Raw genomic sequence first — 139685 nt, 5'->3', positions numbered from 1 at the left:
CTGGTGCTGTTTGTATTTTGATGCTAATTCTCCTTCCTCAAGAATAGCTGCCCCAATCTGGAGAGATAGCTCAGCAGTTAAGAACACGAACTGCTCTTCCAGAGGTCCTGAGTTCAAATCCCAGCAACCACATGGTGGCTCACAACCATTTGTAATGTGGTCAGATGACCTCTTCTGATGTATCTGAAAACAGCTACAGTGTACTTATAGTTAAAAAAAAAAGTAGCTGCCCCAGTGAGGAATGGATCACTTATTCAGGTGATTTGATGTGAACCTTCTCCTCATTTAAACTGGACAAATGAAGCTAGAGCCTGTAATTGGGTAGTGGAAGGGAAAGGTGGAGCTGGAGGTTTGAGAGAGGGGGAAGGGAGGAAGAAGTACAGAGGATGAGGAGCTGGTGAAGACAGAGGAAGACGGAGGAAGAGGAGGTGGAGGGAAGATGGAGCAGAACCACGTGGCTGGAGATGCTGCAGGTAGCTGGGAAGTAGAGTAGTGTGGTGGTAAATCTGTCCAATCTAAGCATGCAGCTTATAAATACTGTAACTGAACTCTGTGTTCTTTTCATGGGCTTATTGGGGTTGGAGATTTACCGCAACACACCTCCTCATGTCAGAAGTGTGTGCTCACTACTCTTCAGGACAACTAAACAAACTGTTAGGCAGGCATGCTTGCACACCCATAATCCCCATGCACGGGGAAGATTGTAGGCAGAGTCAGGAGGTTACACAGCAGAACCTCGTCTCTGGACAGAAAAGGGGTTAACTATTGACTCAGGTTTCACTCTCCTAATGATTCTGAAGCTCTACTTTTCTTTCTATTCTCTCTTTTTCGTTCATTCTTTCTCTCTTTGAGATGGGTTCCTATGTAGCTCAGGCTGGCCTTAGACTCACCAAATAATAGATACTGGCCTTGAACTCTTGAGCCACCTGCTTCTACTTCCAAATCACTATGATTAAAAGTACATACTGTCATGTCTCTACTCAGCTCTTCTTAAATGTATAGTAATTTATAGGTTTTTTAATACATCAAAAGTTCTGTAGCACCGGTTCTCAATCTTCTTTATGCCATGACCCTTTCATATAGTTCCTCATGTTGTAGTGACCCCTCACAGTAAAATTATTTTATTACTACTTCACAACTGCAATTTTGCTGCTGTTATAAATTATAACATAAATATATGATCTGCAACCCCCCTCAAAAGGGTCAGGACCCATAAGGTTGAGAACCTATTGGTATTTTGGTTCAAAATTTTTACTTGACCAAAATGCTGGCAAGAATCGGGATACATGCAGCTTTCCACAGGAGGCAAGATCTTTGCATAGAGCATGCGCCTGTGAGCGGTGTCGATGTCTTGGCTTCTGAGCAAAATGTAGAAAAGGACCCTGATTTGGTACCTTGGAATTACAGATGATCACAGCCTTCCACGCGGGAACAAAGCAGCTTCCCATAGCTCAGCATGACCAGCAGCCTACCCCTGCGTTGGCCATCAGTCAAGATAGACCTTGAGGATCAGTTTGGATCTGCTTGGTGATTTATTAGTCCTTATCTCTACCAGTTCCTATCAAACAGCCTCACACAGCAGATTTAAGACAGCCAAGAAGAGATCAAAGACACGTCTAGCAATGTCTAATAACCAAGACACAAAAGCAAAGCAAGCCGCAGGAGAATGAGAAGCCGGGTGGTAAAACCTTAGTCAGGGGACATGCTTGTAGCCCGTGTGGGGACACACACCTTTAGTCTTCACACTTAAAAAGGCTGAGGCAGAGGAGCCTCATGTTCAAGGTCAACATGGTAAGGTAATGGATTTGCTGCCTGTGTTCTGTGAGACAACAGCCTGACCTAGGAGGCAGTTTACAGAAGGAAGAGTGTATTTAGGCTCAGAGTTCCAGAGGGATGAGAGTCCGTGAGGTCACAAACAGTCGGCCCCAGGGGTGGGGGGTGGGCAGGAACAGAGCTGAGGGCAAGCATCTTCAAACACAAGCACGAAGCACAGAGAGCTAATGGGAAAGAGGTGAGGTTTTATACTCTCATAGCCCACCTCCAGGGACAGACTTCCTCCATGGAGGCCGAGCCTTCTAAAACTCCTTAAACAGCTCCTCTGACTGAGGACCTCTAACCAAGACCTGAGACTGTGGGGGGGGCATTTCTCATTTAGTCTGCCACAAGATCACTTTGAGTTACTGTCTCAAATAAGCAGTGTGCTTCTGAAGCAGAAGGTCAAATGGACTACGAATTCCAAGACTTGTGTTGAATTCGCTAATGATAACATGCCTCCTACCCAAAGTGCCAAATGCTTTTATATAGAGATCTCTATCTGGTTGCTCAGTGGGGAAACCTTTTAAACAAGATACCTAAGGACCTTACATGACAGTCTAGGTGAAATGATCAGAGAGTGCACTCCCAAGCTGACTAGTCAAGCTCAGGCTACTCAATGAGGTTTAAGAGCTCAGATGTAGATGTGAAGACAAGGAACCCAGAACATATACCAGATGGTCCAAGGATCCTCTGAAACACTTTCAGATGGGCAGGCCCTCCAGAATTATTAAAGAATATTGTAACTCTAATATTTTTCAAATCTTATTTTTAGTGATGGCTCTTAAATGCTCTCACCTTCTTTGTAACCCACCATCCACCAGGGGTAGTAGAAAAGAAAGCATGGGGGAGTGGAGGTGTTGGAGCAACTCCCATCTGTGTTGTCTGGAGTTTACCTTTTCGGGCACAAGTGGCTCTGTTGGGGCATTGGTGATTTGTTCTGCTGCTACAACAAAATATTTGACAGAAGCAAGAGAAGGAAGAACTTACTCTGGGCCCACAGTTGGAGAGTGCAATTATTCATAGTAGGGAAGTCACTGGGGCAGGAGCAGTGGTAGGGAATCCAGTCTCCTCACAAACAAGTTCAGGGCTGCGTCTTCTGCTTCTGTGGTTACAAAACTGATTGGTTGGACTCTCATTCTATGCTGACTCTTCTTCATTCAGTTTCAGTTGGCTCCAGTCTCGTGAATCATCATCATCATCATCATCATCACCCTCATCATTATTTATTGTAATTATTGACTTTTCTATGTCAACCCTTTGTCACCAACAGAACCACCAAGAATTAATTCTTCTGTCACCTCTCCTGGACTGGTACTAACACTGACAGATAGAATAAAACCCAGAATAGTTTTTTGTCTCCTGTGGAGTGAGGGAGTTGTTCTGCTTGACTGTGACCAAATGTCTCATGAGACCACAGCAAAACTTGATTCTAATGTGATGAGACAAGCCCTTTTTTATCTCTCTCTGTAAGCATCCCCGTGGGACAAATGTGTTTCCCCTTCCCTGTACACTCCAGGAACTAACCCAGATAGCTATGAAAAAGCCATAACTTTCATGGCCTGATGCTTTGTGTGAAAACTGAAGATGTGCTCTTTGTCCTCAGGAAGATGGGACTATGATCTGTTCACAAAGCACCAGAGGGGAAAGTTTGTTACCATGGGCCAGCCTGAGACTTAGTTTCATTGCTATGAGATTCTGAGAGGTAGAAAGATTCCCACAGCTCAGGTTAACCCGCAGGGCTAACAGGAGAGTCTGCAAGAGAGGTTACATTGTAACCTAGAATGGCTAAGTTATCTGTATGTTTGGGCACTTGGGTTTTTATACATAGGCAAATTCTGAATATAGACACAACCATCACACCCAAAAAAACCAGAACACACAGTTTGATACATAGTTTACTAATGGAAGGGAAAACTTGAGGGTTATCTTCCTGGGAGATGTAGAGAATATGGGTGTGAGGAGAGTAATGTAAACAAAGTCACAAAGCATAGAAAAGTATCAGGGTCCATTTGGGCAGCTGGCAAAGGCAGACAAGAGGGAGACAGAAGCAGGTCACAGAGTCACTAGAATCTCATGCAGGAAACAGCAAGGTGGGAGGTACTGAAGGAGGACCAGTCCCAAAGGTGATGCTGGTCAAGGTGTTGAATGGGCAGAAGAGCAAGCAGCCTGTGGAAGAGTAAGACTGACTAACCAGCTGAGTGGGCTGAGGGGCAATTAAGGCTGAACTCTGCCTTAACATAGGGTCAAGTGTCTGGATTTGGAAACAGGAAGAACACTGGCGTCACTGACATGCTTTTCCTTTGAAGCCCAAACATGTTTTTTTTATTCACATTCCCTTCGCTCTTTCCCTGGAGGATGGATTTTGGGGAGAGCTGACAGTTGGCTGAAGCCAGAAGATCTTCAGAGTTTGGGTTTGCAGAGCTAAGTGGGAGCGGAGGAAAGTAGGCTGGGAGGTTGGAAAAGTCAACATGCTCACACCTGGTTAGAATAGGTGACATTAAAGACCCTTGGGGAGTGGCATCAGGCTATCTTCTTGTTCCTGCCAGGGCAGGGAAGGGTTATCATGGGGAGCTCCATAGTGTTATTAAATTAGCTGTTGACACGTGATCAGCTCTGACTCTTGGGAGAGGACTCAGGTCTGGGTAATTCTTTTCTCTGTCTAAACTTCACACTGTGGTCAGTTGTGCCCTTAGGAAAGAGAGCTTCTGCTCCCACCAGACAGATGAGTTTCTTCTTGACCCCATCCTTTCTCCCTTTCCCTCTTCCCTTCCTCCCCACTCTTCCTTCTGTCTCTCATTCTCTCTGATCTTCCAACTTCCTCCTCTCTCCCCCATTCTCCCTCCCCTCTCTCTGTCTCCTCCTCCCTCTAATAGTTAAGCAGAGAGATCAGCCACAGGAATCTCCAGCACAAAGGGGTAAAAGATATATTACTTTTTCTTTGGCCTAAAAATCCATTGATTTCTCTCTGTCTCTCTCTGATTCTCTCTCTCTCTCTCCCTACCTCTCCCCCACCCCAGTCTCTTATTCTAAGTCTGAAATTGATTTGTCTTGTGATCCAAAATGCTAACACCTGTAGCATGTTGCAAGTTTCACTCTTGTATGAGTAGACCTGTGCCAGGCCACATTCAAGTCCCAGCTGTGAAGCAGGGATAGCCACAGTTCTGGGTGAGAGAGTCACCACACCACCCAGGAATTAAATAATGACATAGAGTATAAAATGTTTTTATTTCAAAATGCAAAACGATGGTCATTGTAATAATAATAATAATAACAACAATAAAAATAACAGTATAAAAAGCATGTCTCCTTCCCTAATGCAAAGTGATAGCTCCTTGCTCGCCCCCACAGCCTTGGACAAATCACAGTGCGTGCTGCACAGCAGCAAGTCAGTCCCAGACCCCTTGGGTGATCTGTGCAGGGTCAGTTTTGGATTCAGTGGCACCTTGAAACAGCATGCGACTCTGCTCGCGCCCACCTGGGTCATGATCTCTCTGTGTCTCGCTCCCTTCTCTGCCAGTCACGGGCCTTAAGAGGCATGCTGCCTGAGGGACAGGGCTCGGCTGCGCAGGGCCGCCTCCTGAGCCTTGCCTCCTGCCAGCAGGGCCTGCTTGTGGAGGGACTGCTGTTCACAAGCGTCCCGCAGCTCTGCCACTGCAGCCTCCTGGTCGCGCAGACGGCTGGCGGCTGTGAAAGGGCTGCACACGGTCTCCACGAGGCCGAGCACCACGCCGAAGAGCGCCAGCACACTGCCCAGCACGTACAACTTCACCAGCTTCCCTCGGGGCTTCTGCGCCATCATCTCCTTGGCCAGAGGGATCAGCTCCTGCACACTTTCCATCTGGGCTCTGGGCTGTGCGTTGGCTGGGCCTGCAGAGGTAGCAGAGAGAAAGGGGTTGAGCCTTTGGTTGGGGGACAGCAGCTGAGCAGGGGAACCCTAAGCCCAGAGAGGGCGTCGGCTGCAGAGTAAGGGAGAAAGCAGCTGGGGAGGGGATTTGCGGTCTCTCGCCCACCCTCGGTTCCGGGCCTTGGAGGCTCACCTAGGGAACGGAGGCAGCACTTGCTGGCGGAGGTCAGGCGTCCGTGCGTCAGACTGGCCTTGGCGTGTTCTTCCTTCAGCTGCCGCTCTTTAGGAGGGACACTCGGCAGTTGCAGCACTCAGTGAACAGAGAGCCCTTATATCTTTTGCCCGGGATCCGCCTCCTGGCTCACTGGCCTGAGCTCAGACTGCACCCGACAAAAGGGGAGGGGGAGGGGGGCAGCGGGGCGGGGAGGAGGAAGAACGGGAGGGGCGCTGCTGGGGACTGGGGAGGTGACCACGAGTAGTGCACGCCCCTGCTGTGTGCTCCCTGAGACCCTAGACCGCTGGTGCTGCAAAAGCTGAGAGCCCAAGGCACCACTTCAGTGTACAGCCAAGGAGGCAGTGGTGTGACATGCTTCTCTGATAGGACACACTTTCTAGTCTTGTCTGTTCCCCTGTTCCCCTGGCCTAAGTTCCCCTATAGTTCAGGAGGAACAGGAGAAAGACCCTAAGGAGGGAATCTGGGGTTCATTTTCATTCAAAAAAGTTATCTTCTTACCTGTCAGGGAGGGTGTGGGTGGGAGGGAAGGCAATGGAGGGACCCCTGCAGTGAGCAGGCAAACTGAACTGAAAAACCACATCTCCAGGGAGTAGAATGTTCTTCCAGAGCGCTGCTTTCTTGACTGGTAGGTTTTACTAAGACTGGGGAACAAGGGGAACATTGCTAGTCACCTGATAGCTTTTCATGAAGGGTTTCCTTCTAATGCATAGAGGTGTGTGTGTGGGGGGTGGTGAATCTGAGCATAACCTGAACAATTTACTGAGACTCTGTGTCAGAAATTAAAATTAAGAGGGTTATAGATGGGGCTCTGTGGTGGGGCACTTGCCTAGTGTGTGCTAGGTTATATCTCTTTGTTTACGACACACATGCACAAAAGCACAAGTACTCAGACAGTCCTCTCTTCTACGTTCACTTGAGAAGTGAGGTTGGGGTGAGCCTGAAAGAAGGCCCATGGTAAAAAATATTTGTCTACAGTGAAAGTACTCCACCCTCTTACAACGATTCCATGCCACCCTGCCCATGTTTGGAGTGTGTGCCTAGAGTGGGGATCCAGGGCAGAGGGCACTCTTGGGAAGCTGGGCTAGATTAGGATTTAATATGATCCCCTGGTTTAGGGGTGGCTATTGGAGTACCTGAGTTAGCAAAGTAGGGGAAAAGAGGAGGCAGGTAGGCCAAAGGGCCTGAAGCAGGGGGTGGGGTAGGGAGGAAGGGGAACCAACTGGCCAGAAAATTGCAAAGGTCACTGATGCAATCGTGCAACAGCCCTGCCCAGCCTTCCTGTCAAAGCCCAGAGCCAGAGGGGAACGGATGCCAATCTTAGGGGTCCAAAGCCACTGCCAGGTGCAGAAAGCACTGACCACCCCTTGGTTTGCGAACGGTCCTTCAGGTAAGAACTTGTCAAAGGTGGGAATCAGCCAAAGCCGTGGATGTTTCAGATTTAAAACTCACACTTTAGTCTACACACATGATCAAGGTAACCACAGGCCAGATGGGATTATTCTTGGAGGATCCCTGACTTGGCTTCATTCTTTTAACCTTGTCGATCCGGAAAGTTCTGCAGGGAGGACCCAAGCCAAGGCTAGCTTCAGTCTTGGCATTGTTCTGAAAGCTTCCTGATAGTTTTGGAGCTCTCCTTGTAGCTGGCAGCCATAACCACGGAGCTTTCCTAATAACCATGAGTGTTCCAGACATGGTGGCTCCTGGGAAAGAGGATGGTGTGTGTCTTGATAGGAAGGCACCCACTTGGTTTCTCCTCAGAAGGTGAGTCAGCCCAGTTTCTGACCCAAAATGCCAACACTGACTGGGGCCTCCGTCATAACTCACCCGGGGTTCCTCTTCCCTAGGGCTGCACGAGATGAACATCTTTTTCCCCTCTCAAAGAACCTGACCTTGACCCCTGACCTCACTAGCTCGATGTCAGTGGCTAGGCAGCAAATGACAAGGGTTGAGGTCACCAGTGAATCTGGTGGTGCCTGTTGAGGAAGTACCAGGGGAGCTGAAGCAGGGTCAGCACAACTCTGTCTGCTGGAGAAAGACTCTTAGCTTTTGGATGGGAGGCGAGGAGGCTGGAATGGGTTGGGATGAGTTGGGATGGGTTGGGATGGGTTGGGATGGGTTGGGATGGGTTGGGATGGGTTGGGATGGGTTGGGGTGGGTTGGGATGGGTTGGGATGAGTTGGGATGGGTTGGGATGGGTTGGGATGGGTTGGGATGAGTTGGGATAAGTTGGGATGGGTTGGGATGGGTTGGGATGGGTTGGGATAAGTTGGGATGGGTTGGGATGGGTTGGGATGGGTTGGGATGGGTTGAGATGGGTTGGGATGGGTTGGGATGGGTTGGGATGGGTTGGGGTGGGTTGGGATGGGTTGGGATGAGTTGGGATGGGTTGGGGTGGGTTGGGATGGGTTGGGATGGGTTGGGATGAGTTGGGATAGGTTGGGATGGGTTGGGGTGGGTTGGGATGGGTTGGGGTGGGTTGGGATGGGTTGGGGTGGGTTGGGATGGGTTGGGATGGGTTGGGATGAGTTGGGATAGGTTAGAATGGGTTGGGATGGGTTGGAATGGGTTGGGATGGGTTGGGATGGGTTGGGATGGGTTGGGATGGGTTGGGATGGGTTGGGGTGGGTTGGGATGGATTGGGATGGGTTGGGATGAGTTGGGATAAGTTGGGATGGGTTGGGGTGGGTTGGGGTGGGTTGGGATGGGTTGGGATGGGAGGGCTTGGGAAGGAAACATATACCTTGACTAGCCCGAGACTACTTTTAGAAGCACAGGTCTGTGGTGTATTTGGACCTGACACAGGTTACAGTTATGAAGATCAAACCAAGCCGTGAGGTGACCAACCCTTTATCTGACTGAGGGCCGACGAGAACTTCCTGTGTGACAGCTGACACAGAGCTAAGCACAACAGACATCTGCCCCTTTTCTGAGTTTAACAATATTTAGTACTCAGGGTGGGTAAATTATAAAGTTAAGGGGTTTATCTGGCTCATGGTTCCAGAAGGTCAGGGGCCTCATCTGGACTTTCTTTGTGGTAGATTATGGACAAAATAAAAGGTGTCGGATAGGGGCTGCAGAGACAGTCTCAGTGGTTAAGAGCACTGACTGCTCTTCCAGAGGTCCTGATTTCAATTCCCGTAATCCACATGGTGGCTGACAACCATCTGTAATGGGATCTGATCACCTTTTCTGGTGTGTCTGAAGACAACTACAATGTACTTACATACATAAAATAAAGAAACAATTCTTTTTTTTTTTTAAGTCACACAAAAAGGTGTCCCATAACAGGACTTGGGAGTGTGAGTGCTTATGTGTGTTTCTATGTTAATCCTCAATCTATAGACCGTACCTAACCCTAACCACTTCTTTAGACACTATATTCTTAATTTCTCAATGGGGATTACATTTCAGCACCTAGAGTCCTGGGTGTCACTCAACCCTCATAGTCTATTCAGTTCTCGTCATCCTTTCTAAGGATGCTGGGAGGGGCAGTTTACATATTATCTGGTTTGTTTTTCAAACCCATCTCTCAACACTTTGAAACATCAGTAGCATATAGTGAAGGAAAACCCACAAAGGGCAGCTTGTCATTCAAGGGTGAGCCAGGGAGCAAGGGCTGTGCCTGGCAGGTGCAGCGGGGACCAGGGACGGCAGTCTCCCAGGCCCTGGGGTGGGCAGCCTGCTGTGTTACGATTGTTATTGTTTCTCTGTCACTATTTTCTACCTGCTTGCTACCAGCACAAAATCCCACTGCCCCCAGGAATTCAGAAGCCTGGAGGAAGGGGATTGTCAGCAGACATAAGACTGAACTACTTTTGTCCTCACCTGATTAAAAGCAAAACAAAACAAAACAAAACAAAAAACATAAAACAACTCTGTAGTCCTCAGTGTCAGCTGCCCCATCCCTGTATATGCACGCATGTGTTGGGGGTATGGCTACATGTGTGTGGAGGTCAGAGGTCAACCTTGGGTGTTATTCCTCAGGATGCTGGTCTCTTATTTAGCCTAGAACTCACCAATTGTACCAGACATGATAACCAGTGAGCTCCAGACAGAGTCACCTGTCTCTATCTCCCCAGTGCGGTGATCATGAATGTGTACAACCATGTCTAGCAGCTACTGCTTCCTCCTCTTCCTCTTCTTCCTCATCCTCTTCTTCCTCTCCCTCCTCTCCCTCCTCTCCCTCCTTTCCCTCCTCTCCCTCCTCTCCCTCCTCTCCCTCCTCTCCCTACTCTCCCTCCTCTTCCTCTCTCTCCTCTCCCTCCTCTTCTTCCTCTTCCTCTCCCTCCTTTCCCTCCTCTTCCTCTCTCTCCTCTCCCTCCTCTTCTTTCTCCTCTCCCTCCTCTTCTTTCTCCTCTCCCTCCTCTCCCTCCTTTCCCTCCTCTCCCTCCTTTCCCTCCTCTCCCTCCTTTCCCTCCTCTCCCTCCTCTCCCTCCTCTCCCTCCTCTTCCTCTCTCTCCTCTCCCTCCTCTTATTCCTCCTCTCCCTCCTCTTCTTCCTCCTCTCCCTCCTTTCCCTCCTCTTGTCCCTCCTCCTCTCTCCTCTCCTTCCTCTGCTTCTTCCTCCTCCTCCTCTTTCTCTCTCTCCTCTCCCTCCTCCTCTTTTTTGTCCTCCTCCTTTTCTTCCTCCTCTTTCTCTCCCTTCTCTCCCTCCTCCTGTCCCTCCTCCTCTCCCTCCTCCTCTCTCCTCTCCTTCCTCCTCTTTTTATTCCTCCTCCTCCTCTTCCTTCTTGACTAGGGTCAATTTCGAGTCCCCATGCTTACACACCTAGGACTTTACCAACTATACTGTCTCTTCAGTTCTCCTTGAGTCACCATGATCTCATATTGGCTAGTTTTAGAGAAAGGGCTTCCTGGCACTCAAGCCTTGTGGATAATTTAGGACTTGTTCTGCTTTCCTGGGATCAAGCCCAGGTTTCTACGTGGGCTGACTATGTGCCTTGCTACTGATCCACAGCCCCGGATGGGCAATTTTTAAGTGTATACCTCTGACCTTCATCTCCTCTGCTCTTGCAGGCTAGGGTTGTGGAGGACAGATATTTCTGTGTGAACTCCCTGCAGTCATTACTTAGTACTCCTGCTCTGATCGGCACGTGTTACCTTCACACACTCTTCCAAACCCAGCCCCTTCTCAGAATTCATATTCCTGGGAGATCTACCTCCTTCAGGTGTGTCTTTGGCTTTGTATACTGTGTCAGTTCCTTGGTGAGGCCTTCCTCAGGCACATCATCTCATAAGACACACTCGGTGCCTTTGCCAGTTGGGGTTGATAGAACTGTCATCTCAATCTTTCACTCCCACCGGAGGTCATCCTTGGTACACAGTAGGTCCTTTGTAGGTAAGTGTAGGTTAGTCTCTTAATGAATAGTCTCTTCAGTGGTCTATGAAGCTCAGCATGGAAGACCTTATATTTATTAAGGTCACACACAGTCAGATGTTTGGTTAATACTCACAAAAGCATTTGGGTTTGAGTAATGATGACATTTGCCATCTAACCCATCTCAAACATGACCAACCACCAAATAAATAATCTTCCCCAAACACTTGTTTTTTCAAAAAATTGTTAGTTGCCTGATAAAAGTGTGGTGTGATAGTGAACTCCCAGACTCTGCTTGCTGACTGTGCATGCACCTGATATTCTTGGTGCTTAGGGCTTCTTTGGTGTGGTCTTTCTGCAGGTCTAACCTTGCCTCCTGTTCTTCTCCCACGAGACCTCCATGTTCTTCAGAGGTTTTGCTCAGGTCAAGATACAGCCCACTCTCTGTGCCACGGTAGTTGGTGCCTGCTACCTCTTCCTGTCGGTTTGCTCAGACTGCTTTCTTCTTGAAAAGCTGGGGTCCTTCTACTCTGCCTTCCCCTTCGTGCTCCCAGAAACCAGCACGTCCTTGCCAGCACACTGTGCTCTGTCTTTTCTGTGAATCTCAGTTGCCTGCTCAACTGCATAGCTTGGCACTAGAACACACACTGGCTCATACAGGACCTTCATTGTTTTTTTTTTTTTTTTTTTTTTTTTTGTAGGTTTGCCTCTTCTCTGTATGTATTCTGAGTATAAGACCAAAGCTTTGTTATTTATTTTTTTTTTTTATGGTGCTAACCTATAACAGGAGCACAATCAATATTAATTACATTGACCTAAAAGCCAGTGCTGGGATAGATTGCAAATGACCTGTTAGACCCTCCTGGGAGTTTATTTTAGGCTCATTGGCTCGTCCTGGGCTCAGAGCCTCTGGATTGGAATTGCTCAAGAGCTGGCAATTTTCCTCAACTCCCTCAACTCTGGCCTCCTTACCTTTCACTTCTACCCCTAGCCAACTGTCTGGCATTCAATTCATGGCTTGTTCTGGGGCACCCCTCCAGCCTGCCCCTGGGACTATTCGCTGAGGATATTAAGGCACCGAGCTTCAGTTCCTCGTGGTTTGAATCAGAGACAGCAGCTGGTAGAGCAGGCAGGTTGGACTAGGACCCCAATACAGGTCGAGATCACCTGACCTCTGCTGCCAGGATACATGTTTGAATGGCAATAGGAGGCTTTACAAGTCCAAACAACTTCCCTAAGCTTCAGTAGGAGTTAGATGTGAGAGTATGGGGGTCCGGGTTTGAGCAGCCCTGCCGCTCACTGGAGTCTGACCTTGGACTAAGCTTCACTGGCTTCTATTTTCTTGTCTGTAAACTGGGACTGAAGAGAATGCCTGTTAAGGGGGATGTGGTGAAGGCTGAAAGAGATGGAGGGCTTGCTACAAGGGTTCTGAAACAATCTACACACTAGTGCTATTTAGGAGTCTTTGCCTCCTGATGCAGGCTTTCAGGTCCCACAATCCCATAACCCAAACTCAACACACCTTCACTCCTTGGGTGACATTTAGGTAACTTCCAGAAACATTCGCTAAAGCCACTGACATATCCAACACTGCCTTATGCATAGTTACAGAAAGCAGGAAGCAGACTGCTCTTACCCTCCAGAAGCTCACAGTCCAGTGGAGGACAAATACAAACACACAAGCACACATGCACTGTGCACACAAGCACACATACACTACGCACATAAGCACACATGCACGGCACAGCACAATGCAGCAATCTGTGTCAGGGAGACACAGATGGGGAGGAGATTGCTTCAGTAGTAGGCAGAGAAGACTGAAGAATGAATGATCCAGGCTGGAGGGAGATGGCTCAGCAGTTAAGAGCACTGACTGCTCTTCCAGAGGTCCTGAGTTCAATTCCCAGCAACCACATGGTGACTCACAACCATCTGTAATGGGATCTGATGCCCTCTTCTGGTGTGTCTGAAGACAGCGACAGTGTACTCACATACATAAAATAAATAAATAAATAAATCTTAAATAATAATAATAATAATAATAAAGAATGAATGAATGATCCCTGAGCAAGTTAGGTCATCCAAGGTAGGTCAGGGACTTATCAGGTGACTCTAGAGGGAGGGGTTACTACTTGAGCCTGGGTGATACCTTGAAAGAACTACAGAGAGGAGAATGATGAGGAAGTCTTGGGTAGCCAATGACCCGTCAAAAGCAGTTGGGCAAGAGTGGCTACAGTGCAGAAACAGGGTTTTGGAAATTCCCGTAAATGAGGTGGAAATCGTGGGCAAGTCATGTGCAGAGTCACCTATGTGTGTCATGTGTTGCTCACAGGAAACTCGGGGTGCTCTTTTATTCTAGAAACACAATCTCCTTGGCTTCCCGTCTGTGCAGTCTTTTATCTTTTTCCCAGGTCTGTAGGTTATAGCTCCTTTCTGTCAGTCTTTCTCGGGACTTGGCCTGGAGCCTCTCTTAATAATTTATTACTTTTATTTCATGTGTGTGACTATTTTGTCTGCCTTTGTGCCTGTGTTTCATGTGCTTACAGGGACCAGAAGAAGGTGTCAGCCCCCCACCCCAGAACTGGAATTACAGGTGGTTGTGAGCCATCAAGTGTGTGTTGGGAACCCAACCTGGATTCTCTTCAAGAGCAGTAAATGCTCTTAACTACTGAGCTGTCACTTAATGTCTGACTGTTATTTGGCACAATTGATTTCAGGGAAAAAAATGGGGACCAAATTTTTTATGTGGGTCCTTCATTGGGATCAGGCCTTCCTGAAGAAGAGATTCAAAGGCTGAAAATAATTCCGAGTGATAGGTTTCTTCTCTCTAGCTCTGCATGGAGGGACAGAGTGGCCCTAGCTTCAGCTAGCAAGGAAATGGATGTCTCTCTTTAGCCACATGAGCATGACAGAAGACCCACCGTTTCAGAAGAGACTCATCACTGCACCTGGGTGTCTCTGTGAGACCTGGGCTGCTGTGGTCAGACTTCCATCCCACAGGAGTGAGAGCTACTGTGTCAGAGTCTGAAACTGCTAAGTCTGTGGTCATTTGCTGTGGGACAATAGAGTAGAACCCAAACAGCAAAGTGGAGGAAAATGTCCATTTCAGACCCACTGAGGACTGATCAGGAAAATGGCTCAAGGCAGGCTCAGACTGGTCTGCCTCACCCTGGTGTACTTCCTCCTAGCACCTGACTCTCATCCACTTGCATTTGCTTCCCATATACCCTTGGGAGATGTAGACACCTGGGATTTAGCACCTGCTGAGTGAACTTGCGTCTGAGTGGTTCACAGTTCACCCACCCACAACCAGGCTGCTTGCTTGTCAAACTTCAGACCACAAACCCATTTTGTTTGGTTTCTTAAGACAGTGTGTCCTGTATCCTGGACTAGCTGTGAACGCTCTTACGTATCTGAGGGTAAACTTGAACTTCTGATCCTTTGGCTTTCACCTCCCAGATACTGGGATTATTCATATATTTTGGAACCCAGAAAAGCTATACACCCTAACCAGTTATTTAATCACAATTTATTATGTCCTGAAGCTACTTGTAGCTGTAGTTGATTATTTATTAATCCACTCTACCTCCCTGGCAGAGGCTTCGAGTGTTCCTTGCTTGCTAGTCTCCCCAATGATCTGAATTTTCAAATGAAAGACAGACAGACAGACAGACACACACACACACACACACACACAGATAGATAGATAGATAGATAGATAGATAGACAGAGAGAGAGAGAGAGAGAGAGAGAGAGAGAGAGATATCCTTATATTTAATATGCCTTTATCAGCTCAATGGCTGGGTCACTCCCAGGCTTCCACATTTTAACACACTCTCCTCTCTGATATTTCTGAATTATTACTTACTAAAATCTATATTCCATCTTTGCTATCCTAGACCCAATGGAGGGGAGGGGCCTAGGGCCACTCTTCCCCAATTCTTACATGATCATGTGCCTTCCCCTTTACAGCTCTCTCTCAAGCTTAGTCTATCTACATCCCCAATGCGGTGGTTCCCTTCCTCCTCAACCCCCTTGCCCACAAATCCTGAAGTCCTACCTCTGTCTCTCTGTCCAACCATTGGCCACCAGCAATTTTATTTGCCAATTTAAACCAGCTTGGGGCAGGGACCCTTAACGTCTCACGTAGGACATTCTCATACAATTTTGAAAACCCATAATAGAAACATTAAACCATTTTTTTTACAGACTTGTACAAACACTCCCCCCCCCCTTCTTTCCAAACTGGCCACATCTTTTTCTTTTCCATTATATAATGACTTTGTAAAATTCTAAGAATCTGACTGGAGCTACTTCATCTCCAGGCCATGAAATCAGTTGCACCAGGACCCGTGTGTCTGGCCTTTACTTTATCTGACCCGTTGGAATGAGTCTCTGGGCTACATAGCTCTCTGTCTCCGATCCCCAGCTTTGCCAGGGTCGGGAGCCCTTGAACGAGTTAGGCTGCTTTAGGAAAACAATCAAAGCTGGCTTCAACAGTAAGGAAAGTATGCTAACTATGGATTCTAGAATTGGCTACTTTACTACCTTGACCACATTGAGATGTCAGGCTCACCCCTGTGTCGGTACCCTCTGCTTGTCATGCACAGGACACAGCACAGTGCCATAACGTCAGCTGTCACATTCAAGTCGAAAGCATCCAATAATAATAATAATAAAAAAAGATAAGATTGCTCTGCCTCAACAAGGAAGCCCTTCCTGTGAGAGCTAAAGTTTGAGGAAACTTTAGTTTCCCACACTGGCCTCGGTAGACTGGGCTAAGAAACAAAATTTCCTCACTTTCGGGCACACATTTTCTCTCTATGCCAGCATTGCACCAACATTAGTAAGACGTCGTCTGCATGGCTGGGGTGTGGCTCAGTGGCATGTGTTTGTATGTTTACCATGGGTGAAGCTCTGGAAAATAAAGACAAACAAATGAAACGCTGGCAAAATCCAAACCTCACCACTTCTTCATAACTGGAAGTGTACAGTTACTGGACCCAGGCCACTCAACTTCCATCCCCTCTACCAACACAGGGCAAGACTTGATTACTCCTTACCAGTTTGTTTATTTGTCTTAGAGCCAGTCCCATTTTCTGTCTTCCCTCATCCATTTTCTACCAAATCGTGTTTCTTTTTCCTAAGCAGCCATTAGTCATCTACCTCGTAAGCAAGTCAGAGTGACTTGGGGGAGCTTTGTAAGCGCCAGTTTAAAGAATTGAAAATTACACTCATGTGTCTGTGTGTGGGTTGTGCATTTGATTGAGGTGCCGAAGGAACCAGAAGAAAATGTCAGATCCCCTGGAGCTAGAGTTGGAAGTGCTTATGAACTGCTGCTGCCTGAGGTGGGTCATAGGCACTGAACCCAGACCCTCTGCAAGAGCTGTGAGAGTTCTTAACTGATGAATTATCTTCAGCTTCTAACATTCTTAAAACTGAAGTTTAATAATTTTTGAGTGTGCAAAACAGCAAGCTTTATTGTGACTTTTTAAAATACATACATATCATTGGTTTTTCCTTTTATTTACCCTTGTCTCTGCCTTCTCCCTCCTTCTCTGCTACCTCTGGTTGGCCCTTTCTTTGCCCAGATAGCTCCTGTGGTGGTTTGAATATGCTTGGCCCAGGGAGTGTCAGTATTAGGAGATGTGGCCTTGTTGGAAGAAGTTTGTCATTGTGGGTGTGGGTTTTAAGACCCTCATCTTAGCTGCCTGGAAGCCAGTCTTTTCTTGTTTGCCTTTGGAACAAGATGTAGAACACTTAGCTCCTCCTACACCATGCCTGCCTGGTCACTGCCATGATGATAATGGACTGAATCTCTGAACCTGTAAGCCAGTCCCACTTAAATGTTGTCCTTATAAGAGTTGCCTTGGTCACGGTGTCTGTTCAGAGCAGTAAAACCCTGTTATGACACTCCCCTCCTCTTTGTTTCCCTATGTGTTTATATGCATGTTTGTACAGTTAAATATAGGTTCTTCAGATAGAGGAAAATTTTTATATTTTGTCTTTTTCCTCCTCTGATATCTTCTCTGGACCCCTTCCTCTCACTTTATCCTCACTGAGGTGCTTCCGAAACTCCTAAGAGCAGGCTGCACCTCAGACACATTAAAAGAAATCTCTCTGGGGAGATCCCGACATCAGCAATGTTTAAAGCTTTACAGGTGTTTTTTAGCATGTGGAAAATGTTAAAGAGATTGGAAGTCGGTGCCCTTCATGTTGGAGGGACCCAGGGTGGTGCTCTTCTCCCCACTGCCTTGCTCCAAGTTCGTGGGTTTTTAATCTTCTCTTCATCATCAGTGATCATCTCAGCTTTCCCCAGAAAAACTGGCTGAATATCTGGTTGACATTAGTGTGTTCCCAGACCTGCACGAAGAGCAGATGTTGGCTGTTTTTTACTGCTCACTCAGTGTTCCATACAGCAGTGTCTTCAGCCACAGCTGTTCCACATCTGTGCTGCCTAGTAATGCTGTCACTGGCTATCTATGGCTATCAAACACTTGGTATGTGTCTTAGACAGGGTTTCTAATCCTGCACAAAACATCACAACCAAGAAGCAGGTTGGGGAGGAAAGCAGCTTACACTTCCACATTGCTGTTCATCACCAAAGGAAGTCAGGACTGGAACTCAAGCAGGTCAGGAAGCAGGAGCTGATGCAGAGGCCATGGAGGGATGTTAATTACTGGCTTGCTTCCCCTGGCTTGCTCAGCCTGCTTTCTTATAGAACCCAGGTCTACCAGCCCAGGGATGGCACCACCCACAATGGGTTGGGCCCTCCCCATTTGATCACTAGTTGAGAAAATGCTTTACAGCTGAATCTCATGGAGGCATTTCCTCAAGGGAAGCTCCTTTCTCTGTAATAACTCCAGCTTGTGTCAAGTTGACACAAAACCAGCCAGTACCATATGTGACCAAATTAAGTAATTTTACTTTTTCTAATCTGCATTAGATAATCCCAGTTCCATGTGCAGTAACTGCAGCATTGGCAAACATTGTTTTGTAAGCTAACAACTTGGGCAGGTGTCTCTCTCATTCTAGGTATATAACAGGCATTGCTGTGGTTGGGATGTGGAATGCCCCATACTGGCTTAATGGAGGAAGAGGGCCTCTGGGGGTGAAGGTTTTATGGTCTTGCCTACTTGTCTACTATCTATTTACTGACTGCAGAGGCAACATGACCAGGAGGTTCCGGTCACCACTGACCTGCTTGCCTCACTATGGCAGACAACAGTTCTTCAAATTATGAGCCAAATTAACCTTTCAAGTTGTTTTGTGAGGTTATTTATGTGTATATATATGTTTATATATGTATATATATGTATATATGTGTATGTATATATGTGTGTGTGTGTGTGTGTGTGTATATATATATATATATATATATATATATATATATATATATATGTATGTATATATATATGATTGCAACCAGAAAAGCAACACAAGTATTTTTAGCTGAACACACACAAAATGGAAGTTTTAAAAATATAATTTATTTCTAATTAAAATATAATTACATTATTCACTCCCACCCATTATCCCTCCAGCACCTCCCATGCCTTCCTTGCTCCCTCTCGAACCTGTAGCCACCTTTTTAAAAACAATTATCATTGTTACATATACAAATGAATAAATGTAAAATTGAACCTGCGATCCGGGCAGTAGTGGTGTACACCTTTAATCCCAGCATTTAGGAGGCAGAGACAGGTGGATCTCTGGGGGTTCTAGGCCAGTCTGGTCCTCAGAGTAAGTTCTAGGACAGCCGGGGCTACACAGGGCTACACAGAGAAACCCTGTCTTAAAACAAACAAGAAACAAATACCAACAAAAAAGCAAAGACCAAAAAATAAACAAAAAATCAAAAATAAAACCTGTTGAGTTGGTTTAGTGTTGCTTGTATATACATGCGTTTAGGGTTTACCACTGGTGTTGGATAGCCAGTTGGATGCTCATTCCTGGGAAAGGCATAGTTCTTTACCAGTCATTACGTGCCTGTAGCCATCTTCCATCCACATTGATACATCAGCCATATTTTCAGCGTTCAGTTCTCATTTAGACAGCTCTGTTGTTGAGATTTCGTGAGTGTAGCTTTCTTGTCCTATCTAGAAGACACAGTCTATAGCAGACTCTTGGTCTTCTGGTCCTTACAGTCTTTCCACTACCTGTTCTGCAATGTCCTTGAACCTGAGGTGTAGGGACTGTGTTGTAGATGTATCAACTGGGACTTGCCATCCCATGCTTCTCTACACGTTGACCAGCTGTAGCTTTCAGTCACCGTCTCTGATTCAAAAAGAAGCTTCTTTGATAAAAGGTGAGAGCTGCACTTACCAGTGAGTACAAGAATTAAATATTTAGAACGAAGTCAGGAATGGTACTGGTTTAAGAAAGTGACAAAAACGGCTTTTCTAAGGTCCATAAACTCACCACCAATGAGTAGTTAGCTAGGTTTTCAATACCAGGGGTTTTCCTACTGTTAATAGACCTTAAGTCCAACTAGATAGCTGGTGGGTACTGCCAAGATGTAAGTGTGTAAGTGTCAATATCGCACCAGTAAGTCTTATAGTAATTGTCATCAATGGGTTCATAGGCGTCACAGCTGGTTTTGATTGTTTTCTTCCCTTGGGACAGCATCTTCTGATACTATGAAAGCGAGTTTTCAGAAAGGAAACTGTAGTCCCAGGTCCAGTTTGATTCATCCAAGTCCTGTTACTGAAGTGCACAGCACCTTTAGCAATAAAAACCTACTTTCAACTTCTGGGAGACCAAGGGCAATGAGAATAACCACATTATTTTGGGAGTCTCTTAGACTCCTCTGACCAACAGCTTAGAGATTTCTCAAGCCTGACACTAGGACCTTGGTCAGTCTACGGTTCTTGGGTGGGAATCATCACTCTAAATGTTTTCCGCTCATGCCCTTGTTGGGGGACAACACAATTTTATAATCAACTGCTAGAGGCCAGTCATAGAAATCACCCTTTAGTCCCTTCATCCCCACATTGCCCTTGCAAGGTTTTCCAGCAGACCCTGTCAGTCTATCTCACTTCAAAAGAAAAGTTTGACTCTATCCTCTCTGCTCCACCTCCTCTGCCTGCAGCCTAGGCTAGTCAGCCACTATGGCCGCACAGGTGGTAAGAGCTGTACACCATTGATCCTTAGTATGTGCTTTCTGAGACCTGGGTATATATTAACTCACAAACACCAACCCTACCAAAAATATCCCCTGAAATGAGGAAAGAAGAGCAAAAGGCTTACTGGAGGTATCTGGACCACAAATCTAGTGAACAGCCAAGTTGGACTTTAAGCAAACTGATCCCAGGTCCACTCCTTAACAATTCAGTGCCCTGTGTATCTGTCTGCTCATGAGGCTTCACGTCAGAGGTTCTTAACCAGATGAGTCAAATCTTGTGGAGTAAGGTGGAAACATCAGAAAAATCTGAAAGCATTCCAGACAGCTCACGTCTACACAAGAACTGCCCTTGTGACCTTTTCCCTGCCTGCATCTTCTACCTTTGCTCATGTTGATCTTGTCTCTTGATCTTTACCATGAAGAGTCCAAGCTCTTTCCTGCTATAGAACTTCTGGGCTGGTTCTTCTCCTGCCCGGGGACAACTCTTTCTGAAATTGTCTGATCCCTGAGTATGACTTTGGACATCTTAATTCCTAAAAGTATTAAGAGTCCTTCATGTCCAGATAAATAAAGATTAAAAACAATAGTAAACTTGGGCTAGAGTCATGGTTCAGAGGTTAAGAGTACTGGATGCCCTTCCAGAGACTGAGTTCCATTCCCAGCATCTGCACAGAGGCTCCCAACCATCTATAACCTCAGTTCAAGGGGATCCAGTATCCTCTGCTGGCCTCTGCAGGCAGGGAATGCATAAGTAATGCACAGAAAAATATTCAGGCGAAACATCCATGCACACAAAAAATTCTCTCTCTCTCTCTCTCTCTCTCTCTCTCTCTCTCTCTCTCTCTCTCTCTAATCTTAAAACATGCATAAGGGAAGACATACAGCATCCTAATTTTTTTTAAGTTATCAACTTAGTGTCTGTTTTAAAATAATAGAAAAACTTCAAAAGGGATGTTGGTGTTTTTCTTTTTTTCTTTTTCTTTTTCTTTCTTTCTTTCTTTCTTTCTTTCTTTCTTTCTTTCTTTCTTTCTTTCTTCTTTCTTTCTTTCTTTCTTTTTTTGCAGCTAACTAAAATATGTTTAGCTGTCCCAGGGAACACAACCCCAAGGCCTGCTCCTTTCTGTCTCCATCCTTTCTGGGGTGGCACCCCTACCGATCTGTTTTATAAAACTGCTTTTGTTTCCTTCCCTGTTTCATGGTACCGAAACCTGCAATGGCCAGATTTGGTTTCTAGTTTACTGTCCGTTATTTGTGTTCTTGGGACAGGGGTCCATGTAGTGGCTATTATATTTCTTAAAAGTCACAGAAATATTATGAGAACATGTTTTAGTTTTAATCCCAGGTATGAAAATATGGGGCTGCTTCACAGCAGGTGATTCTGATTTGCCTGTTGCCTTAGCAGGGGCTTAGTTTCTCAGAAACTGTGGACAGTTTCTGTTCGTGTGTTTGGAAATCCAGGGTCTTTTCAAAGGATATGTAAATGCCACAGCAGGATATAAGGAGCTGGTTGACCAGTAGGTGGTCGGATGCTTTTGTTTGTGTTTGTTAAGTAGCTGTTTGTTAAGAAGAGATGAAAAGAGGAAATTAGATATCCTGACAGAGAAAACCAACCTTGCCCCAAGGAACTCCGCCCTCCTCATCAGGAAGTAGACTAATAAAAACATCACCCCCTTTCCCCTCTATTCTTTCTCTTTTCCTACCTAGGGTTAGGGGGTTGATAGGGAGGAAGAAGAGTGGCGGGGAAGGGTGAAAGAAAGAACCCACGAAGTGGCCACAAGTCTGGCTTACAGGCCCTCGTTAATTTTGTTGGATACCAGGCTCTCTCCATCTAGGTAATGCCTGCAACAATGTAAGGATTCAAGACGTGTTTGCCAGAAGAAGAAGCAATGAATGGTGGCTCTTGCCAAAATACTGCAAAGGAGATTTATCTCAGGCAGATTGGCCAGTTTGGATCATACGGCTGTCTTTCACTGTCAACTTGACTGGCTTTAGAATCACCTAGGAGGGGCACCTCTAGGTGTGTCTGTAAGGATATGGCCAGGGAAGATCAACTAAAGGGGAAGCCCCAGCATGGATTAAGGCAGCATCATCCCATAGACTGGGGTCCTAGACTGAATAAAAATGAGAAACTAAGCTGAGTACCAGCATGCATCTCTCCCTTTCCATCCTCCCAGACCTGCTTTCCTTCCCGAAATTGCTTTGTCAGGGGACTGTCAGGGGACAAGTAGCTACTAAAGATTACTTTATAGGAGGCTGTCCCCATGGATTGGGAAGGAAGAAGAAGGTCCCCAGATGCTAAGAAAGGAGGCTGCAGAAAGCTGCTAATGCTGGGTGTATTCTGGGAGCCAGCAAAGCTAATGGTTAGTCTCTGGCTGTCATCCCACATTTCCAGTAAAGTTTTGGGGTTTTTCTTTTGGCTCAAGAGCTGTGCGTCTTGCTCTCCAGGGAATGGAGGAAGGACGAGCACTCCCGCTTTGCTTGGGGTCTGAAGAGGCTTTTGGTCAGTATGGAGAAATGGTTGGACAGCTAGGATGAGATTGTGTGTAAGTGTCTAGCTTTAGGATTCTCAGAATCGTTATCTCTGGGATCATAGAAGATTGGGGCTCTTGGATGGCTGAAGAAGTTAGTCACATCAGTTGCAAAACTGACAAACTATTTGGTAACCACGTGTGCAATGTCTGTGTCCTATGGGAGAGCAGTCTTTTCCTGAACACTCAGTGAGAGTGCCCAGCACTGGGTGGATGCTCAATAAATATCTGTTGAGTGGATGAATGTTTTTGTGTTTCTGAGTTAAAAGTCAGAAGTGTCTGTTGACAGGTGATGAACTAGAAGAAAAGTTCAGACCAAGGAGATGACAGGACCTGGTAGTAGAGGAGCTGTATGTGCTTGGATGGATTGGGGGTGGTGTAGACCCAGCTTCAGGCATCCAGAACATCACGGGGATAACACCCTGTCAAGGATACACATGCATAGTCCTGAAACACAGTGGACTGCTCATGCAGAGAGGCTTCACGTAGGACTGAGATAGTTTCTCAAGACTCCTGTTCATTCCTGGGTTACTATGCCCTAACAATAGACTTAAACATCCCAGACCACATTTGCTTGTGTGTAGTACTTGGCACTCACTGGCCAGGAGCTGAGATAACCTCACACTTCTAGAGGACATGTGAAAACTGGCACTCTGGAGTCAGGCAGCAGCTGACAGACCTGCTTACCACAGTCTGTCAATACTGTCCCCAATACCTGAATACAAGTGCATGCCTCCCAAGAACCTATGGCCATTGGTCATTCATTGTACCTGCCTCCTTTTGCAGATCCACCTGTGCCATCCTCTCCTGCAGACCCACCTGTGCCCTCCTCCCCTGCACACCACCTGTTCCCTCCTCTCCTACAGACCCACCTGTGCCTTACTCTCCTGCAGACCCACCTGTGCCTTACTCTCCTGCAGACCCACCTGTGCCCTTCTTTCCTGCAGACCCACCTGTTCCCTCCTCTCCTGCAGACCCACCTGTTCCATCCTCTCCTGCAGACCACCTGTGCCATCCTCTCCTGCAGACCCACCTGTGCCCTTCTCTCCTGCAGACCAACCTGTTCCCTCCTCTCTTGCAGACCCACCTGTGCCCTCCTGTCTTGCATACCACCTGTTCCCTCCTCTCCTGAAGACCCACCTGTGCCCTCTCACCTGCAGACCCACATCTTTCATCACTGCCAAGGTCCTAAATGTTGGACACCTGGACTCCCATCCTGGCCCCTCAAATATTTCAGTTCCTCATGTCACAGTAGCATCACTCTGGGTACCAGTCTTCCCTTTCCTATGCCCTAGTGACGTCAGCTGAGTAGGAAGTTGGCATTTGACTCAAGGTTGCAAGGCCCAGAACTCCACTGATGAAGGGTAAACCCATCGTGAACTTTCTCATATTCCAACTCTTTATTTAAAAAAATATATATTTAAAAATTTGAAATTATAATACAATTACACTGTTTCTACCTCTTCTTTCCCCCTCACAAACTATCAAATATACCCCACCCCTTCTGTTCTCTCCCAAATTCATAACTTCTTTCTTTACTATATATGTATACATATACATGTAACTGGGCTGTATTTATATTTAGTAACACACATATAGACATACACATATATAAGCACACCTGCTCTGTTTACATAATGTTACTTGTATGTTTCAGGGCTGACCATTTGGTGTTGGATAGCAGTTGGCTTGCTCTTCCCTGGAGAAGGCTGTTTCTCTTCCGCTTATCCTTAGCTGCCTATGGTTCCCTGTCTAGGGCTGAGGCTTCATGAGTTTTCTCCTGTCCACATTTGCAGGTTTATTTGTGTTATCCTCGTTCAGGTCATAATGAGGCAGCCATGTTGGTGAGACTTCACCTTTTGACATTTCTAGGAGACACAGTCTTAGGGCAAACTCCTGACTCCTGTGGCACCTGCCATCTTTCTGCCCTTCTTCCACAAAGATCCCTGAGCCTTAGGCTGAGGGATAGTTTTCTTTTTTTCTCTTTAGCAGGAGCAGGAGTTCTGGGTGGGACATAGTGGGGTGTGTAAATTCATGCTGTTATGTTTCCTACAAGTAGTATTTTATTATTATTTTTATCCATAAGAATCTGTAGTAATTTTGTTTGAACACCTGCTAACTGAGACATTAAGCCGGACACTACTTGGGGACACATGGCTTTAAGGGCGCTCCTTTCACCCTTGAGGCCCCTACTTATTATACCAATTAGAGGGTGAACAGTGGTGAATACATGAATTCAATATGTTTATAGAAGGACTCACAGAACAGAACTGGCTTCCAGCTGAACTGCACAGGAAACTTCTGTCTGCAACGGGAAGAATGGACAGAAATGATCCGAAAACCACCATAGATCCAGAAATCTGAGCTGAGCTTGGATTAGGATCTAGTTGAGCTCACAGAAGGGAGATATGGCTATGTAGGAGGTAGAGCAGGATGGATCCAGTCTAAATGTGGCAGAATCAGAGGGTGAAGGGGACCGTGTGACTTAGGCACTGAAAGGCAGCATTTTAGGTGGACACTGAGAACCTGTCTGGGGACTTTGTGAACTTGAACCTGGGGATGATAGAGTATGTTCAGGACAAAGTCTACAGCAAATCCAACTCACTAACAGGGCACCAGCCAAAACCAACAACACGCAACAGGGAAGAGGCAAAGGTCTGTGTGCACATCTGTATTAACGTGCTTTAAGAACAGTACATATTCAAGATGGTGCTACCCACCTTGGTGACATTCGACTTGAGACAGGCATAGTTGATAACGTGCCTACAAGTATATGATTAGGGCTGTAATTCTAGTGGGGAAAGCCTCCTGTTACTGACTGCGACACTTGGGGGTGGGGGAGGTCTCCAGGACAAGGCCAGGCTAGTATACTCTCTTCTGTCACCAATCCACAAGAGGACTAGACTGCTTCACTCAGAAGAGCACCCTTCTTCACCCAGGAACCCACCTGAGCCCATTCCTGTGGGGAAGTTTTATTCTGTGGGCTATTTGTGGACTATGCATTCTCTCTCTCTCTCTCTCTCTCTCTCTCTCTCTCTCTCTCTCTCTCTCTCTCTCCTTTCTCTTCTTTTATTCTTTCTTTCTTTTCTTTATATATGCAATGGTCTTACTCTATAACTCATTAGCCTCAAAATAGCTCTGTAGCCCAGGCTGGCCCAAACTCATTGACATCCCCCTGCTCGGCCTCCTAAATGCTAGAGTTACAGGTATGAACAACACCTCTACTTCTCATGAGCTGTTTCCATCTAGGCTGTTCTTAGACTCAGGCTTGGCTTCTCCCTGTAGTCAGTGCTTATCTCCATGGAGAGTTTACTGAAGCGACCATCTAAGATGAAATTACTGTTGTCTGTAATTTTGATATATAATGGAGTCAATCGCGGCTCCCAAACTGAGGTGTTTACTGGGATATGGACCATTTGAAGTGGCAAGACCATGGGTGATTCACTCTGAATGGAATTTATTGGGGGCTCATTGTCTATGTTGCTGGGGTTTCCTGACTGACAGACATGATCCAGGTCCAGCATACTGAGCCCACACCCCATAGCCACTTCTCTTTGCAGTTTCTCTGAGGCATTACGATCTACAAATTACCCTTTGTGACATTTTCTTTCAGGTTGTGCCATCTCGGTGGCATGTGGTCTTGGGTTGTATGTGAAAGCCAGCTGAGAAATCCATGAGGAGAAATCCAGTCAGAAGCACTTTCTTCTTTTCCTAGGTCTCTGCTTCAGTTCTTACTCCCAGGTCCCTCCCTAAACTCCTGCCCTGACTTCCCTCCCAAGATGGACCGTACCCTGAAAGTGGAAGAAAAAACAAGTTTTCCTGTCCCCCAGTTGCTTTTGGTAATGATGTTTATCACAGCAACAGATGTAGAAAAATTTTAATATCAATCCAGGGTTTCTACCCTGCCTTTGACCACTTAGTTTCTCGATAAGAGATACACGTGAACTTTAAATTTATAATAAGCTTTTATCAGCACACCAATGCTGGGCAGATATCTACCCTCTATGCTATTAAAATCTATTTCCTATCAATAACCCTGATTTATTACTCATTATGTTTCATCTGGGCTTCTCTTAACTCCAACTGGCCAGCCCTCAGGACCATGTTTTCTTGACTCCTAATGCATGACATCTTCTTCCTCTCTCCACCTTCTTCCCTGCCTCATGGTCTCCTCCAACCTTCAAGCCAAGAACATCAAAGCCCATCTCAACTCTGCCCAGCTATAGGCATCTTTATTCATCCATCAAAACTAACTTGGGGGCCAGGTTGCATAGCTTCACTAGGGTCTATGTGTAGACTTTCTCATCTCTGGGGGCAATCAGGTCTTGGGGGCTGGCACCTAGCATTCTGATCCACAGCTACAGACCAAACCTCAACAAGCAGAAACTGTCCTGGACAAAGCAGCTACAAGATGATAAAAGTCTCCTGGTGCCCATATGAGGCAAAGGGACCCCTCCCTTTACCATTTTTGCCTGTTACTTTATGAGAAATAAAGTCAAAAATATTAAGATGTTGAGATCCTATGTAACTAACTGCCTTAGCATGTTGTTGTCAACCATCTTGACTTTGGGCAATCTGTAGGACGATAACAGTACCTCCTTCAGGATTCAGCCTAGAGGAATGTGGCAATGACCTCATGAGGGCCTACAACAGCCTGATACTCAGCTTGAACCCAGGACCTTCATCACTACCAAGTTAGATCCTCAGCCTTGTTCTCTTCTATGATCCCAGGGAAATATGGAGTTATTTCTTCCCGAAGTTCTTATTTGGAGGAATAGGCTGACTTTCTAATTCCAGGAAGCATACATATGCATGTCCAGGAGGGACAAACTTCCCTCTACTGATGGCTCAGCTCTTGTTCTTGCACCTAACATGACCCATGATGGAAGAATGCCACCATGACGTTGAGGCATTGGACCCTCCAGCATGTCTAAGCATCCTACCTTAGCAGACAGGACATATTTTACAAGAAGGTGTCTGGGTCAGGAACAACCTGGAAGTTGGAACTGGGTGAAGTTCCCCAGCACACATGAGGTCGATGGGTTCTGCAAAAAAGGCAGAAAACTCAGCACAATTAGAATTTCCGACAAGCAACAAACACTCTACTACACATGTGTCACATGTGATGTTTGGGGCTTACTTCTATGGCCAGCACATTCTTTACCCAAGATCCAGGCATCTGGGTTTCCCATGTTTGCTGGTAATATGAGTTATAGAGAACCTGTGTTCTCTCCACAGAGACTTCACCCTTGAAAAGACAGATGTGACAGCAAGGTCTTGAACATAAACACACACAAACACCAGTTGATGGGGATATGATTTTCTTAGCAAATGACAGGAAAGTCACAATCAGGTGGAAGAAGAGTTTGCAGGAGTGAGAGGCAGCTCTGGATGAGGGCAGTCATGGTAATCCACCGAGTCTAGCTGCAGAAGGGCTGGCTTCCTTTTGGTCTCCACACAGCAGCAGGTTCTTAGGAGTCTTGCTTCCGGAGTCCCTCCCTCCCTGTTTCTTTTCTGTATACTCTTATTGGTTCATATGTTTACCCAGGGAGTATGTCAAGGGCTCTGCAGACACAGTGAGTCTCACTCAGCCCAGAAACAAAACTTAAGAAGGAAAGCCAAGATCTTACAAAATTCACAACCCTCTGGAAAACCCACAGCACCAACTGTGAGCCTAGTGGGGCTTAGAGGAAGGGAGTCCCTGAAAAGCAGCAAGTGGGGAGTGGGGGAGGGGTTCAGCAGAGGTAACTGTGTTTCTCCTCCCCAGATCTGTTGTCTGCAGAAGTTATGTGAGAACACATAGAGACATACAGATAACGCTGATTTCTCCATTTTCTGAGTACATCCACTTTTGCTGAGTTGAGTTGGTTTTATGTGTATTTGTCCCTGCCTCAGCGCTTAACAGGACCTCACAAGAAGTCCATAAAGTTATTCAAAGAAACAAACAAACCTAGGGAATGAAACCAGGCAGAGCCTCAGCAGACCTAGAAATATGGAGGTCCCAGGAAGGGAGAGATGTTCTCTGCTGCCTCAGACATGCTGGGTGGGAGGGAGTTCATCCTCAGACCTTACCACAGCAACTTTGATTTAGTCTTTCTCTTTTGATTCTGTCTATAAGCTCTCTTGCAAAGTATAAAACCAAAGCAAACATTTGTCAAGTTTACACTTGTTCCTTTGCCTTCTATGTTTGTAAACATTCCCACCCCTGCCTCTACCCTTTGCCTAGTTCTGTCCTGGAAGGTTAAAAGCAAAGACCCTCCCACCCCTCAGTCCTATTCTCAGCGAGCCCTTCCCAGTGGCCTTTCTGCCCTCTGGTTCAGTCCAGTCTGGAAAGAATGCTGGAGCACGTAGGTAACAGTTTTGGGGTGAGCGAGAGCAGCTCCAGCCTGGCCCTGTTGGCAGGTGACTCGCATGGTAATGTTTGTTTTGCTACTTTTGATGACTGCAGGTCAGAGACAGCATCCAAAGGGCATAAACCAGGGCTGCTTCTCTATACATGCTCTGTGGGGTGAATTACTCATGGTTGCCACCATAGAAGAGGGTCTGATATCCCCCAGCTGGTGAGCGCCCACCTCCTGTAGGATGTGAGCCCTACCTTCTTACCTCTTCCTCTCTTCTTTCTCCTCTCCCTTTACCCTTAGTTTTTTTTCTTATTTTTTTGTTTGTTTGCATTTCAATATAGCACCTCTTCCAGGTTTCCCCTCCGAACCCCCATCCCATTTCCCCTCCCCCTGCTTCGCCAACTAACCACCCACCACCTCCTCACTGCCCTAGCATCCCCCTACACTGGGGCACCGAGCCTCCACAGGACCAAGGGCCTCCCTTCCCATTGATGCTCAACAAGGCCATCCTCTGCCACATATGCAGCTGGAGCCATGGGTCATTCCATGTGCACTCTTATTGGTGGTATAGTCTACTCAGCTCAGCTATTAAAATCAATGACTTCATAAAATTTGCAGGCAAATGGATGGAACTAGAAAGTATCATCCTGAGTGAGGTAACTCAGAACCAAAAGAACCCATACATGGTAAACACTCAACTGCTAAGTGGGTATTAACCCAGAAGCTTGGAATACCAGGATACAACTCACGGACTATATGACGTTCAAGAGAAAGAAAGACCAAAGTGTGGGCGCTTCAGTCCTACTTAGAAGAGGGAACAAAATAATCATGGGAGGTGGAGGGAGGGAAGGACCTGGGAGAAAGAGAAAGGACTGGGGTGGGGTAAAAAGGGGGAGGCAGGATCAGGTGTGGGAGGAGATGGAGGAGATGTACAGAGGGTAAGGAAATTGAATGGAGGTGTGTAGCAGTGGGGGATGGGGAGCTGGGAGTAGCCACTAGAAAATCCCAGAGGCCAGGGAAGCAAGGGGTTCCCAGGACCCAGTGGGGAGGACATTGTCCAAAATACCCAACAAAGAGGACTTAGTACTCTCAGGTTTTAAGCCATTGTTGTAAGCCACCAGTCCCCGAGAGCAGGGCTTCCTAGAATTGAGGGGGTTTCAGTGTTCCTATGTTGGGCTATACCTGGGACCTGTTAAAACTGAGTTTCCAGAGGCTGGTAGGATGGGTCAGGGGTTAGGTACTCATACTGCTTTAGCAGAGCACTCAGTTCCAGACCCAGAACCCACACTGGGCAGCTAACAGCTGCCTGTAATTCCAGCTCCCAGTGACCTCGACACCGTTTTCCAGCCCCTTCAGATACCTGCACTCATACGTGCACATGAACACAAAATTGAAAATAAAAGTAAATTTAAAAAAGCTAAACAACAACAATTGCCCATCCTCAAACTGTGGACTCATGGATCGAGGCTTGGGTTGGCCCTTGTGTGATATTTTCAGTTCTTCAAGTAACTCCACGTGGGTAGCCTCAGTGAGAACTAACTCCTTTCGTCACATGTAATTAAACTGGCCCTTAGAGGCTCGGCCGAGGCCTCTCTCTGTGTGCTGGTGACTGAACCCCTGGCCTTGTGCATGCTAATTACATGCTGCTCTACGCTCTAGCTCTGTGTGTATAGACCTGTGTGCAGCCATGGGCACCACAGGAGGTGTTGGTTAGGTGCTACATAATGTTGCTTCCAGACAGGCCATGCACACCCTTCCCCGTTCTCCTTAGACACCGCCTTTAAGGCTAAATTAAATGCTAGACACTTAAGTTTGTCTCTTGCGCACCTTCACAGATCATATTAAGACTTAAAATCCGGTGGTCAGTCTTCTGTGGTGTAGGGAGCAGATCTCCATATGCTAGTGTCCTATTCATGCAGTAAGATGCTGTCCCTTCCCCAGTTACACAGAGCTGCCCATGAGGCTGTCCGCTGTCCTTTCAGAAGATTGTCCAGTTCTCACCTTGATGGGCTTGGGCCATGGCCAGACACAGTCAGGTCTGTGCAGTGGGTCTATAGTTTACAGGGATAGACTTAGTTCTCAAGAACCTAATTCTCAGAGGCCAACAGCTGAATGGACAGTAGGGTGAAGCAGGGGCGTGGTGATGGGCCAGCCATTAGCTGAGAACATTGGGTATACTGAGGAAGATGAACATGGCAGGAACAAACCATCTATTCTAGTTCCTCTGGAGGCCAGATATCTGGGGGGCAGCTTGTGTCAGCTCACTCCCCCCAACACCTACCCCAGGCTTCAGGTTTCCTTGGAGCAAACCTTTTACATTGGTGAGCCATTTGGGGAATGAATGCACACACATACTGTACTGCCTGGTTTTGTGTCAACTTGACACAAGCTGGTGTTATCACAGAGAAGGGAGCCTCAGTTGAGGAAATGCCTCCATGAGGTCCAGCTGTAAGGCATTTTCTCAACTAGTGATCAAATGGGGAGGGCCCAACCCATTGTGGGTGGTGCCATCCCTGGGCTGGTAGACCTGAGTTCTATAAGAAAGCAGGCTGAGCAAGCCAGGGGAAGCAAGTCAGTAAGCAACATCCCTCCATGGCCTCTGCATCAGCTCCTGCTTCCTGACCTGCCTGAGTTCCAGTCCTGACTTCCTTTGGTGATGAACAGCAGTGTGGAAGTGTAAGCTGAATAAACCTCTTCCTCCCCAACTTGCTTCTTGGTCATGATGTTTTGTGCAGGAATAGAAACCCTGACTAGGACACACACACACACACACACACACACACACACACACACACACACGAGACGGGGCAGGGGAGAAAGGGAGAAAGGGAGGGAGACCAAGAGAGTGATATCAAAGCAGTCATCCTCATTCTATGTTCTTTGGGGTGGGTGTGGGTGTCCCCTTCTCATACCCAGATGGGACTTGTCAGCTTGATGCCTAGCTAGTCACCTGCTCTGACTTCCCTTTCTCCCTTGCATGCTTCTGACCTCATGAGTTCCCAGGTGGTGCAGGGAACCACAAGGCAGGTATGTGCTGGAACTCTAGGAATAGCTTCCTAGGCAGCAGGAACTTGGTACTTGTGTGAAGAGTTGACAGTTGGGAAACCTGCCAGTGTCTAATTGTGATGTGTCCACCCAGGACCTGCAACCAACATGAGTGCTCCAAGGTTGGAACAAAGAAGAGGTGGAAGAGGTGGAAGAGGTGTGTGTATCTGTGTGTACAAGTGTGTGTGTGTGTGTGTGTGTGTGTGTGTGTGCATGTTTGTGTTTGTGTGCTTGTGTGTGCCTGTGCATGTTTGTATGTGTGCATGCATGTATGTGTATCTGTGTGTATATGCATGTGTGTTTGTGAGTATATATGTTTGTGTGTGTGTGTGCATGGTATGTCTGTGTGTGCCTATGTGTGTTTGTGTTTGTATGTGTGGGTTTGTGTGTGTATGTGTGTATCTGTGTGTATATATGTGTGCATGTGTATGTGAGTGTGCATGTTTCTGTGTGTGATTTATTGTGTGTACATGTGTATATGTGTGTGTTTGTGTGTGCCTATGCATGTTCATGTGTGTGTATGTGTATATGTATATCTGGGTGTACACGTGTGTGTGTTTGTGAGTGTGCATGTTTGTGGGTGTTTGTGCTTGTGTGTTCATGGTATATATGTGTGTGACTATAGGTGTTTGTGTTTGTATCTTCTTATGTGTGCACATGTTTTACAGAGGACAACCTTGGAAGCTGTTCTTTAGGTACCATTTACCTTGTTTTTTGAGTTGGAGTCCTTCACTGAACCTGGACTCTATGATCCAGCTGGACTGGCCAGTAAGCCCCAGGGTTTCACCTCTTCTGTCTTTTCAGTGCTGGGGTGACCAATGTGTCCTGTTCTGCCTGACTTTATAAAGTGTGGGTTCTTGGGATCTAACAAAGGCCCTCATGTTTGTATGACAAGCACTTTCTGACTGAGCCATCTCCCCAACTCCTAAAGACAATTTTAAACTACTGAATTTTTTTACCAGGTCTAGGAGATCTGAAGTCCAGAGGATCAGCAAGAACTGAGGGAGGGTTCTCCAGCTGCATGGCGTGTCTGTGACCCTTGGTAGTAGTTAAAAATGTGGGTGCCTAAACAAACAGTAAAGGCTCCAACCGCTGCCCACCAGCTGGGACCAAATTATTACCAATAGACCTTGTTTTTTTTTTATCTGAGAAATAGGGCTAGCCAAGTATCTGTGTGGTGATTTGTGTTGAATTAGTTAATGCAAGGCAAGGACTTACCACAGTGTTCCAAGCCCTCTGACAGCATGCAGGAAGTCTTAATTGTGGTTATTTTAGTCCGACCTCCTGCCTTCTCCAATACTTCAGGACCTAGGTAGTACGTGGGGCTGCCCTCCAGGCAAGCAGCTAGGGTAGACGAGGGTGCAGAAGAAAGACGGCCTCCAAGTCTTGTCCTGTAACTGTTGGCCCTTAGCAGAGACTGCCTCTCATCGGTGCTCAGCAACTTACCAGGACCTTTTCCCCGCCAACCCCCCTGTGTCATAGTGTGAACTCTCAGAGCCTTCGCTGGAGCCCACCCTGCCTGGTAGACAGGGACTCAGCCATGACTCACTGTGCTTCCGTGCTGCTCTGCTTAGTCACCAGGTGCCCTGCGCTCTGACAGCTGGACTCACACTCTTGCTCTCTTGTAGTCCTTCCCTCCCTTCCTCCTTTCTTCTCTCTCTTGTGATTGCTCATGGATCATATTCTAGCCGGTCTCCCTGGCAACCTACGTGGTTTGAACCCAACAGATGGATAAATGGGGACATCGACTTCTAACGCCACTCCTCAGAATCATGGCCAAAGGAGGTCTGATGAGCAGGCAACTGAGATGGCGCCCTCATCTATCTAGTTTCATTTTGGCCACCTGGAGTAGGTGTTTCAAAAAGAGAGCCTCCACTGTCACCCGCCATACAGAATGTTCATGGGGAAGGACCCATTCTGGAGACCACAGGCCCGGGCACCACGGCCTTGGAGGATGCAGTGATGTGAAACAGGCCTGGGAGATTCAGAAAACAGAGCCAGTTTCACGTCAGCTCGAATCTATTCTGCCAACACCAGACTCCTTCCTATGAGGTCCCAGGTGCTTGGAGAAAAATAATGAACAAATAGACAGGAACCTGTCTCTTTTCCGATGCGACGCCCTCGTGGTAGGTGCAAAATGAATATCACCAATAAAGATGTCTGAGGGGCTGAGGCTGTAGCTCAGAGTGCTCGCCTAGCATTTGTGAAAACCTGAACTTGACCCCAGCACTATATAAACCAGGAATTTTTGGGGCACGCCTGTCATCCTGGCACACAGGAAGTGCAACAGGAAGAACAGATATTCAAGGTCATCCTCAGCTACAAATCAAGTTCAAGGCCGGCTTAGGTTACAGGAGACCTTGAATAAATTAGGTAGTTGGTCAGAAGGTGGTGCTGACACACACAACATTAAAAACAAAACAAAACAACTTAAAAACCTACCAATAGCATTGGGCATGTGAGGCTGGGAGCAGACACCAGACGGGGAAGATGATTATAATTTTAAACTAAACATGGTGGTCAGAGTAAGCCTCATTCAGGACACAGAATTGGTTGGCAGAAAGTCTTGAAAATGATGAGAGACAGTTTGCAGGTGTCCAAGGGACGAGCCTTTCACGCAGCTGGAGCAGCTGGGACAAAGGTCATCTGTCAGAAGCAGACCTGGAAGTTTGGAGGCCTAGCAAGGAGCCTATACTACTGAGAAAAGAGCAGGGAGGAGAAGGAATAGGAAGAGAGGCAGTCTGGGGCGAGTTCTGACCACAGAGGAACTCACAGACTGTGTGAGCTTTGGCTTTGAGAGGTAGGGAGCTGGGCAGTAGTCAGCACGCATCTCAGAGACCCCCTGCTTTTGGCTTTGACTGGGGATCCGGCTGGAGACCAGTGCTCAGCATCTGCAGAGGAGCTCGGCCAGGAGGGCAGCTGCTGTTAGGGGTGGAGGTCTGGTTACTTTTGGACACAGAACCATCGGAATTTGTTCTTAGGTATGGATGCAAAAAACAAAACAAACAAACAAACCAGTCATTCCGGGAGAACTTCACTTTCCTGAGCAAAAGTGCCAACAGCCTGGTAGTCCAGGGCAGACAACTGTTCTGAGCCAGGACTTCACCGGCAGGGTCAGAGTAAGGCAGGCACATGGTGGACTGAGGTGTTCAGGCCACACCCCAGCTGCCCTGTAGCCCCAGCCAGATCTTCACCTACACTTTTAATCCTTGGACACATTGGGCTCTGATGGTCTAAAGCCTGTGGCGGGTGACATGAATTCTGGGGTCGCTTTGGAATGGTTGGTGTCCTTGAAGAATGGGCTGTGCTTAGAGAGCTGCAGAAACAGCTTCTAGAACATTTCTGTGTAGGAGGCCTTTGCGGAGCAGCTGATGTTTGTCTCCTATGAAGCCAAACCTGGGACCTGCCCCAGCTTGCAAAGGCTGAGATGCCGAATGCTTATTTACCCGGGCTTCTGGGCTCAGAAAGGTGTGTGGAGGGGAGAAGGGAGGGAGGGAAGTTTATAGGGCCCAGCCATTCACAATGTGGTTCCTCCCTCTTTCCTTCCCCTCCTCTGGGATTGGGGATTCCACACCTAAGCTTTCCTGCAGACTGAGCTAATTATTATTGACCTCTTTGTCACATCCTCTGGTTAAGGGGGAATTTCCGGGAGTCTAGACTTGGGGAGTGGAAATAGACTAAGTGGTGGAGGTGGGTTCTTAAAACCCAAGTCATCAAAGTGACCCTTTCCTGCCAGGACTGATGGGGGTCTCTTTGTGCCCCTTAAGGACTGATGACGAAAGCCAGGTGTACTCACCTTGCAGAATTAAATCTGACTGCATCAGAATGCTGCCCCCAACCCCTTGCTGGAGCATTGGCTATGCCTCTAAACAGCCCTTTGTCCATTTGCTAACTGTAGGATTCCTCCATTTGAGCTTCAGCTACATTTGAAGCTTGGGCTAAGACATGCAGTTCAGTCCACAGACCTCCTTTCCCTTAAGGGATCTCAGGCATATCCATCTAATTTAGAGGGAAGCTTGGCACACTGGGATAGGGACATTGAAGAGTCCTGCTTTTGGCTGGGGATGTATCTCAGTGGTAGATTGCTGGTCTAGCATGCATGAAGCCCTGGGTTCCATGCCCAGCATAATATAAACTGTGCATGCTGGTGCATTCTGTAATCCTTGCACTTTGGAGACAGGATAATCAGAAAATCAAGGTCACCATTCACTTTTTAGTGGCTTTGAGGTCAGCCTAGGGTATGTGGAACATATATATATATATATATATATATATATATATATATATATATATATATATATATAGTGTTTATATATAGATAATTGATATATATCAATGTCTTCAATATATATCATTGATATATCTATCTATATCTACATCTACACTTATACCTATACCTATATCTATATATTAATACCAGGACAGGAGCCACCATGATCTTCCAGGTCTGCTGAGATACCCTCTGATCCAACCTGGAAGGGGGTGTATCCTTGACCAGCTTTTCCTCCTGGTCCTGTTTCTGTACTTAGTGGCTGGAGCCCATGAGACCCCCACAAAGAGACTGTGTTCCAGGGCCTGGCTTGTGCCTGAGTAAGTCTGCCTTGGCTTTAGCATCCCATCTGTGCCTCAGCCTTCTCCCACCCCTGGTCAGGTCTATTTCCTGGCCCTGCAGGCTGGCATTCCTGCCCAGCAGGGTGGGGTTCAGGAGCAGCTGGAACAGTGACTCACAGGTAGTTACCTGTCCTGCGGCTCCTTGCCAGCAGTGCCAAAGGCTCAGGATGCAGGCAGCTCTCTGTTCAGCTTCCCTGGGAGAACTGAGCTTTGTCTACCTCCTGAGCTTTTAAGGACACCCCATTACCCCCCAAAAAACTTCCCAGGAATTTGGGATTTTCCTCATTTTTTTCCCCTCTGGGAGCCTGGTGCTTTCCAGGGTTCTGAATATTTGAATCTTACACTGTCCAGCCCAGTGACATGCCCAAACCCTAACACTATATGTGGTGTGTCTCCTGCCTGGTTGGTCTTCTGTCCAGGGTAGTCTGGGACTTAGGAAGAAGCTGACACCTACTAGACTTGGGAAGGTGCCAAATTCAGTGCCTGGGCCCTTCCCTGCCCAAGGGACAACCCCCTCCCCCATCTCTAAACACCCTGCTGCTGCCTGTTTCTAGCACCTTCCAGTCCTCCAGACACCTAAGGGCAGGCAGCCTCCAAGACCAACCCACTTGCCTAGTCCTGTCCTGAGGGTGGGGGTTCAGTGACGTCAGATGGGCGTGTCAGGTGCCAGATTCCTGAGGCGGCCAGCAGTGGGGCTACACCCAGCCAGGGAGTCTCCAGAGGTGAGGCTGTTGTTTAAAACCGTGGAGCCAAGAGAGGGGACCCCCACATTCCCAGGGAGCTCTGGGTGAGGTAGGTTATCTGCCTTACCTGTCCTGTGGGGGAGGACAGAGCAAGTCTGTGTCTCTGGGGACCCAGGCTGACTACAGGGCCCATGCAGCACTCCTTACCTGAGTACACCTGGGTAAATGTCTGTGGCTGTTTGAATTGCTTTTCATGGCTGATAAGCTCCTGGCTACTTAGAAGAAGGCAGCTAAAATCTGGGCTTAGCACAAAGGCAAGTTGGGAGGAATGGCCGGGCTCTGCTCAGTCTCGTTCTTGGTGGGTTTCAGCTGGGGAAGGAGTGCAGAGGATACTGGGGAAAATCAGAGATGCTTTCTGTCTTTGGCCCTCTGTGGCCCTGAGACCTAAGGTCACATTCCCAGCTTGGGCTCCCGGACTGCTCTGTAGGAAGGACTCTGAAGTATTGGGATGTAATGGCAGGAAGGCTGCTGGTTCCCTTCTTCCCAGCCACCACCATCTCTGTTCCTCAGCTGCTTTGGGCGTCACTGGGCAGAGCAGTGTCCGATCCCAGGTGGAGGAAGGGTGGTGCATGCCTCTGAGGTAGGCCTGCTTTCTGCACTGTTTCCAGCTGCCTTCCCTCTCCTTGTTCAGAACTGGAGACATTTTGAGCTGCTCTTGGTGCAGATGAAGTCATCTCTTAATTTTCTTTTCTTTTTTCCTTTTTTTTTTAAAGATTTGTTTATTTTATGTATGTCACTGTCCCTGTCCTCAGACACACCAGAAGAGGGCATCAGATCCCATTACAGATGGTTGGGATCCACCATGTGGTTGCTGGGAATTGAACTCAGGACCTCTGGAAGAGCAGTCAGTGCTCTTAGCCGTTGAGCCATCTCTTTAGCCCTCTCTTACTTTTCTTAAGACGGGTGGGCCCACCTCTCCCCAGAGCACCCCATGCTTTCCCACAGAACTTCCTCACCTCTTCCCAAGGCACCCCTCTTCTTCCCACAACACTCCTGCAGCCCGGTTTTCCAAGAGTTGTGACTACCATAGCTTCACCCTCACTGTGGCCCTGTAATACTGGAGACCCTGTCAATTCAGGAAAAGACCTGCCTCCAGGCTTTTAGCACCTTTGGCCTGGGTGCCTTTGACTTGTAGGTAAACCACGGTTGAAGTCCTGAGAAGCTTGTCTGTCTGTCTGTCTGCCTGCCTGCCTGTCTGCCGCTGTCTGTCACTGTTTCTGTCTGTGTCTGTCTGTCTGTCTGTCTGTCTGTCTGTCTGTTTCTCTCTCTCTCTCTCTCTCTCTCTCTCTCTCTCTCTCTCTCTCTCTCTCTCTCTCTCTCTCTCTATCTGCAGAAACAAAGCCTTGGACCTCCCTTTAGCTATCTGCTGCAATGGGATGTCCTCTCCTCCCTTCTTCTAAACAGTGCCCATGTTCCCACCCATTTCAGAAGCTGACCCTGGTTCCTTAGAGCTCCCTCTAGATCTCCACTGCCTGGGACAAATGTCCCAGATATTTGCTATTGCCTACAAATGTGCCCATTGCTCAGAAGTGTCTTTGTGAAGATCCAGGATAAAGACTTGGTGAGGCCAGTGGTCTAACACAATGAAGAAAGGGTGGGGAGGGAGGTTGACCATCCAGGATGCTTTGTTTTGTTCTAGGTGACCTCTTTGGGGACCTGTACTGACCCATGATGACAGCACTTTTCCTCCTGTGGTTTGGTAAGCATCCTTTTGCTCCTCCTCTGTGGTTCAGGAAGAAGAAGCTTCTCTCCCTCTCTCAGTAGGCTTTCTGGGTCTTGTCCTCACCCAAGGTTGATGTGTGGTTTCCTGGGTCCCCATCTCTCATTCTCAAGCTTTCCCCAGAGCCTCTGTTCTCCTGGAACTCATGGCTGCTGGCTTTCAGCCCATCAGCTGTACAGAATAAGTAGAAATAACATGTACATTCTCAAATTTCCATCAATGTCTCAGCCAACAGCTTCATCTGACCTGTGGCCTGAGGGCCCTACTCCGACCCCAAAACCTCTGTTGTCACAGAGTTTACATGGCCCAGCGTGTATCTCCAGATTGAGTCTAAAGCCACGTGTAGATGGTATTGGTCGTGTGTTAGGATTACTGGTGGTTACTGTTACTGAAATTTCTCCCCCTTTTCTTTTTACTAAAAATGTAGCTTAAACATTTCATGCACCTATATGGTTTCATCTAACCCAGGCTGGCCTTGCATTCCTTGTGTAGCTGGGGATAACCTTGAACTCTTGATCCTATTGCCTCTGGCTTCTGAATTGTGGGATTATAGGTATATGTCACCATACTTGGTTATGCATTACTGACGACTGAACCTAGGACTTCATGTACTCCATTAGCTGTGTTACCATCCTCGGCTCTTCCCTTCTTTTAAAGGTCATAGGATATGAAACCAGCCCCTTTACCTCCCTGAGTCAGGGATGTAGTCATTACATTGACACCAGTGAAGAGAGGGTCCAGTTTGGCTGATGTCATCTCCTAAGGAGAGAATATTGGGGTTGATCAGCTGGGATTTCATCTTCTCGGCACACTTCAACCTTCCCCTGTAATTGTAGCCTTGCCTGGCTTCCTGTGTGCCCAGCAAGCCTGCTCCAGAGGGGCCTGTTATCCACCTGTTGGGGACTTGCTCATTGGAAGGACTCAACTTCTTCGAGCCTCATCTACCTGTGGATTGACCAAGCCTGAGACCTATTGCACCCCGTATGGACAGGTAGGTCCTTTTTTCAAGGCTTCCAGGACAGGAGGAAGGTGAGACAGAATGGGGATACTGGATAAAGTATAGAAGGCATAGGTCAAGGGCTATTCTCTGGGGGGAAGGCAGAAGAGTTTAAATTCGGATCCCCACTTCTAAGGAATTTAGAGGTATACAGAATTAACAGGACTTCTTAGCTCTGAGGGTAAAGTTAGCATTTTTGCAATCTCTGAGCGTCTGTGAATGCTGGCCTCTCCAGTCTTAGCTATGAGAAAAGGATACATAACTTCTCAGCTGTATAAAGTCTAACGTGACCTCTCTGGTAAAGCATAGGAGTTGTGGAGAGTGATTCAAACTACCTCACAATCCCCCTGTTGCTGCTGTCTCTGGGCCTGTGTGAACAGGGTAACAGGAGAATATACAACCACAGGCTAGAGGAGCTTTGCGTCCTTCCCTGTGGAAAGGGGTGGTGTATCTGTCAGCCCTAGTGGTCCATGTTCACCAGTGTGGCAAATGAAAAGCATTATGGATCATTTAATAAGTGACAAAAGGATAGAGACTCAGCCGATAATGGGAAAGAAGCTGAGTAAACCCCCACATCATACTGCTTTGAGTGTGCCTGACAATGTCGCCTGCCACTTTATTTAGTAATATACACACTCGTCATTAGTGTAGATTAACTTTATAAGCCAAGAGGTTCTTTTTGACATTCTATATAACCTTTGATGGTTAGTTTCAAAAGTCAACTTGCAAAAACCTAGAATCATTGGAGAGAGAGCCTAGTGGAAGAATTAGGTTGATCGCATTGGCCCGTGGGCATGTCTGTAGGGGACTGTCTCAACTGTTAGCTGGTGTAGGAAGACATATCTCATTGTGGGTTGTGTCGCTCATTCCCAGGGCAGAAGGTGGCTGGGTGCTAAGCCAGCCGGAGGCAGCATGGGAGCTTTCATTAGTCTCTGCTCTTGACTGCGGGGTCATGTGATTAGTTGCACATGTTTCTGCCTTGACTTCCCTGACAGGATGGATGGTAGCCTGCAATTAAAAGCCAAGGCCTTTCCTCTCCCGCATTGCTGTCTGCTAGGCATGTTATCACCGCAGCCCAGATAAAAGCAGAACACGGGGATGTTATGATGTGCTTTTATCTCGTTCGATTTCTCTAGCGCTCTTTTGTATCTTTATCTTTTTAACATTCCAGACAGGGGTGTACTGCACCTCCAGTGTATATCCTGCTGTCCCTTTCTTCCACACTCCCTTTTCCTAGACATCCACCCTCACATTTGTCCCTCTTCTCCCCCTGGATAATTTTACTTCCGACTTAATTTCATATATGCATATGGTTGTATATAAAGTTTAGGAACCACAAATGAGAGAAAACATCTGATACTGACCTTTTTAAGACTGTCTTAGTTCGCTTGATATATCTTCAGTTGCATCCAGTTTCCCTCATATGGTGTGATTTCATTCTTTTTTATAGCTAAAAAGGGGGGGGGGGCTACATTTTCCATATACATCCCTCTGTTGCTGAACACCCAGGTTGACTCCACAACTTAGCTGCAGTGAACACTGATGGACAGGTGTCTTAGAGTTTTACTGCTGCGAACAGACACCATGACCAAGGCAACTCTTATAAGTACACATTTAATTGAGGCTTGATTACAGGTTCAGAGGTTCAGTCCATTATTGCTAAGCATTAATGCTGCAGGATCCTGGCAGCATCCAGGCAGGCATGGTGTGGGCAGAGCTAAGAGGTCTATCTACATCTTAATCTTCATCTGCTAGTGGAAGACTGACTTCTAGGCAGCTAGGGTGAGGGTCTTAAGCCCACACCCACAGTGACACACTTACTCCAACAGGGCTATACTTCCAAATAGTGCCACTCCCTGGGCCAAGCATATACAAACCATCACACCAGGTATCTCTGAGAGTTTAGTATCCTTTAGGCAAATACCCAGGAGTGGTATGGATGGGTGATATGGAGGATGTACTGGTAGGTCTTTGAGAAGCCTCCATGCTGATCTCTGTGGTGCTGCAGACTAGTTTGCATTCCCACCAGTGGTGTGCTAAAGGCTCCATTTTGTCCACATCCCCACTGGTGTTTGTTGTTTGAATTCATCTTTTATTTAAAATTCACACAATATATGTCGGTCATATTCTTTCCCCTACAGACCTCACCTATCTCCTCTGATTCATTTTCTTTCTCTCCTTAGAAAAATCTAAAGCTTAAACAGAACAAAACAAAACAAAACAACAACAACAAAAATCACACAAAAACATAGAATTGGGTTGGGTTGGCCAATTACTTCTGAGCTAAAGGTCTGCCCTGCAGATTGGTTTTTCTTCTCCTAGCATTTATCAATTGCAAAAGCGTCTTGGTTAGGGTGTGACTTTGTGTGCTTCTCTCTTTGCCACACTGAGGTTTTCTCCAGATGTGCAGGTTGCGTGCATGTGGTCATAGTCCCTGTGGCTTCATATGTGCAGCTTGTGTGCATGCTGACATAGTCCCTGTGAGTTTGTTCATATGTGCATCAAGCTTGTAGTCTCTAGAAAATGCCATTTCCTTGACATTCTTCACCTCTCTAGCTCTCACAACTTTTCTTCCTCCTCTTCTGCATAGATTCCTGAGCCTTCAGAAGAATGATGTGACAGAAGGCATCTTCTTCAGGCCTAAGCACTCCAAAGTCCCTTATTCCCTGCACATTGTCCAGTTGTGGGTATCCATATTAATTGCCATCTACTTCAGGAAGAAGCTTCTCTGGTGAGGGTGGAGCTCTGCAATGACCTATGAGTCATCAGGAGTCATTTGTTGCTATTTACTTTAGCAGAATAATAGTTTTTTTTCCCTAAGACTCATGACCTAGCTAGTCTCAGGGTCTTGGTCTCTTTAGTGGTGTCTTATATGGGCTCTATCTCATGGGATAGGCCTAAAATAAAATGAACAACTTAGTTACTCTCATCAACAATGTGTTCCTACTGAGCAAGTGGAAAAGTCTTGCAGGTGGGTAACTATTGTAGCTTGCAAGGCTGGTAGCCAAGTGAGATGATTACTTTTCTACTCTGGTAATGTGTATAGTACATCCACAGCTATGAATGTCAGTATGCATGAAGCTTCCAATTGAGCACCAGCTCAATTTCTCTATGTTTGATGACATCAATTTGTGGTATCTTCAGCAATAGGGTCTCATTGTCATGTAGTAAAGGGTAATCAATAACATTAGATTGATTATCGAGGGGTAGTCTACAGGACCCCTTAAGCCAACAATATAAAAAGATGGAACCCATTCCTGCACTGGGCATTTTATTTAGAAGCATATGATGTCTAGGAAGAACCCTACGTCTTACTACAGAGACACTCATTCATGTTCATTGCTGCTCTAGTGATGAGAGCCAGAATCAGAAACAACTTCGCTTACATCAAACGATAAATAGACAATGACAATGTGATACATTTCATTACACAATGAAATATTGTTCGTCCGTTGAGAAAAAAATGTGAATGTAAATGAATGGGACTAGAAACAATCATCCTGAGTGAGGAAACCCAGAACCCAGAAAGACAAACATTGCGTGTACTCTTTTATAGTGGCTGCTAGCTTTTGAGCCTTAGACATGTGTGTTTCATTTAGAATATCCACAGAGGTGTAAGGGATGAAGGGAGAGGAGAGGATCCTCCCAAGGGAGGGTGAATAGAATTAGAATGAGGTTATCTATAATGGAGAAGACAGCACCCCAACTACACATAATATGTTGTTCATACTCTTAGCAACCATGGTTGTCCTGTGATGTGACTGGAAGGTATCTTTGATTTGCATTCCTCTGACAGTGAGATGAATCGCCTTTTTGTGTTTACATGCTATTTATATCCGAACTCTAGAGAGTTGCCTCTTAGTAGCCCATTTATTGATATTACTGTTTGAGGTTTTGTTGTTTAGTTGAGTCCTTGGTACATTATAGCTATTAACCCTCTGCTGGAGGTATACCTAGCAAAGATTTTTTTCTTCCTCTGTAAGCAAGCTCTTCCTTAACCATTTCCTTTGCTGTACAGAAGTGGTTTAATTTCTTAAGGTCTTATTTATTGATCATCGGTCACAGCTCTTTAGAAACTGGCTTCCATTTAGGAAGTCCTTGATTGTGCCCACAGCTTCAAGTGTTTCAGATCTTGTATCAATTGATCCCCATGTAGCTGATTTTTGTTACGTGTGAGACATGGGGATCTAGGTTCATTCTCATACATGTAGACAGCAGCTCCATCTGTGAAAAGCTGCATTCTTTTCTACAATATGTATTGTGGGGAGATATGTCAAAAGTCAGGTGACCTTGGTTGTGTGGGTTTATATCCGAATCTTGTGCTCCGTTGATTGGTTTTTGCACCAATACCGTGCTGTTTCTGTTTTTTTGGCTCTGTAATATAACTTGTGATGAGGAATGTACTACCTACAGCACTGTTTGTATTGTATAGGAGTCTTTTGGCTCTCTAAGGGTTTTTTGTTTGTTTGTTTTGTTTGTTTTTTGTTTTTGTTTTTTTGCACTCCACATGAATTTTAATATTGACTTTTTTTTTCTATTACTGTGACAAGTGACATCAGAATTTTGATGGCACATTGAATCTGTAGATTGTTTTTGGTAAGACAGCCATTCTTACCGTATTGACTGCTCTGATCCATGACTGTGAGGTCAGTTTAAAGTTTGCCTTGGGCAGGCTTTTTGCTTCCTTGGTTAGATTTATTGCAAGGTATTTGAAAGTAGCTTGGCCTTTTTGAGGGTTGTGGTGTTCTCCCACAATGCCTCTGAACCCTTTCTTTGGGAGCTTTGCATTTCTTTTCTTACTCCTCAACAAGTTGGGAGCCCCTTTTCCCCCCTCATTTATGTTTTCATGTTTTGAAATCTTTCTGATTCTGTGTGTCACTCTCAGTTGCCTGACTGGCCTATCTTGTTTTGCTGTGCCAAGGATTTAACCGTGTGCGAACTGGCAAGCACTCTGCTACTGGACTACATCCGTACCTTTACTTTACTTACATTTGATTTTGGAGACAGGATCTGGTCTCACTATATAGCTATATTTGTCCTGAAACTCACAATGTAGACCAGGCTGGCCTCAAACTCACAGAAATCACCCGATTCTGCCTTCCAACTGTTGGGATTAAAGGTATGAGTCATCAAGCCTACCTTTATTTTAACTCTTTTATATCAAGGCTGGGCCTCTCTAAGTTGCCCAAACTGGCCTTGAACATGTAACTCTCTGTTCTCAGCCTCCTGAGTAACCGGGGTCCTTAGTCACTTTTACTGCCTTCAAAATAGTCTTGTATAGGAGTGGCAGGGAAAGCTTTTCTGGAGTGTCTGCAGCCTCGACTGGGAAAAGGAAGAGAATTGGATGATTGCCTTTGACCCTGATGAAGGAGCAAGGGTTTCTGTGGATACATTTTCCCAGACTGCCCTGTCCTCAGGACCTGAAAGAGGGCATTTGAAGTGCTCTTGTCTATCCAGGTGCTGGCATTCTTGTGGCTATTTTTAATCATAGAAGGAACGGAGTAAGGACTTTGGAGATGCCTGGCAAAGATGGACGTGCTGTTTCCGTCGTCACTTGCTTGGATATAGGAAGCCTGTTTGACCAGGTTGGGTAACAGACTACTTCCTGTGGGTCAGGCAATAGGGGACCCTGCAGTGCTAAGCTAGAATTCTAAGCAGTAGAGAGAATCAGATGCCTACCTATAGAACTCCCCCAAATCATGTGCCATTAAGCCCAAACCTGGTTTTCAGAGGGCGACTTCTACCTTCTTCTTGAGACTGACTTACCTCAGAAGATGGAGCAGAGAAAGATAAAGACCCCATGGTGGAAGATATCATCCTGCACAGCCTCTGAGGAGAGCCTTTTCCCCACTTGGCCTGAACATCTGGTTTCTCCCTGGTCTGCCCTCTGCCTCTTTCAGCTGGCACCCTCAGGAACTGGCCTCTTGTCCTGCTTATAAGCAGCCTCCTGAGAGCAAAGAGGGGTGCTTGCAAAAGAGCAGTCTAGACTGTTGCAACTCTGGGGATGGGTAAATATTAGCTATTTTCTGCTGTGAAAGCTAAGAAGCTTTGGCTCATTTTTCTTTTTCTATGGGAGAAATAAATCCAGGGAGCTGTTTGCAGAGTAGAGAACGGGACACCTTGTAGGTGATGTAGAGTTCCAGGTCTCCTGCCAAACGTAGTGTGACCTTGGGCAAGAAACCAGGCTCTCTCACTCTAGCCAGTGTGGGACAGAGCACTCTGCAGGGTCCCTCTTTGCTTCTGCATTCTTGGGGATGAGCTGGGTGCAGACAGTACCATCTCTCCTGTCTTCTACAGCCTGGTAAAATCATGACTCAACCACCAATACCTTATCAACAGATTTATATGTCAAATTCTCAATCCACAATACACCCAAACAATAAATTCACTGCCAATTAATAAAGATAGAAACCACCCACCTAGACAAGATAAAGTCGACCTAGTTTACCTTGATCTGAACCATCTTGAATTTCCCGCTTTTCTTTCTCTTCAGCCTTACCAACTTTGTCACCGCCTCACTCTCTACTGTCCAATCATGTATCACCTTGACACCATCCTACGACTTCTTATTCCTGTGAGCTGTGAGAAGGTTTGGATTCTAGATAGGATCAAGGGGATGTTAGGTTTTCTGAGTGGTTATGCAGGGGGTAGTAGTAGGCTGTTAACATCTCACCCACTTCTCTGCTTTCCCTGCACACCCCCTGGAGTTTAGGCTTCTCTTCTGTCTATGTAGGGGTCACTGTAGTGGTCTCTTGCGGTGAAATGAGGGCCAGTTTAGAGGGACTTATGACCTCAGACATCTCTGTCTCACTTTACCTAACCCCTCCTCAGCTGGACTGTGTGGATGGCAGACAGTTGCAGACTTGCTGGGATTCTGTCCAGTTCCCAAAGTGTTCCTTCCAGCTCTGGCCTCAAGAAGTGACTCGTCTGCAATCCAGTCTTAGCCTGTCTGCACGTTCTTTCCCCAGCCTAGTTCTGCCTCCATGGTTGGCTGGGCACTGTGGGTCTCCAGTACTGGCTTCTTCAGATTTCAGCTTCATGGTGCAGCCCTTGCAATGGACATTGGACATAGTTATTTTGGTCCAGTCGTACCTCTCCCCACTTTGCCTTTCTGGGCCGGCCTGCCTTCCTGACCCATTAATGGTCAGTCGGGCTACACTCTGCCAGAACTGCACTGTAGAGCTTTCCTAGTTCTAGACAGTCTGCCCCATGCTTTCCTCCTTTTGGCTCCTGTGTCTTCTGGGTAGACTCTTTGTAGAGATATTCCCTCAATCCCAAGGCCTGGATAAAATACTATGTGACACTCCTCTACCCAGATGCACCTCTGCACTACCCCTGAGCCACAGATGAGAAGGAAGCAATGGTAGCATCCAGTTCAGGGGACAATTGTGAGGACTGTGTGGTAGAACGTCCAGGATGAATACAGCATCTGCAGAGGCCTGTGCTCTTTCAGGTGGCTCCTCCATCCTCCCATCCCCCTTCTCTACCCTTTCCCTCTGCCTCCCTCTTCTTTCCACCACCTTTCCCTCTTTCCATCCATTCTTGTATCCCGGGGATTGTCTCTGCTCACAGAAGCAGCTCTACCCACAGATCTTCTGAGCTCATCTTCCTTATCAGGACACTCACACACCTCACGGTAGCCAAACCACTCAGATCCTACCTTCCCTGATTCCTAAGGACAGTGCTCCCAGCCTGATCTTCTCCCAGCCCCTCTCGATTGCTTGCTCTGTGACTACTGGAGAAGCCACAGTCAACCCTGATTGGAGCCTGAGGTCCTGGTTCTGACCCAAAATAGAGTTGTGGCTTTGGGAAAGTAAGGACTCCAATCTAGATCACCATTTCTCCATGTAAGAAGCTTGCTGTTCGCTCAGCCCTGGAGGAACTGCATGGTGTGTTGGGACCATGATGCAATGGCTGCCTATGAGCAAGGCTTTGTGAGGCAGAGAACCAGAGCCCATAGCTTTGTCAGGATGCTTCCAGCCTTGGCTTCTGCTTCCAACCATGACAGCATGTCTTTGCTCTGTTTCTCAAATGTTCTACCTACCCCACCCCGCCTTTTTTCTGAGGGAAACTTAATCATCTGTTGTCTTAATGACAGCTTTGCACAGCACATTCCCCAGGTTAATTATCTGTGTAAGCCAAACAGCTGCCATTTTAGACTCTTGCAAAGAAGAGAGCCACCACCAGTTGGAGATGCCTTCCTCTTCAGCACTTATAGGCACATGAGTACCCACATGTCCACTTCTGCCCACACTAGCCCCTGCTTTTCCTTGATTGGAAATGATCTGCTTTTGTGACCTTCAGAAAGGCTAATGTGTAGGCAGAAATTGTGTGTGTGTGCGTGTGTGTGTGTGTGTGTGTGTGTGTGTGTGTGTGTATGTGTGTGTGTACACTCACCGTGTTTGCTGTTTCTCTGTAACTGTGATAATAACCAACAGCACTCTTTCCCTCTGCCTGCCTCTTTCTTCAACTCTCTTTCCCCCTGCCCCTCCCTCCCTTCTGTCTGTCTTAAGGAAGAAAGGGCTTATTTTGGCTTCTGTCCACAGGGAAAGAGTCCATAATGACAAGGAAGGTACGGTTGTAGGAGCAGGAAGCAGAGAGATCATGTTTTATTCATACACAGGAATCCAAAACCAAGAATAGGAAATTTGGAAAGGCTATATACTCCCAAAGCCTGTTCCCGGAGGACATATTTCCTCTAACAAGTGGCCGGAAGCAGCACCACAAACCGGGTGATGTGTGGTTTAAATTTGTGGACCCGTGTATGACATTTCTCATTCAGACCACAACAGACATACATATTGCACCACTTATGGTGTCTTTTTATGTGACAAGGTATCTGGCAAAAGCAATTTAAGGAAGAGTTTGTTTTATTAACTCATTGCTTTAAAGAAGGCTTTATTTGAGCCAAACGCATCATGGTGGAGGAGATCACGGCATCAGGAGTGTGAGGCTGCTGGTCACGTTGCATCCAGAGTTAGGAAGTGGAGAGATGAGGCTGCTGCCCAGCTTGCTTTCTCCTTTTTATTCTGTCTTGAAATCCAACCCATGGAATGGTGTCACCAAGGTTCAGGGCAGGTCTTCCCTCTTCAGAAAAACTGCTGTAAAACAACTTTACAGTTATACTCGGAGGTTTGTTTTTTAGATGATTCCAAATTCAGTGAAGTTGGCAAAAAAATTACCATCATGCACAAGCACACACGCACACACACATGCACATGTGCACATACATGCACACATGCACCACAGGTACTGTTATCTTTCCTACGTTCCCCAGCTCTGAAAAGGCCCAGGGTCTCAGGCTTCCATGGGGTTGCAGTTTTACCGTTCTGGGTAAGCACCGCAGATTTCCTCATTTTAATGTAATCTCCCTCAGGGAAGGTCAGACATTCGGACCTCAGCACAGGTTGGTATATCAGAGACATAGGTGAGGTTTCCCCAAGGGTCCCAAGAGAGTGTTACCCCTTGAAGGGATGGGAAAAATGACAAGGAATGTTGGAGCAGGATAGTTACTGTCAGAGAGAAGCAAGACCTGGTCACATAAAGTATGAGGTTGTGAGATCAGGGTCGCTATGGGCAAAGGAATGGGCTTGTGGAGCTAAAAGGGCAGAGGAGAGGAGAAAGACCTAAGGCTTGGAGATGCACACTCAGCCCTGACTTCTCACACCACCACTCCTGAGGTTCAGGCCCTATTAACACCAAACATGGCCTTCTAAAGAGATGGGAGGGATTCTTTTTTCTGGGTCACGCATGATTTGGTGTGGTGTAGAAACTCAGGCTCAGATCATTCCAAGTGACAGTTACACTGTGGAAGTGTCACATGAGCTGCCAGATGACACTCAGCGTCTGGGCTGGTGGAAGCTTGCTGCTTGCTAAGCTTTTATACCTTCAGAAGGTTTTACTCAATAGTCAGAGGGTGTTGGGAACAATGCAAAAGACAGAAGACTGAAGATAGCCCAGACCTTTCTATCTCTGAATCTATAATACTCTGACTCTCCACGGTCATGAAGTTCTAATCACCTTTAGAATCTTTAACACAGGTCTGGCATTTCTAGGAAATTCTCCCCATGCCTCAAGCAATGTCCTGCAGGCTGCCTTTGCCAGCTAGGTCCTCTGTGGACTTAGGGAGCCATCGTCAGGTAGAATTGACTTCCCGCTCTCAGCATGAGGGACATCTTTGCTTTAGAGGGATCTGTCCTTTTTGAGTGAAGAGGAGAGCGTTATTTAGAAAATCCACATAGTCTCTACCACGTGTACCATATGACCTCTGTATACCTTTACTTAGGATGGCACAGGGCAGTATGGAGTCAGATGCCTGGTACATGAATCTCTCCTTCATCCAGCTTTCTCAGCCAGTAGACTGGGGATACCCACCGTGTAAAATGCAGTATATCCCCATCTGAGGTCTTGGAAGGGTGAGCCGTAGGTGTGCCGGCAGTGCTCGGGAGAGCAGGTGTAGTGTAATGTAATTTGGCCGTGTGTGGTGAACCTGGGCTCTATAATCAGCTTTGGAAAAATTGCCTTTCTCAATTTAGTTTAGACAGCGATAGAGCTGTCTAAACAGTTTGCTCTAAACGAGAAAGGAGATGAAGTCGAAAATGGCTAAATGCCCTGGTGCCTCTTCCCACCCAGTACCTGCTGCCAGCCCTGACTTTAGCCTTTTCTGGTTCTTGGGAGACTCTGGGAGGCTGATGAACCCGACATTGAGGAAGGGCTGTGGGCCAGGTTTCTCAGCAGGCCTCTGGTCAGTGTCTTTTCCTCTTGTTTCTTTTGTCCTTCTGGACACCCATGGTTCTGTGGCTTTCTGAACTGAGGAGCTCGGTCCAGGGAGCTTTAAACCATGTTATAATGGGGACAACTTATTACCGGCTTCATCCTGCACTTCACCAAGGAGGAAGCTGACATGGGAGACATGTATTTTCTTTCTTTTTTAAATTTTTGTAGAATTTTTTTTCTCTCTCTCTAAGACAGCAGGCCTTTTGGGTTGTTTTATTTTGTCCCTGGTCTCTTTCTTTGGGCCCTGACTAGAGCCCATGACCCTGGATGTAGCTTTGATGAACACAAAGCTACCCCCTGGATCATCCCAAAGGGAACTGCATCTTGGCTAACCAGAGCTTGCTTTCCTATTCCCCGCACTGTTCTTCAGAGCTTTCCAATGCAGGCTCCTTCCTTCTCCACTGTGACTCAGGCCCTGCTGGCTCTTGTTCATTCCTCTGCCCTAGTTTAGCTCTCTGGAAGGGGTTGTCTTTTAGCCAGATCACAGAGATTCTAGAAGGTTCCAGGAGAAAGTCCAGCCTCTCCAGCTGGAGAGAAAGCAGGAGCCAAACTGGCCGGAGGCCTAGCAGGCCGGACTGATAAGAACGCAGCCTCTCTTGGAAAGCACACAGAGAGTATGCTGGCTACGTGACCCAAGGAGGGAGGCAGCAGCTGCTGGGAGCAGCCATTGCTGTAGAGAAAGGGGCACGTAGGACCTGTGAGAAGAGCTTCACACGCACTGATACATACACACGGTATACGGAGAAGGAAACTGAGGCCAGTGGGAAGGCACACAGCTTGTCTTTAATTGAGCTTCTATTGCGACTGTTCTATTTTGGGCCCATCCAGCTGGTGAGATAACCGCTGAGCTACTTAAAATACCTGTCTGAAGCTGGGGCTTAGCTTCTCTTTAAGAGCAAAGCCAATCCCCTCTTCAGCTGTGTTAGCAGACACGAAACTCCCGGTGTCCGAGCCCAGGAAGCCATCTGATCCCTCCTCATCAGTACCTGCACACGTGGAAGGGTGGTGGAGCTGGTTTGAGGGCCCCATGCCATCTTTGTGACTGAGGGCAGCACAGAGCATTGAGCCCGCACTGACACTGAATATCTTTAACATTTTATTTATAACCCTGTCTATATTCCTACATATAAAAGTCAAAACCAAATATATAAAAGTTTAAACATATCAAAAACTAACCAAAAAGGGGGGAGAGGAGAAAGTCACCTAAAATCCTGTTAGATATTAAGTTGAACTATATGCCGATAGGTCGAAATAGGGGAATTTTGGCAATTTTTGTATTTCCCCCCCTACTATATCGGGCATATTTCCTTCCAAACGCAGTCTGCTCTTTAAAAAATATATCTGAGATCATATTGTATGTAGGAGTTTAAGCTTACCTTTAACCCACAAGACATTAGAATGTAATTCCTTCCCCATGCAATTGCAGTTTCTATAAACTCTTTAATGGTTACATAACTGTCATTTGGGAGCACCAAGGCCATTCCTACCTTCTCTGGCTCCTTGTACAATGTTCTAGGCTGAGAAAGAAAGAGCCTTGTGTTGAGTGCTGCCATGGGCAGCGAGGATGGGCTCAGCTCCCAGGCTGGGGTGGGGGAGCTTGGGTGACAGCATTTGCCAGAAGGCAGCTGGCCCTTGTCTCTCCTCCGGACATGTGCTGGGTGCAGACAGGATGGAGTGGAAAATATGCCTCTGAGGTGGGGCAGAGAGCAGGGAAGTGCACACTCCTTAGCCAAGGACCAAATAGGGTCTAGAGGGGCCTCCTGCTCTCCTCTTCTCTTACCCAGAAAAGATGACGCTAAGTGCCCAGGCATTTCGGCCAGGGGTACATTCCTCATCTCCAGAGCAGCTAAGCTGAGTGAGCAGGAGAAGCTGGGAACTTCCCAGAATGCTCTCTGTGCTATGGGCTCCCCCAAGGTCATCTTGAGGGTCATCATGAGCCTTGCTAGGCGCTCTGTGGATAAGACAGTGACATTCGTCACTCAGCAGCTTTCTTGGGAGAAAGTAGAGAAATATTGTCTTCCTCAAGGGGCTGCTATGAAACTTAATTGCTTCTTTACATTTTTTTTGTTCTGTTTTTTTTTTTTTTTTTTTTTTTGAATTAAGGTCTCATTTAGCCCAGGCTGGTATTGAACTCACTGTATACCTAAGGATGACTTTGAACTTCTGATCCTCATGACTCTTACTTGCTCAGGGCTAGGATCACAAGCATGTACCCCATGCCTAGTTTTTGCCATACTAGGAATCAGACCCAGAGCATCGTGTATTCTAGGGGACTCCTCTATCACCCAGGCCCCTTAAAGAGGCTCTGATATTGAAATTATCTAATACAGTTCCTGGTACCGGGCCAGGACTCCCTCAGTTAGAGACAGGTCTTGTTACATTGCCTCGTCTGACAGCAAACTTGAGGCTAAGTTATCCTCTTGCTTCTGTATCCTGAGGAGCTAGTGGCATAGGCACACCACTTAACCTTCAGACTGATTCCTTACTTCCTCTCCACTCCTTTCAAACAGGCTGAGTTCGGGAAAGAAATAGCTCATCGATTGTGTGGGTGAAAATAGTTGGCACATGTTGAGCATTGCCAATCATGGCTCGCTCGATCATTCATTCATTCTTCGTTCATTCATTCATTCATTCAGCAAGTGTTTAGCCAGAGCCAGCAGTGTGACAGGAACCTTCTCTCTGCTGGGATTCAGTGGGGGAAGGAATACAAGCCGGCGTTCTTGTGGAGAGTACACTGTAGCAGGGGACAATAGACAGTCGACAGAAATCACCGGGAAGTGTATACTGTAGCAAGTGGAGATGTGTGGTAAGAGTAATCCAGGTGGATATGGCCAGGATGGAAAATGGCTGGTAAGTGGTGGGCACAGTCTAGTTTACTAAGGGCATCTTTGGTTGAGATAAGGGAGGGTGAGAGTACTGTTCCTTAGCTGACTAGGACTAAGAGACAGGAAGTGTGGAGGAGAGCGGAAGCCCCCGGAGTAGGACACTCAGCTCCTCTTCTTTTCTGAGCCAGTGCTGTGAGCACACAGAGGCAACATGGTGCTGGCGAAAGACTGCATAGCTCATGAGCAGGTCTAGCATGGTCACAGGATGCCCCTGAGCAGAGGTGCCCATGCGTGTGACACTGGCTTAGACAGCATGTGGCCTTCCCTGCACGCAGCTGAGTCTGACCAGCTGGAAGGCAACGGATGAGGTGAGATTAGAGGAAAACAGAGGCCTGGGGTGTGTGGAGAGTCAGCAAAGCCCAGTGGTCTTGCCCAAGCTTTGCTTCTACTCGGGAGTAAACTCTGAGCCCTGTGGGTTGTTCTCTTGGATTTGGGGACAGGGTTTGAGGTTATGGCTACTCAGAGAGGGTAGGTATTTGTATGTGGAGCCCAAGGAAGCTGGGGCAGTGCCACACTGTGTCTGTGGGGAGTGGTACGCTCACATGCCCATAGGCTCGGACTCAGAGACGAACCATCTCTCTGATCACCTTCACTTCTTTATCTCTGCCTTGACCTGGAGTCCATCCTTGCAGCTCTGCAGTTCAGTCCCATGTCCCACTCAGAGGGAGTTGCAGGACATGGGAGGTGTGGGTGTTGTTTGCTAGGCCTGTCTGTCTCAGGAAGACAGTTGTTTACTGAGTGTTGTCAGCTTGCTGGACATTAGAAGGAGTCCAGCATTTGGGGCATGCCTGTGCAGGATTACCTTGATTATGCTAACTGTGGGTTTGGCTGAGCTTCTGGGCTACATAAAATGGAGAAAGTGCTGAGAGCAGCCCGTGCGTTCATCCCATGCTGTGCTTCGATCATGGATGTGATGTGAACAGCCAGAAAGAAGCTCCTGCAGCTTCGAGTTCACCAGTACAACGAGCTGGTTCCTTCTATTGGCAGAAGGGCTCACTGAGGCTGGGAGGAGGGTGTATGAGGAAAGGCCACCTTTGCTGCACTCTGCTTAGTCTCAGTGTGGGTGTCTGGAGGGACCTGAACATTGGGAACTGGCCATTGTGACAGGTTGAAATCCTCTGAGGTATCAGAGGCTACAGTGATGGTTGTTGGAGAAGATCTGACAGGGACATAGAATATCTTAAATAAACTCTTTATTAAGCTGATTTGGTCAGAGATCTTATTACAGCAACAAGAACAGGAACTAAGACAGCTAGTTTCTCTCCTGTGGACAGGGCATCTTGAAGCTGGGAAACAGTAACCAATTGTGGGCTTCCTTAGAGAGAAGTGTAAACTTCAGAGCCCAGTACCATGCCTGGCACATTGGACATGCTCAACAAAATACTTGCAGGCTGACTCTCGACAGCCCTCATTCAGCTTACTGGGGACAAAGACAGGGTCAGGGAGGAGGAACAATGAAACAGCACCCAAACCGTGAATTTCTGTGTTCTGTTCTGTGTCCCCCCCGACACAGTAGGCACTAAGTTAATGTGGGTTTCTCCCTCCTTCCCCCTGCTTACATTCCACCTCTCCAGTTTTAAGACAATGGCACGAGCCAAGATTGTTTTCTACCACCGTGTGCCTTTTCCCTGTTCCCAACATCGATTTGCTTTGCTGTAACCAGGAAGACCACAGAATTAAACTAAGTGATGATCAGTAACCATGGGTTAAGAAACTCATCTTTCTTAGTGTGTCAGCGACACTGGCAGGTCCTCTGAGGGTGGGATTCCAGATGAAGATATGTGTTAGGTTCCTCCATCACATAGGAGAGACCTGCTCTGAGCTGTGCCACTTCCCTCCCCTACAGTGGCAGATGAAATGCTGCAAGTGTGACTCCAGGCTGCCTCGTAATTACAACAGTCACCGAGTGGAGAACGTCGCATCCTCTTCAGGCCCTGTGCGCTGGTGGCAGTCACAGAATGGTGAGGACCTGCCACACACAGGAGCCCATGATTACGGATTCTCCACAGGCTGGGGCACACAGAGGTGTTCCAAGATTGTTTATTTGGGTTTTGGTGGTGAAGGGCTCAGCAGGTGGGCAGGCAAAGCCTTCCAGATTTGCTTTGGGGGGTGTGTTGAATGCTCAAGGCAATGAGGGAAAGGTGCTCTGGGAGAGAACCACATCTGTTTCACTTTGCCCTTGTCTCTGTGGGTGGGTGGGTGGGTGAGTGCTAGGGCTTGGGTCTTGGGGATGAAATTGTTTGTGACAGACATGCTAGGAGCCCCTGGGGTATCAGAGGTGCTGGTGATGATATCACCATCTGACACAGATAGACTTGACTATATAACACAAGCAAAATTCGATGGCTTGCTTCTTTCCCAGAGTTTGTTCAGAGTCAAGGTCACAGATGTTCTTGCTGTCCAGAGCTGATGTTATCAAGGTCTTTGGGAGTGTCGGGGAGATCATCTTGTCTAACCTTTCTGTCTCTTGTCCTTCCAGATGTGAGCCCCGTCTCTCTGCAGCTGGACCTAGACAAGAGGATGCAGCTTCAGGACATCATGATGGATTTTAAGGTTTGGTCTTGAGGACCTCGGGGGGGATAGGCGAGGGACCTGGGCTGACAGAAGAATCCAGTATCTTATCTCGCTAAGCTGGGATGGTGGCATCTTGTGCTAAAGGTCCTCTTTCAGAGTAGGGGCACTCACTGGGATCTTACATCATGGTAAAAACTGATGGCGGCCACCAAGAGAAGAGAGCTCCTTCCCACCCCCCTGTTCTAGTCATGCTGCAGTTACAGACCCTGGTCCTCTCTGCAGCCAACATCTTCGGCCTGTCTAATCAACTTTACTCTGGCACATACCAGTTCCACTGGGCTTGGTTGCTTTTTATGATTTGTATATGAAATGTCCCTGAAATAGCTCATGCGTAGACTCACAAGGCTCTGATGGAACCAATGTATTAATCCACGGATGGACTGACAATCTGTGGCATTATTTCAAAGTGATGGTGACTTTCAGGTAGGGCCTGGTTGGAAGAAGTCAGTCACTGGGGACATGCCCTATGGGGCCCTATCTGTCCTGGGGAGTCTCTTTCTTTGTTTCTCTCCCTCTCCCTACTCCTGGTCTTACTATTTATCATTAGTGATCTGTTCTACTCCACCCTGAGCATAGCCTATAATCCAACACCGAGGGAAGGAGGACCAGAGCAGATAGATGCCTGGGGGCTAATTGGCCAGTAATTCTAGCTGAATCAGTGAGCTCTAGGTTCAACAGTAATGCCTGTCTCAAAAAAAAAAAAAAGTGAAGAACTATTGAGGAAGGCATCAACCTCTAACCTCCATTTGCTTAAGTGTAAACATGCACCTACCCCCCCCCCATGTGTGCACACACAAACATGTATACCTAAATACACAAAAATTAGTAGAATAAACCAGAAATGTGGGCCAATGTGGTGAGCATCTGTTAATCAGGCCTCGTTGCTGTGACAAAGATCTTCAAGAAACCAGTTTATGGAGAAAGGATTTATTTTGGCTTAGGGTGTTAGAGGCTTCATCCCTGTAGCGTCTGCTCCATTGACTAAGCTGAGGTTGAACGTCATGGCAGAGAGCGTGAGGTGTGGGGGAGTGGACTGTTCCAGTCACTGTCTCCATCATCAGTGGATCACTGATGATGGAGAGAAAGACTGGGCTGAGGATCTGAACTCTGGTCCTCAAACTCACCCACCGAGCATGGCTGTCATCTTCCCAACCCCCAGTGAACTCTATTAACAACTCTGAAGATGAGATCAAGTTTAAGCAGTAACCAGGAGCTTACCTATCCACGGGAAGGACACACAGTAGCACACTGCTTTTGGAGAACAGCCCATCCCCCCCAGCTCTGTGGCCACTGTAATCCTTCCTCTGTCCTACACTCCCCTCCCAGAGGCAAAGGTTCCCACTCATTGGTAGCAGGTCATGAGAGGATTTGATTTTATTCTTTATGCAGAAATAGTCAAGTACCAAAGGATAAAGTTTCGTTAATAAGACAGGACAATCAGGAAAAATCTATAAGACTCTTTCAGAGCGTGGGACGGAATGTAACAGGACCCAGTTTCTTGTATGGCTTGAGAAAGTTGGCTCTGAGAGGTCTGCCCTACAAAAGGTCAAAGTATTTTGAGAAATGCCAGCAGTGTTTGAACAGAAGCCCAGTCCCTCAAGGTGACAGTTTTGAAAGGCAGTGTTAACTCAGTTATTGTTAAACCCTTTCTGCTGCTCCAGTGTCTCCCATCATGGATCAGGTTTAGTCACACACATACCGAACACTGATGGTTCAGTAGAACTGGCAGCAGGTGTTAGCGATAGACGTTAAACATGAAGTCACGATGAAGCTGGATGCAGTGCTATGGTGACGAGTCAGGGAGGGGCTCCTGGCAATTCCTGTAGACATTTTTCTGTTGTCACATCTGTGGGTACAGCCATGACATACAGTAGGTTGAAGTCTGAGATGCTGGTGAGTGTCTTGCAGTGTTTACAGGGCAGGATGATGGCTCTTTTGTCCACCCCCAAATAGGAACTATGTTGGAGCTGATAAACCCTGCCCAGAAAGCAGGGAATTGGCTAGTAAATAGACCGAGGGTGCTGTTTCTGAGGGAAGCCAGATGCTAGACTGGGAAACATGGCACAGACTGGGCAGAAAAGAATGCAAGTTAGGCAGGTACAAAAAAGAAATCGCCACACAGATGTGACATTTAGACTCCCAACAAACGATGGGAAGAAACCCACAAGGAAGGAGTGTTTGAAGCAGGAGACCAGTGGAAAGGCTGAAGGAAGGGTTATGCTCACTGAGGTGGGTGCTGGTAAGGGCTGAGCGAGGCGCAGGGAGCCTTTGCACACAAAGCTTGGGTTAGAGTTTATTTAAGAAGGGTGGGTATGTTGGTCTTTGTTTTGTCACTGTGACAAGACACCCAAGATACAGAAGAGCTCTAGCAGGAGACAGGGAGAGATTTGTGTCCCAGGCTCAGAGGTTTTAGCGTCTGCTCACTTATTCTTGTTGCTTTGGGGCCTATGGAGAGGCTGAGCATGATGGTAGGGTCCTCCAGCTCCTCTTTCCCTCCGTCACTCAACCCTGCTCCACATCCCTGCCCCATGTCTCTCCAGGGTCCCATGCCAGCTGGCATGCTGATTGAGCGCTCTTCTGACTTTGGCAAGACGTGGAGGGTGTACCAGTACCTGGCGACAGACTGTGCCAGCACCTTCCCCCAGGTCCACCAGGGCCAACCCAAGAACTGGCAGGACGTCCGGTGCCGGCCCTTGTCCCAGAGGCCTAATGGGCATCTGACTGGGGGAAAGGTAGGCTCAGGGGACCTGAACCAGCAGGCAAAGGGAGGAGGGCCATGTCTCCTAGTCAAGAAGTGAGAACATGCCCTGTCAGGTCATCTTGATGGGACCTTCCAGAAACATCTTGCCACATCTATGACATCCTCTGACTTCACCCCACTTCCTCCTATAGGGCTCACAGGATCCATGAGTGAGCTTTGCTGTGAGATCTTTGGGGTGGCTACTTACACACACATGAGCAAAGAACACATTTCACTCTCAGAAAGTTACCTCCAAAATTTTTTTTCTTGTTTTATTTTAATCTATCGGCCTGTCAGATCAGAGGATCAAGAACAACCCAGAGCTCCAAAGGCATCTGCAGTAAAAACTATTACTTGCCTCTAGAAACACCTGGAACTTCTGGGAATCTTCCCCATATGGTCGAATTCTTCCCCAAAGCATATCCCATTCTATATGGCTTCCTTTTCCCTGTTCACAGCTTAGGTGACAGGCAGGCTGAGTGCTGCCCCCCTGTGGCCGCAGATTTCCTTGTGTCTATCTAATGGTGGTCCTTAACCTTCCAATTCCCTCCCTTCATGTAGCAGCAACCCTGACCATAAAATTGTTTTCATGGCTACTTTATAACTGTAATCTCGCTATCATTATGAATTTTAATGTAAATATCAGTGTTTTCCAATAGCAACCCTCATGAAAAAAAATCATTCAATCCTAAGGGGTTACGATCACAGGTTGAGAACTGCTGAGCTAATTGTTTAAAGTTTTGTTTGGCCTTTGTATTCACTTGTTCCTAACCCTGAGCAGAGACAAAGGCTTCTTCTTCATTTGTAGGGGGTTGAAATAAAAGCTTGGTGGGATATGCCAAGAAGTCACCTGTGTTGAGTGGTTTGTAGAAGAAATAAAAGCATACTCAAAACTGAGGGTGGGCAGGGAAGGTGGCCAGTTACCACCTTCTGTGCATGAAAATGTCAGACAAAGCCATTGTCATCTATAGTAATGTAAAACACTAACAGTAGGGGGGGAGATGGCTCAGAGCGGGTTAAGTGCAGCCTGGAGACCTGGTGATCACCAGAACCCAGGTAAAGCTAAAAGGAGAAAACCAACTCCACAGAGTTGTCTTCTGACCTCCATACGCACACCATGGCACACTATGCGGTTTACACGCTTTATTTCACACACACACACACACACACACACACACAAACAACAACAACAACAAAACCTTTAACTTAAAACTAATAGTAAAAAGTCAGTATTGCACAAGCCCTCCTCTGTCTTAGATGATACAGCAGGAAATTCTTGGTAGATTTGTATTTTCCAACACACACACACACACACACACACACACACACATGCCATACCACACACACACAACACATACTACACACACATGTCACACATATACACACACCACACACACAGTACACACATACCACACACACACCATACACACACATGCCATACCACACACACACAACACATACTACACACACATGTCACACATATACACACACCACACACACAGTACACACATACCACACACACACCACACACACACCACACATACACATACACACATCACACACACACACACATAAACACATCACACACACATACACACATACATACATCACATACATACACACACACATACACACATCACACACGCATCACACACACATCACACACATACATACAGACACACACACACACACACACACACACCACTGAGTACGTTCTTTTAGGGTTCTGTGGCCATGATGTTCTATTAGCACAGGGGGCAGGCCTAACAGCCATGGTCTATCTCAGGTTTGAAGGGATTTAAGGGGAATGAGAAGAAGGGGAAGGAAGGCTTCTGAGCTTCCTGCCCATTTCCATTCTCCACCGCAGTCTAGACCTTTCTTCTCTCTGATCAGGTCCAACTTAACCTTATGGATTTGGCATCAGCTATCCCTGCATCTCAAAGTAAAAAGATTCAAGGTTTGTTTGAGTCTTCCTCGTTTCCATGGGACTGGTGTGGGGGGGGGTTGGGGGGGGAAGGAAGCAGCTGGGAACCTGGGTCATTGAAATTTCCAGTTCCTTCCTACTTCCCCGGTGTAGCTGGGAAGTACTGCTTGCTTCACACCTTCCAGGGAGATGCTGTGAGGAGGCTGAGGGTGGGGTGTCTGTGGTATGATGGGAAGGGAGAAAAGGAGGTTCCATTGGCCTTTAACTTCCTGTCTTTACCTTCTCCTCACTGGTGCCACTCTCAGAACTAGGAGACATCACAAACTTGAGAGTCAACTTCACCAAGCTGGCCCCTGTGCTCCAGAGAGGCTCCTATCCACCCAGTGCCTACTTTGCAGTGTCTCAGCTACGTCTTCAGGGGAGTTGCTTCTGTCATGGACATGCTGACCACTGTGCCTCTAATTCTGGAGGCCCTACAGGTCCCACCACTGCTGTGCAGGTGACAACCCAGGGTGGGTGGGGGGAAGTGGAAGGAGACCCATGCAGCAGGACAGCCACTTTGTAGTTGTGGATACTGCTGGTGATGTAACTCAGGGGTAGACTACTTGCCAAGTATGGGAAAGGCCAGAGAAGGGTAGAGAGATAGGTTGTGGAATGGAGGCTTGACATGGCGTGCATACCTGGCAAGCCCAGAAGAACACTTAGAAGGAAGAAGCTGGAGAAGCAGAAGTTCAAGGTCATTTTCAACTACAGAAGGAGTTTAAGACTCTGGGGTGCACATCATCTTGTAAAGGAAAAAGAATCCCCAAATAAGGAAATGATACAAACAAACAAAACACATAGGAATTTAGTAAGTCTCCAAGAACAAAGAAAGACCTAATGTTTCAGAAATTTAATTGTATACTTAGGTCTGCATTGCAGCTGGGGATGGTTTCAGCTTTCAGCTGCATGTACAGGAAAAGCTGACAAAGTCTCTCAACCTGACTCTCAGAGAATTACTGCACTATGGAAATTACTGTGTACATAGGGAAATATTATCATGAATTATAAGGTATGAGGGCCAAAATAGCCCGTCTGGGCCTCTACTCTCAGATACTTGGATTTAATTACTGACGTTTGAAGCCTTGGGTTGTACTTTCCGTGGAGTTGAGAGCTAATGAGTTTATTCATCAGGCAGTAGGGTGTGGGGCCAGGTGAGGGGCCAGTGCTTAGTCTGCACACAAAGTCCACCAGGACACCAGCCAGTAGTGATGTAGTCAGGGTAGAGAAGCTACAGTTTAGCAAGCTCTGGTGGTCCTTGGTCAGCCTGAACAGGAGGACCCTGGGAAGAGTTCACTGACCCTGAGAGAACCACTACAGTGGAGGAGAGATGGGGCCTTTTGTTCACCTTTCCCAGGGGGTCAGTTTGTCAACCTAAGGGCTATGGCACAGCCTGGTGGCAGAGAGGCAGGAGGAAGTCACAGCTGGAGACTGAGGAGAGAGGTTAGTGGAGAGAACAACCCAGTCTGCTGAAGGCTACGAAGGAGCCCCGAGGGAATACCTAGGATCTCTCAGGACAGATCCGGAGAGCCCAAGGCTGAGTAGGAGGAATGTAGGGGCGTGAGGAAGGACTCACAGGACAGCACCAATGCCTCGGCCTTGTCTCTGAGGTTCAAGGTTCAGGTGGAACTTGGCCAGGGTGCTGGTGTTTGTAAAACACTGTCTAGGTGACTATACACTAGCCAACACTGCAATTTATGGAGATAAAGGGACCTAGGAGGACCTAGGTGGGAGGGATAAATATGATCCATTTGGCTAATGGATGCAGAAATTAATTATGGCAGGCAAAAAAAAAAAAAAAAAACCATCAGAATTGGCTAATGGGAAATGCCAGCTTGCATGGGTAGTGGCTAGAGATTCATCTGTGGCAGAGAGAAAAGAGGAGCTAAGAGTGAACAGGTCCCTGAATGCCAGGCTGTGGGGGTGGGGCTTAATTTGGGGGAGGCAATTAGCATACAATGGTGCTTCTATTTTTATATCTTAATGAGTCTAGTAACAACTCACAGTGTGTGTTCTATCAGCCAAACAGCTTAGTCACAGGTTGTCAGAATAAAGCTGCAGAGAGCCTGCCAGCCTCCAGAATCCCACAGTTTATTAGTCTGATATCTCTTATCTTCCACTGAGCCTGTACAACACAGGTATCAAGAAATGCGAAAGGGCCTTTGAAACCCTTGCTCGTATTCAGGACACCACGAATGCACGCACACTCACTGACTTCTCAACAGGCACACACTACTGGTTATTCACATACAGATCCCAGTCATTGTAGCGTTGCAGGGACTGGGTGAAAGCCAGAGCATTGAGGTGTGAAGCATTTGGGTGGGAAGTGTTTAGGTGTGAAGCATTTGGGCGTGGTGTCCTGGAAGGGCTGTGTCTAGGCAAGGTCTTAAGGAACAAGCATGCTGGTCTTCTGGGGGAGTGGGTGGGTCTAGCCCTCAAACTTTCCTATATGTTGTTTCTGGTAACCACTGGCTGCTCTCCCAGGTCAACGATGTCTGTGTCTGCCAGCACAACACGGCTGGCCCCAACTGTGACCGCTGTGCCCCATTCTTCAACAACCGGCCATGGAGACCTGCAGAGGGCCAGGACACCCATGAGTGCCAAAGTAGGAGCCTGGGATTAGCCCCTGACTGTAGCAAGTGGGTTGGGAGCTGGCTCTTCTGATTCTTAGCTGGAACACTGGGAGTTTGCTTTCGTTGCGTATATGCAGACTGAGTTTCAGCCATGTCTTCCAGATCTCTAGTTTAGAGTGGAGCTGGACTCTCCTCACTGCCTTCGCTTCTATTCTGTTAGCCCTGGAAGAGCCAGAGTTTGGTCCCTGCTGAAGCTCCCAGAGACCCTGACCCCTCCAGGCTCCTTTCTCTGTGTCAGACACATCTGGCCCCCAGTGGTCACATCTCTATACCCAACCAACAGTCCTTAGATACAGTCTTTGTGCAGAGACCCATCTGTGGTTATCCTGAAGGCTAAAGTGCACAGAGGACTTCCTTTTCTTCTGGAGTCCACCCTGAAAGGGGGTTGGGAGGCCCGAGTGCTTGTCCGCTCAGCCCTCTTTCTGGTCATGCAACCCTTCCCCAGCCTCCTTTGAACTAGGGCTTCGCTTGCTTGCTCTGCATCTTGAAGAGTCGACAGAGGTGGCAGTGTTAAAGTGCCTTCCATGGTGGTCTGTGTGACCTCTTGGAGTCAACCTTAGGTCTCCCTGTGTAGGGTGTGACTGCAACGGGCACTCAGAGACCTGCCACTTCGACCCAGCTGTGTTTGCTGCCAGCCAGGGGACAAATGGGGGCGTGTGTGACAACTGCCAGGACCACACGGAGGGCAAGAACTGCGAGCGCTGTCAGCTACACTATTTCCGGAATAGACGACCCGGTGCTCCCATCCACGAGGCCTGTATCCGTGAGTAATGGCTTCAGGGACAGACGGCTGTCCACCCATTCTCCCCAGTTTACCCCTTGGGACATGAGGGCCACGGAGAATGAATGAAGCTTCAGTCCCAAGGAAGGACATGTGGGTTGTTTTAAATTAGCTATGCTCTACTGAGTAAGTCACTTACCCTCTCTGGTCTCTGGACCATCTGATCAGGATATAGCCTTTCTTGTGGGCACAGAGAGAAGAAAACACAAGGAGAGCTCCTGCCTTTAGGGTGCACACTGTGAAGCCGAGGGGCTCAAGTGCACCCCTTTTGTTTTACTGTTTCCCCACTGATGAGACTTCTGCCTTGAGTCTGTAAGTCAATCCTCCAGACCCAGCACAATGACTGGTAAATTGCTGTGGTTGTGTGTCTGTTGACTGAATAGTAGAGTGGTTTACCATGCCCACCAGGCCACTGGATTCACATGAGACAGTGGTTCTCAGTCTTCCTAATGCTGCCACCGTTCAATAAAGTCCCTCATGTTGTGGTGACCCTCAGCCACAGAATTATTTTCATGTGTACTTCATAACTTTAATTTTGATACTGTTATGAATCGTGATGCAAATATCTTTTATGCAAGACATCTGATATGTGACCCCTGTGGAAGGGTCATTCCACCCACAGGGATTGTGACGCACAGGCTGAGAACTGCTGAGCTAGAAGGACAAACAAGTTAGAACAAGTGTTTCAGGCCAGTTTGATCAAGAAAGACCTTGTGGACAAAGTAGCCTTGAGTTTTGAGAGGCATGAAGGAGTCCAGGAGCAGGCAGGAGAAGCTCAGTGGCTGACCAGTATTTGTGTCTGGAGCTAATGAGGCAGACTTGAACCTGCTTCCTCTAGAGCCAGGACAATTTCCAGGATGCTAGCATCTGCAAGCACTGTTTCCCCATCTCTATGGCAACTCCCTCCCATTGAGGATGTTGTACAGATTGGGCACTTAAGAAGTGATGTCCACAGAACTAGAGCAAGCATGGTCCTTAGCAGGAATCCAACACCGTCCCACCTGTTCCAAATTCGCCATTTACTGCTCAGAAGAAATGTCCTTGTCTCAAGTGGCAGGTGGAGAAACAAGAACCAAGGGTCCCATGCTTGGCTGGGGTCAGGAGGCCGGGGAACTGGGAGCGGGCTGTCTAGGTTCGGGCTTTGAGCTCTGATTTCCCTTTGTTCCTGACACTCAGCCTGCGAGTGTGACCCAGATGGGGCAGTCCCAGGAGCTCCCTGTGACCGACTGACGGGCCAGTGTGTGTGCAAAGAGCATGTGCAAGGAGAGCGTTGTGACCTTTGCAAGCCTGGTTTCACGGGGCTCACCTTTGCCAACCCACAGGGCTGCCATCGTGAGTAGAGGTTCCGGGAAAGTGTGGGGTGGGGAGCTACCAGACCAAGCCTCGTCCTGGAGTGTTCTCCTCAGAGGAAGCGCGCCTCTGTGCATGTATGCTTCCCCTCAGTCTTCCAGCAAGTGGCAGCACAGGCCTGGGTTGGAAGGTGGGTTTGAGTCAGCTAGTGCTAGGGTGGGCAGGCTGGCTGCCAAACTGCCAGGTGGCTGGGAAGACACAGTTGCCTTATGAGTAAGCCATGCTATGCACAAGGACAAGCCTTGTGACTTCAGGCTGGTCTCGTCACAGAGCTCAACTTTAGGTTGATGCGTCAGCTCTGTTACGGCATTACCCCTGGTTCTGTTTGCAGGGTGAGAGTCTGGGACACAATGTCCAGAAGCAGAGCTAGACAGAGCTTGGTAGGTAAGGGTCCTTGAGGCTACTCTCTCCAGTAAGTCAGCGGGCAGGTGCTTTTCCAGGGCTGGGCCCTCTCTGGTGCGTGTCTTCTGGGGCCAGCCTCTCTATGGGAGTCTACCTATGCTCACCTGCCCTTCCTCCCTCTCACAGCCTGTGACTGCAGCATCTTAGGTGCCCGGCAAGACATGCCTTGTGAGGAGGAAAGTGGACGCTGCTTGTGTCTGCCCAATGTAGTGGGCCCCAAATGTGACCAGTGCGCCCCTTCCCATTGGAAGCTGGCCAGCGGCCTGGGCTGCGAGCCCTGTGCTTGTGACCCACGCAACTCCCTTAGCTCCCAGTGCAACCAGGTAAGAGTGGCATGCATGCCCAGGGCTCTTTAGTCACAGAGGGGTCCTACCCTCCAGTGTTCTCTGGCCTTCCTACAACCAGACAAAGTTACATTTGTCCCCTTTCCCCTTGGGGAGGCCACCAACTCTCCCTCCCTCTGTTGCTCTTAGCCTTGGGCCAGGCTTGTTCCTTCTACCTTCTGCAACTCGTTGCTAGAACTTGACTTTGGGCTCATCTTTGAGTGGAAGCCCTAGTTTTGGGGATGAATCAGGTCTGTAGAGCAAGAATCTGGGGCACAGTCCCCAGAAGCAAGGCCACGTAGTGACTGGAAGGTGCTCTCTCTATTCAGTTTACAGGGCAGTGTCCTTGTCGGGAAGGGTTTGGTGGCCTCACATGTAGTTCTGCAGCCATCCGCCGTCAGTGTCCTGACCGGACCCACGGAGACGCGGCCACAGGGTGCCGAGGTGGGTACTTATGACATGATCGTGCAGCAGGCGTGTAGAAGTGGGGGTGAAGGGTGCTTGGTGAAGGGCCTTGATGGGGTTGGATGCCCTGTACTAATAACTTGGACAGCCCCATGAGCATCTACACTTAAAGACTGCTTAGCCTCCCTGTGCCGGGATCAGGTTAAGCTAGCTTCTCACAGTCTAAGATGAGAGGCAGGGGGGCTTTACTCCCACTCCCTGAGAGTAGTGGGCAGCAGCAGTGGAGAAAATGTCTTGAGGGGGCTGGAGCGCTTCCCTGGAGGGCTTATATATCAGCAGTGGTGTAGGACTGGAGTCTAATGGCCAGCCTTGGTCTCAGCTCTGCCTTGTGGGGTCTAGGCTGCTCTTAAGGGGGAGGTGATGTGTACAGCACTGGGACCCCTTCTGTGCCATGGTTGTCTCCTAAACAGAAGCAGGAAATCAGAGTATGATGTGCAATGGGCACACAGATCGGATAGGTTCACACACATGTAAATGTGTAACACATGACTGGCATGTGGTGGATGCCAAGGACAAGCTTTCTGTCAGTCCCTGGCTTTGCTCTAGCTGATGTCAACAAATAGTCCATGTCACTTAGGCAGGCCCAGCTTCTTCATCCCCACCTTCATCTTCCTGGCCCCAGCCTCTGAGTGTCATTTCTCCCGGCTTCTAGCCTGTGACTGCGACTTCAGAGGAACCGAGGGTCCTGGCTGTGACAAAGCCTCAGGCCGTTGCCTCTGCCGTCCTGGCTTGACCGGGCCCCGCTGCGACCAATGCCAGCGAGGCTACTGTGACCGCTACCCAGTATGCGTGGCCTGCCACTCTTGCTTCCAGGCCTATGACACAGACCTCCAGGAGCAGGCTCGGCGCCTTGGCAGTCTCCGGAATGCCACTGAAGCCTTGCAGGCCGGGACAGGTCTGGAGGACCATGGCCTGGCCTCTCGGTTACTAGATGCCAAGAGCAAGATCGAGCAAATCAGACAGATTCTGGGTGGCACCTCTGTCACAGAGCAGGACGTGGCTCAGGTGGCCGACGCCATCTTGTTTATCAGGTAGGTCCTCTTGCTGCTAAGCTGTTGGAGGGAGGATGCCAGTGGATTTGGGTGAGGACCACATCAGTTCATTCTAGTTCATGGGGGCATTTTTACACACACCCTCTCTCAGCTACCAAGGTATGTCCGTGAAGGTGGAGTGGTGCACTTTTTCCATTCTGCAGATGTGGAGGCAGGCACAGGTCCGGTGAGCTGTGCAGACAACAGACCCAGAGTCGGAGCCTAGTGTTCTTCCTGAGCCTGTACTGTCAGTGGGATAGTGAGCCCCGGATTAGTCACCTTGGCAGAGGGCATCCAAGAGATAGGGCACTAAAAATACCTCTGAATTTGTAGAATGAAAGCAGTCCTACTCACACTCCTCCAACCAGCAGAGGCGCCTTCTTTGGGAGCCCAAGTTCTGGAAGCTTCTATAATTAGCTTCTGTTCCCTGAGCATTGGTGGATGGTGCCTAACCCAGAAGGAATATGAAAGAGACAATGTTTCTCATGAGGGTATTCAGTCATCTTGAGCAGTATTAGGGTTGAGGAGGCTCTCCAGATGAGCTACAGCTTGTTGGAACCTGTTCATTCATTCATTTCACATGTGTGTACTCATGTGTGTGTGTGTTTCTGTGCATGGGTGTGCAGGTAGGTACACATGTATACAGAGGCCAGAGCAGGTTGGTGGGTGACTCTTGCTGTCGCCGTATGATGTATCTGCCTTGTGACAGGGTCTCCCATTGACTCAGAAGCTCATTGCTAAGGTCAATGCCTAGCTCTTTTTTTTTTTTTTTTTTTTTTTTTTATGTGCACTGGGGATTTGAACTCAGGTTTTCATAGCTGCAGAACAAACATTCTTATCCACTGAACCATCTCTACCGCCCTTGTTAATAGGCCTTTGAGTACCTAGGATACAAACATAGTGCAAGGTACTTGGGACATTAAGATATTAAGACATGGTCTTTACATTACATGTGTCTGTCCTGTAAACAGTGATGTGATACATGGGATATGTTAGAGAGCTAAGACAGTCACAGAGAAGGCCATAGTGGCCTTCACAGGGGAAGCGTTATATGACCTAAGTCTCGGAATTAGGCAATTAGTCCACAGTCGGACAGTATAGGAATGTGCTTTGCTTTGGTAGGCCCTAAAAGGGCACGCTATGCCTGAAAAACACTGTTTGGTAGAGATGTGCAAGAGCAGAAAGCACGGTGATGTAGGAGAGGTCATGAGGCAGGGGGACAGTGATATATATGCCAGAGATACTTAAGCTCAGGACCCAGGGCCTGGAATGACACTCCAAGCCTCTGCCAGATAGAAATGGCTGAAGGGCATGCAGTGGTTGGAGCTCCATAGGGGAGGGTTAGGCTGCAGAGGGGAGACTGGAAACATACCAAACATAAGGTGAGAGCTGAGGTCAGCCTAAGGAGCCAGAGGAGCCCGCAGGGTGGTTCTCTTCCTGGAAGCTAGGAACAGCCAGGGGATGGAGGAAGAGGTGAATCCCATACTGCATGCTGACGGAAGTCAAGGAGAGAGAACATTCACAGAGCTACCTGCAGAGAGATGGGGTAGGCTGTGCTCTGGCTTCAGCTTGTCCGAGCCTCTGCCAGGCAGAATTCTCAGTAGCATGTAAATTATCCCCTCTCATACCCATACGGGAGGTCCTTCCCCACGCAGCCTGCTTCTCCTGACCCAGTCACAGCTTCCCCCTATATCTCAGCAAATATCCTTTTGTCTCAGGAGGACTCTTCAGGGCCTGCCGGTGGACCTGCCCTTAGAGGAGGAGATGGAATCCTTCTCTGGAGACCTGGGGAATTTAGACAGAAGCTTCAGTCGTCTCCTCCTTATGTACCAGAACAAGAAGGAGCAATTTGAGAAGCTAAGCAGTGTGGACCCTTCGGGTGAGGACAGACACACAGGCTACTCACCCTAGGGAGGAAGGCCCATACCCAAGGTCTCCAATCTTTCTTCCCCAGGAGCCTTCCGCATGCTGACCATGGCTTACGAGCAGTCCTCCCGGGCTGCACAGCAAGTGTCCGACAGTTCCAGCATGCTGAGCCAGCTTAGGGACAGTCGCAGGGAGGTAGAGGGGCTAGAGAGACAGGCTGGAGGAGGAGCCGGAGGAGCCCAGCTCATGGCCCTGCGTCTGGAGATGGCTTCGCTGCCTGACTTGACGCCCACCATCAACAAGGTGACTGAGAATGAGAGCCCAGTGTCCTCACACCTGTAGTCTGTTCCAGTCAGAACTTACCCCCTCTCTTTCTGACCCCAAATCCTTGCTGTGTGTTCTGGGATTGCCAAGGAAACATGGTTATGGTTGCCATGGAGATGTATGGTTGTTTAGTGTGGGACGGGCGTGGTTATGGAGGGGCCTCTGACACCCTCATCTCTCTACAGCTCTGTGGTGGCTCTAGACAGACAGCCTGCACGCCAGGAGACTGCCCTGGAGAACTGTGTCCCCAGGACAATGGCACAGCCTGTGGCTCTCACTGCAGGGGAGCCCTGCCCAGAGCCAGAGGGGCCTTCCACATGGCAGGCCAGGTAGCTGAGCAGTTACGGAGCTTCAACACCCAGCTCCAGCAGACCAGGCAAATGGTAGGTGTCACAGAGTCATGGGAACAAGAGTCACAGGGTGCAAAGTCCCTTGAGCAATTCAGAGTTCACATTTTGCAGTCAGGAGAGTGAGGCTCAGAGATCTCGGGTGACTCGTCTAATGTCTCACAGCAAGTGTAAAAGTAGGATTTGGAGCTTTCTCCTTCATAGATATGATTCACAAATGGGGTTCGGTTGCAAGTCCCAAGGCTGCACGTCCCAAGGAGAGGACACCCCACAGATTCCTTGGGGAGCTGCCCAGAGGCTCCTTGGAGGCGCTGTCCCTTTCTGACCCACGTGTCTCAGCAGATCAGGGCAGCTGAAGAAGCGGCATCAAGGGTCCAATCTGATGCCCAGCGCCTTGAGACCCAGGTAAGTACCAGCCGCTTACAAATGGAGGAAGATGTCCAGCGCACACGGCTTCTCATCCAGCAGGTCCGGAGCTTCCTCACAGGTGAGCTAGCCTCTATCTGCTCTTCATGCCTACTTCTATCTAGTTCATTAGTCTCCTCTTTCCTTCCTGCTGCCCTCTGGCTTGGCCTTGTCTCTTGTTTGTTTGGTTTTATTTTTTGGCTATTGATTTTGCTACCCTTCCTCCAGTTTTCCCTCCTTGTTCTTGGATGAACATGAGCTCCTTTCTTGACCTCTGTCCATCTCACTTCCGAGTCTGTTTCTCTTTCCTTTGTTCACTGGACATCTTTGAACCTGCTAGTTCTGTGCCCGCTGCTGTGTCTTCCACTGATCCTTGCTGGCCTGGGATGAACATTTCTAAATGCCACCTCCCCAGAGAGACCTTGTGCAGTCTCCCTGCCTGTGCCCCTCCTCTCATCTCCTCTTCATCCTTCTACTCAGAAGTGGTTGTCATGGAAGTTCATTATGAGTGTGCCTCTAGGAAAGCAAGGGTAGACATCTGTCTTGCTTATGACAGTATCTCTGGCATATATACATAAGATTGGCAGAATGGATGGATGGATGGATGAATGAATGAATGAATGAATGAATGAATGAAGTGAACTCTCTTCAGAGGCCTAGGGGATGAGAAAAGACTTGGGCAGGTTTCTCTCTTGCTCTATCTTTCCCTTGAGAATGGGGTTGGTAGTAGTAGTCCACGGGTTTATTCTGTCGACCGAGGAACTGCTGTAAAATGTGCTTTGACAAATTAAAGGTGCCACTGGAGTGTGAGGCTGGTATTATTAGCTCTTGGGTTCCTGCCAGGACTTTGCCTGGCTGGAAGCCTGGTTGGTATGAGCTGAGAGCTGGGTGCAACAGCCACAGCTCATGCTACTACTGCAGTGTTTTTACCCCCAAATAGGCCAAAGCTGTCTCCTGAGGGCAGACAGCAGGCCATGCGAGGAGCTGTAGGTGGCTCTCAAATCCAGGGGGTCCTGTGACTTAAGCAGGGTGAGCCACTGGGAAGCAGGATATGGGGGTGCAGGGCAGAGGTGCCTGGCACAGAAGAACAAAAGGACAACAAAGGCTTGGGGCTCAGGGCTGAGCAGCCATCTTGTGTTAACCCGAGCAGGCCCTGTGTAGCTTGGGCTCCGCTCCTGGGAGCAGGCAGGCGCTCTCAGGTCTCTCCTCCCTCTCGGCTCAGGTCAGGGCAGAGGGTCCAGTGGGCATGAGAGAGGCTTGGATGTGGGTAGGACTCCAGAGAGTTTTGCAGCCAACACTTGGTGGATTCTAGTCTGTACGACCATGGGCAAGAGGGCAGCTGCTACTGCACAGGGGAGAGAATGGCAGGCCTGTGGAGGAAGGGGTGTTGCCTTTGGTAGCCCTCCGGGTAGAATTGAGGAAGTCCACGGCTGGGACGTGTGGAGCAGTTATAATATAGGCAGTACCTAAAGGCCTCTGTATCACGTTGCTTAACCGCAGCCACTCTGGCAAAGCACTACAATTACCTCCACTTCCGGGTGAAAAATGTGCAGAGAAATTAAGCAGCCTGCTAGAGGGCGTCCAGCTGTGGGTGGTGCTGGCACACGTGCGTGCACGTGCACATCCAAGTGCCTCTTTTTGATATTTTCCCCCTCTCTGTATTCTCTTCCCTCCCATTGCCTCTTCGGACCTAACTAATTTGCCCTTCTCCAAGATGCCCCTCAGGTTTCCCAACCCTCCAGGAAGCCTCCCCAGTCCTGGGGATACAACACCAGACAGGTACAGTGACCTCTACAGGTCACTCAGGGTAATGCCTCATCTTTTATGGACCTCTTGCTCCCACTGTGTTTTGAGCTCCAGGAGGGCTGGGGGCGGACTCTGACTGTATCTTTGCCTTACCCGCATGTACTGTGCATGCTGGTACTTACTGAGCCCACTCTGCCTCAGGACCGTACACACACATTTTGTGCAAGCCACCGCGGCAGTTGTGAAAAATACAGGAAGCACCCAAGCTAGGTGGGCTGTGCTCCTGGCAGGAGGTTTTCTTGGAAAGGTGTTCATTTGGCCCCCATTTGGAGGACAGGGCACACTGGGCTTCAGGGGGGCCAGCATCTCTGTGAACGGGATTCCCCCCGGCGCTGAAGGTGAGATGGGACTGCTGCTTAGTTAAACAACCATGGGCTCCTGTGGTGTGTTGTTAGAGAGGATGGAGCATCCAATCTCCTTCCTTCCAAAAGGTCCTTTCACCTGGTGTGGAGAGGGGCGTGGATGAATTCTATGTCACTTGCTACCTGTGAAGAGAGGCTGTTTCCAGAACCATGGAGGGGTTCAGGCCAGGCTAAACAAGGGGACAGATGGACACTTCTTTCTAGAATGTTATTTAGAAGCAGCAGAGAGATGAGAAGGTGTTGCCTTTGTACTTCTCTCTTAGATTTGTCTGTCTGTCTGTCTGTCTGTCTGTCTGTCTCTCTCTCTCTCCCTCTCTCTGAGACACTTTGTAAAAACACTTGCTAACTGATGGTCACATGCCACAGCACAGGATGGGGAGGGGGACCTGTCACTCAAGGCATTTCACGGGGCAGGAAACTGATCGTAGGCAACGTACGTAGTGAAGAGCAAGTTCTCTTCAAGTCTTTCATTTGCCTCCAAGACGAAGGGTCTCCAAGTGCCTGGCCTGAGCCGGTATCTAGGGACACAAACAGGACAGACTCCAGTCTCTGTTCTCATGGGGGCTCATGCTACAGCAGGAGGAGAAAGACAAGCCAGAAGACTTTTATGGGGGGGGGGTAGGAGGACATGCCATGTGCTGGGGAGAAAGAAGAGGTGAGAGCCCAGGAATGCTGCTTCTAGATTCCCTTGCTAGGACCGGCCCGAGACAGTGACATTTCAAGAAATAAAAATTAGTAGACCTCTGCCTTTGCAAAAATGAGCACATGGAGCTGAAGATGGGTGCAGGGAAGGGGTCTCATTGCCAAAGAAGCAGTTCCCATTCCTGGCCGCTCCCTCCAATTTGGAGCTGATTATGTGGTGCTGCTGTAGTTGTTCAGCACCAGCTGCCTGGCACCACCTCCTCTTCCAAGCCCACAGCTTCCTGTGGCACAGACACTTAGCTGCCACAGCTGTACCCAAATCCCTCCTCCTCTCAGTACAGCACAGGACAAGAATCCTATAGCGTCCCAGATACACCCCCAACACCCCAACCTCCACCTGGGTTGAAAGGTACCTGGGTCTGGCTAGGAGGAGCAGGGCTCTTAGGGAAACAACACAGGGGCTACAGCAGACTTCTCCAGGAGTCCTACCGAGCCTGGAGAGTCTGCTGACCTTAGAAGAGCTAAGTGGGGCCTCCGGTCTGATGGCTTGCTCGGCTGTCTTCCAGACCCTGACACAGATGCAGCCACCATCCAACAGGTCAGTGAGGCAGTGCTGGCTCTCTGGCTGCCCACCGACTCAGCTACAGTGCTGCGCAAGATGAAAGAGATCCAGGCCATTGCTGCCAGGCTCCCTAATGTGGACTTAGTTCTGTCTCAGACCAAGCAGGACATCGCACGGGCCCGCAGGCTCCAGGCTGAGGCTGAGAAGGCCAGGTATGGTCACAGGACCCAGTGCCTTCCTCTTGGAACTGGGCTTAGGTTTACGCCCCAACCGTGTGGCTGGAGAGGATCACAGGGTCTGTAACATGGGAAGGACTTACCCAGTACTTCACGCAGGGAGCTTGTTCTTAGAGAACACCATGACCATTGTTCTTTCATGGCTGCCCCTGGGTGGGTCCTGTGGGGAAAGAGCTAGTTTCCCTTGCCTTTGCCTGCCTAAGAACAATGTCCTCCAGAACGGCTGTGAATTGAGCTCATATCTGTTCATTTGTTGCTCACTCATGCTTTCTCCCCTTCCTCTTCCTTTACTCAGAAGCCGAGCCCACGCTGTGGAAGGGCAGGTAGATGATGTGGTTGGGAACCTTAGGCAGGGCACTGTGGCTCTGCAGGAGGCTCACGACACTATGCAGGGTACTGGCCGCTCTCTTCGGCTCATCCAGGAAAGGGTTGCTGAGGTAAGGCACTGGGGACTCCTCGTGTTTGCGAACGAATGGAGCTAGGTACAAGGCAGAAGGGGCTAGAGTCTGATGATACCCTGGAGGTCTTGCCTTGGCTTGGCTTTGAGCTTCTGATTTGTCTCACCTGTTCAGGATGCAAAAACCAGGATGCTTGTGGGACCCAACGCAAATCCTACTTCCTTTGTCTTTCAATAAAGGTTCAGCAGGTCCTGGTGCCGGCTGAAAGGCTGGTGAAAGGCATGAAGGAGCAGATGAGCGGATTCTGGGTACGGATGAAAGAGCTCCGCCGGCAGGCCCAGGAGGAGCGGGCACAGGCAATTCAGGCCCAGCAGCTCGCCGAGGGTGCCAGCCATCAGGCAGTGAATGCTCAGGAGGTACAAAGGTGGCAGAGTCATCCCAGGCTCATGGAACCAGAGTGGGGCTCCTGATGAGTAAGGGTTACTGCACTTTATAAGATTATACATCACAGAATCAGAATGGTTCAGGGTGGACCCAAATGTATCCTATATCTGATCTACCCACCCCTGCTCCTCTGGGTAGCTGGTACAAGCCACGATAAGAAATACCCTAGGAACTCTCTGTTTATGAATGAGGTCCACGTTCATCTACAAAGTAGTTCTCTTGATACCCAACTCTGGAGCTCATCTCCCAAGTCTCCAGCCTGGTCAGAAGTTTGTGGTTTAGACAGACATCCTGGGCTCCATCCTAGTCAGAATCAGGACAAAGATTAAAGAGACATTCCAGTATCTCAGGTGTACTGCTCACTTTATCCAGGGCTGGAGCACAGGCACGTGCCATTCTGGTCTAGTGACATCACTGGCAACATACCTTGATAACACCCTGCCATTTTGTGCTTGGCAAGTGAGGAAACACAATAGGAGGAAAGAAATTTTAAGACATCCCCTGGGGTTGTCAGGGGTAGGGCATTGTAGGCAAACCCGACCCCTAGGGATACTAGGAGGCTGTGTGCTGTTTTGGGTGATGCCAGTTAGCCCCTGGCATTTAGGACTTTGATGATATTCCTGGTGGTATTGAGAATGGCCTATCTTTTCCAGGGCTTTGAGAGACTTAAGCAAAAGTATGCAGAATTGAAGGACCAGCTGGGTCAGAGTCCGATGCTGGGTGAGCAAGGCAGTCGGATCCTAAACATCAAGATGGAGGCAGAGGAACTCTTTGAGGAGACCATGGAAATGATGGATAAAATGAGAGGTGAGCATGACCCAGGAACACGGATGGTTGGGCGTTCTGGAAGGCAGTCGCCATCCAGGACTTAAAAGATTTTTGATTATGCTTTTTTGTGTGTGCATGGCATGTGTGTGTACATGTGTGTACATGTGTGTGTGGCATGTGTGTGCACATATGTGTGTACACGTGCCATAGCATGTACATGGAGGTCAAAGGGCATCTTGGAGGAGTTGGTTGTCTCCTGCCTTGTAGGTTCTGGGCATCAAATTCGGGTTATCGGGTTTGGTGGCAGCTGCCTTTACCCATAAGCCACCTCACTAGTCCATCCTGCCTGAGACTCCTAAAACTCACTCATGTTAGAGCCAAGGCAGCAGTGCCAGAGGAATGAGAGCATCCAAGACTTACTAGGCAGCCAATGCATGTGCTAAGGTTGCAGGAACACAGACATGTGCAGGTGACATGGCCTGGCCCAGAGAGGCTCACAGTCCAGCCGGGGTCTTTTCTCCTGCCACCCTCAAAATGCATGCTTTATTATGTAGTGACACATATCTGTGATAGGGATACAGAGCTCCTGGGGCCCAGAGGACAGTCAATGCCAGGGAGAAATGTTCAGAGAGGTAAGATCTGAGGAAGGAGGTGCAGGCCTGGGAGAGGCTAGAGGACCTCAGGACGATGGTGGTGAGAAGAGGGGTGTTTTGAGGATGAGGATGAGGAACTTATACCCAGAAGGAGAGGGAGGGAGGTGAGGAATCCTAAGGGTAGACATGAATGCGGTCCCATCCCAGGCCGCCTGAGGATTTGGAACATGGAGACATGATACTAGTCTTGGAAAAAGGGAGTTCCTAGGAACCTGTCTGTCAGCCTGTGGGACTGGCATCTCCAGCAAATGCCATATTATTCCTCTGAATTCCAATAAAAAATGGTTGGCAAGTGTCTCATTTATAGCCAGGTGGACACTATAGAAGAGATTAGGTTGGTGGGTTTATGGTGAATCGGTGAGAGGCTGTGGCCACACACCCAAGAGGTGTCGGCAGATAATACATCAGGAAACAGAATCACTGGATAGGGAACTACAAAAGTCTAAAAATGATGGCTGGAGCCAACTGGGTGCAATTATATAAGAGGGAAAGTTACCTCTGCCCCTGTTTGGGCCTCTGTCACTAAACCATGGCTTGGGCAAAGCTGGCTCATTCTCTGTAACTCGTAAAGCAGCAGTAAGCACAAGCTGTTACTCACCTGAAAGACACACAGGAGTCCCGAGTCACTGAGAATTGCTCTAAGTCAGCAAGATCTTGCTCCCTGCTGGAAGACTCAACGAACCTGATGCATCAGGACAAACAGGAGACAGCAGCTCAAGGGTGAGAGTAAAGGATCCCCAGTCCCAGAGGATCCTACGCAGGCAAATCCTAACAAGCACACATATGCCTGCCTCTGTGCTATGAACTGAGCCTTCTATGTTTGCTGGGACCAGGCCACACCAGGTGCTGAGTCATTTTGCTGTCACCCTGTTCTGAGTGTCCACAGCCCGAGACTCCATGTATAGGTTCACGTGGGCTGCCATGGGCGTGACAGTCCAGGGCCAGAGCTGCTGCACCCTGCTGGAGATGGCGAGGGCTACCTCATCTTCAGAAAGAATACTGACAGACCTCCATTCCTGAGAGAGAAGTGACCAGGGTAGGCAGGGGGAAGGCGTGATGTTGCAGCTGAATAATAGAGGTGCTTGCCTCTTGGATGTCAAGCCACAGAAGAAGCACTGTCCCACAGGAGCACAACACACAGATTCCTACTCTCCAGGGGATAAGCCTGGGGCAGCTGTGTGGACAGAAGCAAGAAGTGGTCATATTTGGGCTTTATGAGATGACTTCCGACATAGCTAGGGTTGCCCGATGCTAGCCTGTGAGGCAGTTCACACTTCTTCCCTACCCTTGGCAAAGAGAACTTCAGACCGTGTGTCTTATCTGAAGATGGTATGTGAAGGCACTGGGGGTGGAAGCCACTGTTTCCTGGCATGGTATTTTAGGGAGAGGAAGTGGTGAACAACGCAAGTCGCCTGGCTGACTTTCTCCCAGCTTCCATTTGAGGGTCATTGGTAGGATTCAGGGTTCTGCATGCCCAGCTTGGGTTGCTAATCTTGATGGCCACAACCTTCCTTATCATTCTAGGATAAGCCAGAGAGCCTGGAGTGGAGTAGAGAGTCGGGCAAAAGGAAGTCTGAGACTGGCTGGGGCTGGGCCTGCCAGGTCTTGCTAAGGGTGGAATGGGGCTGGAGAAGTGGGTAGTAGGTGGGAACTGTATGTCTCAGTGGTCGATTGCTTTCAGGGAAGACTCTCCTGTCCCTGCTGCCTCCAGGTTGGGGGAGGGGAAGATCAGGCTGGGAGTCCTTGGGTGTTTCACCTTCTGATTCTTCCTCACCGGCTGTTCCACCTGCTGCAGACATGGAGTCAGAGCTGCTTCGAGGGAGTCAGGCCATCATGCTGCGTTCAGCAGACCTGTCGGGGCTGGAGAAACGTGTGGAGCAGATCCGCAGCTACATCAATGGGCGTGTGCTCTACTATGCCACCTGCAAGTGATCTTAAGTCCCAACCTCAGATGCTTCCCCTCCCTGCCTTGGAAGGGCACACCTAGGGCACTTGGATACCATTGACAGCACATTGAGGTTACCCTGGACATGCTACGAGGCACCTGACGGCCACTGAGCCTGTGCTTGCATGACCACATGGAGGAGAGAGATGGTGCAGGGGGTGGGGCTGTCACAACTGAACATACTCCAGATAAGGAAGCTGGGCCCCAACACTAACTCCTGCCTTCCACTGTGGTGGAGTCTGGGACCAACTTAAAAACTGAACAAAGATTGATGTACAACTACGAAGTCCAATAAAAATCTTTGGATAGGAGCCTGGAAGCTCAAGAAGAAAATGATCCCTGTCACTTTTTCTGCCTCCCATTGAGGTTCTTGTGGACCCAATCCTACGGCTTGCCTGAATTACCTGGTCTAGCTCAACTGGCCCCTGGGCTCAGGCAGTTTAAGCTCCCGTCTTCAGACTGGAGTTCATTTGTTTCCTTCTCAGTGTCTGCTTGTATACAGCGCTCTCTGCTCTATCTAGGCAGAAGAAGCGGAGTGAGAACCTCTACACAGTCGTCCCTGGCCCATGGTTGCCCAGCGTCTGGGACTGGTAACCACAGGCCCAAAGGCTTTCAGCTTCAAGCCCTTAGAGCCAGGCTTTTGAAGTCAGTTACCTATAGATGTAAGTGCTCAAGCTGATGACTTGCTTCTCTTGGTTTTAATTGCTTGCAGCCATGGCACTGGGCAGCTTTTATGCCTCTCCACTTTTATTGCACCCCATGGCTCTTAAGGTTTGGCAGATCCTAGGACTTTAGCCACCAGGACCCATTTTTATTTTTATTTTTTTTAAATCATTGGATCTTGTAATCTCTTTTTTCAGCTTTGGCCTCCTGTCTGCTTTCCCTTCCCTGGTGCACACATCCTTTGCTGCCTCTGTCCCCTGCAGGCCAGGAGGCTGCTTCTTTCCTTACCATAACCATCTTTCCTCAGGTTACCTCAGGCTACTCTCTGATTTTAACAGACTGTCTTCCTGTTAACCTAAAGAGGACTGAGCAGTCAGCGTGCATGACTGAAAGGAGCCTGGAAGAACAATCGCATTTGTCATTGCATAGTCCTCCATGTTTTTGTGAAGGGCTGTGTCTAAGTCAGTGTGCTATTGCTGTAAAGAGGCACCGTGAACAAGACAACTCTTATAAAGAAAAGCATTTGCCAGGCAGTGGTGGCACACATCTTTAATCTCAGAACTCAAGAGGCAGGGGCAGGAGGATCTCCGTGAGTCTGTGAGTTCAAGGCAAGCCTGGTCTATAGAGCTAGTTCCAGAACATAGCCAAGACTACACACACACACACACACACACACACACACACACACACACACACACAAAACTGTCTTAAAAATAAATAAAAATAAAAAGAAAGAAAGAAAGAAAGAAAATAAAAGCACTTAACTGGAACCGGCTTACAGTTTTAGAGGTTTAGTTCGTGACTGACATAGAGTTCTGCATCCAGATGCAGATTCTGCAGCAGGAAGAGACACTGAACCTGGGTTAGGCTTTCAAACCTTAACATCCACCCCAAGTGACACACTTCTTCCAGCAAGGTCACACCTACCCCAATAAAGCCATCTCCTAATCTTTTAAAATAGTGACATCCCCTTAGCATTCAAATATGAGTCTGTGGGGACTGTTCTTAACCAAATCACCCAGGCTGTGTGCTGATCATAGGCCCTTCCTTCTGCTGGGCCAAGTGCTTCTTCTCTGACCTGCAGGAAGATGGCTTGTGATGGTAGGAAGTTTGTTATAAGTACTTTGAAATAATATTACCTATATTTTTGCCTTCTGAAGCAGAGCTGCGTTTCAGCAACAAGCAGTTGTGTGTGGTATAGCTTCCTCGAGGTAGCCCTGTGGGTTTAAAGTAGGCAGGATACACTGAGGGCATCCACACAGCTGTTAGAAAGGAGCTATTTGCCTGTTAGTCCTCTGTTCAAGGCAACGGGACAGCAAAGAAGGGTCAACTAGTGAGTCAGATTCATGCCCCATCCCCCTCTTCTCCCAACACTTATTATTCAAAGGAAAAATAAGCATTAAACGGGCTGCTTTTAATAATGACCCATTCCTAACATCAACACCATGGTAACAGAATTTAGTGTTTTACTCTTAGCTAGACATTCCTGGGAAAGAATTGGGTGATTTTACTTGTCTTAGAGGTAGGATAAAGGATAAGACCTGTCTTATATAAAATGACTGTGTAGGCTGGTATGGAATGTCACAAACATTGGTGTGTTTAGCATGATTCACCCTTTACACACACACACACACACACACACACACACACACACACACACATCTTTCCTCATCTTATTTCTTCCCTCCTTTTCCCTATCTCTTTTCTTTTTTCCCTCCTCCTCCTTTGAGATAGGATCTCACTACGTATGTAGAAAAGGCTAGCCTTGAACTCACAATCATCCTGCTTCAGCCTTCCAAGTGCTGAGATTTTAGGTACATGCATTAGGCCCAAGATTAACTTCTTGATTATTCCTGGTCTTCTAAGTTGTTTTGAGCAGTGCATCCGACATGCCACACACACACTGTCCATGATATAAGTGGCATTGGGCTTCCCATCACATAAGTAAGGAAAACTGGGCCCAGTCACCAGAGGTAGGTGAGGGCTTAGCTGGGCCTCAAATTCATGTTTATAGTAGTCACAACAGAGCAGGAACCACACATTCATGGAACCCAACCCAAGGGTGTAGAAATGAGTTGGGTGATCCAGTGTATCCAGGCATTTGGCTCCCAATATACACTGGCTGCGCTAACCTCTAGCTGTCCAGATGGTCCCGGCTGTCTATGAGCTGCTTCTGACTTGAACAGAATGAGGGAGACCTCATAGAGAAAAATATGTCCGTTTTATTTGATCACAACACAAAGCATGAAGCTGGAGGGTAATGAGGCAAGAACACACAGAGACAGAACAATGCACCTGACTTTCAGGGGAACGGAGGGAGCCAGAGGCAGGAGACCTGGTTGACATGGAAATAGTCCCCGAATCCTTAATTAGGGATATGTGAGGTGTGTGGTGGGGAGAGAAGGCTTGCAGTCCATAGCCTCGGATTTCTCTATTCCACCGTGGAGGATGGGGGCAGGGAGGGCTTTGATGTGGCCTGGGTCTCAGTGCAGTGGGAAGCTAATCTGAGAGGGGAGGACTAGAGTTGTGAGTGCTCCCAGGCCCCTGGAGCAGCCTGGCATTCATGCGAATAGGCAGGTACTATGGTGATGGGGTCCAGTCTGGCCATGAGGCCAGAGAGGCCAGAGTGAGTATGCAGAGCAGGGAGTCCAAGTTAGACTCCATATGGCTTTGCTTGAAGAAAGTGTCACAGCCTGGCCAGCCCATGAAGCTTTTCACAACGAACAACACGGACCCAGATGAGCACTATCTATGGATACCGCACGGAGCCACTGCACAGAGGATGTGGGGAAGGGAATGGGCAGGTCGGAAGACCTGGAGGCTGGGATGCTGGAGGCAGGCCACCCATCCTGCTTGTGGCCTCAGAGAACGTCCAGGATTGAGGGCTCCTCTGGACTTCCTGTGAGTGTCTGCCCAGGCAGCAACACCCCTACTGCCTCAGGCTAGTTGCTTCGGCTATCCCTGCTCCTCTGCTGCCCCTCCTCAGGGCAGACGCCAGCTTCGAGAGGCCGAGAAGAGCTGGGCACGGCTCCTGAAAAAGGAAGCACTCTGAGTGGTTGCGGGGCTTTCAACCCCTCCCTTAACCCCATGAGTGGGTCTTCCCTTCTAGACATCAGATCCCCTACACCCCTGCTTGGCCCACCCACCCCAGAATCTACCTGAAAACCACATGGGTTCCTGGGATCACATAATGAGACACACCCCAGTCTGCCCAGCCCGGCAGTGGGTGCCGCCACCGGCTTTCACGGGTACCATGACCTCTGACTTGAAGTTCCTGGAAAGGACAGGAAGTAGAGTCCTTGAACTATTTGAGGCGAGAAGGAAGACATGTTCTTCACACACGTGGGTCTGCCCAGTCATCCCTGTCTAAAGTTCTGATGGCACAGACCTCGCTGTGGAGAACCGCCCCCCAGGGTTCCCTTCCTCCTTCCTGCCCCAAACAGGGAAACTATAGTAACTCAGAAGTAACTCGGAGAATCTAACACTACCACTTGATTCACACACACACACACACACACACACACACACACACACACACACACACACACACACACACACACATACTGCAGCTGTCTTCAGACACACCAGAAGAAGGCATCAGATCTCATTGTAGATGGTTGTGAGCCACCATGTGGTTGCTGGGAATTGAACTCAGGACGTCTGGAAGAGCAGTCAGTGCTCTTAACCACTGAGCCATCTCTCCAGCCCCCAGCTAGTATTTCTTATTCACACATTTGCCTTTTGCTTTTTTTCAGGTCTTAGGACTGAAGGTCTCATGCATTCGAGGCAAGTCCTCTCTACAGTTGGCTGAAGCCCAGCCTGCCTCTCCACGTAACTTCCACTTGACCTCAACCATACCTCGGCAGAGATGAGAAAAGCTTCAAGCCAGAGGCGAGACATGGCTGGCAATGGTTTCTCTGGCTGATGGCAGAAGTCCCCCTTGCCTGGGCCCAGAGTTCCTGCCACCCTGTAGCTACCTAGTAGTGGGCCTGGCCTTTGCAGCCACATCCTTTGGCAAGTCCTTCCTGTCCCTTCTGAAACAGATGAGCAGGGTAAGGCTGGCTGCCTGAGACTACGTACTGTTTTTTGTTGGCCTTTCTGAAGAGGGTAGGCTCAGAGCAGTAGGAAGACTTTCCCTTGTTCCCGATGTTTAGACAGCTGGAGCAGCAGCCGCAGGGCCCGGTGGCTAGGGGACCCTGTTGCATGGGCACCAGGCTACTGCTGATGCGCAGAGAACCGTTGACCAGGCAGTTGAGTGAGCGGCCACCGGGAGCTGACGGCCGGGGGCTGTGTGAGCAGGGCAGTCGGGTCAGCGCAGGAAGGGGTGTGCTTGGGTCCAGGATGGGGGCCTCTGTGATGGAGCTGTCATGGGAGCCTGGTCTGGAGACTTGAGGAGCAGGGGACACCGGTGGCCTGTTCTCCACCTCTTGGTGGACACTGGGGCTGTGCATGTTCATGTGTAGCTTCCTCATGTGATGTACCACTGCGGCCGCGTTGAAGGCTTGCTGGGGAGGCAGAGGAGTGTCTGGCTATGCTCTTGCTTAGGCTGCTGGGTTCCTTTCTTTCTTCTCCCTGGGGCCTCTGGAAACCAACCTTCCCACTTCCCAATTCACAGAGAGCACAGGGTACTGCTGTTGCCTGGGAGAGGGATGCCCTAGGTAACCCATCCACCAGCCCCAGACAGTCCAGCCTCCCAGGGCCCAGGACAGCATGCTCAGCCTCTGAACACATCTCACCCTCCACTTGCTCTTGGCAAAGTTCTTCTGAATCTGGAGGCTGACAGATGGATAGATGTCCCGGTGCAGGGCTGTGTTGCCATCAATCCTAACATGTAGGAGGAGACTTGGTTAGCAGGTGGCCTGGTTGGACAGGGCTCTGTGCATGCAGGGCCATGTTCAGTCGGTAGGATATCCCAGGAGAGGGGTAACTCCAGCAGGAAAAGACTCCTATATCTTCCTGGGCAGGTCATAAGGGGTTTGTAATTTAGCAAAACCAAAACTTTTAGAACAGGGTTGGCAAACTCTGGTCTTGGGTACCGATCTACCCCATCACTTGCTTTTTGCAAGCAATGGTTTACTGGGTGCAGCTACGAGCACTTTCATGGCTCTTCATGTGTCCCTCAGCAGTGATGAGTAGGTCCTTGATAGCAAAGTTGAACTGCTCATGTGTTGTCCTTTTACAGAACGTGTATAAGCCCTGGCATCATAGGGCGCCATGGCTCTGATCCCCCTGGTCCTTCTTCTTGATCAGAAGGGAGTCCATGCCGGACTGTCTTCCACAAGGCTGCCTTACGGAGGCCGCCCCTTCCTCCTCTCTTCCTCCTCTTACTTCACCAGGCTCTAAGTGTTCCTCAGATACACAGCATGTGCTCAGTATTGGCACAGCCACCAGGGGAACCTGAATGTGTGAGAGATGGTGCCCTGGTTTCCAAGAACCTCTACTCTAGCTGTCTGGTAATTTAGGCCGTGAACTAGAGAAATGCGTGGCAAGCTGTTGCAATTGAAAGGAGAAATGGAAGAATTCGGGGCAGAGTTCTGAACATGGAAATCAAGAGGAAGGGTGTTTTTTTTTTTTTTTTTTTTTTTTTTGTGGTGACAAAGGTGTGGTAGAAAAAAGGGGTGACAGGGTGACAGGAGAGGGAGGCAGGAGGAGAGGCCTAGCTCCTGAGTCTGCCTGAAACGGGGTTAGATGGCTGGTTAGAACCATGCACTCTGGAGAGAAAAAAAAAGCTGGATTAGATCAGGGAAAGCCTGGGGAGGTGAGGATTCCATGCTGGAGGAGGTGGGAACAACTCTAAGTTCCTGAGCAGGGGACAGGGGGTGGTATAAAAAGACAGTGCCTATTTATCATCTTGTAAAGTCACATGTCATGTGACGTGTGTGTGTGTGTGTGTGTGTGTGTGTGTGTGTGTATCACACACCACTATCTTCCGTAGTAGGAACTGACTTAAAGCCTCCTGGACGCTAGGCACTCAGTCACTGAGCTTCACCTTCAGCAGCATGCCCCTCAGGACAGGTTGCCTCTTTAGTAACTGTTCGGGGATCTGACACTCAGTCTGAAGATGGAACCCTTGGCCTTTGCTTCTGAAAGTGGTTAGAGCACACAGCTGGCCCCTACAGGCCACACTGGCCCAACCCAGTGCTGCGTCTTGGCTTTCTGGGCCTGATGAACACGTTTGATGAGCACTAGTTTTGATGACTCAGGGCAGCTGGCTTCAGGGGTTCCTGGGGGTTAGCTTGGCTTTGGGAACTAGAAAGGGGAACACAGAGCCCACCCCGTTTCTTACTTACCAGGGGTGTCTGAGGGCTTTCTCACAGGTGTACCGTTCATTTGGGTCCTTCTCAAGCAGATGGCAAATAAAATCCTTGGCTAAGGGGAATATCAGAGACTCAGCTAAGGACCAGATTTTATGACTGAAAGAAATTCACTTCCAGGCTGGTGGGAGGCAGCGAATGCATCTTTAGCTAATCTTCTAAAAAGACAGTTTTATGAGCCTTAAAAAAAATCCAAACTACCTAACAAACCCACCATAAGCCACCAAGAAGAGAGCTCTAGGCAGCCTCAACTACACATACAGGGGAGCCTTGTCACGTCACACCAATGTGCCTGCACACCATGTGCATGCATTTGCCGGTAAACAAACACATGGGCTAACAAGTGAGCTTTGGCTTCCTCCAGCTCTGAACACCACTTACCAGGCTCCACGGGCAGACATAGCTCAATTTTCATTTCACATACAGAATGCATGCTGCCTTCTCTCTCAAACACTATATATGCCCCCTTCTCCCACATCAGGGTCAGTTCTTTTCTGGTACCTAATCTCAGGTTGAGCCCTTGCCTGTAGCCCTCCTCTCTGGGGTCCTATCTTCAAATCCTTCACCTGGCCTTTGAACTGGGGAAAAGACTTCTTTGCTCTTCCTGGCAGCTTCTGCTGTGTGAGCCCCAGAGAGAGACTGTCCCCTCCATTTTCCCCTGCAGCCTCCGTTTTGTCCTTCATGCTCACCTGACTCAGAAATGTCATCCCAGAATGGAGACTCAAACTCATAGTAGCCCTCTTTGATCTTCTCAAAAAGCTTTGATTCCGTTTCTTCATAGAAGGGGGGATACCCACACAGCCTGCAGGAAGACAGGAAAGAGGTAGATTATAAGGCTTCCCCTCCTCCCTGGACCAACCTCTCGATCTAGCCTTCCGCTGCACAGTTCGATGTCAATGAAGGTCTCAGACCGGCAAGCAGTGTGACTATGAGGTTGGCTTGCCTGTTCCCATGGAGAGCACACATGGGGCTGAGGCCTGGAATTTCTGGAAGGAGTCTTTGCAGGATATCCCCACCTGGCCCTCACTTCCTCTGGCTCTTGGGTGTTCTCTACAAAGGATCCTTACGAAGGATGAGGAACATCACAAGGGATTAAGCTGTTTTGGTCTACTCTTTGAGACAGGGTCACATGTAGCCCAAGTTAACTACAAACTTGCTGTGTAGCTAAGGATGACCTTGAACGTCTGGAAATTCTGCTCCTCTCTCTGTCTCCTGAATCCTAGGATTGCATATTGTGCTATGGTACCCAGGTTGTTCTTTAAAAAAGATGTTTTATTTTTATGTATATGTTTAGGCATGTGTCTGTGTGTCACATATGTGCAGGTATACAGAGGCCAGAAGAGGAGCTGGAATTACAGCCCTGATTCAGGTCTTCTGGAAGAGCAGCAAGTGTTCTTAAGTGCTGAGTTATTTCTCTAGCCCCCTTCCTACCACTCAATTGTACGCTGTGCTAGGATTGAACTCAGGGTTTCATGCATGCTAGGCAGGCACAATGCCAACTGAGCTACATCTCCCGGCCCTAGCCTAGGAGATGACTCAAGTAGATATTATTCAAGCAAACGAGTTAGAGAATAATTTAACAGAATCTACACTCAGAGGCAAGTGCTATTTCCCTAAGAACAAAGTTGACTGCTATGGGGGGTGGGGCATGTCGGAGGAGCATTTGTGCTGGAGAGGAGATGCCAGGAGAACTCTAGTCTACAATGTTGCCTTTGGGCGGTGGCACTGCTGTGTCAGGGATAGCTGAGGTTCTATTCCTTGATTTCTCATTTCCTTAATGGTTCTACAAAGTGGCTGGCCTCACATTTGTACGGAGGGTGGGAATGCAGTGCACGGGAAGAGGGTAGCCCAGGGGGCTGAAGAACGAGTGCAGGCTGGGTTCTGTCTATGGTTTGGTGGAGCTTAGTGAAGTTATGTACATAAGCCCTCCCCTTCCCTCCCTCCCTCTCTCCCTCTCTCCCTGCCTTCCTCCCTCCCTCTCTCTCTCCTCCTGTCTCTCTCTGTTTCTCTCTCTCTGTTTCTCTCTCTCTGTTTCTCTCTCTCTGTTTCTCTCTCTCTGTTTCTCTCTCTCTGTTTCTCTCTCTCTGTTTCTCTCTCTCTCTCTCTCTCTCTCTCTCTCTCTCTCTGTGTGTGTGTGTGTGTGTGTGTTTGCGTGTGTGTTCACACATGCATATACAGATGCCTGGGGAGAGAAGAGGTGAGCAGACCTTGTGATTTCTCAGGGAATGCACAGACACCAGCTTTTACTCACAGTATGTATGTGATGACACCAATGGACCAGCAGTCCACAGCCTTACTGTAGGGCTTCTGGGCCAGCACTTCTGGAGCTGTAGGAAATCAATCGTAGGTTCAGGGCTAGGGACAAGAGAGGAGGCCCGAGAGAGGAGTAGAGAATAGGAAAGGGATGGAAGTAGGGATAGAGGGGTAGAGTAGGGAATATCCATGAGACTGAAAACTCCCTAAATGTGGGACTGTATCTCCCCAAGCAGACTAACTCTTCCTGAGAGGAGAGACCTGTTCTTCCATCAATCTGGGAATTCCCATAAGCTATTTATGACTCCTCTATTAGCTCAGAGGTCCCCAGCTATGTCACCGCCATCAGACAACCCACTAAGAGCACAACCTGACTGTGCTCATATGGAGAATCCTCAGGGCCCACCAGTCTGTCTTCAGAGCAGGGTTCTGCAGGGTAGCATGGTCTATCCCCCATAGCAGCAGAAGGCCCGGAAGGCAAAGGCTCCCTACTCTAGTCATCTCAGGTAGCTCCCAGAAGGTGGCAGGGAGTTGCTCATCTATCTCTGGTCCATGCCCAGAGCATGGGCTTGAGGGCTCAGTAAGGCCATGAGCCATGCTTCCCTTGGATTGGGAGAGCTGCCTTCTGAGTGTACCGCAGTACGAGATTTGGTATCTACAGAATTCCATCTTTAGGTAAGTGACTAAACTTCCTGTGGGAGAGAGGAGGTTCTTCCTGGGAGTCTGGGCTCTGCCTCCGACTTTCCCAAGCCCAGCAAATGGCTAGATAAATATTTTCTTTCCCTTCCTCCTCTCATGTCCCAAGACTGCTAACACCAAGCACCTTGTCAGGTACTTCTTGCTTCAGGAGTTCTGGCAGCTGAGGGGGAACAATGGCCAGCCTCCACTACTCCCATGTGCTTCCCAGTTACAGGAGGGGGACCATACTCCTTGGGCCAAAACGCATCATCATGTGGATCCAAACTTCTAGCAGTCGGGGTTCTTGTGTAGGAGGAAAAGATGGGGTGAGTGCTCTATCTCTCGGCTCTCTGCCAATCTCAGGGTTGTGATGGTGGAAGTGTGCCTAGAATCTATTGGAAGGGTTCAGGGAAGTTTCTGTATAAAGAGTCAGATGAATGATAATGTCTATGCACAGTCACCTTTCTTTGTGAGTTATATCACTGCTGCACTGGTCAACTTGTTCCAGGCTAGAGTCACTAAGGAAAGGGGACTTCACTTCAGGAGTTGTCTCCACCAGATTGGTCTGTGTGGGCAGGTTTGTGGAACGTTTTCTTGACTTAGGATTGATGTGAGATGTGATATTCAGCATAAGGTGTGTGGTTCCATCCCTTGGCAATTGGTCTTGGGTGGTATGCAAAATCAGGTTGAGCAAGCCATGGAGTGTAAGGCAGTAGCAGCATCCCTTCATAGCTTCTGCTTCAGTTCCTATGTTTAGTTTCCTTCTTGAGATCCTGCCCTGACTTCCTTTTATGCTGGACTGTAAGATGAGATAGAATGTTCTTTCCTCATTTGGTCAAGGTGTTTATCACAGCACCAGAAAGCTAACTACAACACTAGTGGTTAAACAGACAAATGACTCCCCTCTGCTTCCCCTGGACTCACCCACATAGCCTGGGGTCCCACAAGCCGTGGACATGACTCCATTCTGCTCCATCTTGGATAGACCAAAGTCAGTGATCATGATCTTGGAGTTCTCCTCGGGGGTGAGGTACAGCAGGTTTTCAGGCTGCCGAAGGAGAAGACACACAGCATAGAAAAGGACTTCCTGAACAGTGTACTGTCTATGTGCTGTCCTAGAAAGTGAAGCTCTGGGCTCCCAACTCAGAGGCCACAGCCTTTCCCTATTTTTTCCCACCTCCCTCCTATCTGCACCCTTGCTTCTACATCCTGCGAACTCTGTGTCTTGCTTCTCTTGACTTTGCTCCTCCCTGCTCCCAACTATTCTAGACTGCATTTTGAGGCACCCAACCTTTGGATAATTGTATTTTATCCCTCAAAGTCTACTGTGGTTTAGACCCTTAGTGTCTGTTATACTTGAATTTGGCTCTGGCTGTAGGTCATTTTGACACTGTAGTGAGGAAGAATTCAAAAAATCTCTGAAAAGGCTAAAGTGCAGTTGAACAATGAGCATCTATGCCCAGCATAAGAAATCTTAAGGCAGAAGAAGCCTATGAGCCCAAGCAGACTAACACTCTCATGTGACATGTATTTTCCATCCAGCACCCCTGTCCCATCACCTTTAGATCTCTGTGGACGATGCCATTCTCATGAAGGTATTTCACTGCAGACAAGACCTGCTGGATGACCAGGCTGGCATCCTTTTCTGTGTACACACCACGCTCTAGGATCCGGTCAAAAAGCTCACCTCCAGAAACACTGTGGGCACAAGAATCTGATTCCATAGCAGGTCAAAGGCCAAGCACTTGTCTGTAGCCATGGGCTGTAAGCACAGGCAGGCACCCTGAAGAGGGGTGTGAGCATTCACAGCTGGCTCCGAACACTCCTCTGGGTTTCTGAGATATTACTAGGGGTCATTTGGTTTAACTGTTGGCTGATTTCTTTCTGGAAGATTCTATTACACTTCAAATAGACTTGTTTAGAGTACCTGGAAAATCTAGGGATTCTTTCCTATGGATACCTTCGTTGCTTACCCGAGCACAGGATTGGAAATTGGACAAAGTGTGAAAAAGAAGATTAATTGCACACATTTACAATGGGACTTCTCTCTTCATTAGGAAAAACTGGGCTGCTGAAATTTCAGATGGGGACATAGACATATTTTAAAACTTGAATGGTATGGGGAAAGATGACTTTAGAGCTTAAAGATATATAGTCTGACTTTCATTATCCTTGAGGTCACTTATACTATATTTCTAGGAGTTTCCAATCAGCATTAAAAGATTGGAGTGGTAGAGAACTTACCATCTCTGATGAAAGATTATATTTTTCTTTAGGATATTCTTAACACCTCTAGATATGTTAAGCCTGACACCCTGTGGTTCCAGCATCTGCACCCCGGGTACCACACAAAGCAGGTCCAACACTTACTTGGTTGTGACGATGACAGACAGAGACCGTTCTACTGAAGAACCATTTATGTCTTATAGAAGGATATGTCACACAGCTTGCATTTAATTTAGGCAGATCTCTCTTGAGAGATTTGGTCTTTATACTTCATTGAAATAATCTACCTGAGATCTCTACTCTTAAAGTTTATCCTATGATGTTAGTATGTTTACCATCAAGTTCATAGAAGTAGATACATTAAAGTGGTGCCAAAGAAAGGGTCTGGGGGTTTACATTATGCCTGACATTTTCCTCTTCAGTGGCTAAGTGCTTGGGAAGTCCCAGAAGACCTTCTGGGCAGCGAAGAGTATGAACCATTATTGTCTGCTCATAGGACCATACCCAAGAACCACAAGCCTGTGCTGGCATGAACCAGCTCAATTGTCAGCCCAGTGTGATCCCTGAACCCTGCACTGGAAGCACTGTGACCCAGAAGAACAGCATTTCAGAGCCTCCGAAGCTAGTTCTTGACTTTATCTGGCAGCTCTTCTCCCCTTGTCCTCCCCTTCTAGGCCTCAGTGGGAGTGAGGGTCATGTTCACTTACAGTTGCATCACCAGGTAGTAGTGGGTAGTGCTCTCATAGATGTCCTCTAGGGTCACAATGTTTTCATGCTTGATCCTGCGAAAGGTAAGAATCCTGTGATGGGTACAGGGTTCGGGTGATCAAAAAAAAAAAAAAAAAAGTGCAGACGCAGACTCAAAATTTGTATTGATTGTTTGGATGGCAGTGTGTAAGAGGACTGTGTCTCAGAGAAGCCTAGCTGATGAGGCGAAGCAGCTGAGGATGAATAGAGCTCCTCTGTATGTGGGAGGCACCATCCCATGGGCTGGGAGTCCACGCTGAATGAAGAAGACAGTGAGCTAAGCACCTCATTCATCTCTCAGCTTCCTGACTATAAATGACATGTGCCTAGATGGCTCATGCTTCTACCAGTTCTTTTCCATGATGGACTAGATCCTTCAAGCTGTGAGTCAAAACAAGCCCCTCCCTTTAAAGTTGTTTCCTCCTGTGTTAATATTGTTACAGTAACAAGAAAAGTAACTACTAAGTAACCACAGAAAGATCGTCATAGTAACAAGTAGTAAGTAACCACAAAAGTGTGTTGAGATATGGGGACAAAAGGCAGATTCTGACATTTTATGGAAAGTCCTAGATCAATGATACTGCCTGTTAAATGAAATGTGTGCATCCATGTATTAACTATTTATATATCAATCAATCACTCAATCTGGCAATCAATTTATCTATCTCTATCTGTCTCTTATCTATCCCTCCTCTATTTTTATGTTAGATCTATCTTCCAAGCATCTATTTGTTTTTCTAATTGTTCTTTGCACTGTGGTTTTTGGTTCTTCCTTCTACCTTCTCTCCCTCCCTCTCTCTTCCTTTCTTTTGGCAGGATGTTCCTATGTAGCTCAGACCCAGGCTGGTCTGGAACTCATCATGTATACTAGGCTGACCTCAAACTTGTACAGACGCTCCTCCCTCTGTCTCCTAAGTGCTAAGCTAATTTATCACCATAGCTAGCAACATATAAATAACTTAAAAAAAACTTTCATTTTTTTTAAAGAAGTATTTATTTGTGTGTGTGTGTGTGTCTGTCTGTGTGTGTGTATACACATACACATGTATAAGTAGCTGTGACAAGTTATGTTCACCATATACCTGCAGGTGGCTACAGAGGTTAGAGGGTGTTAAATTCTGTGGAGCTGGAGTTATAGGTGCTTGTGAGTCATCTGATATAGAAACTTTGAACTAAACCCGAGTCCTTTTTACTTTTTAACAGCACTATGTACTCTTAACTGAGGAGTTGTCACCCCATCCCTCAGAAACTTTGGATTGTTATTAGTAGGGGGCTGTGACTGTTACCCTTACTTACAAGGTAGAGGTAGAAAGACTGCTAAATAGCCCACAGCATATAGGCCACCCTCAACATAAGATGGTCTAGCCTATGGGTTGTTGTGACATCCTGCCCTAGAGTTAAGCAGGACCATGACAGGCAAGAGGACTAGCTTTCCTAACAGCTGTTCTGTGGGTGCCTGGAGAGGAAGACAGCCTCCAGGAGGCTGTGACTCAGTTAGATGGGCCTGGGCTTAATGTGACCCTGGTATATCCTAGCTTCTTCTGCATTTCCCAGATCCTCACTTTTATTGTTTGTTTTGTTGGCTTTGGTGTGAAAAGTGCATCTCTCTCATATGCACCGAGGTTAAAAGAAGAGAAAAACAGATGTCTCAGTGTTTAAGACATTTGACTTGATTTCAATTCCTGAAACCCAGGTAAAGAGCCTCAGACCTCCACATGCCCACCATGACACCTGTGCCCACTCATCACACACACACACACACACACACACACACACACACACACACACGCACACACACACACACACACACAACAATAAATACATTGCAAACATTTTTAAACTCTTTTTAAAAAAGAAAATGCATAGTATAGTGCTTGGGGAAAGGCACACCTCTATGATTTAAGGTATTTTTAAACCCCAGAGCTGACACTGTGGTTTCTAGGACACCATCACCCTCACATGCCGGCAGTGACCCTATTGACTTCTGATTATTCCTGCAATGAACCTATGTGTGCTGAATGTCTAGGCTGTTGATCCAGTGCAGTGAGAAAGATCACCATGGCGTGCCCACCAAGCTGTTTCGTGTAGAGATAATCTACATAGAGACATCTGTTCCATATGTTCCGTGTGTTCCAACCAGTTTCTTCCTGTTTCCTCGGAGTCTAGGCTTTTTGTTCTTTACTCTGATCAGCAGCATCTATCTCTTCCTACTTAGTGGGGACTTGGCTTAGTCTCAGGATCACTTTAAATGCTCTGCCCTTCTGCACTCGAGTTGGCTAACCCCAAACTGGGTCATTTCTTCCCTGAGGTGGCTCTGGGTCTGCTCTTCCTGTCTTCACAAAATCCTGCCACTCAGGTTTTCAGCTCTGTGGAAACTGCTGTGAGGGTTTTATAATGGGTCTCCCACCCTCTGGGCTGGTGTCCTAATCCACCTTCCTGTACACCTCACAGGGTGTGTGTGTGTGTGTGTGTGTGTGTGTGTGTGTGTGATTATTATTCTGATTCTGTTTCCTTACCCAAGTCTTTCATCAGTTCTTTGTCCATAGAATAAAGCCGGCATCCTTGATCCTAAGACCCTCTGCCAACCTTGTTCTGCTTGACATTTTGTTCTCACTGCCTGTCCTTGATGCTACCCACTCAAAGCTGTGGTGATTCTGGGACAGACTCTCTCCATACACCTCCATGATTCTGCGCAAACGTTTGCAAACAGAACAAAAACAAAAAAACAAAAACTCTTAAATTTCTTTTCTGCCTCCTTGCTCACAATATTCTACTCATTTGTCAGAGTCTTTCTCCTTTGAGAACCTAAAAGCTCACATTCGTCAGGCCCCCGGGCCAGCAAAAATGAACCCGTTTCTTCCACACACTCTTTTCTGCTGGATTACAGAAGACGAAGACCACAGGAGACGGAAGTACTTGTGGGTGCGTCTCTTCAGCCAGGTAATGTGGGCTCCTGGGAAATGTCTGCCTCATCAAATGGTTCTAATGACGGGTCACCCGTCACACTTTGGATATGTCACAGACATTTCGCAGGCTCACAGTAAGAGTGTCATTGTGAACACCAATGATGCATCAGTGTAGCCTCGGGAAGTTTCCCAGCTGTGGTCTTTCTCTGGATCCAACCAGGGCTGAATCTAGGGTACAGTAGACGGAAGTCAGCAGGATTCCTGCTGCCTCCTCAGCCATTGATTCTTCCTGCTGTTAGCCATCAGCTGGCTTTTGACTCTCTGAGCTAATCAACTAGTCAGTTTGCTGAGGAAACAATTCATCTGGCACAGCTGCCCAGGCTTAGCTGACAAACCCGCCACAACAGTTCGAAGCGCACAATACCCACAGGCTGTAGAAATCCGGCTCCTTTGCCATAAACGGAATTTGGGAAAAGCAGGTCGGAGTCTCACAGCAGCACCTGCCCCACCCCCACCCCCTTCCAGCCACGGTGCCCACTCACCTTTTTAACACAGCAATCTCGTTCTCAAGGCTACTGTCCCGGAAGGCTGGTGACTTCTTGATACACTTCAGTGCAAAGAGTTTCCCAGTCACTCTTTGCTTCACCAGGAACACCTCTGAGAAAGCTCCTCTGTAGGGAAGAGGCCATAACAGAAAATTTATCTCTGACTGGAAGAGAACATGCCAGAAACCAAGGCGGAAGTATAGGAGAGGAATGTGTGGCTGACACGTTTCCATCGTCACCGTGAACTCAGGCGTGGGGTGCCCATTGCCTATCTGACATACTAGTGTGCTCACTCCCTTTGCAGATCACATGGGACAGACATGAGGGACCAGGCAACCCCTCGGACTCTGCACTAACTGTGGACATTTCTCCACATCAAGGCTCACCAGAGCCTATGCCATTCCCATCACTGTGGTGCCGTGTGGCCGGCAGTGATAGCTGGAGAGAACAAACTCACATACAGTGAGAAAAGAAGCCTCCCGAGTCAGCTTCTATTTGTAAATCATTTAGTTTAATTTGATGGGGTCTTCCTACTTTCAGATTGCTCTCAAATCCCTCGGGTCATGTGGTCCTCTTGCCTCAGTTTCTCAAATAGCCACAACTACAGGTGCGATTTATCAGTGCACTGCTGGTGATCGTCCTGATTCTGACCCCAGAAGACAAGAGGCCTCCTCCATTCTTGCAGTCTCTGTGGATTCTGAGACATGGTGGATGGAACCCAGAAGGATTTGACCAGCTCCAGGGGTGAAGGGCGCTGTACATCAGCCATCAGGAGATTGAGGAAGCCAGGGGCAGAAGCTGGAGCTCGATGGTTAGCGATAGAATCTTAGCTTTTGAGGTGAATGGTGTTCTGTATTGATGGAGAAGGAGGACAGGAGCAAACCTGTACATGTCCACAACAGGCACATTTTTTTTCCTCCTGCTTTGTCTGACTCTCTGATGGCTGAATCTGCAGATGTGGACCTAAAGATTACAGGGATGGATGACTGCGCAGCTAGAGGTTAAGAGTTGGATTTAAGAGCAGGGATTTTATTTGAGTCCATCCTGCCTTTTCCTTGTGTCTAAAGTACTTTAAAAGCTAATGCCACGACTCTCAGATAGCCCCTCAGTTCCTCTAAGTTCTCCACAGTACCATGGCAGCAGGCATCCCAGAGCACCAGGAGAGAAGGCATGGCTGCCTCTGGGTTGTTTTCTAGCAGACAGTGGGGCATTAGTGCTTGCCAGCCTAGGCTTCCTGCTCCACCTCTCTCTAGTTTAGGGCTGCTTAGCAAATAATTTTTGATTCACTCGTGTGCCTTGTCTCTCTCCTGCCATCTGCCACTTTCAAGCCACCCCCATGTTGGTGAGGCCCTTGAAGGAAGACAAGGGCTCTTTCAGCCAGCACTGACACTGTGTCCTCCTGGGCATGCAGAGCCAGACATCTCCCTGTATGGAGACAGCCCGAGTCTCCTCTCAGTGGTGCCTGGTGCCATCTGTCTGGAGAAAGTGTTGGCACTTCTGCCACCGTCTGAGGTCATGGCCTCCTGGCCAGGGCAGGGTCAAGTCACACTTTGAACTGCACTGGCTAGAAATCTTGCTCCCGGGAGCAGCCTGTGGACTTGCCTAGGTCCAATTATCCCTGGCTCATTAACTGACCAGCTGGTGCTCCAAAGAGGCTGGAGCTGCTGGCTGGCCTACGTCAAAGCCTGTGACCTCCTGGGGACAGGCGGGACTAAACGGTAAGTCTGCCTCAGACATGCAGCCTCACATTGAGTCAGCCAGCCGTGTGATTGCTGTCAAGGGGAGGCCCAGACACCATGGGCTCCATCGTTTGTAAAGCACTGGAATATGGAGATGAGGAAGGGAGAAGTGAAGCTATTGGGGGTGAGAAACCCATCCACTCTCTGGCCACAGACACCCCTTCTCTTCTGTGGAAAGTGGGCATTGAGGCTTGCTTAGTCACATGATGGAGAAAACGAGGAAGCCGAAAGGGAGGCTCAGAAAAAGAAAATGTTCCAAAGACATTGGCTATGGGGAAGTGTTCCTCAATCCCTCCCTTCTGTGACTGGGTCAGGAATCCTCAAGTTGCCACAGATCTAGGACTGTGTTAGGGGTCTGTCTCAGGGTTCAGACTCTAAAGGTATGGAGCAGTGTCTCCTAAGGGTCCCAGTGCACTAAAGTAACTGGTATATTTTATGAGCCTTAGGTCCCAGGGCCATAAAATTCTGCCCAAGTCTCTTAATGCAACCAAGAGAGTTCCAGGGGATGAACCCCCTACCCCGACAGCAGGCAGCCCAGCCCCCTGAGGCCCAGCCCCAGGACTTACGATCCCAGCACCTCCATGAAGATGAAGGTTTTTCTGATGTTGGTGGTCTGTTTCTTCCAGGAGCTACAGTCCTCCTCCTCCTTTCGCCCCATGTCCTCCAGAGTTGAAGCTGCCTGGGAAGCTTCGTGGGAGGAAGGGAAGGAAGAAAGACAAGGTCTGACCAGAGTGTTTCTCATATAAGACAGAACAGGTTACAAAAAAGAATCTGAAACATCCAGATCATGATGTAATGGCCAGAAGGAAAGGCTGGGAGCAGAGAACCTGGAAAGTGGCAAAAATAAGAACATTCTCCCACTTGCATTCTAAAATTGCTAGAGCAAATCCACCGAGTGGTTGCTCTCGTATCTGCTTGCTAGATGCAACAGGGGTGTAGATTGAAGGTAGAAACCCAACATAAATCTGCACATTTGGTAACCTAAGCATTAATGACAGTATGCAGCATACAGATTTACATGCTACATCTAGCTCTTGGGCATCCCAGCTGAGCCCAGGAACTTTCTGTGTTTATTCAACCTGGCCCCCTTCTAACCATCACAGCTCTGCCTCCGGCTCCTGTTCTTACTCCTACCTGCCACAGCTTCTGCAAAGGAGCAGTGTGTTTCCCCCTGCCACCCCCTCAGCACACGCAGGGAGCTGGGTAGATTTCCGTTAGCATCTGAATTGAAGCATGCTCTCTCCTTTGCTTCAGAGCTCCAGGGCTGCATGTAGCACCAGGGGATGGACATGTGATGATAGACAGGTTGAACCACGGCCTTCCTTCCTGGGGTATCCAGGCAAAGGAAGCACGCAAGAGCCAGTCAGTAAACCCTCTTGTGAATGGCTAAGTGGCCAGAGACTTGGTACATAATGGGGACAAACAAGGGTGGCCTTCAGATAAGGCTAGTGGAGGTACACTCTAAGCATGTTGGATTTAGGCTGAGACTTGAAGCTGGCAAAGGTGTCAGACAAGTGTGAAAACTGCACAGAGCTGCTTCCCCAGAAAGAAATAAAGCAGGAGGGACCCACGGTGGGGAAGCCAGGTCAGCAGAGTACATGGCTGATGAGCATCTGAAAGTGACAGGAAAGGCGGTTCTGCCAACACCCTACCCCTTGAAACCAATAGAGAGGTGGAGAAATGTGTCTGGTGGTTATTCCTTTTAGACAGAGGTTCTGATCCTGCCTTAGATAAATAAAAAACAAATGCCCATAAAATCCTTGAGGCCTTTTATAAGGTGGTGATAACTCAGTCAGTAAAGTGCTTGTCATGGAAGCGTGTCCTTGTCATGGGAGCAGGAGGCCCTGTGTTTGATCGCAAGGAAAAGCTGAAGAGAGTAGCATAGGCTATAACCCTAGCCCTGGGGACGTGGAGATAGGTGGATGGGTTAGGTTCACTGCTGAGACAGCTTATTCCATTCGGGAATAGTTCTAGATCTCAACAAATAAAACAACAAAACAAGCCCTCCAAGGAATGGCAGCTGAGGCTGTTCTCCGGTCTTTACACACATGTCCACTCACTGCACTCACACATGCCTACACACATGTGCACTAAATCCTGTGCTCCTGCAGCTCTGTGTCAGATGAAGAGCACGGGTTTGGAACCCAGGTGCACATCACTCCCCCTGCAGGAGCTGTGGAGAATGACTGTGTGCTCTGTAGGACACTCCCAGGTCTCGCTGGCTGATGTGTGCTCAATGTTCCTTCCTTCCCATCGCTCCTAAATAGCTTTAAAAACATAGTATTCTTAGCTGAGGCGAAGCCATAGAAAACATCTTTCCCGCCCACTGCTCCTCCCATACAAAGTCCTAACAACTCAGCTTCATCATCTGTGTGGGACACTCAGCAACCTAGATCTGGACTCCACACCTTCAGGGACTCCCACAATCCATGATGTCACAGGGACCTCCTGGGTAGGGGGTCCAGGCTCAGGTTGGGTGGTTACAGATGGGTAGGGAAGGAGCTGCCTACACCCCCAGGTGGGTCATTCTGCTTTCTGCTCCAGCCTCACCGGCCTCTTCTCCCCAACTTCAGCAATCCAGATCTTTCAGTAGAAGAGGAAAGACTCAGAGACACCCTGAGCACTAATATTATTTGGTTTTCTTCCAAGGGACTCTGCCTCACGCTATTTCCCATAGCAACCGCCACTGGATTTTAGAGCCCAGGAGCAATCCCCACATAGTCTTCTGAGACTTAGAACAAATTTCACCTCCATGGAGGCCTTTAAGAAGCATCCTCCATGTTGGCCTGTGTACCCAGTTCATGCCCTAGCTCATGACCCTCACTTCTCAACCAAGTGAGATCATGGTGAGGATTCTTTACCAAAGACTCTTGGCAAAAAGAATGATTATGCTCATATATGATCATCTCTGAATCATAGAGGTGACACTCGTTTGGTGAGCATTTATTGAATGAAATACCTCCTGTATACCCAGGACTGAATACAGATATTTCTGTGACACAAACCTGACCCTCAAATGCTTGCGATCTACCATGTGCATCTATGAAACTAGACAGGTAAGCAGGTAAAGTGCCAGGTAATAGCTAAAGGACAGGCGGGGCCCTCATTATGCAAGGCCCATGACTAAGCCCGGTGCATACAGGAGGTATAGCTGGCCTCAGCCGGTAGAGACCAGCCAGGACAGCTTCAGATAGGAGCTGGACTGGAGATGGGTATGAAGCATGGATGGGTGCAGCCTTTGCACTGCTCTGAGCCTGTGTAGAGGGCAGCGCTCCAACTGAAACCCTTGATACGAAGTCCTGCACCCCACCTGAAACCCTTGACACGAAGTCCTGTCCGAAGCTCAGTGGGAAGGAGGCTGAATGGCCCCAGAAAGCCAGATTGCCTTGCTTCTTGTCATTGCCTTGGCATCAGTAGCCTAATAGGATCTGAGTCCAGTACGTGGTCAGCAGAACCTCTCTACCTAAGTCGGCTGCTGCTTCTTCAGTTCCCCTCTCCTGCAATGCATTTGGTACTCTGAAGCCACCCTGTTTCAGGTAATCATCTTCTCTAGAACTAACCCCATAGATGGTCTTGTTGTAGCTTTGGTCTGGTCTTCCTAGCCTCCTGGGGGTCTTCTAAGCTTGTAACAGGGGAAGAGGCAAAGGGGACACTTCTTCCCAGAGGACATGCAGGACAACTACAGCCCTGGCATGTATGAGCTCTTTCTGTACTTCCAGGATAGGCATTCTGGGTTGTGTTGGCAGCCAGCCTGGTTATTGATGAGCTGGTGCTGAGAGATGCTTGGGCCATGAGCCCAACAGGCAAAAGACCTCTTCCTGGTGACCCCTAGGGCTCACTATCCTGCCCTTCCTAGTTCCATCTGGTCTGAGTCCATACTCTACCCAGATAGAACTCTTGGGGAGGTGAGGCATGTCTGCAATGTCCTCCTCACTGTCACCAGGTGCAGAGAACACCACGACCCCGCACTTCCTGGAACTTCTCACTTCCTCCTACTCCCTTGCTCGACACGGTCACCCCCCCCCCCAGCTATTCTGACTATTAAAGGAGCTGGAGTTGCCCTGCCAGAGTCCTGGGAAGCATTGTGTCTTAGTCTGAAGGCATTCAATTCAAACCCCTTCCCTCCATCCCATGCACACCACGCACAGATGAGATGGTGCCACTTAGCTGGCCTAAACATTTCATAATGGTGAGGGTGGGGACAGAGATTCTTTGAGTGCAATCTCTGTGGTTCTAGATGTACAGATACTGGCTCTCAGTTCTACTCACGGGAGACACCGCTATTCTTTCAGCACTCCTGCCTGGGGCTTCTCTCTAAGGGTGTCTCACTAGCTCTCACAAACTCCAGGACACCCCAAGGTTTGTTCTTTTCTGGTGCCAGAGAGTGAGTCATGCAGAGCCTCCCATACTAAGCAAGCCCTCACCCCAGAAGTCTACTCTCAGCTACCCTCCGGCTTCTTTGCTCTCCTCTCCCAGGAGGGCCTGGGGATACAGGGAAGGAGGTTATCGGTCGTGTCATCTTTAATAAGAATGTGCATTCTGCCTCCAAGCAGGGGCACACACATCCACAGAGCCACATATCACAAGACTATACTGGTCCAGAGGGTGAAATCCGGGAGGTTTTCCTGACCTGGTGCCGCAATTTCTGAAATTCCGGCCTGTACCAGAAACTCTGTATCTCTGGAATCCAGAGTCTGGACTGAGAATGCACGAGAAGTTCCCATCATGGTTTGACACTCTGCTGCTGTGCAGCCCAAGGCAGATCACTATGTCTCTGAATTTTGACCTTTCTTAGTGAAAGATGGAGACTTAACTAGATATGTCCCCAAAGTCTGTCTCATGGTTTTAAGTCCCGAGAGAAACTCCCTGTGATGAGATAGTTTTGTTGCACTGAGGCTGTGTTCAGAGTCTTGGTCCACATCAGCTCCTGAAAGGCTCTGAGGACAACTACAGACACATGCTTACTGCAGCCCACCCTGGCGGTACCCACATTTCCTTGATTTCTTAATACCCAGCTGCAGCAGCAGCAGGGACCTGGGTTCGCTTAGAGCATGCACTGGTTCATGCAGGAAAAGCCAGTTTTTACTTTGTCTTTTTGAGAAATACATGAAATTCTCAGCAGTCCACTGTCATCCACCACAGCCCTTCTTGTGGTACCACAGGCATGGGTGACATCTGCACAGTTGGCATAAACCATGTCCAGCTCATGGGCTGCAAACCAGTGGCCCATCAGCTGTCGGGACCCCAGAGTCTCCTGTTGGGAGAGAATACCTAGGTCCACTTGGTCCATTCTCAGTCCTCGAAACCAGCTCTGTGTGCGAGCTTCTGTTCACAAACTAGCCGAAGAGTTTCAGTTGGCCTGGAGTTGATTTTAGGGGAAAACCCCATATTTCCACATGTAAGTTCAACCAAATCATCCTACTGCCTGACAAGCCAGCTTAAGGTTTAGTGTGCATGTCTCAGGGCAGAAGCAAGAGCCCTCTCCATGGCTGAGAGGTTGGGACACAGGTGACAGCCAGGAGAATAGGGTAGCTGCTTAGTTGTAGCCGCACTGGACTCCTCAGCTTACACTGTCTGCAGGATGGGAATATCTATCACCGACCTATTAATTAGTAACTCCCGTGAGGTCAAATGCATCAAAGATCATGCACATCTCCAGCGCTGCATGGCATACCTACAGCATGGCACCCAAGCCAAATGCCAAGCAAGGGAGACGAGCAGGGGCAGTAGTTGATGGTTTATCTACTGGTGGACATCCCAGTAAAGAAAGGCATTATAGGAGACGAGGAGCTGCTGCCCCCACACCATCACTGCTCTCCTAGGGCCCTCAGAACGTGAGCTACACCCCTCTGCGGTTCTGAAGGGCTAGAAAACAGACAACTTTGCTATGGCACAGCCCCAGGTGCAAACTCCATAATTCCCACGGTCTTCATCTGGGAAATGAGGCATCTCTCAACAGGGAGAGAAACCAGCCTGAGTCCTGAGAAGTTAACGGCCACCACCTGCATGTCTGTGTGGCACACATCTGATGGCGATGATACCTCACACTCGTGCAGGAGGTGACTCCTCTGTGCAGGCCTGGGTCTCGTTCCCATTGAATTTCATCACCAGGCACTTGGCTGGGGCTCTCAGCAGGGGCCCACGAGGGCCCACACTGGGGAAGCGCAGAGGGCAGACAGGCTGGACTCCGGATACTGCACCGAGATGCTTGGAGTTACAAACCTTTTGTCTGGGGACATAGCGCTGACACTCAGGGACAGGACTCTGCAGTCGGGCTTCCCCCTCCACTGCCCCCCCCCCCCATTACTACTTTCTGGCCGGCGGTTTTTGCCCCGGCCCCCTTGCTCCCGAGCATGGCGGCCTGCCTGCAGTTGTAGCAGCAGCCACAGCCTTTCCTCGGGCTCCATTGCTCCTCCTCTCATTCATGCCACAGCTCATTCACTCCCCGGGGCTGGCAGGCTGCTGCGGCTGGGCGCCGTCACTCGCACACACTCGCACGCACACTCCGTGTGGCTGTCTATTTCTGGCTGGGTGTGCGTGTGTATGGGGGTAGAGGGAACAGAGAAGAGCCCTCCTTTTAGAGAGGGAGGCTTTCTGTTTCCTTCTAGCCAGAATTGCTGCCAGGCCTTGGGGAATAATCAGGCAAGGGCAGAGCCCCTGGGCCGGGCAGAGCCCCTGGGCCGGGCAGAGCCCCTGGGCCGGGCAGAGCCCCTGGGCCGGGCAGAGCTAGGCGCGTTTCAGGTATGATCCCTGCTGTGGATCCCCTGCCACCTTACACTGTTTTTGAGCCGGTGCACAACAACATTGAGGAGAAATGCCCTGAATCAAACAGCGTGTGCCCAGTCCTAAGGCTTACAGTGTCCTTGCCAGTGTACCATGGAACCTGTTGCCTCTTTTCTGGAGGTGGCCAATGGGATGCCCATCATCTGCTCCTTCCTCCTTATGACACCGTCTTGATGCATGGCACCTGACTTATCCCTGGGAGACACATGGCTTCAATGATCTGACAAAGGCTGAGTCTCCTGTGGTGCTCAGATCCTCCCTGTTGAAGCAGTGCCTTGAGCCTGAGAGGCTTCTGGGTCCATCTTAAACCTTCACTTCCTCAGCCCTCAGGCTTTTCCCAAAGTTTTTCTCATCTTTAAATAGGACTCTTCTACACACACACACACACACACACACACACACACACACACACACACACACACACACACACCACAGCAATGTGGGAAGGACTGGTGTTCGAATGCTACCAGGACATAAGGGAAGCCAGTGGCAGCTGACTTTATAGCAAGCAGGGAATCACCTTACTTCTTAGCTATATACTAAGTGTGTGTGTGTGTGTGTGTGTGTGTGTGTGTGTGTAAGCATATAGCCCATCACTGGATGAATTAAAAGCCCATTGCCAACCGCAAAGCATGGCAGTATCAGCTATTACTAAGCACTTTGCACTCTGGTCTGTTTCAGACATGGGTCTCACCCTTGGGCCTGGCTTAGCTCAGGTCCACAGGAGTGACGGCCCATCCAACTGTGCTCTGGAAAAGACTCCCTACCCGAGAAAGAACCTGCTTGACCCTCTTGACCCAACTCAGAAATTTTCTCTTGATCAGTTTTCTGTTTGCAGAGCAGAAGGCTGGCGGGGCTCACACTGCAGCTGGTCCTGCAGCCACCTCCTTCAGCCTCAGGGTTGATGTTGTACATCAAACTTAAGTGGAGAGAAGGGGCTAGGGTAGGTGGTGAATCCAGACCTACCCTGAGTACCCCACAGAGCCACCCTGGGTAAGTTTAGACTCCAGGAGCAGATGAGCCCCTTGGGGAAGGTGAAAGGAACAGCTTATGACTGTCGGCTTTAGCTTGTGTCTGTGTCCTGCATCTTAATACAGCAGCCTTGGCCTTGGGGTGGGAAGCTGAGCCCTGCCTCCGGAGACCCTGCTGCAAGGCCTGAGGCTATCTCTTCCCCGGCAGGAAGAGCAGCCATAGGCTATTTACCACTGGCCGTTGTACCCACAAACTATACATCCCCACCAAGGATGCTAGTGTGGGCGGGGTGAGCCATCTCCCTTGATAGATGAGTTAGGTCCCAGCAGTAAAGGAATGAAGGGTGAGCCAGAAGACAGAGTGTTAAGAAGCTGTAGGTCCTGATACCCCCTCCCATCCCCAGCCATACCCAAGGGCTCACTGGACACAATGCTCTCCTATTCCTGTCTCTGCCTATAAGTGAGAAGGTTCTCCTGCGCCAGCCCAGGAGGAATGATCAGATATCTCCCCCAGGAAGCACCTACGAGGTCCTCATATGAATTCTCTTTCCGCTACAACTTACCCTTGAGACTACAAGAGCCAAGAGAGACTGACAAGAGGCTGAAAGGGAGTCTTCAAACCTCTCCTCCATGCTAACAAGATAACCTCCCCAGAGCCCAGAGAAGAAACAGGCTGTCTTACCCAGGGGCTCACAAGAAAGGTGCTCCAGTCTGTGATCTTGGCCAGCAAGCCCGCTCCTACAGGTCTGTGAGGATTAGCTGCCCCAGTGCTTTAACAATAAACCCAATTAAAGGGGAGGAATACAGGGGTTTTCTTTCCCAGGACTGTAACCAGGCAGCCTTAAAGGGGAGTAAAAGTAGCTAGAGTGGTTTGTATCTCTCCTTGCTTTCCTGGGCTCTGCTCTTCCTCCCTCCCTCCCAGGGAACTAAAAAAAAAAAAAAAAAAAAAAAAAAAAAAAAAGGGCTCAGAAGCAGAAGGAACCCTTTAATGCCCAAGTGGCTGTTTACACACAGTGTGTTTGTGGGCACAGTCCTGTTAAATTTTGGCTGCATTGATGTGTGAATAACAGAAAACAATGTGAGATTGAATTGTGGATTTCCACTGAAACTGCCTGACTCAGTTTCCACCTTACACAGCAGTTGATGGATGAGGTGGTCTAAAAGCCCCTTCCCCCAGCCCTGTAATGGATCTGTATCTGCATCTGGTATCTGCATAGAAGCTGTGATTTTTGGTGAGCAGTGAGCCTATCATTTTGTCTCTGACTGAGGAGGGAGAGAAGCCCCTGGCTTGACTAGTTCTATCCTGATTTCTCCTCTGGACCCTCAACTCCCATTCTGTCTCAGCCCTAACTCAGGAGAACCCAAGAGACCACTAGTCCCCCTGGAAATGCTCTGTTCCCTTGGGAACTTCACCTCCATCTCTCTCTGCCTGCCTTACCCCCTGGCTAGTTTTCTTTTCCCTCTTCAGGTTCCGTTGGCCTCTGACCTCGGGATCTTGCTTTTTCCTTCTCCAATCTCTCAGTGCTGCCCACTCATGGGTCCTGTAACCACCTTCATGAGTGACACCTGAACGTGGCCATGTTCTAACTACCTCCAACCTCACATTTCTCCTGGAGTTCTCCTAGGGAGGTTAATGTCTACCAACTTCCCAGAAGCCCTTCTAGTCTGTGCTGTCCCCAAACCCTGTTAGCCCCTAGACACGTTTATGTGTTCTTCCTAGTTAGCTTGTAACTCATTCTTTATATTTTGTGGCACCTTGTAGTCTTGGGAAAAAATAACCTTTTCATGGGTCTACAACAGGAGTTGTATTAAAAGGTATCATCCCTCTGGACCTGGCCTTACTGTCTAGGGGTGGCCACTTTTATTACTTCTTGTGCATGCCTGTGGAATTCTCATGGATGCCAACGAATAGAATATGTGTGTTACGCCTTGTTATGCCTTCTGATGTCTCCTGTTCTAGTCTGCTTTCTGTCTCTGTGTTAGACACCATGACCAAGAGCATCCTTGGAATGAATATATTTGGGTTACACAATCATGATTACAGTTCATCACTGAGAGAAGACTGAAATCCAAGAGGCAGTGATGTGAGACCTGAAGGGATGCTGTTTACTGGCTTGCTCCCCTTGGCTTGCTCAGCTTGCTTTCTTATTCATCCTAGGGCCACTTACTGCACACCGTCGGGCTTTCTTGTCTTGGTTTATTTGCATGGAATACCCCCTTCCCTGCCAATTGTGGGGATGCTGCATAATAAAAGACACACCCCAGTAAAAGCAACTTGAGAGAGAAAGTTTATTGGCTCACAGTTTGAGAGCAAGAAGAATTAAGGCTGGGAAGTCACCACCAGCAGAAACTTGATGCAGCTGGTCACATCCAACTACAGTTTAGGTAGACCATGATGAATTAATATGACCAGCCCACTTTCTGCCTTTTATGCAGGATCTTAGACTAGAGAATGGTGCCACCCACAGTGGGCAGGTCTTCCCACCTTAGCATAATAAAGATAATTCCTCACAGGCATGTACAGAGGTCCATCTAGAGGTGATTTTAGACTTCATCAAGCTGACATTAGAGACTGGCCATCTCACACTTGAAACACTACCTCATCTAAAAGCCACTGTCTCTTCCCTTAGTGTGTTTCTTCCAGCTATAAGCCATTTCACAAACTCTTTGTCTCCTACCCTTTCTCCTGCCTATGAATGTCCATTCCCATTTCTGTTCCCCACTTTGTACTGAGTGCTCAGTGAGACCAAAGACTCGGCCTGGACTTTCTGTCTTCTTCCCAGACATCTCACCGTGCCTGTCTCTGGGAATGTTTCCAGGACCCATAGAAAGACTTTGGTTGTCCATTTCTTTTCTATTGTTGTGATAAAACATCACGGCCAACAGTAACGTCTGGAAGAAAGAGTATGTTTTCGTTAGGGTTTTACAGCTGTAAACAGACACCAACAATGGACAGAACAGGAAACTCTGAATAAGAACAATTTAATTGGGGCTTCAGTCCATTGTTGGGAGGGAGCATCGAGGCAGGCATGGTGCAGGAGGAGCAGAGAGTTCAACATCTTATTCCAAAGGCAAACAGAAGATTGGCTTCCAGGCAGCTAGGATGAGGGTCTTAAAACCCATGTCGACAGGGACACACCTATGCCCACAGTGACACACCTACTCTAACAGGAACCACACACTCCAACAGGGACCACTCACTTTAATAAGGCCATACCCACTCCAACAAGGCCACACCTCCAAATAGTACTACTGCCTGGGCCAAGCATATTCAAACCGCCACAGAGTGTAGTTTGGCTCACCATCCCATAGGAGTGAGTCTGTTGTGTTAGGAAAGCATAGGGAGTCACAGGCCTGGCAGCTGGAACAGGAATTCAGTCACAAGCGCAAAGCAGAGAGAATGAACCAGAAAGGGGAAGACTGTAAGCTCTCAAAAATCCAGTTCCCGTGTCAAATTTCCTCCATAAAACCCACACCTCCTAACTGCCCCCAGAACAGAGCCACAAGCTGGGAACCAAGTGTTCAAATATCATCCCATGGGGTACATTTTTATTCATATCACTACAGCCTCTGAGCATTTTTACAAGTAAATAAGATATTCAAAGGTGAAAGAAATGCACATGTGTGCTCGGTTGCCAAGCACAATAGCTAATCGCTATTGTTGGCTTGATGTCTCGGTCAGCAGCTAATTCTCTAGATGGGGTACCTGACAAGCCTGTTGTTGCCTTTGGAGCTGGGGAAAACTGAACAGTACCCATGGATGTGATAGTTTGGCATGGGTCACAAAGTTTGTCTCCGTGGGAGCTAAAGTGGCCCCTCCAGAGTCTTCTCCAGGACATGCAAACAAACGCATCCCATACAGTATTTATTACATGCCATGAGCTGGCACTGGGGATGTGAACCTGCACTTGGTTGTTTCAGTAAATATTAAGGATTTCTACTATCCTAGCATGTGGATCAGTCAAATTTTCCAGTCGTCAGAGTCTGGACCAAGCAGGCAGCAGGGAAAGGAGGGAGAGGCATGGCCTGATGGGATTCTGTCAACCCCACCCCAGTTACCTAGCAACAGCCAGGTATGTTCTGCCCCAGTTACCTGCCACTAAAAGGGGCTGTTTGCCCCTCCTCTCTCTCTTGCCCTCTCTTCTCTTGCCCACTTGCCCTTACTCTGCTTACCCCTCTTCCTCATCCCTCCCCCCCACATGCTCATGGATGGCTTCTACTTCTCTACTCCTCTTCTCTCTCTTTGCCCCCTCTACCCTCAAACTTTCCTCCCCATGCCCTGAATAAACTCTATTTCATACTATACCTTCATGTGTCTGGTCCCTTAGGGGGAAGGGATTTTCAGCATGGGTCCCCCAGAGGCATCCCCCTTGACCTCATACCTCACTGCACCGCCATGGAGCATACACCCCCACTCTCTTCATCTTTTTCCTACATTGGTGCCGAAACCCGAGACTGGAGACCCAAAGGAAGGGCTGCCCTTATCTAGGAACCCTTCATCCAGATCAAGGTCAGGTCTGAGGTGTTTGGCTCTCAGGTGACTGGCTGGGCTAGAAGCTGCCCTATGGACCTGGCTTCTCCCTCCACAGAAGCATCTCTTAAAACTTCTCTTCCTCTTACATTTGCTTTGAGGATGGGGAGAGGGAGGCGGGTCAGTGACGGATGCATTGGTCTGCGGAGGAGGAAAGGGGAAAGTGACAGCAGAAGAATCAGATGCGTGAAAAGTCAGACTGAGATAAACAAAAAGCAGCACATGCAAAGGCCCTGGGGTGGGAAGGAGCTATTTTGCTGCAGGATCAGAGTGCAGAAAGGGAGCGTATACAAAGGTCCTGGGGTGGGAAGGAACCATGTTACCACAGGGTCAGAGTGCAGGAAAGGCTTGGAGAGAGTGATGTGACAAGGAGGATGGGGAGGTGGAGACACATTCCTAACCTGAGGCTGGGTGCTAGAGAATGGAGTGGCTGGCAAGAGGGTGGTGGAAGGGAGAAAGAGAGAGAGAAATTATAGGACAGGGAGGCAGGCTGGCAAATAGATGTAAATCGATACAGGCAAGCCACTTTGGTATTGATTTGTCTCAAACAATAAGACTTCTCCAATAGGACTTGCAACGGGTTCTTCACACAATGTCCTGGTCCATGCGGTTCCAAAGGCCAGAGAGAAGTTTGTATTTTAATTTGTGACCTGGCTCTTTAATGTCTCCTCCCCCAAGTGCCACACCTACACAGGCATGTGAAAGACCCCTCTGATGAGAACTGCCACATCTCTTACAAGCAGAGGTGGCATTGGCCTAACACACCAAGGTGTCTCCTTGTACAACAGAGAGCTCCGAAGGGTAGAAACTGTGTCTCTGTGGCTTGAATGCCCATGACTTCCCAGGAGAAAGAATTTCCACACGACTCTCGAACCTGAGGGATCAAAGGGAAACCAAGAATGAGAGTTTTTTAGAGTCTTCTGTGTTTGACACCATGAACCTTGAGGAGGAGGAGGGCTGCCTATGACAGTGTCCAAAAGAACATACAAACAGCTAGTTTCTTGTCACTCTCCAAGATTATTCCAGTCTGCAGAGAACAGGGTGTTGGGTGGGACTGTTGATGTGGCTTCAGCTACACTTCCCCTTCTCCTCCCTGTGGCTTCTTCATCCCGCTCCATCCTCCCTGCTTCTTTCAGGATTCATAAAGCATTCACGTCACTCTGTGAGTTGATGGTTTCTACACTGGAGCATCTACAAGGTGGAGAGTGTCCCTCTATCCTCTGTGGCACAGCTCTAGTGTACAATGACCCTGGCCTTGGTAGACAGTGTGTGAGTATGTGTGTATGTGTGTGTGTGTGTGTGTGTGTGTATAGAGAGGCATTGTGTGTATATGTGTGTGTGTGTGTGTGTGTAGAGGCATTGTGCATGTGTGTGTGTATAGAGAGGCATTGTGTGTATGTGTGTGTATAGAGGCATTGTGCATGTGTGTGTGTGTGTGTAGAGAGAGGCATTGTGTGTATGTGTGTGTGTGTAGAGGCATTGTGCATGTGTGTGTGTGTGTGTGTGTGTGTGTGTGTGTGTGTAGAGAGAGAGAGGCATTGTGTGTATATGTGGAGAGGGACACTGTGTGTGTGTATGTGTGCATGTGTGTGCATGTATGTGTGTATATGTACAGAAGGGGTATTGTGTGTGTATGTGTGCATGTGTGTGAATGTGTGTGTGTGTGTGTACAGAAGGAGTATTGTGTGTGTATGTGGAGAGGGGCACTGTGTGTGTGTGTGTGTGTGTGCATGTATGTGCATGTATGTGTGTGTGTGTGTGTGTGTACAGAAGGGATATTGTGTGTGTGTGTTTGTAGAAGGGGCATTGTGTGTGTGTGTAAAAGGGACATTGTGTGTGTATATAGAAGGGGCATTGTGTTTGTGTGTGTGTCCATGTGTGTGTTTGTCTGTGTGTGTTAAGTGCATAAAGCCTGTCATTCTGGGCTTCTGAATTCTACTCTGACCTGACTACTTCCTATGTTCCGGGTTCTTGTCAGGGACTGAGGGATTCCCCTTTCCTGTGAAACCATTAGTATTAATTTCTGTATTTACAGCTGGAGCTCTGAAGGGTAGGAACCAGAGGAAAAAGCAATGACTCCCCAGGGTGTAGCCATTGAGCTAACGTCCCTCATCCAGACTTTATTATGACTTAACAGAGTCTGATCCGCCACCAGGCTTTCAGCTCTTTCCTCTCGTTCTCTAATCCTTTCGGATTGGAGACAGAAAAGGGATAGCCTTGGGTACGGGTGGGGAGTGGGGTGCTGCCAGCCGGGAGACTGACTCTCACAGATTTAACATCAACATTGTAGACAGCTGTGGATTCAACCTGGGTTTGGTTCTGAGGGGACTTAGAGTCTGTCCCCTGAGCAGCCTTCTCAGCTGGGCTCCCTGGGAGGAGTCCAAATCTCACATCTCAGCAATCTTCCTTTCCTTGTATGACCTCAGCCTGCCCCTGCAGTGTGTTACCAGGGGCACATTAGACAGAGAATTTGTATTAAGACATGAGCAATGGAATCCCCTACTCCAGGAAAACCTGCATTGGGGCTCATCCTGGCTTTCCCCTACTTCCAATGAGCTGTACTGCCCTCTAGTGGCAGAAGGGAGGCATATCATTTTCTTGGTAGGACTGTGGTCTCCACATTTCTGAGCTGGGTGGTGATGGTGGCTCCCTGTCTTTGTTTGGAAGGCCAGCAAGGATGTGACAAGAGTCTTCTAGGGGTATGACAGCATGCCAGGCACGGACTTCACTCCCCACTTTCTTTTAGTCTCCCCTCCCACAGGAGGGATGATATCTAAGCTAGTCACTGTCAGGGTGTCTGCCTTCTGGAAATTCCAGGTAACGGAGCCTAAGCCACCTGCCTCTCATCTGTAAAAAGAACCCAGCAGGACCACACGGGCTTCTGGATAGTCTTCTGCATCTGGCAACACCCAGCACTGAGCAGGAATTCTGCTCAGGAAATTTTGGTGAGTCAGTCACTGGCCTCCATGTGTAGGTACCTTCTTTAGATAACCCCCAAATGAAAACCACTACAGTGAAGACATTGAGAATCACATAGGAAGACTGACTTTGAGCTAACCTTGAATTGATTTGCTGTGAAAAGGAGACCCTGTTTCTTTTATAGAACCTTACTATTATTTAAAACTGTGTGTGTGTGTGTGTGTGTGTGTGTGTGTTTATGTGTATGTGTGGAGGCATACATATGTGAGTGCTGTTGCCCACGGAGGCCAGAGGGAATAACATATCGCCTAGACTTGGAGTTACAGGCAGCTGTGAGCTATCCAACACGAGACCTGGGAACCAAATTTGGGTCCTCTGGAAGAGCAATGTGTGTTCTTAACTGCAAAGGACTCTCTTGAGCTTTCAGTGAATATCTTGATATTTCTTGGAATGAATGTGTGTGTGTGTGTGTGTGTGTGTGTGTGTGTGTGTGTGTGTGTGTGTCAGAGTTTCTATTACTGCACAAAGCATCATGACCAAGAAGCAAGTTGGGGAGGAAAGGGTTTATTCAGCTTACACTTCCACACTGCTGTTTATCACCAAAGGAAGTCAGGACTGGAACTCAAGCAGGTCAGGAAGCAGGAGCTGATGCAGAGGCCATGGAGGGATGTTACTTACTGGCTTGCTTGCCCTGGTTTGCTCAGCCTGCTTTCTTATAGAACCCAGGTCTACCAGCCCAGGGATGGCACCACCCACAATGGGCTGGGCCCTTTCCCCTTGATCACTAGTTGAGAAAATGCCTTACAGCTGGATCTCATGGAGGTATTTCCTCAACTGAGGCTCCTTTCTCTGTGATAACTCCAGATGTGTCAAGTTGACAAACAAAACCAACCAGTATATATGTATGTATATACATACATAAATACATACATGCATGCATGTATACATACATTCATACATACATATTTCAACAAGGGAGTCCTAGAAATTCAATAAGATAAAGAATATGAAATGCAAAGAGGAAGAGAACACTTTCCAGGCAGGAATCAGTGGGAAACACTGCAAGATCCATCCACCTAGCCAGTCAAGTGAGCTGGTGGACTATAGACAGGTTAGAAAGGGGATGTGAGATCTGAGTGTTCCTGGACAGCAAGATCTTGCCGTATGGCTCTCTGATGTAGGAATGATGGGCAGTCTTCCCTCCTGGGATGACTACTGTGGTGGCTTGAATAACTATGGCCCCCATAGGCTGATATATTTGAATGCTTAGTCATCAGGGTGTGGAACTACTTGAGAAGGATTAGAAGGTGTGGCCTTGTTGGAGGAAATGTGTCACTGGGGATGGGCTTTGAGGTTTCAAGAACCCAGGCTAGACCTACAGACTCCCTTTCTACCTATGGATCAGGAATATAGCTTTCATCTACTGCTTCAGTGTCTGCTTATCATTTTTTAAATAATAGATGCCTTGGTTGTGGCATCTCTTAACAGCAATAGAACATTAGCTAAGTCTGCCGTCTTTTTCAAGACAGGGAGATTCTGAGTTCTGAGCCCTCTAATGCTTCAGAAAGTCTAGGTCATGCCCTGCTCAGTTCAGAGGCCGAATAGCAGGCTGGAGAATTACATATATCTCCTTTGTAGTGGTTTGAGAAGGTGACAGGACTCTCAAATAGCTCCGATTCCTAGTAACTGGGATCCAGACAGACTTCTAGGGACATTAGCTCTGCCAAGTGGCTGTGGGGGAAGATACAGCTATAAAACAGTGTTCTCTCTAGTTGTCTACTGCTTAGACTCCCCACAGAGAGATGAGCCCAATTTGCTCCAGCCCTTTGTCCCTTCCTCGCCTGTAGCTCAGGAGGCCCTATGTGCTGAGGCCAACAGAGCCTTCCTAGCAAAGTGTCTGCTGAGTGCTCCTGAGATAGGACATTTACATAACAGAACTGAGGGTAAATGGAAAATCCAAAGAAATAATCTACTGCTCGGGAATAAACAATTGCTCAGTTTAGTCACCAGACCCTGGACTCGGTGTTCTCAGTGTTTTGATCCAAATATGGCCTTCAGAGATAGATTGAAAGAGCCCAGTGAAGAAAGAGAGGGAGGGAGGGAGGGACTAAGGCATGCTGCATCAGGTCTACTGACTGAGAACAATGGCTATTTCCCTTGGTACATGGAAACCATCACCATTGGCACTCCAAGAACTGAGAAGTTCTTATGCCAGTGTACGCCCAAGGCTGGCCTGCAGCAGCATAGGGAAAGGCAGCAGCACCCCTTCTTGCAAACTGCTCTGATCTCAGCTCTCAGCATCATCCCCACCCCCAACAGGTGGGAGGGAAACAAAGAATGTTCTGTGCAGCTCTGTAAAGCCTTGGGAGGGAAAGAGAAAAGCAGCACAGGAAAGCGTTGCACAGAGGCGGGTTATATAGACTCTCAGGAGTGGCAAGGCCAGTGTTCAACAGCACCAGAAAATTATCCATTGATGGCGGGACCTAGAACTCTCCCAGACAAGCTGTTGCATCAGCCCCGTGTTTGGGCAGCAGGTCTGCAAGTGAGCGTGATAGAGAGAAGGGGGTAGCATGGGGCACAAAAATGTGGCAAGCATGTGCCATGGCGCTGCCCAGGGGGTTTGTGCTTCTGCTTTAAGGATGGCTCGGGCCTTACTCTGAAAATCTCCACATCAAGCTAATCTTTCTTTGCAACACTGAAAAATGTTTTGTACTTCTTCTATATTCAAAACTTTAGTTTGCTTTTCACAAAAATGCGAATAAAAACACATACTTTGAGTGTCTTTAAATGCCTAGCATATAAAAACTCATTCTTTATTATCTCACTGGGGAATAAGAGTCAGGCAAGTGCCAAGCCTATAGCTTGAGGGGGTGGTTTGGTGGGAGAATTCAGGCTGAGGGCTGTCAAGGAAACATCCCACAGGATGAGGAGGGCTATTGCCCTGCAGTGCTGAGTATTGGGCGGAGTTCTAAGGCAGGGACTGTGAGCCAGGGTCCTGCATCAGGAATGAGGCTTGATCTGGTTGTAGGGGTGCTACAGAGAGCAGAGCTGAGGTCAAGAAAGGTCAGTCGTTTAGTCATGGATACCTAACTAAAGGAGCTTCTAACTTCCTTGATGGAGAATTGTCATGTGACCAGGCTGGAGACCATCTGTACTTGTCGCTGAAGTTGTATCCCTCATTGCAACTTAAGGACTGCGGGTTCATGAGCCCATCTGTCAGTCAGACAGATCCCTGACCACTGCTTTGCCATCATCTCCTCTGAGAAGACTCAGAGATGTACTCCAAGTATCTGAGGATGTCCCTGAATGTCTGATCCTTCTGCCTTCTAATAGTTCTTCTGGATTATTAGCTTGATAATCTCCAAGAATCATCTACAAGAACAGTCTCTGTACACACCTGGGGGAATTTTCTTGCTTAGGTTGGTGTAGGATGAAGTCATGCCCACTGTGGGTGGCACTATTCCCTGGGCTGAGATCTTGGACTTGGTAAAAAAAAAAAAAAAAAAAAAAAAAAAAAAAAAGGGAGCTGATGTTTAGTCATGGGTACCTAACTAAAGGGGCTTCTATGTTCCTTAGTGGAGAATTGCCACATGACCAGGCTGGAGACCATCTGCACCTGTTGCTGAACCTATGTACCCCATTGCAGCACGTGTGCGTTTCTCTTTTGTTTTCTGACTGTGGATGTGACCAGGTACTTCAGGCGCTTGATATCTTGACTTACTCGCCGTTGCAGAGTGCACCCTTAAGTTGTGAGCTAAGAATAGACCTTTTCTATCTTAAGTTGCTTTTGTTGGAGTGTTTTATCATAGTAATGAGAAAAAGGCACACGCCCCCACCTCCTGCGTGCTGGGATTACAATATCACCACACCTAGCTCTTCTCAGCACCAGGCTGTTCATTCGGGATGATCACTCTGCCAGCAGAACCACCACCTCCAGCTTTAAATGTCAAATTCTTCTAACAACAGAGACTCTACCACATTCATCTGTGTTGTCTTAGTTCTCAGTAGATGCTTAATATGTGGTAAATATTAGAAAGATTCCAATATACTGACTCTCCCAGGAGGCTGGTGGAGAGGAGGGCCCGCAGGAAGCTCTGAGCGTGGCTTGGGGAAGAATCTCTACATATATCCACTGTCGGGTTCGAATAAAACCATCAGTTTCCTATGGAGAGATCCCACCAACCCACAGGCCAGTCAGATTTCTTGAAGTCCTCTGAGGTATAGTCATCCTAGCCCTGGAGAAGACACTACTGGTAAAGAAAGGACCTTGTTTGGAAGCAGAGTCATGGAACAAGCAACGAGTAGAATTCAGATGACGTCATGCTGGAGGAAGGTTGACGTTTGGACCCAGTCATGCCCACAGAAGGTTGCATACGCAGATGACAGAGACACTGATGTTTTCTTCTGGAAGCCAAAGGCACCAAAGGCTACAAGCAAACCCACCTGAAAAGAGGGGAGAAAACAGAGGACATTCTCTAAATCTCCTGAAGGATGCAACTCCATTAGCTCCCGGATCTCAGTCTGTGGTGCTTGGCCATGGGGGGTGGGGGGGATATAACCTCCCTCCACCCCTCAGGGTGTGAAAACTGAACTTGGGTGGGTGTGGCAAGCACTCAGAGTACAGCCTGGGAGAGCCTGCTCCCGCCCTCTCCAGCCAGGGGTGTGCTGGTACTGTGGAATCCTCCATTCTCTTTTTTCTTGTTGCTGTTCTCCATCCGGAACACTCCTCCCCCGTGAACTGCGTGCAGAATGCAGTGTGTCAGAACTCACCACGGGGGCCAGCTGTTACTGTTTGTTTTGTAAAGCACAATTCCCACTTTGGGTCTGCCTGACAGGCGCACTTGCAAGAAAGCAAAGATCTGTTTTGTGGTTTTGTGCTTTTTAACCGTCTAGAAATGTGTTCACAAGAACTGATTTGGCCACAGCTCAGTGGGACTGTGCCTTTAGAAATGCCAAGCACACTCCTCAGCTGGCTGGAGACCCTTCACAGTCTAGACCTTCTACACAGAGTGACTGACTGGAGCTGGCGACAATTCCCAGACATTTCCCTCAACAGAATGCCAGTGATAGAGGTGGCTTTGAGTTAGCAACAGAAGATCTGAATAGAATGTGGGGATGGTGTGCGGTAGGAGCTGACGTGTATTGTTGATGGCTGTTTAAACACAATAGCCACTACAAATCTCCACGCGCCTTAGGGTTTCTATTGCCATGACCAAAGCAACTTGGGTGGAAAGGGTTTATTTCTCCACATCACAGTTCATCCCCAAAGTCAGGGCAAGTATCCAGAGGCTGGAGCTCATACCGAGGCTGTGGAGGGGTGGTACTTACTGGCTTTCTCCTCCTGGTTTGCTAGGCCTGCTTTCTTTCAGCCAGGACCACCAGCCCAGGATTGGCCCCGCCCACAATGGGCTGAACCCTCCCACATCAATCATCAGTCAAGAAAACGCCTCACAAGCTTGCCGCTCTTGTGGAGGCATTTTCTCAGTTGAGGTTCACTCTGTTTGGGTGGTTCTAGCTCCTGTCAGGATGACAAAAACCGCAAACAAACATTTGGGACAAATTAAAACTAATTTTTGAGGCAACTGAGCTTTCACAGGAAAGCCTGGAAATGGGGAGGCTGAGCCCAAGGGAAGAAGCGACAGACATCCGGCAGCTGATGGCTGACTCCCTGAGGTGCTCTAATTAGGACCACGAGGTATTGTGTGTTTGGGTTAGCAGAGCCCTAGGATGAGAGAAGTCCTTAGAGGTCTCAGGGAGGGGGGTGGCAAGCCTGGGTGGCAGTTCAGGTTCTCAGTGCTGGACCAGAGCCCTCTGCTGGCCATCTGGGGCTCAACCAGGGCTCTGCTTAAGACTTCACATTCCACCCCTGAGGATACAAGTGTTCCAAGGTCCAGGAACAGGTCCCCCGACCCCCATTTATGTTTCCCAATTCCATTTTCAGTTATTAATTTTTATTATTATTTATTATTAGGTGGGATTGAGTCACAGATGAGTCAGTTTTTACTTGCATTTTCTTTGCAGTTACAAAACTGCCCCGCTGTGGGGCAGGGCAGCCCCGTGTCTCTGTCTCTGTTTCTATCTCTCTGTCTCTGTCTCTCTCTGTCTCTCTGTCTCTCTGTCTCTGTGCCTCTGCCTCTGTATCTCTGTCTCTGTCTCTCTGTGTGTGTGTGAACATGAGAATGTGTGTGTGCACATGGGTGTGTACATGTATGTGAGAATGTGCACACACATGTATGAGAGACGGAGAGAGAAGGAGAGAGAGAGTGGAAGAGAGAGAAGCCCCAATGTCATCCTTATGGCTGGCAAATATTACTTTCCTCTCTAGGCAGAGTGGAGGAGCTTTTAGCTTTTGGGGTGGGGATGCCCAGTTTGCAGTGTCTCCCCAGGTAGGGAAAGGGAGAAGGAGGGAGGACAGGAAGACTGAGAAGATTCCCTGGCCATCATTGACAGGTGTCCCATGTGACCAGGGAGGCAAGTCCTTGGGAAAATTCAAAAAATATAAATTGCTAGGAATATTATATTTTTGTGGAGAGGGTGACCAGACACTACCTGAAGGGGCCTTCAGTCATTGTCAGGGCATCAGTAAGACCATCTCTTAAGAACTGGATCTCCCTTTAAACAGTGACCTGTGTGAGGACACCTTCTCTGTGGAACTGTTTGTAATTGCAATATTTGGGTTAGAATCATTTGCTTACCTAGAAGGCAGGCCTGCCTCCTTTGCAAACATTAGAAGTAACTTCACAGGGATGGAGCAGAACAGCAGCTAAAAATATGGTGCTCTCTAGTGCCACACTGGTTGGGTTACAATCCTGGCCCTCTCACTTTCTAACTCTGTGATCTAGGCAAGCTACAGCTGTGCTGTGCCTCAGTTTTCTCACTTATACAATGTGGAGGTAAGGGCCAGCAAGATGGCTCAGCAGAGAAAGGTGTTTGCAGTGCAAGCTTGGCAACCGCTGAGACTCCTGTAGAGGAGGAAGGAGAGGACTGATCCCTTAGGATTTCTGCCTGCCACACACACAATACATATACACAATAGTGATCTTTCCTACCATATACACAATAGTGATCATAAAATTAAAGTGTAGATGTAAATCACACTTACCGTACAAGGTTGTTTGGAGGGCTAAAAAATGCTGAACATGGTTACTAGAAAAGAGTAATAGCTGTCACCTGTCAACATCATAATCATCACTATCACCACCATTATCACCATCACTATCACCATCACCATCATCATCACCATCACTATTATTATCACCATCATTATCACCATAATCACCACCCTGATCTTCGTAATCAACATCACTATGGCTACCACAACCATTACCAGGACTCTCACCATTATCACCATCGCTGGGATCATCACATCATCATCACAATCATCATCAGCGTGTGGCTACGGATGTTCTTGAGAGAACAGGTAAGAAGAGGTGTGATGTGTCCACCACTGACCACTTCAGCCCTCCCATCAGCATTGACCTTTCATCAGCATTTACCTCCCATCAGCATTGAGGGTGTACTGGCTGGTTTTGTGTCAACTTGACACAAGCTGGGGTTATCACAGAGAAAGGAGCCTCAGTTGAGGAAATGCTTCCATGAGATCCAGCCGTAAGGCATTTTCTCAACCAGTGATCAAGGTGGGAGGGTCCAGACCATTGCAGGTGGTGCCATCCCTGGACTGGTAGACCTGGGTTCTATAAGAAAGCAGGCTGAGCAAGTCAGGGGAAGCAATCCAATAAGTAACATCTCTCCATGGCCTCTGAATCAACTCCTGCTTCCTGACCTGCTTGAGTTCCAGTCCTGACTTCCTTTGGTGATGAACAGCAATGTAGATGTGTAAGCTGAATAAACCCTTTCCTCCCCAACTTGCTTCTTGGTCATGATTGTGCAGGAATAGAAACCCTGACTAAGACACACACACACACACACACACACACACACACACACACACGAGACAATTACATGGTGTCCTGATAGAACTGGTCAAATGATAGCTAGAGGCTGCCACTGTGAGGAGCCAGGACATCTGTTGGCTCCAGTGTCAGTGTGGAGTAGAGCTACACTGCCAAATTTTCTACTACTACCTCCAACGTTTTGGATTCATCTCAAGTTTGAGAGTGAAAGGAACAGGCAGATTGGAATGGAGTCCTCAGGTGCCCTGTGAAGAGAGACCTGCACACAGATGGGTACTGTCTAAGGCCATGTGTTCTTCTTGACTTCTTCCCATTGGTAAAGAGACTCAAGTATCAGTTTGCTTGGAATATTTGACAACCATTTCCTGAAAGTCAACACACCATCTTGAAATCTGATCAGTGACCATTTAAAAGATGAATCATGTAGCTGGGAAAGACGGTTCTGTGAATAAGAGTGCTTGCGGTGCTAATGTGAGTTTCTGCGTTCAGATCCCAGCACCCAGAGAACAAGCTGAACAAGACCACCTGTGTGCCTGTAACCCTATGGATTACCAGGGTTTACCGGTCACTGGCCCAGTTAACAAACTAAAGCAACAAACCCCACACCTACGTCTTCCTTTGACCTTAGTGTGTTTATGGGCTGGTACACTCATCCTTGCAGCACACACACACACACACACACACACACACACACACACACACAGAGAGAGAGAGAGAGAGAGAGAGAGAGAGAGAGAGAGAGAGAGAGAGAGAGAGAAGGGAGAATGCTTCTATTTGCTGGTGTGTTTCGTGTGCCTTAGCCATTGGCTCATTGCATACCAACTCAGTCCTTGCTTTATTACTTGTCTTCACCCCAAGATAAGAGCACCCCTGTTTCACCAAGGCAGCCTGGAGCTGTGTTGCATTATCCCCAGGTCTGTGCTTCCCAACAGAGACTCAGCAAGCAGGTCTTAGAAGACAATGTGGCCACCAAGTCGCTGGCTGGCTTTGCACATTGTCTGGGCTCTGCTGGGTTCCAGATGGCTCTCTTTACTATGTCTGAAAGGTGTAGGGAGTCTGAGCAGATTGTTAGAACAAAGCCAGGCAACAACTGGGAGACGAGTGCAAGGCTATGTAGAAACAAGTTAACTAACTCAAGTCCTTTGCTGGGCAGCTTCTTCAGAGACATGACAACCTGTGGTCAGTAGAGGGCAGTGTTGCCTTAGCAAATATATTAATAACTACTTGGCCAGGCTCTGGCTGGCTCTCTAGAGCTTTGGCAGGATTGCTGGAATGGACAGAGGCCAGCGGTCTGTCCATTTGAACAAAAGCAATAAAGAAGATGGACACCTGTGTACTTACGGTCTGCATCCTGTATTTCCTGTAGAAAGCTTTGGCGTTTCTGTCTATACCCTCCCTGCTGCTGGGGAGCCCACCCACCTTGGTGACCACAGCAAGTGATGGCATCTTTGTTCAATAAAGCCTCCCTTGCATTTCTGCACTGTTCTGATTTTAGCTTCTGAGACAGGGTTTAACCAGATAGCCAAGGCTGGCCTGGAACTTGCAACCCTTCTGTGTCTCCTGGAGTGCTGGGATTGCAGGTTGCCCCGGTACACCCGGCAGCATCTTTCTCTTTGATGCCCATCATATTCTTGCTGTGAAGATGTGTCCCCATAGCTTCTGCCTCACTGGCTCTTTCCTTCCTGGCCTCTCCTCCATCTCCCATCTACCTTACTCTCTGTTCTGCCTTCATATCTGGGCGAGGGTGTGGGCATCTGGCTTGTGGCTTGGCAGGACCAGGGACAAAGCAATGAGGATGGTTTGAGAGACAGACTAGATATGTCCTGTAGGATTTTCTCATCTCAGAGGGACAAACACATGGTAGCAGCACCCAGAGAAGCAGGATGGAAGAGCCTCGGCCACACTGACAGAGGGTGAAGGCAGCTTGGCACCAGGCTCTGTCTGCCGTTCTCTAAGATTCCCATAGAACTTCTAGAAAACATAACCAAACATCTTGCAAGTATTTCTGAGGCTCGCTTCTTCCGTTCCCCAGCCATTTCCAGATATCTCAGTGATGCCAGATACAGTCCTCCACTTGGGGGATAAACACCTAAGACTCTGGGCCTTGAGGATGAGGTCTGCGACCACTCGGTTTAACCACATGCAGGGCTCTGCTGGGTCCTCACTATGGCCCACTTCCAGGAAGGAGGCCATTTCTCGCTGCTAGGTTTCTAGGAGCCAGCATGTAGGTGTCGAACCGAGAGGACCGTCACGAGCCAGGCTAGGTTGGCATTAGGAGATTAATGAGGCTGCTTCAATGAGGAATGTCTCTTCAGCCAACTGCTGGTAATTAGTCAAGAGCTGAGCCTGCTGCGTTCCAGTCTGTCAGCTGGGTCCTGGAGAACACCTCAATGATGGGCTGGCCTTGCCTCGAGGTAGCAGTATGGGTCTGCAATGGTCTTGAACTAAGCCTTCTCAGATGTACCAACCTGACACTGTTTAGAGGAACATCAGCTGCTATCTTGCTGATCCTCCTGCCTCTACTTGGGGCCACAATAGAACTTCTAGATGGTTTCCGTGCTCACCGGTCACCTTGAGACTTTGTTCCCAGACCTCCCAGAAGATTGACTTTTGACACTGCTAGACCAGGGACCACTTTGAATAGTAAGGATCCTAATGGGGAGAGAGGGGGGAGGAAGGGAGGAAGAGAAAACAAGGAGGAGAAGAGGAATAGAGAAACAGGGAAGGTAGAAACATTGTGTGTATATTTTGTAAGTGTGTGCGTGTATGTACATGTGTGTGTGTGTGTGTGTGTGTATACGAATGTGTGTGAGAGTGTGTATGAGTATGTGTGTGTGCCTGTTTTCGAATGTGTGTGTATGAGTGAGTGTGTGTATATGTGTGGGTGTATGCGTGTTTGCGAATGTGTGTGTGTGCTCGAGCGCTGGTTCTTTGTTCTCTGTCTATGAAGTGATGATAAGGGCAGGATAGTTAACGCTAGTGTGAGCGTGAGGAGGAGGGAGGGAAGGGATCCAGACCTGGGACAGCTTCCTGGATCTCGGGCTAGTGTAAAGATAGTTCAAAGTGTCCTGAGGGGGCAGCTGTGGTGAATCCTCATCTGAGGAAGGCCACGGGGCCTGGTGCTCAGTGTTCCCTCCCTGCTCAGAGCTGGGCCCTCACTGGCTCCTTCTCATTCTTGCTCTCCTTGCAGCCCTGTCCTCGCTTCCAATCCTCTCTCTCTCTGTTACTCCCGCACCTGGTGCAATGTGTGGTCATATTTCTCAAAGTAGAAACTGTGATGTCCCCGGCACTGTGCAGATGATTGGAACATGGACGTGTGAGGGCTCTCAGAGACGTATACCTGTCTCCTGGTCCTTAGTCTGGTTTAGGCTGCTGCCCTGAGACAGGCAGCCGGGCTCAACATGACGGTTAGCGTCCAGCTGTCTAGAAATGTCCAGACGTAGGATTTAATGTTTGTAGATGTTTGTCTGGGTGCCTATGGACACACGTTAGTAAAGACAGACAGATGGATAAAATAAAGCATGCGTTATTGAGCACGTTGTCTTGATCTCACACGGACAGGTTTTCCTTTGTTCTCCCTTCCTTCCTGCCGGCATTGCCGTGACGACAGACTCTGTAAAGTTGATACAAACCAGCACTGGCTACACTCTCTGCCCACTCTCCTCAGAGGCTCATGGACACAGTGCCTCAGCATAGCTCTCTGGAGCCACATTGTGTGTCATGGTGAGCAGAGTCCGGGTCGTCCTCACAGGTCCATCCCCACATCTACCCCACTCCTCTCTTCTTTTTATCCCTCCTCTTCTCTCTCTCTCTTCCCTCCTGGGGCCATAGCAGATGCAGATGCACAGCAGAAACCATCTTTTCACCCCACTGGACCCTGCGCTGTGGTGGCCCCAGATCTTCACCTGCTGTGGCTGAGTTCACTGGGTGACACTTGGCTGACGCCTCAGGGACTGTGTTTATTTGTGCTTTTTCCTGGACCATCTCTGGATAACCTCACCTTCTCTTCTCTAAATGAGTTCCAGAACCTCTGCAGAATGGCATTTCTCCCCATGGCCTGCGAGATCAGAGATCAGAGGCTCACTTCTTCTCTCAGTAAGTCCTTCCTTGTATCCCACCCCAGATGGCAGTGGATGGATAGTCAGGGAAGCAGTCTGTTGGTTTAGCTCCTTTCCAGCCATTCTCCCTCCTGGTGGGAGGCAGCAGCCTTGAGAAGGGAAGGGCTGTGGCTTTTGGAGCTTAATTAAGCATATTTACAAAGTCTAGGCCCAGTTAGCCAGGGAGGGACAATGAGACAGAAGCCAACACTGTACTGTAAGATTAATAAACCAATTAAATAAAGACTGTGGTGGCTTGGTGGCCCCACAGGGGCAGGAGGCAGTGTTGACAGCTGCTTCTTCCTGATGATTGCCACACGTTTCAGAGGCACAGACAGCCTGGGCTTTCTTCATTCTGGGAGAGAATACCCCAGGCTCTTGTCCTGTCTAATCTCTCACATGGCTAGTAAAGTTGTTTGCTCAGCCTGTGGGTTGGATGTCATGTTTAGTCAACTGGCAAGAAGAGAAAACAAAAGTGATTTCCTCCCCTCTAATCAAAAATAAAAACAAAAACGAAATCACCCGTGTGAGTCCATTTGTCTTCTCGAGGTGTACCATTCCCATAACAGCACAAAAGGCAAGGCAGGGAATTATGGGAGCTCAGAAAACTGTCTGACAGGAGCCTCCCTGGGGTACCTGCCTTCTGCAGATTGACAGTTTTCTGGTGTCTCTTGTCTTTCTTTCATCTCAGCTAATGCCCTGTTCTGCTTCTCCCAGGACGGAATTCCTTCTTTCTGCTGGCATCACTGTGATGACAGGCTCTGAGGAGTTGATACACACCAGCACTGGCCACACTCTCTACCCGCTGTCCTCAGAGGCTCTTCCACGGAAAGAACACCATGGGGTAGCTTTCTGGTAATGTCTGTCACAGTAAGCACAAAGTCCCCCTTGATCTGCCCCACTGTCTTTGCATGTCTCTACTGCCCTATTCCTGGGGCATAGTGAATAGGGACGGTGGCCCTGATGGAAATAAAACCACAAAGCAAGCAAGTCAGCTCAGAGAGCGGAAGAGGAGACCGAAACCCCATCCTACTCAGAACTAAGAGTAGAACAGTGAGCACATACCCACAATTCCATGCGTGGTGGAGCATGGCAGCTGAGAAGCTACATCTCCAGAGGCCTCACTGTGTGATCGGGCTTCTTATGGCTTGGACCTCAACCGTACTCCAGCAGTTCCTATAGGAAGGCTCAGTCCCTGATGGTGTTATTGAGAAGTGGTAGGGATTTCCAGAGGAGGGAGGTCAGGGGTCATGCCCTTGAAGGTTTATTGAAGTTCATCCCTCTCTTGTTTCCAGGCCACACACATTCTACCATGATGTTCTACCTCCCGGCAGGCCCCAAATAGTGAGGCCAAAGTGAACATGGCCTGAAACCCGCGACACTGTGGGACAATTTTATCCCCTCTCTGTGCTGTTTGTTGTGGGCATTTTGTTCCAGTGATTGGGGGGCGCCTGGCATGTCCTCCTTCACCTCACCCAGCCAAGCGAACCTGGGGAGCTCAGGGCCCTGGGGTTGTGTCAGCTGCCCTGCCTCCGTCTCAACAGCTGTCAGATTACTTCCATCTAGGAAGGAGAACACCCAGGGGCCTGCCAACATCAAGAAGAGGTTCAGGTGATCTTTCTTTCTCTTTCTTTGGAAGAAAAGATAAAGAAACAGAGGAGGTGGTAATAAAGTCGATCACGCCTACTCCATGAACTTGTCAGAGGATCAATGAGAGTTCTAGATAAACAGCGATGGGACGAACGCCTTGCTTCCTGTCTGGCAGAAGAGAGAATGGGTGGATCTGGCTGTGGTGGCGCTACAGGTGCTGACCTCGTCGGGGTTTCTTCAGGGGGCAGGACAACAGCTGAGTGTAAGACTCTGCTCCTCGGTGTCCTGTCAAACTCACTCACTTCCGGGCTGTTAACCCTGAACATATTTTGTGCTTCATTTACTTCATCTGCAAAGTGGAGATGATATGATACCCACCCCACAGGACCGTTAAGACACGAATGAGTCGTTCATGTAGTCCCGGATGGCCCGCTCTCCTCTTCCTCTCCTTTCCAAAGAATCCGACCAGACTGTACGTCAAACCCAGGCCTGTCTTCTGTGTGGAGTGGCCATGTGAAAGTTACATGACTTTGATGTCTGCTCCTTAGAGTCACCACTTTCTCCAAAAGAAAACAATGTATCAGGGAATAAGGTGAGGGAGGGAGTTCAGGAGGCACTGGGCCAGCTCTGGGCCAGCTCTGGGACAGCTCAGATAGCACCACCATTTCTTCTCACCTGCTCCTGGAACATCCTCAAACCTATTGCTTCCTCAGATATCTCAGGAAATCGAAGTCATTCCACAGAGAGCAACGTGAGGGTTCCACAGCCATAGACCCTTGAGCATGGAGCCATGGTTCCTCATAAGATTCATAGAGTCCAACTGGCTTGCAGGTCTGCTGTAGCCTGCCACCATCTCCACTAAACTCCATGAGCATAGCATTTCTTTAACACCGGGGAATTTCAGTTGAGCCTGGTGGTTTACAAATGAAGTCCCATCACCCAGGGGTTTGAGACAGGAGCATCACCATAGGTCTGAAACTAGCCTGGGTTACACCGTGAATTCTAGAACAGCCTGGGTTTCGGAGTAAAACCCTGTCTCAAAAAAAGATATTTTAATATTTTTGCTTTATTTTCAAGCCTGCCACATTGTCTTTGTATTCAACCTATGTTATCAATTCCCAGCACCCACTCGGGGCCTGCGCCAAAGCAGCCTGTGCTCTTAAGTGCCGGGTCATCTCTTCATCCTTAGACATTTTTAAAAATTTAATTTGGGTAAATAAATAATAAACATAAAAGTTGACATCTCAGCATTGGTGAGCACATACTTCATTGCCACGTGTAACCAGACGCTTTGATAACATGGTTTCAAAAGGTTGTAAGTGCTTAGCTTATGTGGCGAGTGACCATATCGACGGTCATTGTAGGTGCTGTTGCATTTTGTCAGTTTTAAATCAAATATCTCTCCACGTTTTGGTGGAACAGGAAGCAGAGAGAGGATTAGAAGCAGGGCTAGACTATATAACCTCAAAGCCCAGCCTATAGAGGTATGCATCTTCCAGTGAGGTCCTACCTCCTAATGAAGGTTCTATACCTCTCCAAAGAGAGCCATCGGCTGGGAGCAGGTATCCAGACCCACGAGCCTGTGATGGATGCTTCACAAACCCCAGCAGCTTTAAATGAAATCAGTGCCATCTCCCCAAGGAAGTAAGTGGTGTGCTTATTGTTAGAATGTTGGTGTGTGTGCCTTCCAAGCTCTATTCTTTATCCCATTTTATTTTGTTGTCATGCATGTACCCCCTCACAAAGCTTACATAATGCGCTAATGGGAGCAGGATATTTTATTGTGGGGATTCATTAGTTACTTCATCTCTGGGTTCAAGTGCCACGCCACACAATAAACTACCATTGAAGATTACACTCTTCTTCAATTTTGCTAAAAGAGAAAGGGCTTCCTAAGGGATTTGTTGCCCATAATTACAATCATTCATTTTCCTGATTTCAAGAATATACAAAAAGCCATTTTCAAAATTTATTCAAAGATTATTAATTACCCCATTTAGCAGCAACATGTCTCATTTAATTCATTAATAAAAGATTGGGAAATTGAAATATTGTAAATTTCAATACACTTACCTCAATGCATTTTTATAAAAAAAATAAATGTATTTATTTTATTATACCCTTTAAGTGTCGAAACCTCTAAGCTCAGATTTAGCTCATTTGATTTGTGGAAACTGCTGTGCACACAGGAGTCTCTTCAGTAGAGCTTGTCCTTTCTGGCTAAGCCACTCTGAGATTTGCCTTATTTTCTATGACAAGAAGCCTGACTTAAACTTTTAATTCATGCCAATGTTACAATATATGTTTTTGGGACAATTATAAAAACCAAAAGGGGATTACTTCTAATCTCATAAAAAAGATTACTGAAAATGAAATCCCAAATCAGGAATGACAGGGTGGAAACCGTCCATTTTATATTAGATTATAGAGTCAAGGATACATTTACAGCCTTCTCTGACAACCTGGTTGGCTTCAGTTAAATGACCAGCACAGCAGCAACGGACAGTTATTTACAAGAAACAGAGCATAAGCAGAATTCTTCAAGTCTTTGCACTTTTTAAAAAAAGTTATTCAGGCACATGTGCTGTTCTGAACTTAGCTTCTGGGAATAATAAGAGTCGTGTGTTAAAAGAAACAAAAGTGATTCCTTTAATTTGATTAGATAGTGAGATAAACTCTTCAACTAATTTAATGAGACGGGAGTGAGTGGGTCCAGACAGAAGCATTAAATTTTATCTTTTGTTGAATACGAGGTGTGGAAGGAGACATGTAAAAGATTTTGTAAGCTTAGTGTCTCAGGATTTATTGCAATTGGAAAACATACCTTATCATATTATTTGATGAAGAAGATTTTAATTACTTATTGAATAGTGCTCAGTGCATTTGAAAAAAAAACACATAAAAGTTTATCTCAGTGTTTGTGCAATTTGGGGACTAGTGCTTCTGTAAGCCCCCACGCCTACGAGAGTCAGTGTTCTGAAGCAAAACCATGCTTTCCTGATTGCTCAGAAACTCCCCTCCTCCTCCCTCCATATTCTCTCTTCTCTCCCCTCTCTTTTCTTCTCTCCCTGCTACATCTCTCTTCCTCGCTAGCATGACTGCAGTCACCTTGGGGCTCTGGTTCCAGGTATGCTGTGTGGCTAGAACAAATAAGAACCTCTCTGTGCCTCCTTCTGACCTCTGCAAGGTGTGGGAGTGTGCATGAGTATACACGGGGGTGTTGCAGCCTGTTAGTGTAGGGTGAGGGTTGTGAGCATGGTGTGTATATGCAATGGAGTTTGAGTGGAGATGTGTCTGTGTGTTGAGTGTGCTGTACGTGGGTGAGTTTCACACAGACAGTAGTGAATGGGAGGATGGATCAGAAAGAGAGCTTCATAGGACTTTTGGTTTCCATACTTTCGCTGTGATGGGTGGGACCAGGAGACTGCTCTTCTTGTCTTAATAGATTTAGAGCACACAAGGTGCTGGCTGCTGGGCTCAACACTCAAACCTATTCCCTGACTTTGTGGAGCTAGCAGTCTGGAATCCCGCTGACATGGCCTCTCCCTACCAGGAGAAGCTTTGGGGCTGGAAGAACTGTGGCTAGCCCCAATGTGATGGTTTGTATAGGCCTGGACCAGGGAGTGGCACTATTAGAAGGTGTGGCCTTATTGGAGGAAGTGTGTCACTGTGGAGGTGGGCTTGGAGACTCTCCTCCTGGTTTCCTGAGGATACCCAGTCCATTCCTGTTTCCTTCGGATGAAGATGTAGAACTTTCAGCCCCTCCTGCACCTTGCCTGCCTGGATGCTGCCATGCTCCCATCTTGATGATAATGAACTGAACCTTTGAACCTGTAAGCCAGTCCCAATTAAATGTTATCCTTTATAAGAGTTGCATTGGTCATGGTGTCTGTTCATAGCAAAAAAAAAAAAACAAAACAAAACAAAACAAAAAGCAACAACAACAACAAAAACCCTACCCAAAAACAAAACAAAACAAAACAAAACAAAAACAAAAACAAAAAACCCTTAACTTAAGACAACCACTCAGGGTGATGAGAATGGTCCACACAGACTTAAATAACCAGGAGTTCTTTAGATGCTGTGAAATAATTTTATGGTTGGGCATGGGGTTTGAGGAAGGATTGGTTAGAGCCAATGCTGGAGAGGCCACAAGCTGCATCGTGGAATGTCCCTATCCTGGAATGGAGTGGGAAGTGTCCTGAAGTCTTAGGAAAGCGCTTAACAGGGGGATGTGACCTGGTGTGACTGTGCTGAAGATAAGTCTGCTCTGGTTTCTCTGTGGAAAATAGAGAGAAAAGCAGGAGCAGGGCTAATGCAGAAAGGCCAGGCAGAAGGTTCTAGATATCTAGGTGAGAGGATGTGGCTTAGCCTGGCTGCTGTCAGTGTGGGTGGAGGACGGTGAACGCGAAAGACATACTGCAGACAGCCAGGAATTATTCAACAAGGAGCACCACAGGGACGTCTCTTTGCCTCTGAAGCTTATGGAACCCTGGTAGAGAGTCGAGGAAGCTGTCCTGTCCAGTCATTCACTCTTGGGCGCTCTGAAGAGCAAATGCTCAGGAAGGGGTTGTGCTTTCTGGATAGAGAGAGGTCTGATGACCAGGAGCCTGTCAAACCACTGTGTGCCCCGCCGGGCAGTCACCCTCTGGGTGCTGTCCCTCACAGTAGCCCTGGAGGAAGTGTCTGCCCAGCGGGTTTACATTCTGCAGAGGCCGGCATTTGGGTAGATGTGCGAGTCATGAGAGGGGTGCCTCCTACTCTGGGACCTGTCTGCTGCTCGCATTCCCAGCCTGTGGTATGGCAGCCTTTAATGCACCAAACATGTCTTGAGAGCTGTTCTTCAGTGACCTAAACCCTTCCTTCACCGGTCTTGTTCACTGCTCAATTTTGGATTCTTTGCTTAGGCTGTGAAATCGAGGGTTCTTCCTCCCGGGCCTCAGAATCTCCTAAGATGTTACATAGGCAGACGCGTGTGTCTGCCTAACAGGGTTTTCACGCCTCTATCCACCTGGTCCTATGCCAGCCTTGACTCCTGTTACTCTTTGGGTCTTCAAGCCACCTGCCGCTCTCAGACAGTCCGCCGCTGGCCAGGCTGACTTCTGCCTGCTGTCAGCTTCCTGTTTGCTCTCCCTGTATAACTCCTATGAGTTCCCCCACAGCTTAAGTAAAACTCTACTTTCTTCCTGAATAATTCTCTTACCATCTAACAAGTCCAGCCTCCTTTGCCTTTTAAGCAGCCTGGTATCTCTAGTACTTGTTTGCAGGTATCTTCTCCTTTCTGTTGTTGTTTCTGGGCTTAGTGATAAGCGGTATCTCCTGGTGATGCTCAGGAAGTGTGATTTGTGGAGCCCTGTGGATTGAGTGTGTTCTTATTTTGTATGGGACACATGACAGCCTGGGGCAGGAGTAAGGTAGGAGGCTGTGAGGAGTAAGGGGTCCTTGTGACAGAATTTCAGAAGACATTAGGTCTTTGCAGAATCCTGACTCTAAGGAGATCCTAACAGGAAGTGTTTCCATGGTACCCCATACACCCAGTCCCTGCTCTGGTGCAAATGAACAGTTGAAAAAGTTGGACATGGCTGTACCCTGAGAACTTACCGGAGCAATTGAGTTCCCCTTTCACAGTGACACATGGCTGCATGTTTGGATGAGATCTGCATGTGCAAATCTCTCCAGCAAGACTCCAGAACCTGAGCAGACAGGAAGGCTGAGGATTCTGGAATGGCAGTCAAGAGGCTATCCCTCACATTGTACCTTTGTAAGGTGCAGGAATGCAGCATGCTGGCTGAAGTCTTAAGATGTCAATTAATGAAAGTCTGGAGATAATCAGGGCGCTGGCTGTAGACCAGGATCACACTGGCCCTACAGGGATATGGGGTTCAAGGGTGTGGTGGTTTGAATAGATATGACCCCCATTGGCTCGTGTGTGATCTTGGCCATAGGGAGCTACACTATTAGGAGGTGTAGTCTTGCTGGAGTGGGCATGGCCTTGTTGGGGAAAGTGTGTTACTGTCAGGACAGGATTTGAGGTCTCTTATGTTTAAACTATGCTCGGTGTGGTACACAGTCCTCTGCTGCTGCCTGTGGGTCAAGATGTAGAACTCTTAGCTTCTCCGGCACACTGCCATGCTTCCTGCCATGATAATAATGGATTAAGCCTTTGAACCTGTAAGCCAGCTCTTTAAATGTTTTCCTTTACAAGAGTTGCTGTGGTCCTGTTGTCTCCTCAAAGCAGCAATAAAACCCTAACTAAGAAGGCAACAAATTGAAACTTCTGAAGGAGGTCACATCTCCATAGTAGACCTCATGGGGTCGATGAGCTAGGAGGAACAAAAATGGCTGACTCTCCGAGGCAGTGTATCTATGAACCAACGTCACCAAATCCAGGGACATTATATACTGTGCTTGGTAACTTTATAGGCATTCAGGGAAGTTGCATAGGATCAGACACTCAGCACCGAGGCCATCGAGAACTCCTCCGAGGGGGTGAAAGACTCCTTCCTGGCTCACCTAGGCAAGAAGGAAAGGCGGTTAAGTCAGAGGCTGTTTAAGCATGGCTGGGCATATCAGATAGGTTTGGTGATGGGGCAGTGTTGAGCTTTAACTCACAGGCTAGACTTTCAGGCTCCATAAGTGATGTCATTCCCCAGGTCATGCACTGGCTGAGTCAGAACACCCAAGGGATTTGCTCAGTATGATTTAGTGGGGGTTCTAGCTTAGCAGGTCTAAAGTTAACCTCAATTAGCTCCCAGGGTATCTTAAAGTCTAGTATGGGGGTCGCTGTCTGGGAGAAGAGTTAAGGGAGGACAGAAGATGGGTAGCTCACTTGGACTTAGTATTATATCATCCTTTACCTCACAGAAGGCATGTGAGGCCCAGTACAAAGTGTTATTGACTTTCAGGCAGTAGCCAAGGGCGAAATTTCTAGACTTACAGTCATTTCCGGTGGCCCAAGCTTCTCTTCCCTCTGTTACCCTTGTGGCATGCTATATAGCTCAGGGTCGCAGTCACATTTCCGATAACAGCTCTCAGACTTCTGCATGCAAAATAGGCACCGGATAGCTGTCACTGCTCACTAAGCACATGCTGCTGGCCTAGGGTCACTTGTATTGCATAGCTTCTCAGACAATGCTATGTCCAGTGCACGAACCTTATTGGTGAGGATAGAACCTGTTTCCAGAGACCAGGAAGAAAACAAAGAATATCTGCATCTAGCATGGGTCAGAACTTTCTAAAACTGGTGACAGATACCAACCCTCAGCTCTAGGAAGCTCAGATAATTCCAAGTGGAGTATCCCCAAAAGTGTATATGTAGGCACACCAGATTCAAAATGCTAAGGGCTGAAGCCAAGAAAATGTTCTTCAAAGATGCCAGAAAGGAAAGTATCTTATTTAGCAAAGAGTTGAAGGAGATATTAAATATTAAATCAGGGTCATGGTGGAAATCATGAAAGCTGAAGTTGGATCCTTCAGTATTTGAAATATTTAAGTAAATTCAGTAAATGAAGTATTTAAAGTGTCGAGAAGACAACCACCAGCTAAGAACCTAACCTAGGGAGTGATCCTGCAGAAAAGGAGAGATGCTATCTCAGGCCGACACAGGATAAGGGAGCCCACTGCCCTTGACAGATGTTAGGACACTTTTAAAAAAAGGAAATGACAAGTCTGGTACTCAGATCTGCATACAGACAGGATGAGTGCCAGGCAGGAATCACCAAAGGCAACACAAAGTGCCTTTGATTCATAATTGTTTTCTGATTCATAATTGTTCAGATAGACACGTGTTCAGAGGACATGCCATGGAGATGGGGCTGTAGCTCCATGTTAGAGGATAGTTCTTACACTTCTGGTGTGTGTGACACCCTGGGTTAGGTAGGGGGATGGAGCTGGGTAGGTAGAAGGTTTGTCTAACATCTGCAAAGCCCTTCCCCAGCTAGAATGAGCTGAGCCCAATGGCGAATACTCTTGTACCTAGTGTCAGGAGGTGGAACAGGAGGATCAGCTTTGATTGGCTACATGGAAAGGTTGAGGGCAGCTTGGATTACATGAGACCCTGTCTCCAAGTTAACTAAGTATGTAACTGCATAGAGGCATAACACTGGTAATAACAATAACAATGTATCTTTATGATAAATCACATGGCCACACTGTATGAATAAGTGAGACAAATGACAGGGGATCTCAGAACAGATTAAAATCTGTTGAAATGTTCCCTGTTGATAGCTCATGAGTTGCACAGGAAAGTCATGTGACTTGCTAGGCCCCTCCCCTTCCTCTTCGGTGAAACAACCGCCTCCAAGCCAGACAGGGAACTCTAGGGACTCAGCTCCCATGATTCCATCAGCTTTTTTCTGATGTAGCTGTCCCAGTCACACATGCTCCCACAAGTAACTCTTATAAAGTCATGGGTTCTCCAGTCTGTACCAAAGTGGAATTGTTTCTTTGGTCTGTCCTTGGTGCCTTATCTGGGGTACCCTGACATTTGCTCATGTCTCCCTAGCTCAACAGTTGTTTACAAAATGCCACAGTATATATGTATACATGTGTTCATGTGTTCATATGTATATGTTTATGTGCATATATGCACATATGCATATATGTATATATGGATACATATATGTTTATGTGCATATATGCACATATGCATATATGTATATATGCATATGTGTACCTATTTTAGTATATTTGTATGTGTGTATATAAATTTGTATGTATGAAGACAGATGAACTAAGAGTATTAGATAGGCAAGTAAGGACATTTTGATGTAATTATTCTCAGGAAAAAGTATCAGTCATTGATATATTTGAGAATTCGTTAGTGTTTCTCTTGACTGGAGTTTAAGCTTTTTGCGTGATGAAGGGACGTGGCCGGTGTTAGCAGGATTTTTCAGTGGGAAAGGATTCCTTTGGTAGTTGTGCTTTGGTGGGGTCTCCTGTTCGGCTGCAGACTCACTACAGGAGATGATAAAGGCTGCTGGGCTTCTGCGTCTAGCCTTTTCTACCAGCCAATTCCTGGGCAGTTTGGCTTTTGTTTGTGTCCTTAGGAGACTTCTAAGGAGCGCTAGAAGAGACATCACTCACCACAGGACATGGACTGGATCAACACAGAAGAGACAGACATGCCCGAGGAGCGGCGGGCATCTGGAGGGCACACACTCTGCAGGGCCTCGAGGAGTGTGGGTGCTTCTGTGCATGGCCGCTGCGCTTTTATCTCCCCTGCACACCAGCAACTAAACAGGAAATACAATTGTCGTGTCAGCCATGATATTAAACACATGATTGATGGTTTGGATTGAACGGCTCAGGTGTTGACATTCCTGGGTTTCAATAAGCGGAGGCTGATGACTTTATGTCAGACGTGCTCAGAAACACCTCGAAGAATACGGTTTCATGAGGTGTGAAAGATGCTTTCTGCTGTGTCTGTGCTCGAATATGTGCGTGCTGCAGCCCATCGGTGTGTGTGTGGGGAGGGGGATGTGGGTCCTGAAGTGCCGGGTTAGAGATGGGTGGGAGCAGGCTTTTATGCTAGAGGCTATTAATATGGATGCTGATGCCAGACAAGGTGGAAAACTACGCAGTGTTTGCAATGTTTTGCAAGTATCTTTGGATAAGATTTGGGGAAACACTTGTGTAAGGCCTCTCTCTGTCTCTGCATCTGTGTGTGTGTGTGTGTCTATCTGTCTCTTCCCCCCTCTGTCTTTCTGTCTCTGTCTCTCTGTCTCTCTCTGTCTCTCTGTCTCTGTCTCTGTCTCTGTCTCTCTCTCTCTCTCTCTCTCTCTCTCTCTCTCTCTCTCTCTCTCACAGAGACACACACACTTAGGGTTCTCTCAATTATTCCATTGCTCCAGTGGCTGTGTGGTCAGACCTGGGGACAGTTTATGGTTCAGAACTGGCAGATGTGCTCCCCCAGAGGCCAGGCTTGGAACTGCATCTTATTTATTTAACCTTGTATACCCATCTGGCACCCTTGGCACATAGGTGATTCCAGCTGGGAGCAAGCGGCAGTGTGACTTTGGGGCACACTGCTTCTTCTCGGGGTTTCCTGAGTGAAGGGGATTCTTCTTCCAGCCGTCTTCTGTCCTAAGCCCCAGTCCACATCTTCTCCAGCCCAGGATTCAGGTTTATGTGGCTTCTATTGTAGAATGCTGTGTTCCAGGCATGACCTGTTTTCCCCTCTTGGGCCTCCAGCATCTGTGAATACACAAAGGAGACCCACTAACCTTCCACCATGGAGCATAGGTGGGGTTCCAGAGACCACTCCCTTCCCAAGGGATTGATGGGTAGTTGACAGCTGCTGGGAGAGAGTATGTTCTTCATGGTGCAGTGTATAAGTTAATGATGCTCCTATAAGTAACCCTGACTCAACTCATTGGTCCACCAGACTAGACTGGAATAGCATCCTTTCTTTGGTCTTCTGTTGGCTCCCTATCTGGGCCAAGCAGACATTTGTTCACATCTCCCCAGGAAAAGTCAAACAACATCTTTCCAGGATCTTTGTAACCAGAGTCAATGTCCTGACTTAAGAGGAGGAAAGTCCGAGTTTGAACAGAACTCATGAGTAAGCACAGGCAGGGTGGCCTTTCAGGAGGAACTGTGTTCAGCTCGGAGAGTTTCTGGTGGTGGTGGGTGGTGGTGGTGCATGTGTGGGGTGCCTGAGTCTCAAGTAGGCCTGATCCAGAGGTCAACTCTGATCCAGAGGGTCACAGTCTTCTCCGCAGGAGTACAGGGGGCCAGAATCTTCCCTGAGGTCCTATGGAAGCCTGACCATGGGGCTCAAGTTGCCAGGCGAGCCCAAGGCTGGGCTTTAATGAATGTTAGCTTTCTTTCTTCTCTCAACTGGGATCTCTCAGCCAGCAGCCCCAGAGGGAACAATTAGGTTGTTTATCCAAACCTCAGCCACTTTGCTATGTAATTGATTTTTCATTGAGTGTATTTAGGGGAGGTTATTTACATGAATGTGGGCCCCCCAGGGACAGCAACATCCTTGTAAGAGAAGGGAGAACTCTGGATCAAAGGGCAGAAGAGAAGTTGTATGCTCCTAGGACTTCAGAACCTTGGCAAGTCTTTAACCCTTCAAATCCTGGCCTCATTTTAATGGTAAACAGAGTTTCCTTTAAACTGTGCTGGGGAAGTGCTGGCCACTGAGACAGATGCCCCACGGAGCAGCCAGGCCCCTGATGTCATGACTGTTATTTCTACCACTACTCATTATGCCCAAGGACCTTTCCCATCCTAAGCCTTCCCGCTGCTTTCCAAGCAGCCCTCCCTCTTTTCCTCCTTCTCTGCAAGCCCCTGTCTTTCTCCAGTCACTCCCATCATCCACAAACAGCTCTGAGGATTATCTGCAGTAGCACGTATTGAAAAAAAATTCTTTTAAGTAAAATATAATTACACTTTCCCCCCCCCCCCCGCTTTCTCCTTTCCTCTCCAGCTAATGGCCTCCTTTTTTCTACTTATCATCGTCACATATATGCATGAATATAAAATATAGCTCTGTAAGTCTGGCTAGTGTTGCTCATATGTATGATTTCAAGGCGAACACGCCCACTATTGGATGACCCACTAGGGGGCTCAGTCCCTGTGAAGACTAAATCTTCATCTCAGACATCATTAGTCGCCTGTAGTTCTTCCTCTAGGGGTGGGGCCCTGTAAGATTGGCCCTTCCAGCTTTAGTCTATTGGTGTTGTAGGCAGCAATATTGTTGAGGTATCCTGTGTTGGCATTTTGTCTAGGCTCTGCCCTATAGTTACCTGGCAACAGCCAGGTATGCCTGACTTACTATAAAAAGGGCTGTTTGTCCCCCTCCACACTCTCTTGTTCTTGCTCTTCTTACCCCTCCCCCCCCAGTCCCTTCTCTCACCAACCATTCCCCTAGCCCCCCTCTCTCTCCACATGTTCATGGCTGGCTTCTACTCATCTCTCTCTCTCTCTCTCTCCCTCTCTGTCTCTCTTTCCCTTCCTCCCCCCTCTCTGCCTTTCTCTGTCTTTACTACCACCCCCTCAACTCCCCTCCCTATGCCATAAATGAACTCTATTCTATACTGTATACTGTCCTGTGACTGGTACTTCAGTGGGAAGGGAAGATGGGAAAAGGGATGCCTCAGCGTGGGCTGGCAGAGCCATCCCTTCCCCCCCACACCATACTGTCCCTCCACCAAACATATCCCTGGCTTCTTTTTTTTTTTTTTTATAAAACACAACATCCTGAATGTAGCTTCCCGGTCATATCTCGGAGACACAATCTCACAGCAAATGTCCTGGTCACCTTGTCTCTTACAGTCTTTCCACCTCCTCTTCTGTGATGTTCCCTGGCTCTTAGACACAGGAGTTGTATTCCAGAAGATCTCTGAATCCGACCAATTGCAGCTTTATGTAATGATCGCCATCTATTGCAAAGAGAAGATATTTTTTCCGGCGAATGGTGAGAGTAGCGCCCTATTTAAACCCTTAGTTATAAGCCACAGAGTTTTATGCTTTCTTTATTCCTCTTGTAGATCAGGAGTCAGTCAACCACATGGTCCTTCAACCTGACCCCTTGTTATTTATTTAGTCTGTAAGTTAAGAATAATTTTCATACTTTGAAATGGTTGATGAAAAATCAAAAGGGTATTTTGTAATACATTGTAACTGTTAGCTAACAATGTCCTAACCCAGGCTGGATTCTTACCATTAGGTAACCAGAATCCTAAACTCTGCACTCCTTTAAAAAAAATCTCCTAAGCAGCTTCTGTTTGTCAGGAAATCTACTATATCTCATCTCTACCCCTTAAGGTTAACTACCCCCAGCAAAGGGCACCTAGTTCCCAATTACCCCAAACAGCCTGTAACAGGCCAAAGTCCCTAAACTAACTGCCATGCTGTTAGGCTGGCAGGCCACCTCCCACTGCTGCCTGTCCCACAAAGCTAACTTTGCCTTCCTGCTCCTACAAGTCACTGCTTGCTGTCACCTGGAGCATCATGGCGGTTTATCCCCCACTAAACTATTTATCTACCCAAGGAGTGGACTATGTTGGTAGTTTCGCTGCAATTACAGTCATCATGTGGCGTTCAAACTCCAGTACCACACGCAGACTCTCCATCCACTGGCCGGTATCCTCAGCTGCCTGCTGCTTTAGGGTGGAGTGGCATTACATGCCAGGTTTCTTGGGCGTTTGGGGATTTGGGACGTTAAACTGGGAGACCAGAAACTTCTCTGAGGTTACTCAAGCAAAGTCAGAGTGTGAGGCCTGTGAGCCCTGTTCGGAGAATAAAGAATCTAATGACAGTAAGGACAGCAAGTTCAAAGGCCCAGTGACAGAGGCTGGAGGGGAGAGGGGGAGGGGGAGGGAGAGGGGGAGGACAGAGAAGCAGATGGACAATCCCGAAGATTCTTTGTTCATTGTGAGAGTTCACCTCTGAAATGAAGAGACACTTCAGGGTTCTTCACACAGAACTGAGGCAGTCCGGTTTGCGTCTGTGGTAACAATGGAGGAGGTGCTCTGCAAATAAGAAGGCTGGTTTCAAAAACCAGCATGGCGACACACGTCCTTCACAGCGAGATCTCGCCTCAGAGATCTGAAGGTGGGCTGGTAATATAGCCAGCTGTTGGAATGCTTGCTTAGTGTGTGGGGAGTTGGGGGGACCCTGAGGCCCATCCCCAATGCAGCACTAACCTGGCCTGGTAGTGTACACTCTAATCCAGGAGGCAGAGGCAAGATAATCAGTAATTCAAGGTCATTCTTGGGTTTGAAACCAGCCTGAGCTACTGAGGCTAGTCTGGGCTACCTGGCACCTTGTTTCAGTTGTTTTCTTTTTGAAAGAAAGCCAA

General features: G+C 48.2%; 3 protein-coding genes across 4 annotated transcripts; 1 reads left to right on the top strand and 2 right to left on the bottom strand.

Annotated features, from left to right (window-relative positions):
- Positions 1-5021: 5021 nt before the first annotated feature.
- On the bottom strand, positions 5022-5993 carry G0S2 (G0/G1 switch 2). The gene is made up of 2 exons (XM_080934708.1): positions 5853-5993; positions 5022-5682 (listed from the first exon to the last, which is right to left on the bottom strand). The coding sequence occupies exon 2, from the start codon at positions 5651-5653 to the stop codon at positions 5342-5344; it is 312 nt and encodes a 103-aa protein (XP_080790834.1). The 5' UTR covers positions 5654-5682; positions 5853-5993; the 3' UTR covers positions 5022-5341.
- A 31557-nt stretch (positions 5994-37550) lies between these two features.
- On the top strand, positions 37551-79195 carry LAMB3 (laminin subunit beta 3). The gene is made up of 23 exons (XM_080916698.1): positions 37551-37651; positions 39242-39301; positions 40159-40313; positions 55827-55941; positions 56460-56533; positions 59095-59286; positions 61188-61251; positions 61524-61717; positions 63742-63862; positions 64465-64653; positions 65848-66003; positions 66550-66746; positions 67076-67190; positions 67864-68242; positions 69961-70121; positions 70197-70411; positions 70618-70815; positions 71122-71266; positions 74561-74768; positions 75088-75229; positions 75430-75606; positions 76288-76441; positions 78851-79195. Exons 2-23 carry the CDS (start codon positions 39271-39273, stop codon positions 78985-78987), a joined length of 3519 nt encoding a protein of 1172 aa, XP_080772824.1. The 5' UTR covers positions 37551-37651; positions 39242-39270; the 3' UTR covers positions 78988-79195.
- Positions 79196-82846: 3651 nt separating this feature from the next.
- CAMK1G (calcium/calmodulin dependent protein kinase IG) lies at positions 82847-97729 on the bottom strand (the record flags this gene model as incomplete). 2 transcript variants are annotated; one of them, XM_080917859.1, is made up of 11 exons in its annotated part: positions 82847-82937; positions 83744-84168; positions 84400-84487; positions 85954-86032; positions 86667-86779; positions 88229-88304; positions 89833-89956; positions 90468-90606; positions 91842-91916; positions 95330-95458; positions 97638-97729. In XM_080917859.1, the coding sequence occupies 11 exons, from the start codon at positions 97727-97729 to the stop codon at positions 82847-82849; spliced, it is 1431 nt and encodes a 476-aa protein (XP_080773985.1). The 2 variants fall into 2 exon arrangements, with proteins under 2 accessions (XP_080773985.1, XP_080773986.1); XM_080917860.1 differs by lacking the exons at positions 83744-84168; positions 84400-84487.
- Between the last annotated feature and the right edge of the window lie 41956 nt (positions 97730-139685).

The sequence above is a fragment of the Micromys minutus genome (genome assembly GCF_963924665.1).
Source record: "Micromys minutus genome assembly, chromosome: 1".
NCBI lineage: Eukaryota > Metazoa > Chordata > Mammalia > Rodentia > Muridae > Micromys > Micromys minutus.
Note: the sequence above shows the minus strand (reverse complement) of the source record. Positions and strands in the feature narration are given on the sequence as shown.

Excerpts from the sequence above, each read along its gene's own strand:
- G0S2 (XM_080934708.1), bottom strand. The coding sequence starts at position 5,653 with ATGGAAAGTGTGCAGGAGCTGATCCCTCTGGCCAAGGAGATGATGGCG.
- LAMB3 (XM_080916698.1), top strand. The coding sequence starts at position 39,271 with ATGATGACAGCACTTTTCCTCCTGTGGTTTG. Across the intron at positions 66,004-66,549 it reads CAACCCACAGGGCTGCCATC|CCTGTGACTGCAGCATCTTA; the intron begins GTGAGTAGAGGT and ends TCCCTCTCACAG. Across the intron at positions 67,191-67,863 it reads CGCGGCCACAGGGTGCCGAG|CCTGTGACTGCGACTTCAGA; the intron begins GTGGGTACTTAT and ends CCCGGCTTCTAG.